At 43.5% G+C, this 134082-nt stretch overlaps 4 protein-coding genes across 6 annotated transcripts; 1 reads left to right on the forward strand and 3 right to left on the reverse strand.

Annotated features, from left to right (window-relative positions):
* Positions 1 to 27171: 27171 nt before the first annotated feature.
* Positions 27172 to 28392, reverse strand: LOC122624325. Its single transcript, XM_043803823.1, has one exon. It carries the CDS (start codon positions 28119 to 28121, stop codon positions 27249 to 27251), a length of 873 nt encoding a protein of 290 aa, XP_043659758.1. The 5' UTR covers positions 28122 to 28392; the 3' UTR covers positions 27172 to 27248.
* Positions 28393 to 37949: 9557 nt separating this feature from the next.
* Positions 37950 to 38887, reverse strand: LOC122624698. The gene is made up of 2 exons (XM_043804372.1): positions 38563 to 38887; positions 37950 to 38389 (listed from the first exon to the last, which is right to left on the reverse strand). Exons 1-2 carry the CDS (start codon positions 38627 to 38629, stop codon positions 38109 to 38111), a joined length of 348 nt encoding a protein of 115 aa, XP_043660307.1. The 5' UTR covers positions 38630 to 38887; the 3' UTR covers positions 37950 to 38108.
* A 16779-nt stretch (positions 38888 to 55666) lies between these two features.
* Positions 55667 to 117709, reverse strand: LOC122623029 (innexin shaking-B). Of its 2 annotated transcripts, XM_043801915.1 has the most exons (10): positions 117351 to 117709; positions 96412 to 96568; positions 83049 to 83182; positions 82780 to 82969; positions 68039 to 68193; positions 67415 to 67479; positions 65138 to 65304; positions 64895 to 65073; positions 58790 to 64538; positions 55667 to 56013 (listed from the first exon to the last, which is right to left on the reverse strand). In XM_043801915.1, exons 1-9 carry the CDS (start codon positions 117707 to 117709, stop codon positions 64346 to 64348), a joined length of 1599 nt encoding a protein of 532 aa, XP_043657850.1. In that variant the 3' UTR covers positions 55667 to 56013; positions 58790 to 64345. The 2 variants fall into 2 exon arrangements, with proteins under 2 accessions (XP_043657850.1, XP_043657851.1); XM_043801916.1 differs by lacking the exons at positions 55667 to 56013; positions 82780 to 82969; positions 83049 to 83182; positions 96412 to 96568; positions 117351 to 117709 and adding exons at positions 74340 to 75170; positions 77847 to 78171 and having other exon boundaries at positions 64406 to 65073.
* LOC122623030 (glycerol-3-phosphate acyltransferase 3) lies at positions 113227 to 117049 on the forward strand. Of its 2 annotated transcripts, none has more exons than XM_043801918.1 (2): positions 113227 to 113378; positions 115502 to 117049. In XM_043801918.1, exon 2 carries the CDS (start codon positions 115504 to 115506, stop codon positions 116830 to 116832), a length of 1329 nt encoding a protein of 442 aa, XP_043657853.1. In that variant the 5' UTR covers positions 113227 to 113378; positions 115502 to 115503; the 3' UTR covers positions 116833 to 117049. The 2 variants fall into 2 exon arrangements, with proteins under 2 accessions (XP_043657853.1, XP_043657852.1); XM_043801917.1 differs by having other exon boundaries at positions 113229 to 113378; positions 115485 to 117049.
* Positions 117710 to 134082: the final 16373 nt, after the last annotated feature.

Here is a 134082-nt window from a genome sequence, read left to right on the forward strand (position 1 = left end):
CCCCACTGCACCCCCCTTGTCAGCTTAGCAGCGCCATTTTGTGTGTGTTTGTTGTGTCTGTCTGTTGGGTCTGTGTGGATTATTTGCGCGAGTGAATATTAAATTTGAACCGCAACCGAACGAGCCAAGCCGCCAGCAACAGCAATATCACCCGTGGGGCCAGCGAAGGGTTAAGGTGCGAGTGCCCTGGGTGGTGCTGCAGTGCAGTGTGCAGTGGGTAGTGGGTGGTGGGTGGTGGTGGGGCGGCTCTGTGGCGCCCGGCACGCAAGTTAACTTCCGCTCTTGTGGCTAGACAGAGATGGAAATCCGGGCAGATTTTGCGTATTGCTTCTGCATAAGGTCCAATTATTTGGCATTGTTCGGCTGGCGGGCAGTGGCGGCAGTGGGGGCAGTGGGGGGTTAAGGGGTGCTTTTCACTCATTTTCGTTGCCATCGTTTTTTTAACCCACTGCAGCTGCTAATGTAGTGGCGTTGTTTGGCGGTCACGGTAGGCACTTTTTTCGAGCGAAAATCGCGGACTTCTTTTTTGAATGAAAACAAATTTGCAACTTGTTAGTCAAAGGTCAAACATGTAAAGGGTCGTTGGGGGTTCAGTTCGTGTATTTCAGCGCGTTTTCAAGGGGTTATGAGGTGATGCTAATGGATTTAATAAATGCTGATGGCTTTAATAAAGTTATTTCAACTTAACTTGCATTTTTGGTTCGTTTGGAGGAGGCTTCAGCATTATTTGAAATGAATTTGGGTGGAGTGCTCTCAGGGCAATGAAACCTCAAATTAAGGAAGGATATATTCACAATGCATTCATTATTTCATAATTCAAGTATTAATGTTGCAATTATGAAGGGCTTACATGCATATGTACATACATATATGTTTGTCGAAAATGTAATTAATGGTTCCGTTCATTCATTTGGCCTGCGATCAACCATATTTGATCCGCGTTTTGTAAATAAGGAACCCTCGATGCATCGAAGTATACCGAGTTCCCCGCCTTTGGCTATTTATTCGAGCGAACAGAGTCCATGTTAATATTATGTTTATGATGTTGTTTCCTCGCATAATGCGGCAAAGGCAGCGAACTTATAAATATTTATTTACATCCGGCCGAAATCGTTAGGCGAAAACAGGAGGATTACATGGGGTGTACATTGTATGCGAGTATATGGGAGATATACTTGTAGAGATTCGCGACCAGAGTAAATAAAATGCTGCGACCCTCTCGAAAGGCAACCCCTCCCATTTGCGTTATCTTTTTGGGAAAATCGCTAACAATAAATTATTTATGTGCAGCGGCAAATGATAATGAAAAAGCCACCCCACCGAAGGGCCAATGGCTCGACCTTCTTCCTGCCATTATACAAATGTATCTCTGTGCAGATACAGATACGGATTCGGCTACAGATACAGATACAGCTACACATACATTTGCGGATACGGATGCGCGGATGCGGGGATGCGGGGTAAAGGACTTTTTAAGGCGATTTTCCCAGCGGCCAGTTGAGTGGCATTGAAATCGCAAATTCCAAATCCAAATCGTACAACCAACCACTTCAGCCGGGTGGTTCCGTTCCGTTTCGTTCACTTCGGTTTGGTTTGGTTTGGTTGGTTTTGGGTGGTTGGGTGATTCCAGAATTCCAGGGTTCCGCTATTATCGGGCATATGCAGACGCACTTATGACGAATGTACTCCCTTCACTTTTTTATTGCCATTTTCGAACCCCCGCCGGGTATTAGATAACCAAACAATGGCATCGCAGCCTCTCGACTCGAGAGATTTGGGGTAACTGAAACAAAGCCGAGTGGAAACAGTGGCCAACGTATTCGAAAGAGCAAAGGATGTAGATGATGTAGGAAGTCCTCCCAGGAGCTGCGGCCATTTGCACGAAATCTGTGTCAAGGCCGGCTATATGAATCTGCAAGATCCGAAACCAGATTTCATATTTACAACAATTTACAATGTAGATTGACTAAGGCATTGCAAACAGGTAAGAAATACTTTAGCTTGGCTGCAGTTACATGTAAAAAAAGATAGCATTCACGTTAAGCAGGTTAACCGGAGTATTTCAACAAGCTTACACATCTGAGAGCAGCTGAAAGTTGGCATCGCGTAAAATTCTAGTAAAATTGAATACTTTCCAAACCCAGTGCTTAGACTACCTGAAAAAACAGTGGACACTTTAGGCCATTGCTTGGCCTTCTGAATGCTTGCTTAGGGGTTTCAAACGAGTTCCCCGCTGCTAAAAATATTAATTCGCAGCCGGCGCATATCACGCATACGCAGCGTGGCGCCGTCTCATTAGGCGCACAACACTTTTGCGGCTAATTAAAAGAGAAGGCAGACTCGTGCTTACGTTTAATGCCCTCGGATATAACACTTTGCGGTTAATAGCAGCAGCAGTAGGCTGTGAGTCCAAAATTACACATTGTGTCACCGGATGTGAGACACAAGTAGTACCCCTTGGAATAATTGTCAAGTACATACATTTTATAATAATAAGCTTGAGCAATATGCTAGATTTTATGTGAATTATAGGTCTGGCTGAAACTGATGAGGCTGCTTGTTTTTATTTTTAAAGAAAACACTTATGTCAAAAGACGATATTTTACATTTCTCAAGTATATAAGTGGGTGCACTCCACGCCTGACTTCTCAACCTGACTTACCATTTTCGACAATGATTGTTTGTGGAAAACTCGCGTCATAGAAGTTTTTTGGGTTTAATTCTGCTCTGCCAACAACTTAACGTTTGGGCCTCGTTGTTGGTGGTCGGGTGGCAATGGTGGTGTGGTTGTTATTATATCCTTGTTGCCATATCCTTGAAACTTTTTTCGGCGCCAGGCATGTGCTCGTTGTAGCCAGTGACGTATATTTAACATGCCGCACCGCAACTCCGAACCGCCGACACCCATCACGGAATGGAGCCACCCACTCCGCCCTGCACTTTTCCACGAGGTTTTCCAAGTCCCGACGCCAAAAAGCATGCTACGATTTCTGAGTGTTGGCATGTTTGCTGTCAGAAAATTGTCAGAATCGTATGCAACATTTTCGCCTGGCGGCTGGCCTGGTGGTTCCCCCAATTTTCCAGCTGCCACGCCTGCCAGCGAGCTAGATTTTTCATTAGGCCTGATGATTGGAAAAATTGACAGGCGCTTTTCCCCAAAAGCGATAACTTTATAGTATGGCTGTGTGAGTGTGTGTGTGTGTTTGCGAGTGTGTGTGTGTGTGTTTGCGAGTGTGTGCCAGACAATTGACGAAAATCCATAACAACAACACTGCACGTGTGGGGGCTAATGCACATGGCAATAAGCTTTAAACATGCCAATGCAGTTGGAGAGGCGCTTTCCAATCCCGAAATGGAAGTAAATCAGGATGACGATGAGCCCTGCCCCACAGGTCTCCTGATTTGTGGTGATTTTCAGACTACTAGGTTCTGCTGGCCTGGATTCAACACTTTATTTTGGGCTAATTAATATTTTAAATTACCATCTGGAAGAGTTGATCATTTGAAATAAGAATAATCTACCTAACATGTTAACATCATTTTGTGTATTAAATGCTTCTAGATTATTAGATTGGACACCAAAATACCTTCCAATACATTAGCATTGTTTCTAAATTTAGTTTACAATAATTTATTTGTTTTAAGTAATCAATAAAGCGGGTTACAAATTGTTCAAGTTCTAGTAAAGTTTTCAGACGAAATCGATTTCAGTTTAAACCTGAATGCGACGCTTAAGTGTGTATTTATTTATTGATTTTATTGTATTTATTTCATTAAAAGTTATAACTTAAAACCGACAATGCCACTAAAAAAGAAACCCTTTTCGCCGGTAATTTCCACCCCATTTTGGCAGGACCAAAATTAGCCCCAAGTGAGGTGAACAGAATGCCGAAAAGGACGCGAAAAGGGAACGAAGGTCCTGGGGGTTGACCAACGCAGTGTCCTTGCTCCGGCTGCTCCTCATATTTCACAGACGCCGTCCGCCGGTCGCAGGGACATCGACACTTATTGTTATTAGCATCCCTGGGTCCCGGGATCGGGCCAAAAAGCCAAAAGGACCTGGCCAAAAACGTGTTAACCCTTGGCCGCCGGTCGGCAGAGGCGCGTCCATTTCAAAAGCCAATTACATGCGCTTTTAAGCGTGTAAAGTTTTGTAATATGATTTGTTGGCCAGCTCGAATGTCCTTGTTTTTATGAACATGTCCTGGCCTAGGTCCTGTCCGTGCTCCTGGCAACTCGCAGCAGGTAATGTATGTGGATTTTGCAGGCAAAGTGGCTGTTCACTGGGTTACCAAAGCTGTATGCAGTTTATTATACAATACATTTACAAAATGTCTAAGCTATAACTTGGTGTCTTTAAAGTTATAACACACTTCTTAAACTAAATAAATGTAGTAATTAATATTTTGTACTAGAAATGCATTTGATATATAGACAGTTTTGCATATTAAAACGTAGGCCGTTTTTTTGTGGAAATAGGCGTTCTAATGGGAAGGGTGATTGCACCTATAGGGTGGTTCATTAGGATGTTGGCTTATATGATTTATATCTGCCTTAAACTGGTTGCCATTCTCATTGGCAAATTATATTTACTCAAGTGGAATTGCCAATTTTCGTAGTGCCGAGGTGCGTCAGGTGAAGAATTAAAAGCAGCGGATAAGACCCATTAAAAATAAAGGCAGCGAGGGCTAATAAATCGTGGTGAAACCGGACTATTACACTGTTGATATAAACTTAAACCTACAACATGTTAGAGTACAGTTCTTAATAACAATATTCATTTTTAAACTCCATTAGAACATTCTACAAAGGTGTGTTAGCAAATCGTTGAATGCCCTGTACATTTCGGAGCTACCCTCGTTTTCGGGCATTTCGTGCACGAATTTCAAGAGTGCTAAAGAAATGACATGCAAATTAGTTTTGTTCAAATGACTGACAAGTTGCAAAAAGCGAGGAAAGCGGGAAAAGGCGCGGAAAAGGCGGCGGCGAAAGGACGAGTTGAAAGGGTAACGAATTTCCCGCGAAACGGGCCGCAGAGAAGTGGAACGGGAAATCAGTTCGGAAAATACAGTTTGCTCTCGCCACACAATGCAAGTGCATAAATAAACACGAATTTTCAGCGATGGGCGGGAAAAAAGGGTTTTTATGGCCTCACTCCTTTCTCCTACTTTTCTCCGCGCATCCTGACCGCAGCGCAAGGAAAAAGGATTGATCCCGATCCAGATCCAGATCCCCTACCAGATCTCCTACCTGCACTTTTCGGACTCGCATGCACGCCCTTGCGAAACAAAAATATTTGACAATTTAATTAGTTTAACGTTTCGGGATTATCGCTGGACACACATCGCAGCGCATTAAGTTAAACAAACCGCCCCACACACTCGTGCTCGAGCACAACAAAGGGCAAAATACTAGGAGCGCAGTTCGCAAAGTGTGCTATGCACAAGCCTATGAAATATTCCGATTGCAAAGTGCTGGATAGCGTTTTACAACCAAAGGAGTTTTAAAACAGTGCCATTGCAAATGATGATCTTGTTCATATTTAGCTTGGTGATTATCGCAGGATCTTATTTTATGTTTAATTTTGAACCCGTGCTGTTGCTGCGACCCCGGCTGTCTACACACACGATTCTAATCCTGGGGAGTGGATGGGTGCTTGGTGCTCCTGCTCGTGTCCTGCAGCTTGTGGTCGCCAGTCGCCGCATCTGCGATAGCGATAGCTTTGATCCACGCTCCACGCTCCACGCTGCTGCTTAGTGAAAATTTTTTAATTAAAATGCTGCCGGCTCATTTGCCTTTGACCTTTCAGTTTGGCGCACGGGCTTTGTGACCCTCCCCCCCCTCCCCTCAGCGATTTTGCGACCCCGACCGCGTGGTTAAAATTTAATTAGCTTAGCTGCTTCAGCTCCTTTGACAAGAAGCCAAAAAGAAACACTTCGCCGAGGAATCTCTGTTGGCTGCCGAAGAGCGGGCAAAAAACAGTCGAAATTTGCATGTGCGAGTATCTAACTCACTTCCGGTTCCGTTGGCATTCCTCTCCTGTTCCTGTTCATGTTCCTGCTCCTTTTCCTTTTTTCGTGTTTGGGATTTTCGGATTTTGCATTAGAAATGTGCTGGACGGACGGGCGGATTTGTCAGTTGCCACAACACGCTGCGAGTATCCTGAAATGGTAATGGGACCGGACCGTCGATAAAAAAGATGCAAATGACCAGGCAAAAATATGCATACACTACGAAAACGACAGAATGTCTGTTAATTGGAACAAAATTTAAATCTAGCAATAAACTACTAAAATTTTGATTCATGGTAGGGAAACTTATGCAATTGGGTGTTAAGAATATTAATATAATATATTAATTACTTAAAAAGCAAGTGAACAGAATGAGAAGTTTTCAAATTTAAACAAATATACGAATATTATATATAAAGCAGACCTTAAAGATTTACTGGCATTTCTCAGTGGGAAGTGGCAGTTTCTGAGCGATCCTTGAAGGATTTCGCCGTTTCCTGCAGCCTTTTGAAGGTATTTGCGGCCATATCCGCTGCCCACCGTCGGCCACTCATCCATCAGACATTCAACGTGTATTCCCCGGGCACCATCCGCACCACCCGCACCATCCGCACCACCGAGTGGATGCACCACCCAGTGATTGCAGTGGTGCACGTACATTTTAAAAACGGAAGCGCACGAAATCGAACAGCAAACAACAAACAACGGTTGCAAAAATAACAAAAAGCAGCTGGAAAAATTGACAAAAACAACTGCAACAAATGGCAAACAACCAGCAGCAGCAACAAACAAACAAATTTCAATTCGTTGGCGCCCGGCCTATTGTAGATGTTGCTGTTGCTGTTGCTGCTGCTGATGTTGCTGCTGCTGCTGCCGATGTGGGTGTTGCTATTGCTGTTGTAGCTGCAACAGCAACACGAGCGGCAGCAACAAATTGCGGCAGAGTGAGCGAGCCGAAAAAAGGGCTCAAAAAAGGACAGCGGCGAGGCGAAAAAAGGCGGCAAGGATGACAAGGACAAGCGGCCAAGTGCCGTTAAGTTTTTTGCATGTTTTCTAAACAACAACAGCAAGAGCAACAGCAACATGAATTGCCTGATGCACTTTTTCGCCAATGCAATCTAAACCGTAATCCAATAAAATCGACTGCAGGAATGTTGCCGTTCAAAAAACGAAACACAACAAAAAAGCCAGCTAAGGCAGTGGCCCAAAAAAAGCAGCATTTTTGACAGTTCATTGTGCGAAAGCCCGGCTAAAATCCCAGCCCCCTCCCACCTAAATTTCAGTGCCCCAAAAAAGCCAAAAAGTGTTATAGGAAAACCCGCGGCAATCTTCATCCCCCGTGATTGCGTTTGGAGCAACAACAACCAGCCAAGTCAATGGATGCAAAGAATGTTGCATGTGGCACAAATCGAAGAGGGGAAACAATAGGGGCTTACGCTGGAAAAAATACAGAGTCATATCCTTGGCAAAGTTCTACCATCGCATCCAGATATCAAAGGATATAATTCGTACATTTGGGCAAGTTTCATCTCGTTGAAATGATGGAACATATACAAATATGCGTATGTAACACATAGCATTATTATGAAAGGCCGGAGAGGGATGTTTCAGGAAACACTGTAGCTATTTTTCCAGTGCATGTAGGGGGGTTGGGGAATCTCGGCCTAAAGTGCTGAAAGCAAAAACGAGCTGCAAAAAAATCGGCACCGAGATGAGAGAACGAGAAGAGATTCGGCAGAATTGTTGCGAAATTGCTATTTGCACTCAATAACACCCAGCACCACCCGCACCCGCACCCGCACCCTCCTCCCTCCTCCCACCGAACCATCGAACCACCACCCACCGCCCTCCCCTCAACCGTCGGACCACCGAACGCGGTGGAGTTGGCAACCAGAACCATTCTGGCCACAAGCGCTGACCCAACTATATTGGATACCCGCAAAAAAATGTATGAGAGCGCACTGAAAAGCGGGGGGAAATCGGAACAAATGGGGGCTGGAAAAAGGGGCAGGGCATGCGGGTGTGGCACAATTGCAGCATGTTGCAGAAGCAGCAGCAGAGAAGCAGCAGAGAAACTGCAAGGAAGCTCAAAAAGCGGCAAAGGGCAAAGAAACGAGCAAAATTTGCACCATAAAGCATTCAGAAAGGAAAATCACACAAAAAAGCGCCATTTCTTTTCGTACACTTTTTTTTGAATGGCTGACAAAGCGCAACAGAGTGGGTTAAGAGCAGCGGGAGCTAAGGGGTTAATGGTTAAAGGCTGCATCTGCCGTTAGCAATTCGGGGCCGGAGGCATGGGATCCTTGTTGCCCTCGAGCCAAACCGATTCCCGATTCGAGGAAAAACCTGAAGATGGGCGGGCACATGGGGGTTAAGGGTGGGGGTGCGCCCGGGGGTTAAGCAAAAGCCTCTGACAGTGAGGAACATTTATTGTGGATGCATCTGGGGGATAAGTGTGATATGAGGCGGCTTTAATTTATGGCCACGCTTAGCCCAACAATAAAGTGACGGGCTAAAATGTTTCTTGGGAAGAAAAGCAATAGAAGTGGCTAAAACAGGCTATTGCAATGGCCTCAATGTCAAATTCAGAGCGAGTTGGACCCAGTTCAGTTGTAGTACCAAATGCAGGTTTCCTTACACGCCAATTTGAAATAAATAAATAAATGAAGTACAAATCTGTTAGATGCAAAGAGAAAACAGTACTATTAGTCTACGTATGTATCGGTTAGCTGTCAACATAATTTCTGGCTATTAGGTGGTGTTTGATTTGGGGTCCCGAATCGTGTACTTCAATTAAGACCCTGTGAAAAGTCACTTTAGCTGCGCCGAAAAGCGTAGTGACGGCAAATCAATTGCTCGGCATGAGGCTTCCTCTCGACATGCTTCAATGTTTCAATGTATCTGCATTTAGCGAGGGCCGGCCACGCCCTCTACGCCCCCCTCGTACCCGACTTTCCGGCTTGCTTGCCCTCTGTGAGTACGTACCCAAATCTATATGAATTCCAGTTTGCACGCGCGCAGCGGGCGGAATGCACGCGACCGACGCAGCGGGACTTGCGCAGCTTGCGAGATCCTTCGGCAGGACATCCCGCAGATCCCGCAAATCCGGCGTATCCGAGGGATGCGAGCTATGTGCCAGATATGCGAGATATGCGAGATATCCGAAATATCCGAGGCATTGCGTTCCAGCTAAGCGCAGATCGTAAAGCCACAGGCGCGAGCTGCCTTCGCAGAATGTCCTGTTCGCTCGCTCTTGCTCTCCGCAGAGAGTCCGAGTTCGAAATCTCCCAATTCCCAATTCCCGATTCTCAATTCCCAATTTCTCTGGTCGCAATTCGCGTGCGCAGCCCAGCGGGCACTGCGATTCTCCTCGACTGGCTGCCGTTTCGGTGTCCCGCCGAGTGTTGACAGATACTGGCGGAGGAAACAGCGAGAATAGCTGGAGGAAAATGAGGAGAAATCGAGGGAAAATTGAGGAAAGGTACACGGCTTCTGTGCACGCGTGCAAAGGTTTGGGCAAGGACAACGAACAGCGGGCACCTCGTAGTCCTCTCATTAGCATCCGCCCAAGGCCGAGCAAACAAACGCCTAAAATAGGGGGCGGCGGGCGGTCCGCAGAGGGCGTGGCCAACTCGATTCGCTGCGCAGCAGACGCGGCACACGCCACCTAGCGGCAAGGACCTCTGCACTCCACGCACCTAGTCAAAGGCCCAGGATCTCGGGATGTTCTAGGACTGGGCCTGGTATGGGATTAGGTGTGCACTTAGTGCTAAATAACTGCTAGGCGAAAATAATGTGATAAGCTTCTCAGGCTGAAATGTCGTGTAAATAGTGCTCACAACACATATAATATTTAGGTAAATCGATACTCGAGCTCTTCTGCACTCTCAGGAGCACCCAGGCCTGTACCTCGAAGAACCTGCAGCAGTTAGCCGTTTGAAAATCCATTCCCAGGTCGGAAGTTGCAAAGGATATTAACACATGTTGGCGGCGGAGTTAATTGATTTGCTGACCCCAGTTCGGGGGCAAAATGAGCTAGACATCCGCCCCACCCCCCCCTCTGGTGGGTGGGCGTGGCAATGACCAGCGGCCATAAAATGTGCCACATGTGTGTGTCTCAAAGGGGTTGCTAAGCACATGAGGCGCAAGGGAAAAATAAAAAAGTCGAAAAAAGGAGACGAGACAAAAGCGAAATTTGCAGGACTTTTGTCTGGGCCAGAAACATAAAAACTCAATTAGACTCGTTACACGCCCAATTATGTAATATGAAATAAAGCCGAGGTTCAGGTGGACAGCCCACATTTTCCGCCTCCTCCGAACCACTTCGCCCCCGCACTTTTCCCGTGAGTTTTGCTCTGCTTTTTGCGCTCTCCACATTTGGCTTTGGGCATCTCTTCACGGCCCAGTTGAGCAGCAAAATGCCAAATCGTAAATCGTCAAGCAACTCCACTACTCCCGAACCCGCCAGCACCACCCAGCATCCACCAGCACCACCCAGCACCACCCGGATCCACCCACTGCAGCGCCCCCACTTCATCATTGACTAGGTGAAATCCCTCTGCCAGGTCTTGTTTCATTGTTTTGCTTTTGGCTCGCCTCGCTTTTTATGAGCTTGACCAAGCGCCACAGCCACTGGACCTGCCACTGCCACTGCACCACCCAGTGCACCACCCACAGCCAGCAGAGGGGTGCCCAGCACCACCAGCATATAACGGGGTACTCAACTAAATTGCCAAAGCGTTGAACATTTTTCACCCGATGTGGGCCAATAAATATAACGAAACTACCAAAGTAACTAAACAACAGGAGCAGTGGCGAAATCGGCGGCAGGAGCCAAAGGACATGCCCGGGATGACACGGCAGTTCGGCAGCAGAAGCAAAAGAGGGCAAAGGAGGCAGCAAAAGCCCGGGCGACCAAGGGTTAAGGCAACTTTTCAAGATACATTCGCGAATCGAAGCACGAATGAGCAATGCCCTACATGTACTCGGATATCGCCAATTGGCATAGATGAACTTTCATTGATATTTGTTATTGAAAAATAATCAATGTTTCGATAATGTTCAGAAATCATTATCAATCTTCAGAAAATAAATTGTGTACTGTGCTGTGCTCGTTGGTCCAATATTCAGTTTTCTCTATTGCTAGAAATATTAATTAATAAGTTAAATTTATAATTGATTCCATTGATATTGATAGATATTTATAATATATTTAAAAGTAATGTGAAATACCGTAAATAATATGTTTGGCTTACGAAAAAACTGTTCAGGGATATACAATATTTAAGGTACCGAATGGTAAATAGCGTAAACTTGGCTAAAAAATGTTAAATGCGGCTTACAATTAGGAATTGAAAAGCATTTGCAAGGCGTCCACATATCGAATTGCCACAAAGGGTATTACAATAGTCGGTGTTGTACCCTGACCAACGGCGAGCATATGCACACACCCACAGCATCGCGCCCACACACATTCGGTTAGCCATTTTTTAGTGCACCACCCTGCCCACTTTGGCCGCTTGAACTGGGTGGATGGGTGGTTGGGGGGTTGGGTGGTTGGGTGGTTGGGTGGTTGGGCGGTGCTGCTGCTGCTGGTGGGTTCAATTGCAACTCTGCTGGCGAGTTTTTTGTGCGCTGTGGATGGGATGCGAATGGGAAGTGGAGCTTGTTACACCGTCGCTGGTCGGCTGGCCTCCACTTTTATGGCCACAGGCGGTATTTATATGCAGGCCCAGCTACGGGGCAGCACCACTCAAAACCACCCAAAGCCACCCGAAACTGGCCGAAACCACCCAGCCACCCACCCAAACCCCACTGCGCCCACCCCTCGGAGGCATCTTCAGTCGGCAGTGGCACTCGAGTTATGTTGGCAATTGAAAGTGGCAACTGTGTCAAGTGTTGCCCACTTGTCGTACATGGTTGGGTCCTCGATTTTGGTCCTGTGTCCAGTCACTGCCCGGTTTTAAAACGGAATTTTTTATTGCCTGTGGAGCGGGGCAGGAATCGTACTATTTTCGTTTTGCCTTCTTTTAATTTTTTGTTGGTTTTTTTGTTTTGTTGCTCTGTTTTTTTGGGTCTGAAAACGTCGTTTTTGCTCGATTTTGTTGCCGAACTTTTGCGCCCCGCCCGGACACTCGGTGGATATGGAAGTGATTTCAATTTATGAACATGCCGCTGTCCACACACCCACACTCGTGGCATTACACTCATCCATCTTGCTCGTTTTCCATGTCTGGGAAACTCTCTCGGAAGCTGGGAAAAACTCGGCGCAACTGGGCAACTGGCAACTGGTTACTGGTAACTGGCAAACAGTGAGCACTGGACACGGGTCGTCGGTCTGGTCTGGCGTTTTAAAACGAATTTAAATTTTTCTATAATTGGTTCTAGGGGAAATTGCAGTCCTGAGTTCAACTTCCGTAACTTAATGAATTACCAAAAGTGTTTTACTTGCCCTACAAGGCCGTAAATGCCCTCTGGCCATTGCTGATTGCTGTCCGCCGCTTGGTGTTGCACGTTGCCAGTTGCCAGTTGCCGGTTGCCAGTTCCCCGTTGCTGGTTGCTGGTTGCTGGTTGCCACCGTTGAGGTTGCACGTTGCTGGCGGAGATTCCACTGCTGCAGGCTGCGATTTGACCAATAAAAGACCAATGACTGTTAATCCGCCGAACAATAAACCTGATCTGTGGGCTTACGGGCTAATGGAGATTTTACGATTGTCCCAGATTCCTGATTTGTTACTACGCTCCTTATATTATATGACGGACTTTGATAACGACGTCGCAATAGAAATGGCATTTTTTATTTTTCACCAAAAAACATTAAAACCCTTAAGGTTCGTCCCTGTTTTATGCTTATTTTATTAGTAAATGTAGCAATGCAATAAAGCCACTTTGTTTCGCAACTGCATATGACTTCTTCCCTTCAAACGAAGTCCACGATAATTACCGCCATCTTCGCAAAAATATTATCATAACCCAACAGAACTGTGACTAATTGAACCTCATTATGTGACAGCCACGCCCCCTTGTTGTCTTAATATCTGCCCAAGTAAGGCAAGAAGAAGCCGGGGCTTAGATAGTTTCGAAAGGCGTTAATTAAATTTTTAACATGCCTTAATCCGGGGCGACTGTTGCCACTTAAGTTTTTCAATTAACCCGCCCTGGCGCCGTGGAAAACCCATGGAAACGAACCACCCTCGTGTCCTCCTGAGGGGTTGGCTCTATTTTCATATTCATTCAAAATTAAACAGCGCGTGCGACAACATAATCAAACAAGTCAGATCACCGAGTGGCGCGGAGGAAGCCGGAGGAAGCTGGAGGATTCCTCAAATTACACAAGACCCAAACTATAAAACACATGCGGGTGCCTGGGCGTTGGATCACCTAGCAGAAAAGGGGGCGTGGTCGTGGACGGGGGACACTTAAGACAAGTCACGAGCCAAAAGTCGCACTTGAGCGTTTTCTAATCTGTGAAGGGGCTGCAGCGCTATAAATATTTATATATATGCCTCCCTGTACACTGGAAACATAAGTTGCCCAACTTGGAGGGCACTCCATCACAGACACTCGAAGCAAACGATTGGGTAATGCAAGTTGGTAGTTTTAGTTTTTAAGATTCGCTCGTGCAAATAATATCGCATAAATTCAAGTGGAACTAAATAGTTTAGCTTGTTGAAACGATATTTACTCTTTAAGGCTTGGCGAAGTTTATTGCAGTGTACTAAGTGTTTAGTGGGGGACATCTTCAAAATATGTGGCAACAAACTGAAATTAAGCCAGGCGCATTACTCACGCGCCAAACAGAGGCGTCGCGTCGCGTGGAAAGGGGAAAGGGGAAAAGGGAAAGGGGAAAAGGGAAAGGGGAAAGGGGTGCAACTAGGGGGTGGACAGAGGGACAGGGGGGAGGGGGCTGCTGACAGTGGGTCACAGAGGGTCATGTGATTTACTCCCTCGCCTGCGTCGTCATTTAGCCGTGCGTCATAAAAGCATCTCAAGAATGTTGTCAAGAAAACAACAGTGTCGCCGCGGCAAGGGGAAAGCGGAAGGGGGGAAAATGGGGGAAAATCGGAAATCGGGAAAATGATGGGGGGAGTTGAACTTTGTTTCGTGTGCGGCATTAAGTGATTACTCCCCTGGCAAGAGGGAGCCCCCTCGATTGGCGGCTTATTTTCGGCCCTCTCGAACCAAAGTTGTCTTAGACAATTGTTTTCGTGCCGCTCATTTGGGCGATTGAGTTCTTAAATAGCCGAGAATTTATGGGATTAGTCGCCCAACTGGATGGGGCATTTATAAGCACTGTTGTCGGTCCATCGATGAAATTTCGGTATGATTTGTGCAGAAGGGGGGATGTTTTTCCAGGCAAAGCCTTTAATGCGCAGTTTTAAGTTGTTGAAAAGACACACAAACATAAACACCATCTCATTTTATGATAAGTTATACCAAAATATATTTAAACCAACTGAACGGGAATCATATATCAGCTCTCTACTAAGCAAAACAAGCGAATGATCGGTTATACAAATACTATTCATACAAAAACTATTTTATCTACGGAAAGATTGTTAATGCCAAGCATTTAAATCCATCAATACCTATTTGGGTAATGAAATATTCAAGTAAATACATTCAATTGAAACTATTTTATACCTTCCTCTGAGGATTGGCATGAACAGCTTGCCTCACTTTCCTCAACTTGCCTCCTTCCCTACTCAGTTTCTAGCCCATCCGCAGATTTCTGGCCACATTGGGCGATAGCCCTGTCCCATCCCAACCCAGTCATGTGTGTGTGGGCTGGAAAATTGAGCTAATTTCACACCTGGCCGAGGTCGAAGCTCCAGCTCCTGCTCCTGCTGCTGCTGCTGCTGCTGCTGCAAAGGCGGCCAAGTGGAAGAGCGTCGCAGAAGTGCCATAAAATGGCGACACCAAATGGCTGCGATTTAATTTCCACACTCGAGGGCAGGCCGGAGACAAGGTGGGCGGGGTGGGAAAGCAGGAAAAGCAGGAAAAGGAGGAAAAGCGGAAAAGTCGAGGCGCCAGCTGGTGGAAACTCGTCCGACTCCTTTGGGACATTTGCGCCTGTTTAGCGCAAGTGAATCAAAAAGTCATTTCTCTTAGTCGACTTGGGTGTACAGCTGCGGTCAAGAATATATGTTCTACAGCCGCGAGTCACCAGGGTCCTTGCAAGTTAACTGGAAAGGAAAAGTGCAAGCCGTGTAAAAAGATGAAAAAGATAAAAGATATTTGAAATACGATTTAAGTGATTATTTAAGTAAAATGTCATTATCAAATTATTTACTAACATCGTGTCCCTTTGCTATTTATTAAAACAAACGAAGAACTACACGAGGAGCGTTACTATTGTGTCGGCCACTGCTGTAGGGTTGAACGCGACTGTATGTGGGGAACCAGTTCGGTCCGGTTCTTGATGACAAATGGGCCAAGTGGCACGCCCACCGTGTAAATGTATCTGTATCTGTATCTGCATCTGCTGTTAACCCTTTGCCGCTCACCGACTCGCCCCACCCCCTTTTAACCCATTATGCGGCCTTGTCGGTGGGTTGGCTTTTGGGCGTGCGTAGATGACAATTTAGTTTTGTTTTAATGTACCCCTTTTAGTTCGCTTTTTATGAGTTTATTACCACGCAGCATCAGTAGCAACCCTTCAGCGGAACTATGTACGTATATACCTTCGATTTTATATGTATCTTGGGCAACAGCGAACAGTGATTTTGCTGGGTATTCAATATAGAGGCATTTATACGAAAGAACTTCATAAGTTATTCCCTAAGGCGCTCACTTTTTTACTCTAAGGTAAGATGCTTTACTGTATGATTTCTGTTTAGAATACCTAGGATATCTTTAACCCACTGACCCTAAGTATCCCTCAGATACAAATGCCTACCTAGCTGAATAAAATGCAAGAACTTACTATTACAGCTCGAGTTTCAACCACTGTGCAGCAGATCCTTTGTTTCACCTTCGCTCCTCTAAAATTTCACACTTTCCGGCGGCACATGTGTGCACAGTCTCCTTCGGCGGCTTTGTGTTGTTTAATTAATTATGTAAACATAACTCTGGCCGAACCCTTTTCCAACCCCCAACCCCCTGCCATTGAGTTCCGATTTTCGAAAAACCCTTTGACACGTTTCTCACCCGACGACTCGTCGTCGCGCATTTATGGAAATTAATTTGCGAAACTCAAATTGAAATTGAAACTGAAACCGTAAATGCAAATGGAAATGGAAATGGGAATGGAAATGCTGTCCTCGCTCAATTGATAAATTAAGAGATTAACGGTCGGCCGCCGTAACCAAAAAGAAATACAGCTCAACTCACAAAAAATCGAAAAAAAGGGGTGAGCTAAAAAGTTCGGGTAATGCTAAACGGGCGTTACGAATGGCTGTGTGTTTAGACTCCTTTTTTGTTTGGGTTTTGGAAAATCTTTTCAAAGGATTTCCCCGAAGGCCAAGACAAGTTACCAGTTATGAGAGCACAAAACGCTTTTATGATGGCCCATAAATGCAGCGGGCAGACGACAACCGCGATTCGGTATAGGAATAGGAATAGTAATGGGAATGGGAATGAGAATGAGAATACGATTCGGGATTGGAATTGGGATAGGTTTTGAGTTTCGGGCATGGGCTTTGTTCTGGGCACTTTTGGGTTGAGGCATGCCCGATATTTGTATAACATTGCGACAATAAAGGGCCTCGAAGGACGGGGCTATTTGCATACATAGATACAAAAACACAAGAACACAAAAACAAAGGATCTGGTCGAAGTTAACCCAAAAACCGGGGAAAGGAAGTGAAAGGCGGCGGCGGCGGCAGCGGCGGCGAAAGTAGAGCAAACAGAAGGGCAAAAGCGAAAAGGTATCATCGGCTCGGCAAGGCATCATTTCCGCGGAAAACTCTCTCATTAAACCGAACCCACTCGCAATTTGGACAGCGGAGTGCGCATAACTCCAGTTTTCCGGGAACTCGCAGCGGGTGAAACGGGGCATGCAACATGGTATTTCGAAATTGCATCATAAAACCGGACGGAATACTGAATATGCAACATTGCATTTATGCAAATCACCCGCACAGCGCTGACCTTGAGGAAAATGCCCCGGGAAACTGGTCAACTCGAGCGAAAGGAGGCAAAGGAGGAAAAGGAGGCAAAGGGAAAAGCGAAAGGTGAAAGGCAATCTAATGGCGATGGCAACAGCAACAGCAAAAGCAAAGGAGAGAGTCTATTAGCCAAGAAGGGGACGACAAATCACGCGGCTGCTTGGGATGATTATGCAATATGTTGCATGATTTATGCTCGCTGCGATTTTCACCCTTTCGTCGTTTCGGCCGGCCTGCAGTTTTCCCGGCGACAAATATTAACTTCAATAAATTTGACGCACAAAGGCCAAATTATGAGGCGCGCACACAAAAAAGGGGTTCCAAAAACACGGCCAACCCCTAAGCAGTTTTTTGTACCCTTTTTTCCGCCAGGGGGGTGGGGCATTCGCTCAATTGCATTGTCATGTTCACAAGTTGTCCAACACAGGGTGTTGATGTTGTAATGAAAAATTAAGCATTATAATGGAATCTGCAATTTGCGCGACAGGCGAGGCGATAGGGATAAAGTCCGCAGGCTAAAGAGCTAAAGAGCTGACTCGAAATGGAGCCGATCGGATCGGATCGGATCGGAAACCAGATCCCGAACGGTTGTGACAGCCCAGCTAATTGAGGTCCCAGTCCCAGTCCCATTCCCAGTCCCAGCACACGGAACATGAGTCCGGGAACACTCCCTTCGCATGGCACACAAGGCACCCAAGGCACACAAAGAGGTCCGAAGATGCCAAAGATACTCCTTGAAAGTATCATGTCATTGGATGAGATAAAGGTCTAATCGTACCACCTTTTCTATTCAGAACAATCATATGAAGACTGCAGTGCTACTTATACGGATCTCCAAGCACACTTACTTGGTCGGTCATAAGATTGATGTTTAACGTTAATATAAAGATGTCATAAACAATGAAGAAATATTAACGAGAGCACCACGTTGATACTTACAGGGAAATACTTACTAATAATGAACAAATAATTGGTTGATGGAATTTGGTTAATAAAAGAAGAAGATATACTTTCCATTTAACATTCAACCACCAAGCAATCCGAATCTTGGATTAATCGCAGCCGAATTTGCCGAAGAATTTGTGAAATTCCTTTGCCGCATCAATTTGCATTTCCGTTGGCTCAAATGCAGAGGTGGGGCAGTCGGGGGTTAAGGTTTAGGCAAAGGTCTGGCAACGGCAAAGGCAAAGGCAAAGGGAATGGCAAATGTTCTAAATTGCAATTTTTCCACAAGCCCACACAAAACAAAAGGGAGCAGATCACGTGCTAAGTGAAGGGATTTGCCAACAAAAACGTGAAAAGCTTAAACAGGAATCAAAAAGGGCTAAATAAAAAATGTGATAAACAAAATAAACACACTGGCGATGGCGAAACAAAAATATTTCTCTTATTTTGCCGATGCTCGCTATTTATTTATTTTAGACAGACACGCGAGTGAGTTTATTTTTTATGGTTTCCAAATGATTTTTAACCCCCCGTCCCAGCACGTTCCCTCCGTCCTCTCCGTCCCCTTAACCCGCCACTGCCGGAAGCGGATGCAAATTGCATGCGTCACGTGACAGCCAGACGGACGAACGGACAGACGAACGGACGGACAGACAGACGGACGGACGCATGCCGGGCATTAAGCTTTTAGCGCCGATTTCCACTCATCCCCAGCAGCAAGCAGCAGGCACCCAGTCCGATTCTACGGGGATACACCGGGATATATCCCGGTGCAGTCCCAATCCCATGGAAATCCATCCCAATCCTAGTCCCATTTCCAATCCCGACCGATCCCCAGCCCGTTTTCCCGTATTATCGTATTCCATCAAATGGCAAACACGCTTGCGTTCTAGTATTGATTATGCAGTTTGTTGCTGCAAATCTCGGCAGCAGCAAAAAACTGACACAGCAGCAACACCAACTGCACATCAGCGACACACTGCGAGAAAATTGGGTTACGCATAGGACGGTTTGTGAACCACGTCATTAATCATGTTTGAATAATGGTCGCACATTGCTTCCGAACTCCTTGATTCATTTGTACAATCATCTTTAAGGCGTAGCTGCTTCCTAAAAAAGTGCAATCAAACCATTTTAGTGCCATTAGTAGACATTTCACAAGGTACACAAGGTTCACATACTTGCTGTCGCATTTCGAAATCCAAAGAGCCAGAATGTATGTGTATAGTTCCATATAACCCCGTTGGCTTTCGCGCAGTGTAGCAGCGGAGGCTGTCATAGCCAGTCAGCCGGGGAACGGCTTCAAACTCAATAAATCTAAATTGCGCACAAAAATAATTGAATCACTAAACCGTGCACCGAATCACAGCGAGCAAAAAATAAAATAAAATCGGCAAACTTTCTGTTACGTTATCCACACATCTAGCCGCCTATATACATATGTATGTTTGTATGTATAAATTCGCAGGTCCTTTTTTTGCCGCTCCTGTAGATTTATATGTGCAGATTTTGGGGCAGATTTTCCACACGTCGATGCGCTACTTGATGCTCCTTGATTGGGGCTTATTGACACGACAGGATCAGAGATAAAGCTGCAGATACGGATACGGATACGGATACACGCAAAAAGGACGATTCGGAGGAAGACCAACTGGGCACATAAGCATTTCAGCTCTAGGACAACTTATTATTTTAACAATTTAAGATTAACTTATTACTATATATCATTGATTTCGTGCATTATATGGATGCATCGAAAAGTAAATAGTTAAAGGACAACTTGAGATGAAAAATGAAGAGGAACTAAATCGACTTAAGGATAGTCATTTTAGGAATAGGAGGATAAGTATATAGGGCACATAACAAAGATCTCAGATGCTAATACAACTATTTTCTGTGGTTTTGAAAACTGGCTGGGTGCGTAGGGTACTCGAAGGGGTCAAGTAAGCCGAACCGCACTGGACAAACTATCGCAAACATAGTAGTGAATCGGATTGGGGTTTTGTGCAATTTTTTGGAGCGGCGCTGGAAGTCCATATGGAATGCATATATTGCTTCATTACAAATTCAAAACATAAAGCTGTCAGGAAGGAAGGAGGACGTTTATATGTCCCGGCAATCCGTTTATTGTTCGATTCTGTTCGATTCCGATTCTGATTCCGATTCGGGGAGTGTCACTGGGCGATTTACCACTAAGTCCGCCGATGCCAAATTGAAATTGAAACACAGCGCGCAACATTTTCATTTTCAATTCGGCTTCAAATTGTTTGTCTAAAACCTTAAAAAAAAGGGCCGATGGGAAACAAAAGGCCGAGGCGCGAAATGCACAAAATCAAATGGCAAACAGAACAGAAAGCTCGCTGAGGCCTCAACCCCAAATAAGGCGAAATAATACAAGTCTAGAGAGTTGCAGGCGGATTCACCTCAAGCGGAACAAAAGTGCGGGCATAATTTGCATCTCGTGGCGGCAACGAAAGGAGTAAATAAATAAATAAATCCTGCTTAATGTCACAATCAATCCGGGAGGACGAGATCTGCAATCCGAACCCCTATTAGTGCGCATTTAGCTGTTCATTTGAAAGTTTTTCTTTTGCGCGCCGGACCGTTAAATCGGGCACAACAAACAGTGTCAGGGCATCGATATAGCGCTCAAATCAGAGCGCAGGACTCACAGGACTCGCAGGACGAAGGACCTCAGCTGCCGCCCCTCGAGCGCAGTGACATGTATAATTTTAATCCAGCTGTAACATAAGTTTTTGATTTGACAAATCCTCGAACAATACGAAACTATTTGACAAAAATTGAACTCCCGAAGGCCACGAGGGTGGCATTCGGATTTGCATGTGTCAAGCGATTACACTGCGAGAAAACGCATAGAAGGAGCTCGCGCTGGGTAGGAATTTTAAAAATATATCGAAAATATGTTTAGATACAGTTCAGTGCATCTTTCAAGCAGTTAAATCAAATAAATCCATTTCAAATGTTTCAAAGAGCTGTTAAAAAATGGACGGACTTTAATAAATTTTAAACTTACTTCCATTTTATTGCCGTGTAGGCAAATATCCGGCCAGCCTCAAAGGGTGCGCCTCTGTGGCTCCGTAAAAAAGCGAAAAATAGAAGAACAAACTTGAAGGGGGATGCATCATAAATATCTCAACATTAACATTAATTGCACTCGATGTCCTCTTGTGTGGGCCCACACGAGAGGTCCTGCATCCTGAGAAATCGAACAAATGCTTCTCCCCTTCATTTCGTCCATTTAAACCAACGTATAAACCCATATATACCCATTTTTTTGGATGTTTGGGGTGGCCACAATGGTTTGCAACTTGCTGGTTTGCTTTTGCCGCTTTTGATGCGAGTCTGTCTCTCTTTCGGATTTCAATAATGAAGCGGGCTTGTGGGTGGTTGGTAATGCGGAATGGCAGTGGCAATGGCAATGGCAGCGAAGGAAATCAAAGGTCCGGTGGGTGGGGCAATTTAAGAGGAGGCAGCTGCACCACTTGCCCCGGGGTTGAATTGGCCCACCCCCGCGTCCACAGCCCCCTGCCCGAGTCGGAAAAACTAATAAGTTGGCGCATTAATTGGCTTACAAGGCATTCTCCGCATTTTTGGCCAACGTTGCCCTGACTCCTGACCAAAAAACCGGAACAAGGACGCCCGGAGTGGGGGTGGTGTGGTGTGGTTCATCAGGTTGCTTGGATGAGTCACTTTGTGCATATACGAGTATCCCTCCGCTGGGATTGATCCTCTTAGCCCATTGAATGTGTGAAACGAGGATCCTTTGTCCCACTTTAAGGCTCTTAAATCTGGCAAAAATGTCCTGGCGAAACGCAAGGAGCTGGGAAATTAGATTTGCCCTGGGCTACAAGGATAATTCAATTTATGTAAGCCGCCTGCCTTTTTCCATATTTTCTTTGGTTCACCATTTACTGAGAGGAAACCGCGACAGGATGCCAAAAAAAAATAAAAATACAAAAAAAAAATCATGCAAAAGGGCCCTGACTTAAGTGACTTTCGGGGCTGCCAGGAGCTGCAGTCAGTCATTTATCAAACTCGCGTCCGAATTCAAATTAAAGCGCAATTGCGCTTGCCGACTGCCGATTTTTTCGGCTTGCAGAGGTGCCTGTCATTAACAATGGGCTCTGACAAGTGAGTAACAACAACAAGGTCCACCCTAACCACCCCAACCACCCTAACCACCCCGGAACGGCGTCGTCCTTCGCCTCATTTAAGTGACATATGCGTTTTGGCATCCCCCTGCCCTCCTTCCGTCCTTCCGCTCTTCAGCTTTTTTAATGAGTTCAACGTGTGTTGTTGTTCGGGCCAGGATACACAGCGATGGTTCGAATGGTAGGGGATTTGCATAATGGCATCAATGCAATACCGCTGCTGCTTACAATATCTCCAAATAGGAGAAATCAATTCTTATAAAATATTGGGTTTTATAGTTTAAACTCCTTTAAATTCATTTGTAAGTAAATAAATGCCTAAATATAATTTTTGTAAGGTAGCACACTCGCATTGAGCCATCGTGAATTGAATGAAAAGGTTTGCAATCAGTTCTACTACCGCCACTATATTTATTCCCGCTGCTGTTGCAGCACCCACCGCAGGTCCTTTGTTGATGTTTTGGGCTCTTGGCTTTCTACTCCGCTTTATTATTCGTTTTTGATGCCCGGTTTCGGTTTTATTTTTTAATATTTGCGGTTGTCGCTGTTGTTAAGCCATCGAGGCATCAACTTGAGTTCAATTAAAATCCACATCAAACAATGGCCAGGCACGTAGAAACTACTTCAGGAATCGCCCGACAATTGGGGGTGGTTACGCTATATACATATACAGACAGGCAGGACTCGTGTCCTGGCTTAAGGCCCGTTCTGCCCACTCCTTCGGTGAGAAGAACACGTGTCCACGCAAAACTTGTTGCCCTACAAGTCGTCGGGCTCGGTTTTTGGTTTTCAGTTTTCGGTATTTGGTTCCTTTATTCCAGAGCTCATTTATCCATATGACGCGATTCGCACGCGAATGCCCGAAAAGTGTTTGCCCTTAAGTTCAAAATCATGTCCTTTTGAAATGCCCTCGAAAGCGAAATCGGTCGAAAGCTCCGCCGCCTTCGAAATCCCCGTGCGTGCTGATTAACCCAATAACCCATCCACATGTGGGTGGTTGCTTTTGGGTGGTGCACATGCGGTTGTTGCGGCGTGCGCGTGGGTTAAGCCTACGCAGTGTTAAGCGAGTTGGGGGGGTGTGGGGTTAAGTGGACCTCAGATCGCGAAAGATTTGATTTTGATAAGGAAAACAAGTGGGGAAGAGGGAAATCATGTCTTTGAAGTGGCTGGAAAAAGAACCCCGTATGAGAATTCCGAGTGCAGTCAATTGTTGGGGGAACTCGAAGGCGTAATCTTAAGACGCAGTATGGTAAACTGCACCCTGATTTACCAGCTTATTTTATCGAAATTAAGATTGCAGTACTCTATAAAAAATAAATTAAATACTTGCAAAAATCATGTCTTTGGAATGTATGTCAGAAGCTCGGATTAATTGGAACGAACCCCAATTGGAACATTTTCTTGTGAAACAAGCCCCCTTGCGCATCGAAACCAACAAGATGGCAGACCTCACAGCTTTTGAGGCCATCAAAGAGCTGCGCAGTGTGATCTAATTAAATGGGCATTGGTTACGCCCCGTCCGTGTCTCTCCCCTTCACGCCCACCACCGAAACCAGCGAAACCTGATGACAATATTATTGTTAAATTGCAAAGCGCACAAATCAAATTAACAACGCGTCCTGCACCGCAGAAAAATGGTTGGCGATGTCGTTGGCAACCACAGTGGCGCAGGCGTATCCTGCAGGCCATCCCCGGCCATCCAACAGCCCAAAAAAGCAAAGGGCCACAAAGGATACCCACCCGACCGAATAGATCCCGGATCCCAAAAGCAGCCACCCAGTCAAACAGTCAGAAAGGAGCGCTCCCCAGCCCACAAGGCCACACCACCCAGCCACCCAGCCGCCCACCATCCAACCCCCCACCACCCAACCACCCAACCACCTATCCACCAGCTGTGACCCAACGGCGTTAATGACGCACAAGTGTGACACTTTTCTCCAGCCACAGTGGTGCAACAACGCTCAAAAAGGTGCATCAAAAAAATGCACTGTAATTGAACAGCTATGTTAATATGCATTTGCTAACGAATTAAAGAGAACACCAATTGTTTATTAAAATCATTCAGTTTTCAATTAGATTAAGTAGCTATTTTCGTTGTCATTTTGCAATACACCATCTTCGGATACTTAGAAAAGGCATTGGTATTTAGAATAAAAATAGTACAGTGTACATATTATATAACAGTACAGAGAATTTGGTCGATATGGTGCTGCAAATGGTTGACCACTGTTGTTGATGGTGCAAAGCATAAAGCTCAAACGTTTCTCACAGTGCACAACAACAGAAACGAGAACAAGGAACAGCATGAATAAACGAAAGCAGAAAATCAGTTGATTTTAATATGAAATTTCACGCCACCGCTCGCTGTTTTTTGCGCTCGCCGAATAAAAAAAGGGAAAACGCAGTTTAATTGAAAATTATCGCAACATGGTTGTCACGCAATTATTTCGCGTTATCACCAAACCGAAAAAAACCAAACGAATCGAAGGGTGGCAGAATGGGTGGAGAACTAGCTGCTGAGATATCATTTATATCCCGGGCGTTGCGAATTTTCCAAAACAAGTGCGGAGGGGAAACCCACCACCAGCATCACCAGCACCACCGAAACCACCGAACCACTGTAGGCCACCTGTGTCACACGCACAATGTATCTCTTCTCGCTTGAAGATACATTTGTATCTTTGTATCTTTGGCGTTGCCATGGCGTGAAATTTTAATTGCCCAAAAATCAGGAGACTGGCAATCAAAAAGTGTTTTTGCGGGTCGAATAGATCGAAAAGGTCAAGCTGTCGATTGGCATTGGGTCAATATTTTCACTGCACGCTGCAGATGAACTATTTTAATGGCACTTTTTATTTATTGCCTTATGAATTTGACCGGCCACAAAATCTGCCCCAAACTGTGACCGAAAAAACGTCTTCCCTTAGAGGACACTTTTATGTTGCTGTTTGATGAAATCGCAGTATTTTCATATGTTTTTCTGTAAGGATTTTTTTGAGTTGAACTTGACCTAATCCTTATTGCTCTATTAAAATGAAAAAGAAGCAAACAAGTCAATTGACCAAGTCAGAAACGAGTTGAGGCCTTCACACAAAGACAGGATCAACCCTAATCCCCGCTGCAGCCAACTAATTGACTTATTGAGGGCCTCATTAACCCAGGCCAACCTGTACTGGTCCCGCTCCATGCTGGTACACCCCCGACTTTCCAAAATAAAAATAAAAAAAAAGGGAAACGCTAAACGATGAATAGAACTCAGAACCGGGGGCACATTAATCAATTCCAATCAAACAATGAGCGATTCAGTTGAACTCGAAATGTTTTCCGTAAACAATGAGGATCTGGCCATCAATGAAAGTGAACAGGTTGGCAACTGGGAACTGGCAACTGGCAACTGAGAAATGGGGTATAAAACCGAGAAATGAGAATTAAGAACTGAGAATCGAGAACGGAGAACCGAGAACGGAGAACTTAGAAATCGCTTAGGACAATGCAGAGGAAATGGTCAGGATCATGGGGTGTGTGTTGTTGGCTCAATCAATGCCAGCCAAACAAGTGTTATGAATGATATGATGTTTTCATTTGTCCCCGCGTTTTTTCTATTTCTATTTCTATTGCTTTTTATTTGATTTTTCTTTTTGGGTAACCGAACCCCAACAAACCGCACAAAGGCGAGAGTGAAAAATCTCCGATAATAGTTGGGATTTCACTTTCAGGGATCTCGGCAGACGACCAGGCACCGTCAGCAACCGCAGCCGGTATGCTCGTATACGGTCTAAATGTGACATGATTTATGAGGATCCACAGTACCCCGTATCCCCCCATTGTCCACACCACGGATTTGTGTAAGAAATGCTGAAAAATGTTTCAATAAACTGTCGCAGGTTGCAGGCCGCTCAATGGGAGGTCGTCGCAACCTCTAACAGCTCCCACATTACAAAACCTCCATCTAATAACCGGTTGGGGAGGCTCTGGAGTCCACTGACACTAACAACTTAATTGACCTACAGAGTTCAAAGTTTACCTAACCACGAATAGCTACTACAAAGATAACGAACATATATGAACTGACAACTGACTTATACTACATATTATGCTATTCAAAAAGTGTGCACTTTGTGCCCAAGATTTTACTGTGTGTGGTTTTAAAAATGTTTCTCAAAATAGTTGTAGAAACTGAATTTTATTTTTTGTACATTTGTAGTTTTCCGCTCACGAGCTTGTGGGATTTTTTGCTGCACAAGTTTCCTAAGGCCAGCTATTAGTTCCCTAGGTTATCTCCGCCCCAATTGCCCGCCGTTCCCACAGTCCTTTTCCCAGATTTTTTCCGGGCGTGACTCTGAGGGGGAAACAAACAACAAACAAGAAACAAGAAACAGACGGAGACGGAGTGGCAAATTTTCGAACAAATTTAATTTCCGGCCCTGGGTCAGCTAGATTGGCAAACATCATTTATCATCTTGGGTCAATGGAGCAGGTACGGATGGAACAACCACAGACAGGGGGGAAATTCCTCAGTAGTAGATACCGCTTTTGGCTAAAACATCTTTGTATTGGCTGTTGTCCACGTTAATTAAAACATCAAGTAACATTTGAGTCTCTGTGAAAAATTATACCTCAGAAAAACAATGATCTTCATGTAAAACGTTCCCAGAATTCCGGCAAAAGCGAAAAAAGGATAGGGCTGTAAAAAAGGATTTTAGAGGACGCAAAAAGAGTGAGAGTGAGAGTGGCCGCCGCGTGTGGGAAGCGCGTGTTGTCCGCCAAATGTCCCAGGTAAGTCGTCCTTGACTCCTGGGCATTGCATAAAATTTGCTAAGCGGTGGGCAGGTAGTGCTGCCTGCAGATGACTCAACTGAATGCAACCCGCAGAAACCTCAGATGGTTACCGGGAAAGGGAAACACGCCATAGAGCATAGACCATAGAGCATAGAGTTTTGTCTTTAGCCTTTTGTATTTATTTTAGTGATCCCAGCGCTCGAGGGTTCTGCTTTCATTTGCCGGCAATTTGGCTATTCGTCGGAATCGCTGGGCGTGTAGGTTTTGGATGAGGACTTCGGCTTGCGGCCCTTCCTCACCACCTTGGAGGTGGCTTGGGCCCTGGGCGCGGGGTGATAGGGATTGGCTTCGTGCGGGGACACCTCCTGGTGAATCTCTTCGCCCTGGCCATCGATGAAGCCCGAATGGCCCGTCTTGCGCTGGGGCGTTTGGGTGACTATCCGTTTGCCCTCGCCCGTCCAGTAAACTCCTTCGATTTCACCCTCGAGAACGTGTTCGACGCCTTCGCGGGCTTCGTGGGCATCTTGCTGCTCCTGGGAATCCTGGGGATCCTTGGCCTCCGCCGTCTCCTCGCCCTCCAACTCACTGGTCTCTGGCTGCTCGGAACTGCCGAAGTTGCCGTCATCATGACTGGCACTCATCCGCAGCCCCCGCAATTCGCTGAGCTCCTCGTCGGTGAGGTCCTCCATGGAGATCTCCTGAGACCTGGGCACGTACGGCTGGTCCTCCTCCTCGTCCTGTGGCTCCAGCTCCTGAAAGTCTTGCTCCTGTCCCTCGCGCAGTTCCTGCGTTTCCTGCAGGGTCTCTCGCAACTCCTTCAGCTGCATGGCCAGTCGCCTGCGAAACTCTTCGTCCTCCTCGGCATTGAAGTGCAGGCTGAAATCTCCCGCCAACAGCGGCAAGAATCTGGGCGGCACGGCACGTCCTCCCAGCAGACTCAAGCGGCCATGGAGCAGGCGACCCAGAAGATCCAGGCAGCGGCTCTTGGGCACAGGAGCTGCCTCCAGTAGCTGCTCCGCGTGCAGGCTACTGTGGTACAGGGACTTCAGGGAGTTGAAAAGGAACTGTGTCCTGGAACAGCTACTCTTGAAAACCGATCGTTGCATGGTTACGCAGTAAGTTCGAACGCCTTTCAAACTGTATCTACTACTTTTTGCTTGGATTTTCCCGGGTCAATTTTGACCTAAAATATATATTCGATTTTAAATAGAAAAAAAAAAACGAAATAGAAACGGAAAAAGGAAAGAAATGTGCTTTTCAACGGTTAATTTTAGATGAACAAATTTTGAAGCCCTGACTGTGTTCGAAAATAAAAACTATTGAACTCAAATATATTTCCGGTGTTGTCGAGTCGGTGTTCGGCTAACGACTGAGGATGTGGGGATAGCGTTGGAGTCCCCAAATGCCTGGGCAGCTGACTTATAAGGCAGCACCTACTGGAATGCCCCGCCTGCTGCTGTTCCGCAATCCCATAAAGCAATTGACTTTCTAACCGTTTTCGCCAATAATAATAAAACGGCATAAAAAGGGAGGAAACATGGGTATTTTCGGTGGAAAAAAACGGGCATTAAAGTGCGGGGCAAAAAAGGATTTGCTGGGGTTACAATTCGCGCGAAATTGCATCTTTTATGGTGCAGGGCTAGGGCTAGGGTTACGTGCTATATAATAACCCTAGCCCTGCAGCGACTACCTGCCACGCCCCCTGCCCATGGCTAATTATGTCATTTGGCGTAAGTCAAGGCTGCAAAGTCAATTGCGGAAAATGGGTAAAAATGTGACACAAACGAGCCGAAAAGCCATAAAAATGGTCGGGTAAAAAATCCATAAATGGTAGGGGTAGGGGTTGGCAGTCTGAAACTGAAACTGTCGTCCCAAAATGATAGATTGTATTGAAAGCATTACTGCACCTAAGCAGCCTATTCACTGTTCAATTTAAATCGAACGTGTTAAGCAAATAATTAGATTGTTAGATAATTGTTAACATAAAAGATGGAAATCAGAAATCATTTATGAATACCACACTACCCCGCTTCCTCATATATACGAAACTAGGGGCAAGCTCCATTTTGAAGCGCCTCCAACTCACTTTTGGGGCTCATAAAAACGCACACAAATACGTATTTGAGGGTCTCGGCCTTCCGAGCCGACCTTTAACCCCTGGTTGCCCCTTTCCCCGCCAACATGTTGTCGTCATTGTCCAGGACAATTTGCCTGCAATATTGCGTTGACAGCCACGAGAAATAATAGCCGAACAATTTACACAATTTATGAGTTTGTGTGCCACATCAGCGGCGGCGGGGCAGGGCGGGGCGGGGCGGGGTGAAGTAAAGGGGTGATTTGGGCCTCGGTGAGGGTAAGGGTTACCAAAAAAATGTGTGTAGCATACTTAAGCGGGCGTCGGTGGGTGTTGCTGGATCGAAAGGCGAACGGCGAACGGCGAATGGCAGATTGCGCAAAAAAAAATCAAAAAAAGCGAAATCACAGTCGAAAATCATAAATTCGGCATGTCTAATGACAATTTGCAGCTCCACATGCGGGGTAAAATAAAAAGTTGGGAGACCGTTTTTAACGTTTTTTATTTCTGATGCTGCACCCTTTTATGTGAGCGCATAAAAGTCGTTTGCTATTTGGTCCAAGGTTTTTAGGACTCGGGAACACGGGGTTCCATAACATGGCGACGCCATAAACAGCCGCCCAATTTGGAAATGACGCATTTCCCTTGCCAAAACCACTCCTCCACGATCGCTAACAAGTGTTTATTGGCAGAGTGCAGATTACCATCACAATATGCAAGCACAGATGGAAGGCAAACATATTAAAGTAAATATAAATAAAATAAAATATATAAATAATAAATACATTATTTAATAACTTAAATAATAGCTACAGGTTAATGTATTTCAAATATATAATGTTGGCTAAATAAACACTTTTTTTGATACGAGCTATCGAAACCATTTCTCGTGAAGCGAGAGGAGCTGCGAGTGGAAAATTGTATAGATAAGTAGGCTTTTGAAATGTCGAGACCATTTAAAAGGAGCTTGTCGCGTAATAAAATGATGGCTTAAAAATACCCCGAAGCGAGTGCTGGCAGCTGGCGGAGGTCCTTTTGGGACATTTATGAGGCCAACGGCTGGTCGATGCCAGACGCATCCGCAGTATAAATCAAACCCGTCCGAGGATCCCTCAAACATCCCATTGAGATCTTATTGTGGACTGGAACTGAGCTGAAACTGAAGCTGAACTGAAACTGAACTGGAACTGAAACTGGACTGGAGATGAGCCATCCATGTGGCCATAACTCATCCAGCGGAGTTGCCAGCGGAGTACCGAAAATGAAGCAATCAGGGCCGAGAAAATGGTAACAGCCCCGGGTAATTGTTGTTTGGCATTTGCTATTTGGCATTGGCCGATGATGTCACCGCACACGGAGAACGAGCAGCCAGAGGCCAGAAGCCGGCATTGTCGTTTCCACTTCCTGGCCAGCCCATTGTCTCCTTCGAGATTTTACGATTGTTTACTGCTGCTTCTGTGCCCTGACTTTTGGCTTCCATCAAATGGCCAACAAAGCCCCCAGCCTCAGTCCGAGCTCCGAAACCTAAACAGAAACAGAAGCCCACACTCATACCCGTGCCCATCCAGTCACATCTAGTCCCATTCCCAATCCCATTCCCATTGCCATACCCAAACCAAAAACCGAACCGAACCCATTGTGGCCAAGGCACTTTGGGCTATTCAGCAGCTCGTGGGTGTTCCGATTTGCAGCCCCCTTCTTGGCTCATTTAAGTCCCGATAAATACGCATTTGATTTGGGTCCTGATGGGGGGACAACAGATAATAGAATTCGAATCGAATCGGTCCAGCTTATTAAATCAACCCTTTTCTGCTTTTCTGCCCGATGCCCTTCCTTGTTTACCCAAACTATTAGCTGCAAGCTGGCGGGGATTTGCGGCCACTGGCCATTGAAACTTTGACCCGGGAGGCTGACTCCGGGGTGCTGTAAAAAAACCAAAAACCAAAAAAAAAAAGGCAGCAAAAACAAAACAAAAATTACGTAAACGTACGAAAGGACATATACTCTCTGTGTGGATGTTTATGAAACAATTTAAATACGTTGGGTATTTTAGAGCGCTTAAAGAGACTTGGTTCACTTCAATATCAAAAACCTTAATTTAATTTTAAACAAATCGGAAACATAATATCAAAGCCATATATTTAGCAAATATTGTATTATTAACTAACCAACTCGTTGAATTTTAAATTTTTAACTAGCCTCAACCATTTAAGATTTCTTGGCTTGGCATTTCAGAATTTCTTTGAACAAACACTTTTGAATGTAGATCACTTTTTGAAAGTTGATCATTTTATACAACGACGCTCCAATTTAATTATATTTGTTAATTAACTAAGAAAAAGCACCTTCAAGTAGAGCAACTCTCGCCAAACATTGTGGGTTGCCCTCTGGACAGAGTATCACTTGAAAGAGTGACATAAAAATAAGCATAAAACTAAATGTGCCACATTGAGGAACGGACAAGGAGTTGGACCCAAGGGGTTAAGGCCGGGTCAGTTTGAGGCGTTTAAGTTGATTTCGTTTTGAATGTTTATTTTATTGCGTGGAAAATGACGCCAACGTGGCCAAGAAATGGTGACTGCTCTCCCCGGCTGCTGTTTGCCCCATTTTGACCATTTCAGCATTTCAGCATTTCAGGATTTCAGCATTTGACCATTTTGGCCATGGCTAGGTGGACTTGGCTCCAGTCGCTTTTATGGCCGGCGATTGTATCGAGAATTTCGTACGCAATAAAATTCAAATATACTTGCGATAAAAATCAAATCTTGTTGGACATTCGAGTCCCCATTCCACCGATTTGGCGACCCAATTGGGGGTATCCCATTGCGGCTGTTATGCGTTTCAATTTTCCCTTACTGCCGACGATTCGCTTTTATTGGGTCTCCATCTGGGCGCAATCAGATTGAATGAACGGCGTATAGGATAATGGCAGCGGAGTCTCGCGGCTCGGGAAATCTCATGGTAATCTCGGTAGCCTGATCTTGAGAAGTATTATTCACATTTTGGTGTCGGACAAGCAAATGAATTGAAGGTACATGGCCTATATGGCGAATTCGGTTTCCTATTCCTGTTGACCAGTTTTTCTCGAATTTAAAAGTGCCTCAAATTGCCAGGCCTTAAGCACTAAATAAAGATCTATTTTCGTGTAATTTGAAAAAGTTGAGGAATCAATTATCCCGGCTTGGTGACAACTTGAAAAGGACCGATGCTGTCCGAAAATTCCAGGAAAGTGACCAACTGCGGTTAGTGATAGGCCGTCAGTTCAGTTTCAGTTCCAGTTTCAGTTTCAGCTTGAGTCTCGTCCTCGATCGTTGTTGTTTTCGGTTTCTTGGTTTCGACTTCGATTTGGACTGGACTCGGTCGGTCTGCGACTTGGAGGATGCAGATACTAATGAAGTGCTCGCTGGTCCTCCAGTGGTATCCAGTGGTATCCGTATCTGTAGCTGGGCCCCCGGGGCGTTGTCGGATGCATTTGGCAAATAAAACACCTACCGACAAGCCCGATACGCCAGATATATGGCAGATAGGAGCAGGCCCAGCGTGCCGTCCACACAAAAGGACAACCGACAGTCGACAGTCGACAGCCGACTCGATTGCAACTGCTGCCAAGGATTGAAAGGATGAGCAAGTTGGGCAGAATGGACAGAATGGGCCCAAACAGTAGGAGCCCGTGGAGAGGACAGTCTCGAGTGAGAGAACTGCAGCTCCGAATCGAGAACTGCAGGGCAATTAGAACATTATCAGGCGGCAATAATCGGCTCGTTTGCACCCAAGTGTCGTCCTGTCGTAATAATAAAAGGACCTCTCTCCATCTCGTGGGGCAGTGGTAAAAACAACAGGACATCTACAACTCGGTTTTAGTCACAGTCTCCGTCTCCGTCTGTCTCTGTTTCTGTTTCTGTCTCTGGTGCATTTCTGTTTTCCATTTTCCATTTACCATTTACCATTTTCCATTTTCAAAAACCCAGATAGGCAGGCGACAATGTCGGCGGCGACAGTCGGGCATCAAAGTCGATTATCACAATTTTAGGGATTTGCCTTAAATCACGCACCAGCATGCAGCAGTCGGAACAACTCAATTAAAATTCCTGGAATGTAGCGCAACTGCTCTTGTGTCCTTTTTCCAGGCGGTTTTGTGGTTTCTGATGTGCCCAGCTCCTGCTAATCCGTTAAATTAATGATAATGCGCGCAGCAAACTCGTAAATATCGTAGGGTCCGTCGTAGGCCGTTGACCATTGTAGTGTCCGCTGCTGGCTTTGCTGGCCAAGAGATCCCGAAAACCCCTTATCTCGGCCCTAAATTCCTGTCACACATCTGGTAATCTGGGGCATTACCCTGGGGGCATTTTGGGGGCTTAGCTGAGCTGTTTGAGAAGCGCGGAGAACGGCTGTCTGCAACAGAACATTGTGCTCACAAGTTATACTCATTTTTAAGGGCACTTCTTTAGAGAAAGCATTTAATACGCAAATAGGGTTTCGGACATTTACTTTCATGACAAGCGCAGAGGTTGAATGCTGCAAAGCGATTGAAAATATTTAAGGTTTATTTCAAGTGAGTGGTTGAAGCGATGAAAAGGGTTAAAGTGTTGCCGATTGGGATCGTTTGTGGCTAATGAGCATGCGCAGAGATAATTCTTCTCCCCGCCATATTGACCATGATTTGACCCACTGATTTGAAGCAACCCCAGCGGCCATATTTGACCAAACTGGGGATGGATGGGATTGTTGTCTAGGCTTGGGGATGCTGGGGTGCTAAGGGTTAATTTGCTATACTTCTTATCCGTTGACTTTGAGTTCTTAACAGAAAAGAACCTTAAAAAATGATTTACTAATAAATACATGGAATAATAAATACATGCCTAAAAACACGTTATTTAAAATCCCCTTTAAAGAAGTATTTGGGCCCGACTCTTCTGCTCTTCAGTTGGTCTTCACAGCCTCTCGTCGTGCCCAGAATAGTACGACATTCTGCGGACCGTGTTGTTTGTGTCCACGTCCAAATCCCTATTCCTATCCCCATCCCAAGCCAAAGTCCAGCTGGTGACGAAGGCAATTTGCATTTGAAGGGGTCGTGTTAGCCACTGGGCGACAGGCATTAAATAATTAACTCGCATTCAACATTTATAAGGACATCGCGGGGATCGCGGGGAAGGGGATAGCTGGGCCAATGCTCAGGCAATGTCAAGTAATCCCCAAAAGAAAACATTTAACATAGGCAAGAGGCAATTGAATTAAAAACCAATAATATCAACCAAAAGTAGAAAGTAACGAGCGGAAGAGGGGCGGGGGATTGTAAACGGAACATGTGTAGAGATATTTATTTAACAAACATTGAGAAAATAACAAGCACGAACCAGAGGCACGCAGAAAAAACACACTGAGAGGAAATAATTGGCACGATTATTTGTGAAAGCCCTTGAGCGTAATCATAGCACGCAAAAGACGTTAGAAATAACTGGCTTTAAGTTACATGGAATAAATTTGATAATAATAATTTGCAAGCTTATAAACCAAGACCTTTGCTTTATAAACGGAGACATCCGAAAGGCGGGGTGTAAATATTTTTGCTCAGTGAAACAAAAAAAGCGGAGAAACCCCAGGAGCTTGGGGAAAAGGGTCTGGCGACAATCGAAATGCGAATGGAAAATCAAAGGTGAAAAGATGTGAAAAGCAAACGAAACGTGCACAGGGGGCATTTAACCGCCCGTCCATTTCCCTTTTCCCATTTCCCGCTTTTCCCGCTCTTCCACATTCCACCTTCCACTTACCACCCACCACTTTCCACCTCCACCTGCTGCTCAGGGGTAAGCCGCTGCTGAGGCACACATGACGTATTGGCAGGCGGACCCTTGCCCCCATTTTTCCGCTTTTCCGCTTTTCCTGCTCGCATTCGCAACTCGCAACTCGGGGCACTTGAAAGCCCGGGCATATCTTGATTGTTTGCATGTAAATCTGCACAAAATCCCTAAAGTACCCAAGTACCCAAGTACCCGAAGCACCCAAAGGAAGACACAGTGTCCTCCCGATTTCCCCGCCCCACCGACCCCACCTCCCCCGTCGCCCCAGGACGACGATGTCCTTGGCGCAGCGCAGCGCAGCGCAGCGCAGCGCAGCGCAGCGCATCGCATCGCATCGCATCGCATCGGATCGCAATCCCTGGCACAATTGAACCGAGTGGCGTCCTGCGAGGAGATGTGTGCTGGGTGTGCTGGGTGTGCTGGGTTACCTGGCCGCTTATTCCAGGTGTGTTCGTCCTTTGTGACTGGTTCAAGGCGCTGCAGGTGTCTTCTGGATTGTTCACCGAGCAGAAGGAATACCTTTTGGCCACCCCACAGAGTAGCTTGATAAGCGGATTTATTTAATATTTATTTAAGTTTGAAAAGCGTCGCCCAACTCTGTGATATACTCTTGATTATTTCCGATATAATTTAGTTTAAATTTTTCTATTTCTTTCGGTTACAAATAAATCGATTAATTTACAACTTCAATTAAAAACAGACGTTTGTGATTATTCATATAACATAAACCTCTAATGAAACCCAGTAAAATTGATAAAGGTTTAAATAAATAGAATTCTAAATAGGCTGAAGTGCGAAACATTTAGAAAATGGAAATGAAACTATTAAAAATGTTACTTTTATTCAGATAAATACAGTTTGTTGCTATAGGACGGAGCACCTTTGGTTGGTCCACTCCACCGAGTTCTTAAGAACCCTTTCTACGCCCTTCGTTCTCCCACATTGCGTGGCCAATTTTCCGATTTTCTACGATTTTCAACTGCTCGCTTTGCATCGTTCCTCAGGCAGAGCTTCCTCTGGTGCCCCTTTCCATTTCCGTGCACTTTTTGCCCCGTCGCACGACTACCTTTATGGCAGCCACGCCCACTGCAGTTATTGGAATTTCACAATAAACTAACGTGGAGCTGCGGAGCTCGGAGTGCAGAAAAAAGGATGTGATACTCGTAGGCCAAAGCCAAACCATGGCATTTGTACAAGTTTTTGGTTTTGCCGGGCTCCCCTTTTCCCCTTTTCCCCCTTTCCCCATTTTCCGCCTTTTCCCTTTTTCCCCTTTTTTGTGCAGCAGCCCCTAAGGTCCTTTTGCCCTTTTTTGTTTCGCGAAGGATGTAATTAAAAAAGGGCCAGAGCAACAGCATGTTGGCGCAGACAAAAAAGAGCTTGTGAGCTTGTAAACTTTGCAGCACACGACACTCGAAGTTGCGACAACAGTCGCAGGGGGCGGCGACTCGTCCGTGGCATCCTTTGCAGCCCCTCTGGGTGGCAAATCGATGAGCTGCTCTAACGATATCCATAGCTCAAAGCCAAATCTCGGCACAAACAGGATATACATATGGCTCGGCAGTCAAAGTCAATCCTTCGCACAGGACCACCACTTCCGCACAGGACCACCACTCCCTACGCAGATTTCCCAGCCATGTTGTCGATGGGGCCGATGGGGCATCCGTTGCGACTTGGGTTTTGTAGTCAAGTCAGCTCCTGTTTTCCCTTTTGGCCACCTCTCCTCCTCTCTCCTCCCTCCCACTTTTTTTATCGTGCCTTTGTTTCTTATCGGGAGAGAGTCGCTTTTTTCTGCGGCTATTTCCCTGTGATATTGAGCCGGCTGGCACTCAAAGCAAAGCCAGTGCTGCTGCTGGTGCTGGTGCTTTCCCTCCGATTTTTCACCCATTTTTCCAGCCGGTCGCCGCCTTGACGTATTCGGTTTAGTGTGATTTGTATGGATGAAAGGCGCCCGTGGAAAGTGTGTGTGGGGTGTGTGTAGCTCGGACTACGCTTGCATTGCGATTTCATGCTCAAAAGCGACTGGCCATCAAACGGAGCTGAAAGTGAAACGCTTAGTCCCCGTTTTGCCCATTTTCCCCATTTCCCATCGACCCCCATCCCGGGACTCAGATTCCGTTTTGAATGGCCGGCAACAGGAGATGGATGTGGCTCAGCCTGGGACAAGGACCTGTGAAGTCTTCTGAAGACAATAAGACGAACACGGCATTGAATTGCCTTGCACTGGAATGCTGCAACTGCATTCTTGCGTTACCAATTACTTCAGCACATATCTGAAAGTCCCAATACGTAATTATATATAGATACACTTTGTCTTCTGGACAGTGGACTCGACTATGCCCCTGGTATTCATAGTATCTACCTTTCGTAAAGGTCCGTCATTTGAACCACATCAGCGCATAACCAAGCATTAATGCACGAATCTGGAAATGGGTATATACATATATCCTCTAATAAATATATGCAAAAATATTAGTCGTACTAAAGTAGTTATAAATAAATAAAATACTTATAAACTAGTTTTAAGGTCTACGAACTCAGAGAAGTAGCATGTGCAAGCTCACGAACTTGATTTCACCCTACACTCAGTTGCCTCCTAGCTTAGCAACTTTTCCACTGACCCTTGGCATTTTCCCCCTTGCCTCTTGATTTTCCCACTGCCTCGTCCGGGATGCCTAACTTTGTCTCAGAATCGCGTCGATTTTTCACCCGCCCCAACGAATCTGGTGTGCAAGTGCCGGGAAAGTGCAACATTCGCAGTTGATGTCGCACTCGCATCCGTTGCATGTTGCTGGTTGTCTTTTTTTCAGGTTGTTTGCTATGATTTTCTTTGGGCCTAAACATACAAAAATACAAATGAAGAGCATTCTGGGTTTGCGATTAAATATGAGCTTAATGGATTAAAAGATATAGAACTTATATGTACTTCATGCAACTACTTGCAGTCAGATTCAAATATTTTACTGGCTTGGCTTTGACCTAGGATGCCTTGGTACTACTACATAACTCGCTATTTTTTCTTTTCATTATCATTATTGATCTAAACGACAACTATTTTGGCTTAACCCATTTATTGGCATTTTCATTTGTGATTTAACAGGCAAGGAATAAGCGACTTATTGAACAGTTCACGGAGGAGTGTCCTCCTTTTGTGTTAACCGGAAAAGAAGGCAGCTCTCAGAATCATCTTCGATCGTTGGTTGGAAGGGTTGGAGACTGGGATCCTACTTGTCGAAGCGCCCCGAATGGAGGGCGTGGCGGGAGACGAATGGCTTGGCCTTCGGCTTGCGCAACTCCACCTCGTTGGCCAGTTCCTTGTACTTGTCATTGATGTACTGGAGTCGAGAGCTGTTTACAGTGTGGCGTCGACTTAGCGGATTGTACAGGGGTGCGCGGGGGCGTGGCTCCGGCGCGGGCTGCTCCTCCTTATCCTGCCCAACTTCCTCGACGTTGGAGGGGGACTCCTCATTTTGGACTAGGAACTGCGCCTTGATGCGTTGCGAATCTGTGGAAATATAAAGGGTAATATTTTGTATGTGAGATCAGCATAATAAGCGGAGTCAAACGACCTATAACCGTCTAGTCTTTCATTCCCAGAACTATCTGCTTAAAACTGTCTTTAAGTTCTTCAGATAGTATACAAGTCGAAACGGAAGGGAATCTTATAAATTAACTTACCATGGCACAACGATCGCATTATCTTCTGAGTCTGCAGAACAGATCGCATCTTGAAAGTGCTGAGCATCCTGTGAATTTGCAACTTTGCAACGGGACGAGATGCCTTCAAGTTTCTGTGGAGAGTCTACGGTTGGTTGGCTGGATGAACACGGTTTCGGTTTCGGTTTCGGTTGATTTTCTATTCCCTTGCCGGTAAGTTGCAAGCGTTCCGAATGCCGAGATACTTTTTTCGATTTTTCCGGGGCGGGGGAAAGTGTAAAAAATGAGTTTGCCAGAAAGTAAAAAGTGCACGGGAAATGGAATGGAATGAAATGAAATGCCTGGCTGTGAGTGGAAAATCAGAGTCTCCTGCCCCCAAAAATGCCCTGATGGCATCCATTTCCATTCGCCCACTGCTCCCCCACTCGGATTTTCCCCACCATTTTCCCATTTTCCCGTTTTCCGACTCCCACCAGTGCTCCCTTTGCATGCATATTTATAGTTCCGCTTGTTGACAAATATCGCGCTCTGTTGACTGACGGAAAATTCATCGGCGGGCGGGAAAGTCGGAAAAAGGCGGAAGCTGCACTGATTAGAAACATAGTGTGGTGTCCACGCTGAAAAACTGCTGGTGATGGCACAAAAAAAGCACGCACACTGGCCGTGTGTCCAAAAAATCCACGGAAAAACCGGAAAATCGGAACCGACATGCCCCACACTCTTTGATTGCTTCGCATTTCGGTGGGGCACCAAGAGTTCGCAGTGAAGAAGTGCGGGAATTTAGAAAATAGTATGGATGAACTGGCGGCACTTTGAATTCTGATGGGATTTTGCAGTTTCAAACCAGAAAAATCTATACAAAATGTACGTTTTTTAACTCAGCGTCCTTTTTTTACATATCTAGCCATTTTGGAAACATACTTTGAGGTTGCCAATCAATACCCTCGCTTGGTTGTAGCCGCTACTTGTAACTTGATTAATACAGCGGTATTTACCTTATCTTTAATAAATACAAAGGGCTTAGAGACTAGTTCCATTGTTTCGCTTGACTACTTGTTTTGTGTAGCCGTGAATAAATACAGGGCATGAATAGTGCGGCGGATTTCGAATGGGAATTCTTTCAAATGCACTTGTCCTGGGATTGCACATTCTGCAGAGTCCTTTTTCCACACACCCCCACCTAAGCAAATCCCATGCCATGAATACAAAATGGCTGCGTCGATTGGTGAGCTCGAGCCGCATATTTCAGCGATTGAAATATTAATGGGTGGCAATGGATATGGAGAGGATAAGGGATCCGAATTCGAATCCGGATCGGGAACGGGAATGGGAACGGGATCGGTGGCAGCGCCGGCGCTACACTTGTCTTTGTTCAGCAATTTGTGGCAACAATTGGCACAAAGGGCGGCGCACAATAAAAGCCACCTAAGACTACAGGTTGCACTCTCATGTGTGGACTCGGATTACGGATTGCCGAGTGCAGTGTGTAGATTTGAGTTCCGAATTGGTGTTTGTAGTTTGTACTCCTGGCCATTCCATTTTCTGGCTATTAGCATTCGGCTAAGCCGCACTTAGGGCTAATATACGATATGCTTGCCCCGCAAAAGGATTCCGCAGACTGGCTGTCTGGGATAATCCTCCATCGGGCGATCGAGCAGGTCCTTTGTGTGTTTGTGTGTGCCATTGTGCAACCGACACTTGCCCACGCATCCGGCGAATGCGATGCACCTACGCATATCCAACTGCACAAAAGCACACCCGGCCACAAAGGACCTCGCAGGATCGCCGAATACTGAATGCTGTATGCTGTCTGCTGTATTCAGCATACAGAATGCCGAGCGGGATCGATCGATAGCCCTTTGTCCTGCCACGGCTTCTCTCCGCGATCCACTCAAGATAAATTAGCCCACAAAGTGTGTGTAAGCTTAGCCCGGATTAGCTTCCATTCCGGGGGTTTGAGCGCGGCTCCTGGACGTGGATATGGATATGGATAGCCCATTGAATGTGGGCTAGGGGCAGGGTTAGGTAGGCGGGAGACCTCAGACGGCGTGTCTTTCTCATGTGAGGTACGAATATGTTTCTCCTAGTGCACGGCTGCAAGTATGTGTTGTGTATGTGTATGCAGAGCAGATCTCACCAAGTACTAAACTATATTTCCCGGTTGAATCGATTGAATACTTTGTGTTTCAGCTCGAGCTTATATCTATAGTATTCCTTGTGGTAGAACTCCCAACTATTCTCCATCTGCTTAGGCTCGTGGGTTTCAGTTCCCTCGAGTATCTGCTGCTGATCAATAATTTTGCGAGAGCAGACCTCGCAATATAGAGGGCAGAACGAAATCGCCGGGCAGCTGAAATTGTGTGCATAAAAAATTACAATACAGAAAAGTTTATTACGAGAAATCCATGAAAATCAATGGAATGCGAGTAATAAACAGGGCGAGCAGAGCGAAGGGGAGTGCAATTATTAAAATAATGTCCACAGGCCATTGAGTTCATAACGCGAATGAGGCCGCAATAAAATAAATAAATGAAGAGGAACTTGTCCTCAAATGAGGCATGCAAATGTCGCCAGGCGAAACAACAAAGGACAACAGTGGGATGGCAGTGGCAATGGCAATGGGAATGGGAATGGGAATGGCCAAGCGGGCAGCAACAGAGCCATCAGCTCTATCATGACCACGTCCTGCTCCTGCTCCTGCTCCTGCTTCTGCTCCTTCTCATGGTCCCATCCCGCCCTGAAATTTATTAAAAACAAAGAAGGACGAAAATAAATCCGGAGCGGAGAGCCCGGCGAAAATAACAATTTCCAGAGGGGCGGCGGCTTTCGATGGTGGATTGCCCGATTTTCGGCCATTGGCCACAGCTGTTGGCCTGATAGATTAAAGGGCGGCCAGATATTAAATCTGTTCCCTGCCCCTTCCCATGCCCCTTCCCCTTCCCCGCTGCCGCATTCCTGAGTCGCGGAAAGATTATTAAAGAAATAGGCTATCCGCAAAGGGGAGGAAATCGTGAAGATATCTGGCTTCTCTGGTGCTTCTCATTCGAAGCCAGTCTATTTTGGGGAGATTTTCTCTTATTCTATTTTATTTTTAAACCTAAATTAATTGAATTACCTAACATTACTCAAACTGAAGCTAGTTAATATATGGAATCAAAGCAACATACATATATGTTACACTTGGCTTCATTACTTTTAGCGATTCAAATCTGTAGGTTTATTAATGCAAACTTTACAATAATCTATATACCTATTCATATACTGTGTTCTCCTATTTTAAATTAAACAAAAAACAGTTTTTTCCGTCGCTTCATTTACCAATGAATCGAAGGCACTTCTGATTTTTGAGTGAAATTTTTGCAAATACATATGAGAAAAGTTGCTTTGCCGCCTGAATCCCCTCGCATGTGCAATTTCCCACACGAAGGCCATTAAAAATCATTTGACACTTTTGCCAATAAATGTTTTTTGGCAGGATTAGCGCTAAGGAAGTGTGACTGTGACCAGGGCAGTTCCATTTCCACTTCCATTTCCAACTCCAGTTTCAGTTTCAGGATCACAATTCACAGACTGGCCGCCGGGCAAGTACTTAACCCGCTGCTGGTCGAGGGGGTGGAAAAATGGCAAAAAAAAAAAAAAAAAGGAGGAAAGGAGGAAAAGAGCAAAAGACAGAGGACAAAAAGTTGAGAAGTTCAAGTGTATAATTTCGTAACAATTGGGACAGTTTTAGTGCTTCGCCGGAACAAAAAGGAGCGAGGTTTTGGTGTTTCGGTGTTTTTCTGTTTTGGTGTTTTGGTGTCGGTGGTTGCTCCTGTGTTTCCATTGCGTCCTTCCTTTCCCATTCCCATTCCACTTTCCATTCCCATTTTCCACTTTCCATTCCCCGAAACTTAAATGCGGTTTCGTGTTACACATGTGCGTCTAATTAGCGACTGCTTAACGATAACAAGGACGAGGCGACGAGGCGACGGGTCGGGTCGGAGGTCCTGTAACTAATATGCCAGAAAATGAGGGGGAACGAGCACGCCCGTTAACGAGCATGAAATTATTATCGAACTGCGATTAATGGGTCCTCGCAGGATGTGTTGGCCCAACACACTTGTCCTCGGATGTGTGAGGGTCAGGTCGCATCTCCTGCACTTCTCCACCTCTCAAACTCTCAAACTCTCCACCTCCCAACCTCTCAGCTCCTCAAGTGCATCTTGCCGCGTTGTCCTGCAACACTTTTCACACGAATTCCGGCGCCACGGCCTCAAGTGCACTTCCGTCTGGAACTCTCCGGAGAATCGAGAAACTCGGACCTGCGACATCTGTCTGAATGCCCTGCTCCTACTTAGCATACATGCATAACATATATCGAGTGTGAAAGGCCCCAGGACTCGGATTCCAGTTGCTAGATTCCAGTCTCCAGGATCAAGGATGCAGGATGCGGGATGCGGGGACCTAGGCAGCCGGATTGACTTGGCCGGGGGCTCGGCTAAGCGGATTTGAAGCTTGGGGCGTTAATAATTGGGACCCCGACCGCTGCGATAAGTAAGAGCTGCCGCTGTCCGCTTGATCCTTTCCCAGAGTACCCTGTAAACACGAAAAGCGGGAGGGCCTGTCTGAGAACTGTACGACTATGCGATATGGCAGTCTTCAGAAATGATTTATTCTTCGTCAATACTTGCATGTTTGTTGAAATACTAATTAAAAATACATCGATACGAACACCGAAGGAAACTAACAGCTCAAGCTAAGAAAAAGTAAATACAAATTATTCGAAAGCCTTAAATTATGTACATATATATTCTTATGTTAGAAAGTCTTTTAAGTTACCTCTAACTTATACACACTTTTAGTGAAAGTATCTCTGGCATGACTTGGCTTAAGAATTCAAATTGCACTTTTTCCAGGGTATTAGCCATCCTGCTGGCCCGCAAGGATGTCCTTAATGCAAAGGATCTCCCCTAAATTTTTCTGTTTTGCCTTTCTTTTGTGCAAATTGAGTTACCCCCTTCGGGCCAGAGGCGTCGGTGGGGGCGGGGCGGGGTTGGGGCGGGACAGTGTAGGTTTCTGGCTCGGCTTCGGGTTCTACATTGATGCCCACTTTGTTTTAATGCGCGCTGATATGTGAGCCGCAGGGCTTAGGCCAGACACATGGGAAGGGCCCACAGGAAAGGGCAAAAGGTCGGGGACAGTGGGGTGAGTGGAAGGAGTGGGAGGAGTGGGGAATGGGGGCGGAAACGGGTGGCAGGACGAGCCATGCACACATGACCAGCCCCACCCACGGTTAAAGGTCGGCTTGGTGTTGATTTTTCAACCGAATCGAGGAAATTTGCTGGCTGAGCTCCGTTGAGGCGTAGACCATAATCAACTTCAGTGGCCAAGACTCAATTTATTTTTCGGCCATAACTTACAGCAGCTGTGTGTCTGCACGGTGAGAAAATAGGGACAACGGACTACACTTTCTGTGATATTAAATGAGGCACTCATCTTTGCATTCGTTGTGAGTTTCTTGAGTTTCCTTCGTTTGAGATACTGAACATCACTCGTTGGTGATTTTAAAAATCTCGATAAAGCGAAGCATTAGCTTGCAAATTGGCAGAGAGGCGATATTTCAGCAGTGTGTGCGTTTGCACTTGTGATAAAATGAAATGGAAAAAGGATTTCCGCCTGCAGTCCCTTGGCCAATGGCCACGCCCCCCGTTCCGCCGCCCCCCTTCCGCTTGGCTCAAAGGTGTAAATTTTATTTGAATTATTCGCAAAAGGTCAACAGCAACGTTTTTGTGAATGTATTTCCAGCTGAATTTTGGCTAGTTTGTTACGTGTTCGGAATGCGACGGCTTTCAGTTCTGGTCTCGAATTCCTCGACAATTTCGGGCATTCGGGCATTTGGGCATTCGGCATTTGAAGTTGGTTTGATTTAACTTCCGGTCATTTCATTTCCTCTCCTATTTTTTAGCTCGAATAGATGAAAAGCCGAACGCACTGGAGGGAAATGTACACAGAATATTCAGTTCAGCAATGGACAAGTCAATTTGGTCAGCCAAAAGTCAACTTGAGCTGCAGGTATTTTCTGAATTTTCCAATTTTATTTCAAATAAAGAATTTTCTTTAGTTCGCTCCTCCCTTTGCCTGCGAAAGTTGAGGAACTCGGTCGACTATCAACCAACTGGTTCAACTAATTGATGAATAATTTGTAGTATTCTTTCTTTCATTGTCTAAAGTGGTTTATAAAGCAATATATTTTGCGATTCCTTAGCGATTTATATGATTAATGCTGTTTAGCCCAATAAATATGCCGCTTCCAGGCATTTTCTATAGGTATTCAGCAATCGTAAATAGTAAGTAAACTTACTCGGATGAACATCCTTTGCCGATCCAGCCAGATACTCCCGCCATTTGGCATTTGCCGCTGGCCAGCTGGGACCACTTAGCACTTCAGATAATGACAATAATGATCACCGACCTGGAGAATGGATCACACCTCGGCCAGCACAGCGTTGAGAATGCGCCAAATTGGGCCATTGTGCATCCTTTCGATGCGCTGCGATCGTCGGGATGCACGGATTCCGTATATTCTATTTGGACTTCCCGCTGTGGCCAAACGACTGCGGTCGACCCCACAACATGACAGCCAAAAGAGCAAAACCAAAAAAACATAAAGGATCCATTCGCAGGACGCTGCTGATGGTGCAACGAATCAATTGCCACTCACCCAATTGCCAATTGCCAGTTGCCAATTGCCGAGCAACATTGCAGCATTGTTCCCGATTTCTGGGCTTCTATTTCTGGGTCCCAGGATTATCTGGCGAAAAATTGCAATTTTCATGCTCAGCAACACATGCCAAGACCGCTGGCGAAAAGGACACTCCCCGTGTCCTTTGCCACTGTGCGACTAGTCACTAGTCGGTCCACTCGACACTGTGTGCAGTTCTGCGTAATAATGTCATCAAATTGGCCGTGCGATGCGATACAGAAATATATTCCTGGCCCGTGGCAAATGGCACATGTAAAGGTCCTGGCAAACAGAGAGATGTGCCAGGCTCTGGCTGGGAGTCGGCGGGGGAAGGGGGAAGGGGCGTGGAGTGAACTCGACTGGAACGTCGAAGGAGGCGGTTGGCAGGGGAAAAACTTGGCTAGACACGCTCTGTAGTGTTTTGTACATTATTAAATATGATAACTAAACTCAATTGAAGAGAAAACTACGGCTGCTTAAGTTCATTTAAAAGACAGTCCTATTCCAGTTGCGAAATTATAAGGGAAACTTTTACCTTTCCCGGTGAACTAGCTGCCTTTTGCATACCATATTTCTGAAACCATTTCAGAGGGAATCGGAGAGGGTCCGCTCGGCTCTTGTCCAACTGTCGCTGTAAACTCGATTGGGAAACTCATTGGGCAGAGTGCTCCACTTGGAGCCCGTGTGTCAGTCGGTATTCCATTCCGATGGGTTTCCGGCCACTTGGTGTCCGTCGCCTAATCTGCCGCCGCTGTGCCTCTCATGCCTTCCTGTGAATGGGACTCGAAGTTTTTTATTTGCATGCTGATGAAGTTGCCAACAAAGGCAACTTTGTCGGCGGTTGGCATTGAGGTTGGGTTCTGCAGCTGCAGCTGCCGCCGCGTTTCATGCGCACTCGGTTTGTCCATGTTGGTTTGTCCACGCTGGTGTTGCTCCGCTTCCGAGGGACTTGAGTTGCTTGAGGGGATTGAGGGGCGACTGAGGCTGAGGCTGAGGCTGCGTGCCGGGGCACTAATGCCGCGTCTCAGGGGCGGCAATTACGACACCTTAATTATGATGCTGGAAGTCGCTAACGGCTTCATTCCAGGCGGTCCGTGATGCGGACAATGCGACCTCGGCGCCCCTCCTTCGCGCAGCCCCTCCAAACGCCCCTGCTAATCCGCCGCGCATGCGCCCCTGCCTTTGGTCACTTCCGCGGTCAAGTCGTGAATATTGCCCATCCAGATTCCACGCCGCCAGTCCCACTGCAAGGTCCAGCAAGTCCGCACCCGAGGCAATTTGTCCAGGGCACCCAGTGGTCAAGCATGTGGTGCCTCGGAGCAGGCTGCTTATCTACAGCTGATTGAGAGGACCTCATGCCGGGTTAATTGCCTCCTGGCACACGGATAACGTTGCGGAGGCAGTCGTACACTCAACGAAATTAGCTCTGCTCAGTGCAGAAGAGAACAAAACATGCCTTAAATGGGTCGACTCTTCAGCTTTTCATTAGCACAGCCTCGTTTTGGCAGCAGCTTACCCCATTTACTGGCATTGCAAGCTTAAATTGAGTGAGTTTCAAAGAAACTGGAAGAACCTGACAGCTATGTACGGACTGTTTTTGCAGTGTAGTACTACTACTAGAACACCAATCGATAAAGGACCTTGCAGGACCCACGACAGTTGCCAAATCTGAACAGCTGTCGTGGCCTCGCATGTGGATCAGGTAGTAAGTGGGTCAGATAGTCGGCGACGAGGAAATCGAACTGCACATGGAAATGGAAATGGAAATGGATCGCCGTCATAGGACGGCAGCCCGAGGAGCGAGGATCGAGGAGCAAGGATCTCAAACTAACTGGAGTTCCAATTACACCAAGGATGCTGTCAAAACAGGCAACATCCCTCGAAAACTCGAGAGCAACTGCTTCCAGTTAAAAACAAATGAGCACGTTGATTGAGTAATAAGCTGGAAATGGGTGCGAGTTGGGTGCTTGTTTTCGTCCTGGATCGTCCTTAGTTTCCCCGTCCAAGTCTCGAGTCCCGAGTTTCGGCTCGGTTTCGGGTTCAATTACCGCTCTCCTATTTCCCCGTAGGTGCCACTTGTTTGCCCGCATTTGACAACTCAATTGCAAAGTGCTTCGCATTAATTCGACCCGATCCCGATCCCGATCCTGATCCTGATCCTGATCCAGATCGAGATCGAGATCTGGGCCTGCAACTGCTGTTCGGTTTCAGCTACAAAACGGAGCCCATAAATCAGATCGAAAACCGAGAGTGGCGCCAGTCTGATTTGTACAAATTTGTCAAGTGTCACATTTTCCTCCTTCCTGCTGTTTATGTAAATACCAATTGTGTCGAGTGCTCAACTTGGTAGGGAGATGGTCAGGGATTGCCTCTTCATGGGCATTTGTATCCCTATCAGTTGCGCAATCTTATCAACTCGGGCACCTTTGGTACCAACGTGGTTGTTACTTGTGCAATTCCTGCAATTTAGGAATATTTAAATCTGTCTAATCAACAGCGATTTGGATTGGATACGAACTTGAACATTTAAATAAAAGGATCTCCTTCATCATTTAAGCTACATTTATTAGTACACAGCTTTGATTACATTATTCACTTTTATGGCAATATTCAAGTGGAGCCAGGCATTTCACATCGTCCTGGTGATTCGGATAGTTTCTTTTGGATGTTTCGTTTGTAAACTAACCCTTGATGTAGGAATTCCATGCTGAAAAGAAATTTATAATATATAATTAAGAAATTTATTTCTTTTAGTTACTTTGAGTGCCTCAGATCAGCTAACTGTGCCCAGGCTCCAACTGCAATCGGATTCCGAGCTGAGCCCTTTCAATCCGCCCCGAATCGATGAGATGTGGGCCCCCGGTGATAGTTACTCCTTTGACATATTTTCTTCATCCGCCTCCGCCTAAAAAAAACAGCTCATTCCTTATGCCAATATATACATACATAACTAAATATGAAAAACCTTTGAAGATACCTGTTATACCTTTGGCCGCTTTTACGAAACCTATTTACATTGGTCGGACATCCTGTAATTGTTGAAAATATTCCAAATATTCCTAAAAACCTGCATAATAAGCGTGTTGACATCCCAAAGTTCATTAAACACACCTAAAAAGGGAAATTGAGTTTGTGCCACGGATTCTTCATCACTTTACAGACTGACTTGCAATCAAAGAAGTTTAAATGTAAAAATTCCCCATTAAATCGCCGTTGAGAGTTAGTTAGTTCGTGTGTCCATCCTTTTGGGCCTTCAAGAGTGGCCGATGTTCGAGGACCTCATTTGTGCAGTTTGTGCAGTTTTTCTCGCAAGAGGTGAGCAAACATGGTGCTGGTGGATAAACTAATGAACGCCAGCCGTGCAAAAACACTGGCACAGTGGAGCCTCAGATCAGCTAACTGTGCCCAGGCTGGCACAAAGGTTTTCAAATGCATTATCTGCATTATTCCTTCCCCGTAGCCAAGTGATCCAAGTGCTCGACATCTGCAGTACTAGATGTAAGAGCCAACAACTCTGGAGATAACTGAAATAACTGAACTACCCAGTGATACAGTACGCAGTTCGCGTGCCAACCCATTCTTGTGGGGCTTCGCCGACATTCGACATTCGAGCCTTCCCTGCGAGGAGGACTAACATGCAGTATGTAGTATGTAGTATGTAGAGCACACCCAGCGATCCGCCCGATCCACACAGTCCACCCCTTCATTAGCCGAGTTGCGCAGGCAAACAGCCCAAATACAATATTATTTTACATGGCCAAACAATGCGACGACGCCACTCGAGAGCCCCGACACCCCGCACCCCGAATCCCCAATTTCCCCCCTTCGGCCGCCGAACTCACAGGTAAACACGCGCCGGCGGAGGTGTAAAAGTCAAAACAATGACAAGAAAATTAGCTATAAATGTGGCCCCTTTTGCGCTTTTTTGTTTAACAAGCGACTGCCACACGAACCAAAAAAGCCGAAAAACAAAAAAACCAAAAAAACAAAAAAAGGGGAAATCCGAGTGCAAAACGGTTGGCAAGTCGATAAATAAACAAGTGACAGCCCGGGCAAGGAGGGCAGGGGGGATTGGGGATTGGGGGCTGGGCACACAGGAGGTTGATTAATACGGGGCCAAAGGTCGGGTTAGCTCTGACAATAAACAATATTTAATTTTACATGTGTCGCTGATGATGCCACAGAAAAAGATTCGCGGAAAAGGGGACTGTCGGCTGTCGACTGTCGGTGGGCAAATTTGATCAGATTCAGGGCTGGGCAGGCACAGGATGTGCTCAACTCCATTTCAAGGATTTCAAGGATATTCGGAGCACAAGTGATATTATTATGGATAAAGTTGTCATTTTCAGATATACTTGCCAGATACGTTCTCTAACAAATACTGAGTCCCCTGACTGCAAGGGAATATCATTTTTGGAACTGCCAAATTAATATTTATGCTTATTTAGTTAGGAGCAGCTCCTTTCAGCTTTATTTTAGTGCAGAGCCTGTATTTACCATGGATTTGGATACCATGTACATCCACACAGCTAGTTGGAGTGCAAAGTATGCTCCTTTTTGGAGCAACTAAAGCTGGCAGGGAATCGATGGTGCGACTTGGACGAGGGCTTCGCCGCCGAAAAGGTCAAAGTTTGCCCACAGCCACCCGATTTTTTGGGCACTCTGGCTTGTTTTTCCGTTTGTTTTACTGAGCTGAGCTGCGCTAATGCTAACAATGTTAATTAGCGACTCCTGCCTTTTGTTTTAATTGCGGGGGGATGCCAGCGGAGCCCCCTCACCCGCCCCCCACCGACCACCGACCCCTCGCACTCGTCGCACTCGTCGCAAAACAAAGGGGTTAGTTGCCGCTGGCCAAGTTAATTGCATTTCTCGCGGAAGAATGCCTTTGGCCTTCGGCGGCGCCCGCTGCGTCAACTCGAGGAACTGAGTGAGCTCGCTGGGCAAGGCAACTGTTGTTGGCACAACACGAATCAGGACAGGATCGGGACTTAGTTGCTCTAATACGCCCGGCACTTGGAGGCACTTGGCGGGGAGGGAGGAAAACTATGCCGGCACCAGGAGCTGGGAAAGTGGAGGGGGAATGGGAAGGGGAGGAAGAAACTGGAAAGGGGTGAGTGAATTCGATTAAAATTACATTTTTCACAGCGAGGAACAGGACACGCAGCGTGATTCCTTTTGATTGTTGCTCGCTCGCATTTGCAACTTGTGCAACGCATTTAATTTTATTTCATTCGAGTTTCATTTGCCAATCGCCGCCCCGCAGCCCGCAGCCCCGTGCTTTATATTTTATTTTATTTTGTATTCAGTGTTTCGCATTTTGTATTTCGTATTTTCTATTTGGTATTTCGTCTTTCCCACTCGCAGTTGACAACCCTTCGCAGGACCTTCCGCGCCACAGGACACTGGTTCTCTGGCCCCGGCCACGGCTCTGGCGAGGATCGGGCGACTCGGGCAGGAAGCAAAGCTGGCCACGTTGTGGGCTCACGTACCCGGCCACAAGCGAGGTCTACCAGAAGCCACCCCGTAAGCACACTGCGCGAAACGGGTGGTTAGCTTAACATATTGAAATGAATTGCAAGGCCAGACTGGGTAAGTAGAGATTCTCATTAAGTTAACTGAAAGAAGGTAAAACAGTCTATACCAAAGCTATACATATAGAATATATTCATGGGGAAAAATTAATAATTTTAAATGCAGCTCTATTCTACGCTTTTCTATGCTTAACTGTAAAATATGGGACATTACTTGTTCTTACTACTTTTGTAATATCTCCCATTTACTTGGAACATATTTTAAACAGCCAAAACCACATCCCTCGCCGAATGGCGCCCCGGTTTGTCGCAGTGTTCGGCGAGTCGTCGCCTTGCTGTGTGTCATCGTCATCAAAAAGGACACTTGACGGGTACAACAAAAGCCGATGTTGTGCTGCCACCGTTTGCTATTTTATTTCTATTCGCCTCATTCATTCATTTGCAGCTTTTAGCGCTGCCTTTTGTCCGTGCTTATCGTCCCGTCCCTTTCTAATGCCCATCGCCCCGTCTCCCTCTCGCACCTTCCTCCGCACGCCGTTTTTATTTCCTTTTTGAATGAGTGCGCTCCTCACATAACGCTCGTCCGCTGTGCGCCTGATTATCCTTTCAATTAAATTGTAGCGTAACATTTTCCACATCGACGGTGCCGCAGCGAGTCCTGCAAAAAGAGAGAGAGAGAGCGACGGAAGGAGGATGCAGGATGGAGGATGTAGCTGCCTTCTAGCTGAGTGAGTGTAAGTGGGACGAAATGTCCTTTTCTCGGGGCGCGAGTGCGAGTGCGAGTGTGAATGCAACTGCGAGTGTCCTTATTCACTGAGTGGTGAATGGGTGCACGAGTGAATGGCTGGCTGAGTGTGGCTGTTGATTTTGCTAATGGCCCCAGGACCTTCGAACCCAAAATCCCGACCCGGGGCAAAAGTCACTTCTTGCGAGGGTTCGATTTGTGGAACAGCTTTTCAAATTTCATCGATATGCTGACGTGTGTGCGGCTCCTTGTTAGCAAGAAGGTTCTAAAAATAAATGTCTCATTATACAACCTAGATTAAGTTATTAGGCTTTTGAACTACTTGTTACTCTAATTCTTCGAATCGATTTAATATACATTTTGATCTATAGTACAACCGTTTACTATCGGTGGGAGGAAGATAACAACTTTTAAAAAATACCAAACTCTGGTTAGTTTTAGATTTGGCATTGGCCAATTAAAATGTGATTTGTAAATATGGCTTTCGTTTCAATTGCCCTTTTGGCCCATCTGCTGGAGATGGGCTCGCGATGAATAATAATTTGCATTTGCAAATCCAAAAACGAGTTGTCCAGGATCACCAGACATTTGGAATGGAAAAAAGACAAGTACGTACAATGTCGAGGCTGGCGTTTTTATTTTTGATTTCCATTTGTGATTTCTAATCCCGACTGCTCCATTTGTGTTGCCATTAACAGCGAGTGCCGTTGTTTATGTGCCTGCTCCTGATTTATTTATTTATTTATTATTACATTTGACTGATTGCCGACACCAGCCGCCCCACACCCCGAAACACTCATGTATTATGGACAAGTTGATTGTCGAGCGGCAGCAGCCTGATTTTCGTTTTGTGTAGGCAAATCATATTATATCATATCATCTATTATGCAGCGTTGCCCAAATAAAATCCCATTTACCACCGGGCAGGAGCGGAAGAGCGTGGCTCTCGCAACTCCAACTGCAATCGGATTCCGGGCTGAGCCCTTTCAATCCGCCCCGAATCGATGAGATGTGGGCCCCCAGTGATAGTTGCTCCTTTGACATATTTTCTTCATCCGCCTCCACATGAAAAAAACAGCTCATTCCACCTTATGCCAATATATACATACATACATAACTAAATATTATAAACCTTTGAAGATGCCTGTTATACCTTTGGCCGCTTTTACGAAACCTATTTACATTGGTCAGACATCCTGTAATTGTTGATGGTTTTTGATTTAGTCAACAAATATTCCTAAGAACCTGCATAATAAGCGTGTTGACATCCCAAAGTTCATTAAACACACCTAAAAAGGGAAACTGAGTTTGTGCCACGGATTCTTCATCACTTTACAGACTGACTTGCAATCAAAGAGCTTTAAGTGTAAAAATTCCCCATTAAATCGCCGTTGAGTGTTAGTTAGTTCGTGTGTCCATCCTTTTGGGCCTTCAAGAGTGGCCAATGTTCGAGGACCTCATTTGTGCAGTTTTTCTCGCAAGAGGTGAGCAAACATGGTGCTGGTGGATAAACTAATGAACGCCAGCCGTGCAAAAACACTGGCACAGTGGAGCCTCTGAGGCTGGAACGCCAAGGGAGAAGCGTCCCCGCATCGGAGTGTCACTGCAGTGCACATTTACTCGAATCTCCCATTGATTTGACAGCCAAACAGCCAAACAGCCAAATAAACAGGCTGGCAAACAAGCGAGTGAGTCAACAAAGGCGCAGGACTCTGCATTTTTTGCGAGTGCGCATTTCCGCTAAGCAAAACAAAAAACGAGGAAACTTTGGAAAATGGGTAAACAGTCGAAAGGTGCGCTTATCCGACATCTGCGATATGCGATTCATCACCTTTGTGACGGGCCCAATTCAATCAGCGGTAATTATGTCGCATGCAAGTCCTTTATCGTCCTGCCAGATCTCTCCGAAACTCAAAACTCCCGACTCCCGACTCACAGCCCAAACTGAAACTGAAACCGAAACCGAACCAGAACCAGAAGGGCCAGGGATTAGCCCTCCGTGTTTATTAAAAGCAGCCGTGAATGGAGTTCAGATGGCTATCGAAGGGCTTAGTTACGCAGTAGCCTGATTACATTGGCAGTGCCGAGCCGAGTGTTGCATCCGAGGGCCGGATGTCGATTTCCATCGCAAATCTGCGCACTGCACCTGAGATCAGCGGAAAGCGATAGAGCGGCTTATTTGCAGCGACAACGAGCAAACAGGTAACACACTTGGCATGACATACCCAGCCGAAAGAACATCACTACACGCACAAGGTAAAGTTTCTCTAGTCAAGGTAAAGTAGCCTTGCAGTTAAAGCCAATTCATCAGATCACCAATCTGTCTTCTACTACGGCAACAGCGCTTTTTTAAGTTTGAAAGAATAGCAAAGGTCTGACGACTCAAGCATATAGGTGCCATAGAAAGGGGTGAGAAATTAATGGGTTTATACATTTAGTATTCAATACCATCATTAAATTTATAATGATCCCATTAACTGGGTATAATTTAAAGGTGGAATCCGTATTGATTGTTAGAAAATTGCTAATCAATAAACACATGTGTTACGCGAATACGTGCCAAGATGGCGAAGCACTATTGGCTACTCCGGTCGCGCAGCTATTGTCACTATCCCATAAGGTGGCAACTTACAAAAGGATCATAGCTTCTATTTGGAAGTCAAATTTGGGGCTTGTTTTGCAACAGCCAAATCAAAAGGATCCAGGTTATCCCGAACTGGGCTGCGATACTTGTAAGAAACACCACCCTGCACAGAGACTTGAAGCTCTTGGAAGAAATCAACCAGCACTCGAGTAGGTACCACGAATGGCTGAGGCGTCACAGGAAGTCAAGAATCGGCAAAAGCCCTGAGCAGTTCTCGTCCACCGAGGAGGCTCAACAGAAGAGAACAGAGGGACCTCATTCGCCGTTCTCCTTTGAGAAGGAACAGTAGACACTTACATTAATGTCATTTATTATTTATTATTCATTTAGACACAGCTAACATTAGTTAGTGACGGGGAATTCACCGTATGTCGTAATAAAAGAAATAATAATAATAATAAAAAATACTATTCAACGAATCTAGTATGCCCTTTTACTCTACGAGTAGCGGGTATAATAAACGTAAGGCTAAAAACAGAAATCCAACCTTTGTAGTCTTCTTTTAGGAGTTCGTGAGCTTGAGAAAAATACATAGCAGACTTTTGGGCTGTGCATACACTCGAATATTTTGGTCCTTAATGCCATCTAGCGGCTGTTTGATGCACTTTTCTTACCATTCTACATACTATTCTACACTGCGCCCTCATAGGTGGTGCTTTCTTGGGCCAGTATCCTTAGTACCAAAACTTACCGTAAAAGCTCCTGTCGCCAATGCGGTGCCCAATCCGTAGTTCCTGACTACGCCGCAATTTTAGAGGCGCTTTTCCGAAATAGTTCCCAAAGCTAGCAAAAAGCGCTAGGTGACGCTTTTTTAAGCCATGAACTTTCAACATTAAAAGTGGTAGGTATTTGTTATAAAGTGTTAATTATTTTGGAACTCCAATGGTCTTAGTGAGAAGGCTAGACTGAAATCAATAATTATGGCAGTGAAGGAATGCCACACTATACTAAGCTACACTTAAGGCCTTACTTCGAGATTGATTACAAAAGCGCCACCTATGTACCTAGAATGTGTAATTTGCTCTACGACAACAGTACGTATGAGGAATGCGATTGAAGACCAATAAGCAGACCCAGAAAAGAGGTTTTTGGAACTCACTGTGTACATTTTAATTGTTGTAAACAAAAACATAAACTAAACACAAAATTCTATTCTCTTACATTTTGGTTTGCTCACTACCACCGCTATTATAAGGCATTTTAGTTTTAGAATGCTAGACAGTGTTTCGCCCCCCCCACCCGATGAAGTAAAAGCCATTGCATATTTATGTATATTTCGTAACAAATCGAAAATTGTTTTTATTACTTTCTGATCAAAATCATACAACGTTGTCAATTCGTTTTGTTGATTACTCAATTATCGCATTATAATAATGTGTTTTTGGTTTATGTTTGGTTTTGTTTGATTTTTTTTGTGTTTTTCGTTTTTTTCGTTTTGTATCTTTAATCTTGTCTGTTTTTGGTTTTTACGTTTGTTGCTTGCTTCTTTAATAATAATTTATAATTTATATAATAATATTTTATAATATTACTTGGTAATTATTAATTCCCATCAACGTCCCTGGCCTTTTGTTTTTTTTTGTTGGGAGTATCGGGGGCGGGGGGTGGCTCGGGGAGAGAGTTCCCCCGCTCCCTTCTTCCGACTGGGCTCTTTCGCTTTGCTTTGCTTTTTCATTTGCTTTGCCTTTGCCTCTGCCTCGGCCTCTGCCTCTGCTTCTGCCTTTGTTTGTCTTTGCCTTTACTTTACTTTTAATGCATATGATTTTTGGTTTTATTTCTTCGTTCTTCTCTGCCGCCTTTTAGTTGTTATTTATTTTATGTAATGCGCCTGCTGCAATAATTTTAGTTTGTAAAATTAACTAATCGTAAAATGTGTGTATGTGGGTATGTGTGAGTGGGTGTATGTATACTGATGTGACTGTCTGCGGTCTGTCTGTGTGTTGGCTGTATGTATGCGTGTGCGTGTTATTTACAAGTCGATTTTTCGATTTTTCGATTTTTTGTTCAGTGTCTTAAATGTTAGGTGTCCTCGCCTCCACTTCCGTTTCCGCTTAGTACTCACTCCTCCTCGCTTTATTGCATAATTTCATTATTATTGGTATTTGTTTTGCTGACGTATATAATATATATATATACATACATATACACATACATATATATATATATATATATATATTTTATATACTCGTGTATATATAATTCTGCATACCGCCCTTGTGTGTGTGTAGTTCGAATATGACCGCCTGTGAGTGTATAATTTATTACTTAGTCTGCTAAAAATTCACGTTTATATCCTCAATATAGGGGCTTCATATAAGTGTATGCCATGTACTGTATATAGATTTGTTTTGCCTCCTCATTTCCTCCTCCGATCGGATCGATTCGAGTAGTATATACTAAAAATTCTCGTCACTGTTATTATGCATATAGTATATGTGTGTGTATATGTATGGCGATCGGGGCACGTGCGCATATATCGGACGTGCATATATATCGACGGATATCGGATATCGGATATATGATCACATATATATGTTCGCGGCTCCGATCTATACTGCCTGGCTCTCCCTTCTCGCTATCGTTATCGTCATCACTATCGCTATCGCCATCGTTCCGCTTTCGTTTCCATTTGCCATCAATAATAAATTGATTCGTTAAATAATTTAAATTGTATATTACTTATATGGGGCCTTAAGACCTAATCCGTACTGCCTACGTGTTTCGTTTCGTTCGTTTCGTTTCAAGTTTACCGTGTCACTCATTTGAAAATTTATAAACTGAGGACGTTTTCTTGTGTGTATGTGTCCGTGTGTCTATGTGTGTGTACTGCGTCGGGTGTGTGTTTGTGTATGGGTATATATATATATATATATATATATATATGTATTCGCGTATATATATATTTCTATATAGCTTCAAATTAAAGCTTTATTAACCATGCTCGCGTTTTGTTTTCGTATTAACAAAATTAAACGTTCGTAATAATCGTACTCAAGACTCAATAATCGATAATCATAAATTACGATAACTGCACGTTATAACTAGTTAAATGTCCATTACCGTTACCGTTTATCGTTACTGTTTACCATTACCATTACCATTACCATTACCATTACCGTTAGCATTTACCATACAAGTACAAGTACAAAAAAAAGATTGGATCTACTACTTCTCTATCGACTTCGACCGATTATTATCGATACGCAGCGACTTACACTCGACATCGCTTCACTGGCTAGTTGTATGCGTTATTTAAGTTATCCATAGGTCTGTATATCTGTATAATTATGCTATATCCATATACCTAGATATATCTGTGTGTATATAAGAGATACAAACTAGAAGTACGCTTAACGCCTAAAAGTATTCACTAGATTCGATCTACTCCTTTCAGCTCCTACATCCGCCTTCTTAATTCGCATGTCCTTCGCTCCAGTGGTTGTGCATCTGTGGTTGTGGTGGCCATTGTAATTGTTATCGTAATTGTGGTTGTGATCTCGATTCAGCCATCGATTTCCTTTTCGTTTTCGTATTCGATTCTTGGGGGTGTGCGTATCTAGGGGTGGTGGTCTTTCGATAGGAATGGGAATGGAAAGTAATCGACGTCTTTCATTGGATATGTGCGAGTGTCTCTAGTTAAAAAAAATATTAATCAATTTGAAGCAGCTGAAGATGGGGATTTCTTCGGAACCCTCTCATTTCTTCTGTGCTGGGATCTGGGGAAATCTATCGGTTATTGGTTATCGAAGTCGGTTTAGTCTAATATTGCGTGTATAAGTTGCGTATTCCTTAACGGACCTTTAGTGTACAAATATGAATGCTTTATCTTGATTTTTTATTTTTTCGTTTGTTCTCTTTTGTTTGCCATTTGTTACTGCTTTAAAATCTTTGTTTTTACTTCAGTTCTTTTTGAATTTCATTTTTGTGTAGATTTGTTCTTTTCTGTCTGCGCCTGCCTTTCTGCGTCTTTCTTCTTGACCTCTTCTGCCCATTCTTCCATATATTAATAGTTGCTTTTACCTTTTGTTTTGTATAAATATTCAATGCATTATTTAATTATTATTAATTATTTAGTATTCGTTATTAAGTGTAATCAAAATTCCTCTAGTTGAAGGCAATCGGCGAATATATTTGAAATTATTTATGCAATTATTTTACATACGTTCGTTTCGTTTTATCATTTACATTATATTACGTTTTACTAAACTTAGGATCTCCTGGAAAACAAGTTGAAATACAAATAGTTCCTTACACTGACTGCTTTTCTACATAATTTAATAATTTCATAATTTTAAATTTCATAATTTGTCTACCTGCCAGCCTGCTGCTTTTCGCCCTTCGCTTTTGTCTGGTTAAAAAGTCATCTGAATCTGGAAAACTTAGGTGTAATTTTGCTAAGAATGTCTCGCTCTACGGTTATCAACTAATCCACGTTGTTGTAAAACACTTTATATATAGGTATGTATATGCTTGTTTGTATATATATTTATATATATATATATGCTGGGTGTTTTATGTATGTCGGCTATGTACAGGTCGTGTATTGGTTGATCTGTGTTAAAAGTTATGCTTACTCGTAAATTGTATTTAGTAAAAAAAATGCTCACCGACTCGGCCTCTATATAATAAATATATACACGGTTTGCTGGTTGATCGATCGGTCTCACTTGAAAATCTTTAAGGCAGTTTTCCTATACACTCCATCAAATGCGGCTCGCTAATTTTGCTGCTGAACTCTGGGCCACCAACGAAATAAATCTCTTTCTATCATTTTCAAGCCGCTGAGATCTGGGGGCGTGGTCAATAGTATAGAAAACTTCAACAAAAACAAAAACCGATTAAAAGTGAGAAACAAATCACATTTAAGCTGCAACGTTATTCCAGTTGGGGAAACAAAGTACTTCGACTCAAATAGTGAAATGTATGCGCGCTATGCTGGAAGACAATAAATTAGCTGCTTGTGAAAGTCCCCAGCCACGCCCCTTTTAGTCCAGGAAAACTGATTTTCCCTCGTCATTTCAGTCCTGGTCCTTCGATCTCGCCTAAAAAGTTCCCTCACTAATTATTGTCTGCTATTTGTTCACACACACACAAATTGATATATACGCTAAGTGCCTAAAGTAATCCTGAACCGCAATCCAAAATGGTTCATCAATTCAAATGACGACCATCGGATATTGGCTATCGAAATCGAAATCGAGAATCGGGAGAAACCGAAACGAAGGAGGGTTAAAGTCGTGGGCCTAGGTAAATGATCAAGATACGAGCTCGATTTTGCGATTCTTCAATTTGGTTTCGCTTCTCGGTAATTAATAATTTTCAGCAATTTTGTATACTTTCGCTTAGTGCTATTAATTGGATGTTCTTAAGTTGTGGTTTTGCTTTTGGTTTTTGGTTTTGGTTTTGGTTTAAGCTTTAGCTTCGTAAAAATTTGTCTGAGAATGTGAATTGGCAGTTTCAATTTGTATGCAATATTTGTTATTCGTTATTCGTTATTTGGTATTTGATCTTTACAATTTTGATTCGATTAGTATATAATTAAAAAACGCTTTCGCTTCCTAATAAAAAGTTCTCACTATTCAATTCGATTCAGCTAGGGAATTCAACTAAATTGTTTTCTTTTATCGTTATCGTTGCGCTAATCACTCACTAATTCGATTTAAAATATAAGTTACGAGTATTTCACCAATATGCTTCACTAATTGTTGCTTTTAGTTCGTTCGATTTCCTGGTTCAGTTTTTATTGCGTTTTTGAGCCGTGAGAAATTGACTTTCTTCGTCGCTTTGAATTGAGTGGGTGCTGAGAAAGAGAAAGGTAGATAGTGAAGGGGATAAGAGCAGATAGAGAAAGAGGGAGGGATGAAGGGATAGAGGAACAGGTGGGTGGAGAATCTGAAATGAAAGCCCAAAATAAAACCAAAAAAACAATGATATGTATACAAGTCTCTTTTTTATTGCACGAATGAACAAATGAGTGAGAAAGTACGGTAGAAGTTACAGAACTAAAACCTTATCTTAGCCACCAAACAATACATAATAATTATACACAAACAATATGGCAGAAACCAAATTCAGACCGGGAGCAAACAAACAGACAAACAAATGAACAAACGAACACAAACATTAATCACTGGAAAAAAACGATGTTTTCAACAGAATTTTGCAATATTCTTACGGATTCAGATTCTTTTAAATGGGATACACGAGTTGCATAGCCTCTTTCCACTGTCACATGTTGGGTGTGTGAACAACGTGTAAACCACATTTTCTCCATGAGAGATAAACTGGCGATGATCACACTTGAAATTTACATTCTCTATAAAGTGTGAAATGCTCTGATAAAATCCATATTTTGCCTGCGTGCATTTCGTTGTTTTTTCTTCAAGTGGAAACAGGCTATGTAGTCAACCAACAGTGTGAAAGGGATGGAAAAAGGGTGTAAGAGAGAGGGAGAAAGAGAGAGAGAGAGGGAGAGAGAGAGCAAAAAAGTGCAGTGCTGTGTGGTGAGAAGTGGACAGAATTGTACCGGAGGTGGTGAAACGTGGTGAAGAGTCATCGTTGTTACCGTTAGCTCTGCCTGATTCCGTTTCCGTTCTAATTTTCATTTCCGTTTCCGGATGTGCCTATTGCTTCTAGGATTGCGTCTATGAAATGTCCTTCTTATTTTCTAGATTCAGCTAGTACAATTCGAACTCTTCGACCTAATATTGCGGCATACTTTGAAAAATAAAGTCTTGCGTATTGTTCGTTTGCTTTTGCTTTTGCTTTTGTTTGTTTGTTCGATCGCCCCTGGATCTATTACGATATTTTACAATTGCTTTTAGTTGGAGTTACGAGTTACGAGATACGAGAGATTCCATCTTGAGCTACACTAAGTATTCCGTTCATTTCATTTCATTTCATTGCATTTCTTTTATTTCTTTCGTTTGTTTGTTTGTTTTGTTCGTTAGCCTAGCGTGTAGATCATATACGTATCGCTTTAACACTATCGACTAATGGCAATTTCCTTGTAATATGCTTACGTTTTGGTATGGTATTCCTTCTTATTCGCCCCCCTTTAATTACAGTGTAAGTATCCTCGATATTTATACATTTCTTGTCGTTTACCATGTGTGTGGTTGGTTGTGTTGTGTGTGGCTATAAGTGTGTGTGTGTGTGTGTGTGAGGCTTAACCTACGAATCCACGACAAAAAAAAAACGCGGACAAAAATGGTTCAGTTTGAACTAGAATTACAATTACACTTAGTTGGCTATAAGCAGTTAAAAAAAAATACGCTAAAATTACTTATTACCATTTATTGTTACATTTATTGTTTTTTCGCTTCAACCTCATACCCACTTTCTCCTCCCTCTAAATTGTAATGCGTCTTTGAGTATGCTGAGTAGTGTGAGTAGACGGAAAAAGCACTCAAATTAGGTGATCTAAATCCGAAATGAATTCCCGAAAGGAGTGAGGTTTTGAGCAGGTCCACATCGGCAATTCCTGATTCTTCTGTGACAAGGAACAATCATCGGGCGTGGGTGTTAATTCCTGTTGCTTTCTTGTAACTACTTTCGGCATTGCAGTGCTAGCCCTACGGAAATACCTTCTATTTCGTATCAGGTCCACCCCCATTTCGATTCATTTACTTGTATGTTGTACGGTCTTTAACTATTTAAATTTGATTTTACAATTACTGGTTTTGTTGGCAGTGACATTTGTTGTTAGATTTGCATCTCTGGCTTGGCTTTTTCTGGCTGTGTATTTCTTTTTCTTGGTCGTCCTTCTAAAGATTGGAAAATGCGACGGGGAGGGGGGAAAACTTTTGAGGCATCTGTGTGACTGGTTCTTTGGTCCACTTCTTGGGGGTTGGGGGCTGGGCGTTGTGGAAGTTGGAAGTGGGAAGTGGAAAGTGGAATGGACCCTGGATCAAGGATCAGGATCCAAAAAAGGAGGAGAGATTGGAGTTAGAGAGCGGGAGGTGCGCTTCAAAAGGTTTTCTGGACGGATATTACGATTTGTAGCACATGATGAACTCGTGGATGGGTGACTATTTCTCGGAGGGGGCGATGTTTGTCATAAAAGGGGCTTACTGTAGGACCACCTGCAATGCCTGGGGGAATTGTCGAACTCCCGAACTGTACCCTCCTGTTTAGGACTTTAATCGCTAGCGGTATTATAAAGTTATTATCGTTGCGTTTACACTTGATTCATGTGGCAAAGCGTGAGTGTGCCGCCCGTTTTTCCTGGGTTTTTTTTCTTCGCATTTACCGCTTGAGTACTAGGCGTATTTTTCGTAGAGAGAGATAGAGTTGAGTATGCTCTATTATTAGTGGAGTTAATTGTTTTATGATGCGAATGTTGGCTGCTCTCTTTTGCTGAATGATCGATTGATAATTATATATATTTATATATGCTTTACATGCTATATACGTGTGTGTGGTGTGTTGTGTTGTGTTCTGTTGTGTTGTGAGTGGGTGTGTGTGAGCTTAAAACATTTCCGTTTCCGTCTGTCTGTTTGTCTTTGTGAGTTGGGAGTTACGTTCTGTTCGGTCGGTTTTTCAGTTTTTCAGTTTTTCAGTTTTTCGGTTATATAATGATGCGCGCTATAGTTTCTTCTAATTAAACTATGTAAATGTATCCTTTGTTTCGGTTTTCGGTATTCGGTATGGTATTTTCTGAACTTTCTTTGATATTTACTGATATTTTCTGTTCGTTTCGTCTCGGTTTTAGGTTTTACTCTTTCTTTTTCTTTATCATTATCATTATTTCGCTATCTGCTCATTTCGGGTTTCAATTTTCATTCATTTCTGTATACAAAAAAATTCTGTTTTCAGTTTGCCTTTTTTTGGTTGTTTTTTTCTATGTTTTTTTTTCGTTTTGTTTTCTTGTTCATTTGTTTAGCGGGTAATACAAATGCTTAGAGTTAAAAAAAAAATTGTTTATATATATATATGTATATATATAATATATATATTATACATATATGTAGAATTACTTGTATGCTTGACTTAGTTAACCTACATTCGAATACATGAACACTTCAAGATATCATTGTAATAAGTAATTTAATTGAATTGAATTTAATTTAATTAAACTGTTACTCCCCTCTGCGATTTCCACTTGCGATTTTCTTGACTTTCATTTGCTGCCTTCACAAAGCGGGGAGGCTTCTCTTTCCCCGTCTTGTGGCGTTGTTGTAGCATCTCGTTCGTATGGTACTCCTGCTTTTCCTCGGTGAGAGTGATGCTGATCTTCGATTCTTCTCCTTCTCCTTCTCTTCTCTTGGGGTTAATACAGAAATGCAATTTTCCGCGGGCGTCGTCTCGACTTTGTTGATGTTTGGTTTAGTTAACGCTGCATGACAAGCAAAGTGCGATGTGTTCTACGGGGCGTATGAGTGATGTCGCTGTAAGCGTATGTGTGGCGTCGTCTGTGTGTGTGTGTGTGTGTGGGTGTGTGTGTGCGTATTTGTCTGTGGTTTCCGTTTCCGGTGCTGTCCATTTGCTGTTCTCCTCACACTTTGATCTTGTCCTTGGGGCAACTTTCTATGGGTCGCTGATCGCTGATCGTTGATTGCCAGGCGATCCCTTGTGACTTGTGACCTTGTGACCCCTGGCCGACGGCAGGCGCTACTTGCCACCGGCTTGGGTGTCCTGTCCGGAAGTGCCAGGACTTCCGTTCTCGATCTCTCGATCTCTCGATTATTCGATATCCGTTTTCTCATTTACGTTACTTTAATTGATTGGTATTGAATTTTGAGTAATTCCTTTCGTTGCGTGGCTGTTAATGCTTTCCTATTTTTTCCATATTTCTCCATGCTTTCATTCCGCTTCCATTTTGCTATGCTGTATTCTATGTCCTGTGGTTCTGGATGTGTTTGTACCGACTATCGATAGACTTAGTCTCCGTGATTGAAAATGCTGATTTATGACTGACTGCGAGCTGACGATAGTTTTTTTGGTTGTATTTTTGAGATACGTTTTTTTTAAAGATTTTTTAGCGGTGTGTTGAGTTGTAAGTTTTAATGAAGCGGCTGCTGCGAAGATCTCTAGATTCCTTTGTGGTTGTAATTGTCCTTTCTTAGTCTTGTTCTAGCTTTCGACATGTTTGTTGTTGAATTCGATGGTTTTCAAATGGAGACGACAAATTGCATTTTGTATTGTTTCTAATACTCCCAATATCATGCATCCTGTATTTCACCTTTCAAGCCAGGCACCCTGTGGTGTTGGTTATGTCCTAAACGATTCGCTAAGTCCTGTACAACATCACGAAATATAACTGTATCTATGTTTTCACCTAGTAAATACAACAAAAACCAATCGCCCATCTTCGAACGACGAACGATTATTTCAATAGCGTCACGACGCACTAACCTGCAATTGGAAAAATGGTGTTAAGTACGGTATTGTTTAAAATATTATATACCATAATGGGAATCACTAGATTTGATAAGGGTACAAGTACAGGTATTGACAAGAAACCTGGGCGGTGCCACAGAAAGAGCCAAGGTTTCAAATTCGCATAGGGTCTACAAAGTATGCAGTGTTTCGAACTTGAATGCGATTTATAAAATTATGCTGCATACTTCTAGACACCTATGTATATAGGGATTTATGTGGCGAATCCTTAGCCAGAAAGCTGCTTGTTTTTTTTTAATAAAATTTACATTTTTCCCTATCTATTCCCGTATCAACGCCAGTGAGCCCCCCAAGGTGTCTACGCAACTCACCTAAATCGCATACGAAATAAGTAGACCCTCATTCGAGGAGAGAATATAATAACCACCCTGTATATTAGCGTTAATAATGTGAGAAACGTTAATAATATAAACCAAAACCAAAGGAAAATGTAAATCTTCTCATTAACAACGTTTAATGGTAAAATGCAAATGGCGTCGTGTTTCTCCACCTAGAAAAGCAGATTAAATTATTATTGAGTCTTGGGTTTGTCGAGTGCTGCATTCGTTACTCACCTCCCCACTTGAACCATATTTAAAAAATGTACATTTGGTCATTCTGGGAAATATGTAAATCATCGGATCCATGCGATCTTCCTGATCGGTCTCCATATAATCTATCACTTTCAGGCCAAATGTCATAAATTCGCCATCGAAAAATCGATTCATAAGAAACATTTGACCTGCAAAAGGAACCACAAAAAAGATACAAATCAGCACCAAAGAGATACAGAGATACACTTTTCGTTCGTTCGGTTTCCTATCTGCCTATCCATCTGTCCTACTTGAATATCTGTTTATCGGACCGGACACAGGGATTGATGGGTTCTTTGCCACCGATTTCCCACCGATTTTCCACCTTTTATTTTCCATTAACCCCCTATTTGTGCATGAGTGCATAGGTGCTCTTTGGAAAATTCGGCGTATCGAATCGGTACGGACTTTTCCCGATCCGATGCATTCGGATCCGCTTGATCGATTGATTTAGGGCCAGCGGGGCGGGAATGAATCGATTTTCTCCTCAATTACAACTCACCCGCACCCGCGCAGCCCATTAATTATGGCAGATAGGCCGACATCGGAGGCAGATACAGATACAGATACTGATGCAGATACAGATGCGTGTATTCGGATTCGGATTCGGAATCGAAATCGGAATCCATCAATCGACCGCGCTAATTGCGGCTAAATGGGATCGAGATGGAGATGGAGATGGAGGTCAATGAACAAACAATGCTCCAAGGTACGTTAATTTTTATGGCGAACTGATGCGCATTTCATTGGTTTTATGGAGAGAACAATAAAGGAATATCCATTGGGATATGCTGCCACAGGGGCACTAAACAAATTTTAACGAGCACTTTCTGCGCAAGCACTGTGGTCATAATGATTTGCATAATAAACTTTTGAAAGAATAACCAATGAATGCTCAAAGGAAGACTACATATTTCAGGGAAAAGCCTGCTGAATCTGCTGAACAGCTCCTAATTTACTTTGAAAGTCATTTGGCAACTAAGTGGGCTAGATAGATGGGATTTCTCATTTCGCATTTTTCATTTACAGAGGAAAAAGCCTGATTCCACTGACACATATTTCTACATCCCGACCGAATGTACATTATCCAGGCAAGAAGGCTATAGTTGAGGGTCTCGACAGTACTCAATTGGGGATGTGTGTATAATATGGGCAATGGGGAATGGTTGTTTTGGGACTCAGTTAAAGCTAGTTTAATTACCAGTAAAATGAGATTTTGACCACACAATTCGCTTAGCCGATATAATCTATTGATAGTAAATAAAATAATTCCCATGAACGTCTTGACGTAGCCAGAAAAATATCTAAAATATGCGACTGTGTTGCTGGCTCCACAATTAGCTGCATTTTCGCGGCGCCTCACCTTTCAGTCAACGAAAAACGCCCCCCGATTTTCACCGATTTCCATTTACATTTATCCTATTCCCTGCCGCCTAATTAGCCCATTTGAAATTTTTCAACGGATCGCCGCCCCTCGCACTTCTCGAAACGATGTCAGCCATTTTATAAACGTGTTTTACTCGCAATATTATTGTTTATTCCCCATGTCTTCTGACAGTTCATTATTTTGTCAGAGTTCGAATCTCGGCGCGCGCGCCCCACGAGGGGACCAGAAATATCGGGAAGCATTTGTTTATTTTGATGCGGGGCGGTCAGTCGATAAAAATTCGTCATTGATTTTTCGGCGTAAAATCGAACGGGGAATGTTAATGAATGCCGAATTTATGAGGCCCGTCGCAAGAAACCGTTTTGCTAACCCCGAAACTTTGTTTACCGATCTCACTGCCACCTGGAGAAGTCGACAGATTGGCATGTGCACCGAGAAAAACACCGCACTGCTTTCCGCTTTCTGTGTTCTATGTGCTGTTCGCGAGATTTTGTTACTCAACTACCATTCGGCTATTCACTTTCGACCGCATAGTCACTCATTTTATTGGTGAAAAACGCACTTTACGAGGGGGCTTGACATATGTACAATGTGATTTAATTTATACAAGTATTTCCTAGCATGAGTACCGGGCAATTCCCCGTCAAGACACTCGACCATAGCATTCTTCCATTATCATATCAATTTGATCTGTTTGGTTCACACACATAGATGAGCCAAGGTCAAAGAAATATTCTCGCAGCAATTGACGATGCGAACTGAGTTCGATAGGCCCCCTTTGGCACAGGACGATCTCAGGACACATCGGTTGGATATTTGGATATTTGGATATTTTGTTGTTTTGTTGTTTTTTTCCATGCACTAGTACTCACCTATCACATTTATAAGGGCGAGCAGCTCACACACGTAATATCTGTACGCCCACCAATTGTGATATCTGCAAACGAAACGAAACCGGCGGAAATTGGGCCATTAGCTGTGATTCAGAGGTAAATAAATGTACGAGTATATTGGCAGCTCTACGAATGCCAAACGTTTGGCCGCGTATCCTTTGTCTCTGGAGAACTCTGGGTCGTGGGTCGTGAGTCGTGGGTCGTGACTCACAGTCGATTTCCGGGTAATTCTTTGTTCATTAGTGGGACTATGTTTTGGGAAATGTTTGTTTTGGGAATCGTCTACAGAGGTGAGTTCGGGTGCATTGTGCTGCCTGAATTCCATTGTAAATAGTGAAGGGTTCGTTTAATAAATTGTCTGGTTCTTGTTCTTTTGAACTTGACTCTTTACGTTGGCTGTGGTGTTGTAGTTAAATCGTATTGGGCAATTTCAGTTTTATCTCGAAAATGAACCGCACTTTTTTTAAGACTGGCAAATTTTACCAGATTAATTTCACTGGAAATTCAATTGTTTTAATATTCGGAGGACAAAATTCAAAATAAAGACCCTTGAACGTATGTACATTTATCTAGTCAGAGAGATAAGAGATGGACTGTACTTACCTTAAATTTTCCCACAAATAATCTAAAAGTAATTTCTTTTTTTGTTTTTTCTCGGCTTCGGAACAAATGCCTATGTCTAAGTCCATGATGAGCGCATGAATCTTGCCACCCTCCCAAGATTTCCACAGCCATCTTGGTGTATAAAATAAGATTGCCTGCAAAAAGCGAATGAAGAGCAGAGAATGGTGGGGATATAGTATATGTATTTATAGAGATCTGCAAAGGTGAGTTCCGTGTGGGCGTAATGTCGCATTGGAACTGTCGTAAAAGCGAGAAAAATACCCCTGACAAGTGACATTCGCCAGCTGTTCTCTAGATTCTACACTCTACACTCTAGACTCTAGATTCTAGTTTCTAGATTGTGGACCCCCGATTCCAGGCGAGAACAATGCCAAATGGCATTAATGACATTCAGCCACAGGCATTAGAGACTGACCTTCCCTAGCCACATAATTGTCTTTGCTAATTCCATACCATACCATACCATACCATAGCATAGCATACCATTCCATTTCTTTTATTTTTGTTGGCCCTTGTCAATTAGCCGTGAGCCATTAGGGGCAGTCTATCCGCCCGGTTCACCTACCACAATATCGGCGATCCGAAAGACAGACAGGCAGACACGAATTCTTGCTTAATTGTACCCATTGATTGGGCAGGCGTTGGGTGTATTCGCTTAATCAAAGGTCCAGATCAGGCATACGAATGTGGTACCTCTGAAGGTAACAATTTGTAGGTTCCCGAGATTCCCTTTTGGCATTAAAGGCAGTAGAAGGCGAAAAGTATGAACAAGTATATATTTCTCCTAAAAACGATGCCCTTTTAAAAACCTGTGATTTGTGAGCTCTGTCCGTTATATTTATTATTAATACATTCCCTTTTTTTACTATTACCCTATTTTCTACTAAACGACTAAATGAATAGTACAATATATTAAGGAGTCCCAAATAGCCGACACGCCAGCACTTCTGCTCGATATAAGTCGTCTGTATTTTCTTTGCCGGGGGATTTTAATGCCGACCCGATGACAAATTAATAATAACTTGTATCGTAAATTAGCCGCGGATTCGGACAATCCTCAGACAGCTGGGGATTGGCCGAGTTGTGCAAATTGTATATGGCGTGTTTGCTTTGGCACCCGACAATGTCGCCCCATCATCGTGATCTTGAGTCTGAGTCCCTGGCAGGTGGTAATCCCCATGTCTTGCGTTGTGAGAGGTGAAAGTTCAGTTTGTTTAGTGGGCGCCCGACTGGCGGCGGTCCCTTAATCTTGGCCAGCAATTTTCCACTCTAAAATATTTCCCCACACGCGCTGCTGGTCGTGCATCTCGGCGATCTTTCGATTCATTTTGGATTTCGCTTTCCGGCTTTCTGGCCTTTTTGGCCTTTCACTTCTTGCTCTTCGGGGCCTGCAGCTCCAAACTATTCGCCATTGTCGTCGGCATTTGGCTGCAATTGGCCCAGACAACATCTGCTCCGCATTCTATCGGCTGATGACGGCAGTCGCCGTGGACAGTGGTGGTCAATGTATTTGAGACACATTTAATCAAATATTGGAAAAATCTTACTTTTTACAATTTTACTTTAAGTCCAGCTGATTGGGGCGATTTTGAGAGTCTATCTAGTATAGGGTATTAACTGCTATGTCAAATTCAGTACATTTCATATCCCTGTTAATTAAATAAAACAAATAGATACTTGTTTTCTAACTAGTTGAAGCGCGAAATAGATGTGCAGCAAAATCTTGGCGTCATACGGACGGACTGAAAGATGGACATGGCTAGATCAAGTATACCTATACCTTTTAAGATCGAAAATGGTAATGGATAGAAAACATTTATTTTCCAAGTAAGAAAATTTCCCACAAATATGGTCCTTCATAATTAACCAGTACCATAATATCTGTCTGCAGAACCTCACTTTTTCAACCCACAAATTTGCAACGTGACTCTTTAAAAGCCAATCGCTGCTATTCTTGTGGACATATCTGTTATTATCAGGGCGAGGTCTGTTGCCACGCCCTGCCGGAAGTCAAATGATGCGTTTGATTTGCTTTGGCCTCCATCATCCTAGTCTGCCCTTTTGTGTATACAATCGCCAATTGCATTTCCCCGACGATGGTTTGAATGAGGAAGAGAAAAGAAGGGAGTGGTGGCCTCCCCACCACCCTCTTCCACCCGCTTTCCCGCTCTCCCACTTTCCTCTGTGCGTGTGTGGAAAGCAATTTGGCAAGCGTTCAAATCGCAAAAGCATCGCGTAAATGCAACTGCAACAGAAGCAACAATCAAAGCGAAAGGCAGAGGGCAAAGAATCGTCTCCGAAGAATTCTTCTCTGCGTCTGCAGGCTCCAGGCACATTGATTCGAAATATGTTTCAAAAATGGGGGCTTTCTTGGGCTAAGCTGGAATCTTCTGAAGCAAGTAACTCAATCGATGAAAAGTTAGGGATATGTAGTAAAGAAGCAAGAAGTACTTTGATATATGCAATACTATACATACATATGTACATATATACTAGTATTACTATTTGAGTATTTTTATTACACACTAAGGCTAAAAAGTAAGTTGGGCCACAGTAGGATTTTAATAAAGAAAAGATACACAAAGCGGTCTAAAAGTGCTCGTTTATTGAAAACGTGTCTTAGAATGATAAGCTTGCCAGAACTGTAAAGCTGCAAAGGCAGTATTCAGTTAACTTTGCATTTATGATCACTGACTGATGACTAATCAACAGTTTTAAATTGCTTTAAATCCATAAATTTGCTGTTGAAAAATTGTAATTTTCTACTCGGTGTTTGGGCTTTGAAAGTTTCAATGTGCCAATGCTAAAATCATAACATACACTTTCACATTATCCATAGAGTGGTGAAACCACGAACTCGTTTTTTCGCCAAGGATGGCCCACTGTGTCGCAAAGGAATCACTGAGGAAGTGTCTGATCCCGTCTGATCCGAAATGTCACTCCCCCAAGCGACGCCTCTGCCTTACATCTTCGAAACTCGAGGGGAGGCCAAAAATACACGCATATAAGTCAAATATAAACAGCTCCCACCCCCAGACCCTTTGGCATATTCCCTAAGATGCCGGCTCCCAGTTCCCAGTTTTCAGTTCCCAGTTCTTGAGTCCCGAGTCCCGAGTCCGGAGTCACAATTCCCGATACCCTTGCCCGATTCCCACTGGCATATCCATAGCTTTTTGTTTCAGCAATGCCCTGGCATCTGGCCAGAAATATTATTTCACTTTTATGTTTGTCTGCGCCTTTTCAATAAATATCTAGACATGCCGGGCGCAGAAATATGGAATGGAAGGAATGGCGGGGAAAGTCGGACGAGAGGCCATACTCGTATAGTGGCGAGGAAGAAGAAATGCCAATTCCTGACATATCGGAGGAAAAGACCGGATCGATTGAAAGGAAATTGATGGGTGCAGGTCTTTTAGTTTTTATGGCGGCACTGTCCGAGCCAATGACGATCTACAGCACGGGATCTACAGCAACGGGGAAGTAATGCTAATTGGGTCAGGAGCACTTGATGGCGATTTCTAACTACTACCTACTTTTATGTTAGCATTCTAAATAATGGCAATTTGCACTCACTTTTGTAAGATTGGAATATGCCTTTCGTTTGTGAATACCCTCTCCAAATCAAAATCAATGATCCACGAAAGCCGGCGTTATTTCCCATTTCCAATTTCCCATTTACCATTTCGAATGTTACCATGTTATTAATAAATCGTGCAACGCATATTGGGGGAAAGTGTAAATTATAGAAACGCGTCTTCGCGTCATTAAGCAGGGAGAATACCATGATAAATGTATTTATAGGAATTTGGGTGACTAGAACGTCTCTATAATCGCTCTGTGACACTAACCGAGAAAAGCTCCCCCGATTTCCCCGCCCGACCAAGTGTGATAAAAATACACATTTAATATTTGTACATTGTTAGTGGTAAGACTTATTGTGTAATCATAGCCTCTCTATAAATATGTATGCGACTTGATCTATATATATTCGTATACGCCATATGGGCGGCGACGTCACCGATTTGCTCCGTGGCGTGAGGTGGAAAATGTGGAGGGGTGGAAAATGAGGGGTGGACAGGCGGAGAGACGGGGAGGCATCTATGACACAATCAATCTCCTTTAAGCGGTGTGAGCAATTAACGGTGACAGTCTGAGAATATATCAGGTGGCGAGGAATTATTATCGAGCGCAGCTATAGAACATTTTACTAATTACGTTTGGTGTGTTTCTTCTTCTCAGTAGATCGTCCAATTACGGGTTGGTGGTGGGGGATGGGCCAGAAGAATTCAAAGTGCCGGCCACCAACTCCACAGCAAGCACTTCGTTAGCTTCACCTGCTTCAGGGGAAGCATCTCCTCCAGCAGCCACAGCCTCAGACTCGGCCCCAACCTTAACTTCATCCTCAGCCTCAGCCTCACCCTTAGTATCAGCCTTGGCCTCAGTCTTAGTCTCATCCACAGCCTCAGCCACAGCTTCGACCTCAGCCGCAGTATCCGCTGTAGCCTCAGCCACAGTCACAGCCTCAGTAACAGCTTCAGCCACAGTCACAGCCTCAGTAACGGCTTCAGTCACAGTCAAAGCCTCAGGCACAGTCACAGCCTGAGTCACAGCCTGGGTCACAGCCGCAGCCACAGCCTGAAGAGAGTGGTCAGGTTCTCCTGCTACCGCATTCTGCTGTGCCTGCCTGTTGTTCCTGCGAGCCGCACTCACCGGAATGCGGTAAGGTACCAGACGGTTGCGTAATTTCCTGAACAACTCCATTTTTTCAGCTTTACTTAAAACGTTTTGTAGTTTTTTGTAGTGAATTCAAAAACACACCCTCTTGATATGTGTTCCGACTGGGAACTGATGTCTGGGCTCCCCAAACCCCTTTGCATTAATTTCATTGCCTACTATTTGGAAAGAGTTTGAATGGGGATAGGGGTATAGTTTAGAGTTTCTTTTCTGGCGTACCAGAATGGTAAATACATTCAATAGTGTTAAAAATATTTCTTTTAATAAAAGTTCTGATGTTACTTTAAGCCCACCAAACAAGTGTCGATTCCTATTTCGCTTCTTAAAACGCCGGTTATGAGGTAAGTAATTGTTTGAACACAAACATTCCTAATACTGAGGTTGGGGCTGAGAAAGTCTCTTCGGGCTAATGCATTTATTTATTCCACGTACTTTGCTTCCCCCAAATAAATTTGTTTCTAGCGCCCCAGCTCATTTTTGATCCCATCGATTGCCGATCAATCACTCGCTCTCTCTCGCCCCCTCTCCTTCTCGCCCAGTATCCCCGCCTCTGCCTGACATCGCCTACGTCACAGATCGAACTATCTTTAGGATACTCGCAGCGATACAAGGCCAGCCCATTCAGCAGCAGCAATAACAAAGCACACACGAGATACTTAAACAATTTCATTTGGCTCACAAAAGGCCAAAACCGCAAAAGAAAATGGAAAAAAAGAAAATCGGAAAAAAGTGGAACAAATATTTGGATATTGAAAGTATGTATGGCGATGTATCCATCCCAATGGAGCGCTCAGTCGGCGAGAAATCGCTTAATTACTTAATCCATCAAATCATTCAACGCCCCCAACATAACGATCCACTGATCTATGGCCGATTCCTCGGTCGACTTTTTCTGGCTTAATCGCTGCGCAGGCGTAGCCTTTTAGGGGGATGAGTTATGGCGTCGAATTTTAATTAATGCTGCCCTAAAAAAGCACATTTGCTTGATTTGTTTTCATTGGTCAAAAGACATTCATTACCTCTTCGTTTGACATTTCCACATCTTGAAAACACTTTTAGAGAGATGCCTTAAATGGGACAGAGGTGAATTCGGTTGCACCTAAGCCACTTGCTTATATAGTTAGTCGGTATGATTAACTCCCATTTACGAGTTTATTAGATAGTTCAAGTAGAAAGGTTTGCATGGTCATGGGTTGTCTTTTGGGATGGTATGGATAGTTACTGGTAGTTATTGATAATAAACACAAATTGAAGTATCAAACTAATTATGATTACTGACAATCAATTATTGCTGGAAAGAATGCTGTCACGTTCCTTTTTTGGACACTAAATTGGCCACAAAGGTACTTACTGATTAAAGCCAAGTCGAAAGAAAAAATCTTGTGTATCGTAGATGGGGATTTGTTAGTTGAAAAGCTTCTGTGTAAATGTGTGAGAATGTTAAAGGTGTCAATGGTTAGACAACGACTGTCGGTGTTGCACTCGGTATTTAAAACTTAAAAGTAATTAACGCTTCAAGTGGTCCGGAGACACAACCTTCTTGTACCTGAAAGAAGAGGCAGAAGCAGACCCACTGGTAGTACTTGTAGTGCTTTTTGTCCGCCGGATCGCCGTCGGAGTTGCCGATGCCCGGGTAGGGGACCGACACGCCCTGCTTCTTCAGGAAGAGGCTCTTGAGCGTGTAGGTGGACTGGATCCAGCAGTACGTGTTGAGCACATCCTCTGGAATATCTTTGGTGTGCACACAATCGATCGGATTGCCAACGTACTGGCGTGTGGTTATAATTAGCGAGAATGACATCAGAATCATCACAGTTATTGAGTAGTGCAGGCGGAATACTATCGAATCGGTTTTAACGTGACTGACCTTTACAAGGTTTTTCAATCCACGAAATATATCTAACATGGTTTGTCGACAGCGAAAGCTGGCAAGATCGGCGATGATTCTCTCTGGCCTCTCTTCTTGCTTTTATCGTTGGTTATCGATTGGTTCGCGTTGCCTATCGATAGTATCAGTGTCAGAGTATCAGAGTCGCGTGTGGCTATCGACCGACTGTGCTACCGATTCCTGGCTCTGCTTTCTTTTGCGCGGCAGGCCCATTATCGACGCATCGGCTAATCGGGACTCGAACCGGAACCGGAAGCGCGGCTGCTGGTGGTTCCGGTGGTGCTGGTGGTGCAGGTGGTGCAGGTGGTGCGGCTGGCTTTCCAATGCTTCGGGTTGCGACGTGTTCGTTGTAGTGGATGTGACTGTCGCAGAGCTGTCAAGGAGCATCTTCGGGTTCGTTCCTCCGCTCTCCGGTATTCTCAACCCGCAGTTTTACATTGACACTTTTTTGTGATTTTTCTGAGCTTGGTCTTTTTTTATTAATGGTTACTGCTGGCATGAGATGACAATGTTGATTTCACTATTTTTCGCGCTTTACTTCAATATTTTCACAAAGCTCACTGCATGCATTGTGGGACTTATCGAGATTCGTTTATTAATTGGCAACAGTATCTTATGAAATCGCATGTGCTTGTTACTCAGACTACTTATTTCTGATTGAAAAACATTTGTACCTCCTAATTGTTTACATATATATTTATTTCTGGCTCACGTTTAATATAATTATAATGTGTGCTTTAGTCTAAAATAATGTCTAAAATAAACTATATGGGAAATCAATTGCTAGCACTCTTCACGATGTTTGAATATTTTTTTGTATGCTTAAATACCATTGCAAATTGCGCAAAGAAACAAAACAAATAAAAAACTATTCGAGAATATAAATAAAATGTGGCATCACCCCCTCCTTCGCATATGTTAATAAACTTATGCTGACTGACGTAGGGGAAAAATGGAAGACCAAAAACTGGAGAACAACAGTTTCCAAATGAACTGTAAATTTTAAAATTGCAATGTTTATAAACAAACTTTCCCGCCGAGCTGCCGATAATAAAATCAAAACAACAGCGATAGCAAAAAGCTAAAAGCGAAAAACTAATTTGAGTACACACAAAAAAAGTTAGTTGGTCATTAAAGTCTCAACTTTGAATAACTACAGAAATGCCCTGATCAATAAAATCATATGTAAAATATAAGTGCTCCCATAGTTATTAGATTAGATTGATAGTTTAATACTACGCACTAGGATGAAATATTAAACTAATTAGACTATATTTTCGGCTGTGTACTCGGAAAAGAAAAGTCCACGCACACACCGGGAAAATTGCGTATACGCACACGTGGCCAGCAAAGTCAAAGGCGAAGGCTGACCAGCGGCAGTCTAAGAATCCGCCCCGCCCCGGATCGTATCAGATCGGATTGGGGATTGGGGATCGGGGGATATAGCCCAAGGCGAGAGCATCGTTAATCTATTTCGTAATCCAGCAGAGTTCAGGCCGATCTCCGATTTGTTTATAAAACACACAGCAGATATCTCCCCATCGACCTGTTTGGGCTTCCTGCCTGCACTTGACATTTCAACGAAACTATTTCGTTGCTCGGCTCGGCATTGTGAAATATGCCAGAAATGCTGCAAAGATAATGGGGGTCGGAGATAAAACTCAGCGACTACCGAAAATCTCAGAATCTGTGACTTCTCATCTGTTTTTCCCCACAGCGCGTGCCCATCATTATAATGTGGACAAAATATGAAAGTGAGACACGGAATTCCTTGAAACGAGCGAGGTGACTAATTGGGCTTTTCCCTCGTCCAAAAACAAAGAAACGAAAATAAAATACGGTGGGAGAACATTTTCCGCCGGGATATGGTACTCGTAAAATTGAACAACAGCCGATCGGCTCGATTTGAGTTCACTTTCGAATGCAACCAGTGGAGAATGCTAACAAAAACATATATTCCCCCGATCAAAAGCGGCCAGCACACTTTGAAGTCGACGGGCATCAGAATCCGAAATGGAACCGAATTGATTTCAATGTTTTCAGAGTCAATACGATGGAGGTGGCCAAAGAAGTTCGAATTGGGGAAATATTTCATAATTATTAATACATTTATGGGCAGCTGATGCGGCTTAAAGAGCCTTTCAGTGGAAAGACATTGACAATCCCTGTCTTATGCTTTCTTAACCCCATGTTCTTATAGTTGACTGAAGGGATTAAGGTTATCAATATTTCTCAATTTTTTATTTTTACAAAGTGCCTGCAGCGATCGGTAAAACTGGCAAAACATTTTGACAACCAAATATATCCACTGAAATTTTAAATATTTTAATTTCTTTTTATTTCAATTCTACTTGCAGCCTTTTTATTTGTTTTCTTTTAAAATTCTCTAAGTTTCTTTTCATACATTTCAATATTAAAATTGTTTTGCGAATTCACTGACCTGCTTTATTATCAATTAAATTTGGGCTTAAAATTTAAACTGTAACTCAGGGCAGCAATATGACAAGTTTAACCACTTTGTGTTCAAACTTAGTCGTTTTCCGCGATACAATAATTTCGTATTTAATTCAAACAGAAGCCCTCAACCGTCCATTCAGTTTTCCGGCATGAATCAATCCGATGCAAGAAACTAAATGTTTAACTCAACTAAAGCAAAAGTTACTTAAATAAACAATGAGCCAGAACGTTATGTTTCATATCCAACTATGTGCGAATGATATGAGACGACAACAAACTCACATAAAATATAAAAATAAAATGAAAAATAAAAATTGTGTTTTTGTTGTGTTTCTCGGTTTGCTGTTGGGCTTTTGGACAATCGTGTCGAATGGTAATTGTAAAATTTTGTGGATCGCCTGTTGGTTTTCGGTTTTTGGTTTTCGGTTTTTGGTTTTCGGTTTCGGGGGCAACACATGGCCCCCGAATTCGCAGTTGGTTTATTTACTTTGTAAGAGTTAATTATGATCAAGCGGTGGCCTGCACACAGCCCCTACAATACTATATATACGTGTATATATAAATATAATTTCTGATTCTGCGGGCATGTGGCTTCCTACTATATGTTATGATCCCGCAATGCAGTCAATGATCTTTCGTGGGTGTTGTGAAAATATAGAAAACGCTGGGTGTTTGTTTGCACAGTATTTGCCCGAATTGAATTCTCACACTCGTCGCCAGGCTTGGGCTTGGGCTATCGACGCTATCGACGCTGTTATCGGCTTAATCGGCTAAGTCGGCGCGTGTTATCGGTTTCATCGCGCGGCACAAGCGCGGGTCACGTGTCCGACATGGTCGACGCTTTTATCGGGTGACTCTGGGCACCTCAACCTCACATTTTTCGATCGCTCACAGGTAAAAAATAAATAAATTCGATGGGCTTTGCGATGGGTTACGGAAAAGAAATCGGAATACGGCGTTTCCCCGGCTTCAGACGTTTTCTGTCCGGACTTTTCCTCGAGATCAGTTCAGGCGGAAAGACTGCGGATTTTGGAGCAGCAGGAGCAGGAAAAGACGCGCACGTTCACTTTGCCAACGCAACAGACACTGGCGGGCACTGGCCAAGAAAAGCCACTCGGAAAATGGCCTGCCCACAGCTGACGGCCAGAGAGACAGCAAGCCAGCGAGACAGAGAGAGCACGAGAGGAAAATCCAGACAGAGAGCGTGGAAAAGCCAGAGAGCAGATCTCTGTGCTGCCAACAATTTTTGGGCGGCAGCAACACGTTCCCTGCTCGCGAGACACGCACACTTCCGGCGGGGGAAAACGGGTGGGGGAATAGGGTCTCGCAAGGGAGGGGTGCGGAGTGGGTGCGGAGGGGGTGGCTGAAGGGAAATCAGGAGCTGCACTCGCCGGTCGTAAACAACAATAGTAGTTGCAACAATCTGCGGCCAGCCCAATGCCTAAAACAAAAGGCCTGAGCACACCCTTCCCACTTCTATTCGCATCCCTTGCCCTTTCTTCGAGTGAAGGCATCAAAACATTGGTGGGCCAACGTCTTAGGAATATTTAATTGTATTTTCTACCAATGTGTTGCATAATTTTAGTTTCGAAACACATCATTTCAGACTTTGTGTCTATCAAGATCACTTCTTTATCAAATTCCCCTTATACTGATGTAGATATGCCTTCTCGGATTTGTTTAATATTGGCCGAGCTTTTCGCGTTATAAAATATATTCAATAGAATTTCGGAATAAAAGAACAGTATCAGACCACTGTGCATTTGGGCAAACTATTTACATATTCGTATTTATTTCTCGCACGCTCGCGAATGACAACGAAAGCGACAACGAGGCGGAGAAAGGGGAGTTAAGAACGGAGAACGGAGAAAGGCGAAAGGAGTGCGGAGGAGAAAGCAGAATCCGAGTGACAACGAAAACGACAGCGACAACCCTACGAAGACCCTATATCTAATGATTTGATGCGACATCATAAGGAGTCAGACTTCGAGCTGCAAGCTCATTGCGGAAAGGGATTGCAAAAATACACTTCGAAAAATCAGATGCACTTCCACTGGATTTCCTTATATTATCTATCTGCACGCTGAAATGCGTGTATATACATATGTATATTACTAGGATCGATAGTCACTTGTGCAATTAAATATATTTTCGGATATTTATATGCATTTTCGCTTAATTAAAAAAAAATGCTGCTGTTTGAACCTTTAATTTTTTAAATAATGTCTTTAGTAAACTGCAATGGGTTTTTAAGACATCGTGCCATTTATATAATTGATCTTTCGCCAATAGAGCGTTATTTTCGCACAGTGTGCGAGTGAAGGGTTCCGCTTTGCATTGTTGTGATTTCCGCTCATTATTGCTGCAATCAGGCGGCCGAAGCCCTTTGTCCTGTGGCAGGACATGTGACGTGGCGAGAGGCCGGAGTCGGGATTTATGCGTATTTTGATTCCTGCGCCTAGACATCATGCGGAGCATATCAATTGGAGTTTTATGAGGACGAGCGCAGCTGGAGTGGTGGGCATAAAAACTGTCTGACATATCCGCTGGTCGATTTGATTAAGTTGTCCCATCGCGACCAGCTGCCTTGGCACACTGCTAGCCAGAATAATAGGACAAATGTGGGTTTTTTGTATTCACTTCACTTTAAATAAAATGTAAATGTAAAATGTTTCCTTAGTTCCTCTTCTACCCTTATTTAGCGTGAATGTGGCTTTTGTACTGAATCTTTTTTGGAACACTTTGTTTGGAATCGGAATGCTCTTCGATCCTATTGCTGGCTCCTCTACTGTGGTCGTATCTGTATCCGAATCCCGTTCCGTGCTTGTATCTCTATCTCGGCAGCTGCCGCAGTCGCAGTCGCCACAAAAATGAGTGGAGGCAGGCCCCGAAATTGAGAATGGCAACTGGAGGCTGGCCATCAAAATTCAATTGGTATGAGACACTACGTGAGTCGCCTGGCATACTCAGTCCCGAAAAAATTGTCCGCCTTGAGACAATGGCGGATCCCTCTGCATAATTCGGCCATTAGGCTATGTTTTGTTGGCCCTGGTTTCCGGGGATTCTGGCAGACATTGACGCGGCGTAGACAATGTCCGGAAAGAGCCTTGCTTTCCCTCATTAATGCACCAGAAAAACATTACCCGGGTGGGAAATGCATGGCTACTTTTCCGATTTCTCGCCATTGGGCCCCGCGCCAAATGATGCATTAAAAGCGAAGGGAGGCGGCTGGCCAAGGCGAAACAGAAATGTTAATTATGTCTTGGACTTGGGAATGTGTCTTCGGCTCTCAGGGGTTATTGTAGGCAAAATGGCCAAATTATTGTGCAGGTAAAATCCATTTCATTTCTGAGAAGTAGTTTCAAAAAATAGTCCCTCCGACTATTCGTTTCTGTGTGAAATAAAGTCAAGCGAATTCAGATGTTCCCATGGCCATATACCATAGAGTCGTTATCCCATAAAACTTGTGGTTATTGGGCAGATCTGAGTTTGGGAGCTGCTTTCCCGGCCACTTTTATGTAGTTTCTCGTTTCCGACAAACACTTTGATGGACTGCTCGATGGTTTGCAGCCGCCCCTTTGGGACCCCCTTTCCGCACCTCCTTCTCCACCGACCTCCATCGCGATCCGGATGATTTTATGATCGACAGCGAACCGCACACGCGGTTTTATGAGCGATGTCAAATGGTTGCGTCAGTTCGTGTTGCGATCGGAGAGAAATATGATTTGTAAGATTGGATATCAAAAACGCTTTAACGAGCTCCTGTATGCGCCGCTTGTTAATTTCTTCTGTTTTATTTGGGTATTCCCCAGGGGAGACAGGTGGAGAAGACGCGGGCGGCCTCCTCCCCCCTCGAGCCACACTCGCAACATAAATTATAATTTTTTCAGCACCCGCTCGCCCAGCAGGACGGTGGCGTAAATAAATAAAATTAATGGAAATATCAAGCACACTGCGCATAAAATTGATAAAAGACGTTCGCGTTCACGTTCCCGCATTGGGCGAAGTTCGGAAAGTTGGGGGCAGAATACGGGACTCCACCCATCGGTTCGGTTGGGGTTTAAACGGGGTCAAGCGATTGCATTCAGTGCTTTTTTCTGTGTTTAACAAAAATAGCGCAGACCAAATATAATAACAGAGCGCACCGAGCTGGAAGAACTGGAGAAAGCGCGGCGTCCCAAAATAGTTCCTGCATCTTTTTCCGGTGCAGCGGCCACATCGCTGCCCCACTGCAACGTGCAACGCGCAACGTGCCACATGCAGCATGGGCGGGGAGCAACTGCAGCGTCTGCGACGCATTAATGCATCACACACCCGATCTTTCGGCTTTACGGCGACACAAAAGAGACAACGCCTCGAAAAGTGCGAAAGGTCATTGTTGCCAGTTGCTGGTGGCTGGTGGCTGGTTATTGCTGCTTCAGCGGTGCGGTGACCACCAGTTCCGCATCTCCTCAGGGAGCGGCTAGACGGGTTCCTTTGGCTGCCCCATGCTCTTGGCCAAAATCGAGGGCTAATACTACATATTTTGGGCACTGATATCGGTACGCAAGCCTTGTGCTGTACGCCCTTTTTAAAGAGAAATGCTAATAGAGAGATTTTAAAATGGTGTTGCACTCCATTTACCAGTTACTTTAGACCTTTACTTGGTAAAGCCTCCTGTGATTTAAATGTATATTGCCTTCTATGACCCTGAGGTTCGAAAATAGAAAGAAATGATTAAATGTTCAAATTGAGTGGTACAACAATTGTGAGTACGATCACTGAAGTACATATAAACCAAATTGTTAATTAGAATCTTACATACCCTGGAAGTTCAAATTACGTAATTAACTTGCATGGCTTTTATGTAGTTGAACTCGAATTGTTCAGGGCATTTCCATAATATTCCTGATTGCAATGCCTTTTGAAAAAAAGCTTGAATGAAATATGATAAAAAGCTATCAAGCTAGATCTGCTGGCCTGCTATTATCTTTATCATTTTTCTATCCTTTTTAGATTATTATATACCCTATCTATATACATATTATTGTTATCTGATTTCTTTAAACATTAACCCGTAATTCGTTTTTTCTATACGTTTTTTTACTTTGAGATTCTCTAACTTTTTGAAACTTACAAGCTTTTCGACAAAAGGTTAGTAACATTAACATCCAATCAGCTTCATGGTATGTTTATTAGGCAATCCATTTTGCAGTATTACAAAGCTAATCTAGTTTAAACATCCTACAGGATTTCGTTGCAGCTAAGCTTAAAGCTTTTGTGAAGCTTAGCAAAAGGCTAAAAGCTTAGTAAAAGTTTCCGGAACGTTTATCAGATAAATGCAGGGAATGAAACAATATGTAATGATTCCTAAATAAAATTTATGTAGATGCAATAATGTATATGCTTTTATCATAAAAGATATTTTCTTAATATTTTTGTTGGCCTGAGCGAATTATGTTTTGTACTTAAATATAAAAAGCTCCCAAAAAACCACCATTGCATGGGTGGGATATGTATGAAGCACCGCGTAGGAGATGCCTATTATAGTTCACAACCCAGGCAATGCTTCCAAAAGCTTTTAGACAGTTCCGTTACCACAGGGAAATGGGCTGTGCTTTTAAGCTTTCTACAGAGGGATGCGATCCTTCGCAATACTTACCTGAAAAAATAGTGTAAACGCTACCCATTGATAATATTTTGTGTGCTTTATTGTAAGAGGCCCGCGGCCCTGTGAATTGTGAACTCCGGGAAAAGGCACCTCGGAACCTTGCTTCTTCATAAACGCATCGACCACTGTATACGTTGAGTGTATCCAACAATATGTGTTGAGAACATCTTCGGGAATGTCTCTGCAATCGAAAGAATCGCGTTAATCGGAAATCTATCGGGCTCATCGAAATAGTCGAGGCAATCTTAAATATCGCTCACCTTGTATGTACACAGTCTATGGGATTTCCTACGTACTGCCGCGTCGTCACAGCAATCGAGAATGTGATCAGTAATATGACCGTTGCGTTGGTGTGCAGGCGAAAAACAGGTGAATCGATTTTGACATGAGACACCTGTTGTCCGATATCGATGCGTTATCGACGGTTATCGTGTTTTGTGTGTGGTTCAATCAACCGACAGATTGTTTTGATGTTTTGATGTTTTGTTGGTTTATTGGTGTTTTTTGGGTGGGGACGAAGAGAGAGAGCATTATTATTGGAGGTATTGGCAGATGTTTAAGTTATATAAGTCCAAACGCAAAACGTAACCCAAAATAGTTAAATGAAAACGGATGATGAGACAAATCTCTGGAACGCAAAACGTTTGCCACATGTCTGATCTGAATGAAATCGAGAGAACAGCTCTCACGTGCTTTTTCTTATGGGGTTATATATATGTATCTGGTTATATACTTTCATAAGCAATTTCTTTTCCGCTTTAAGGGGCCTTACAATTAGCTAACTCACTTATCGATAAATAGGGGGCACCCATTCGATTGCAACCTGAAGCTATATGCTTACTGCCTACGAGTACGAGTATGTTTATTATTTTCATGATTGAGGCATGCATATATTATCAAGTTGCAGGCGAATTGTGAAGTGTTAGGATTATTGCGAAATAAATACAATTTGCTTTTGGAAGAATTCTCGAATTCATTTCGGGTTGGCTTTTGTTTTTCTTATGGCAGGTAAGTATAGTAAGGTGTCACAGCAATTGATTCGACTTCCTCAACTAGCTTGAACATAACTTTTCTTTCTTTCTGGTATTAATGTCAAAGAAATCGGGAAATCAAAAAACTAAGTTTTATGTGTATGAGAAATATATAGAAAGAGATAGAGCGGGGTGTGAGAAAAACGAAAAGTGATTGAACTGCTGGGAATGCAAATTATTGAGATTTATTTTGCATTTTAGTCGGATACATAATTCACAGATCCATAGACATGATAACTTCTTTTGGAGAAGGAAACGTTGACCACATTATGGCCGCCATATAGGGGTTTTTGCTTAGCCAATCAAAGTTCGCTGCAGATTTCGTTACCGAATTGGAATTATTTGAACTAATAGATGGATTTTAACGATGACCACTTAATCGATATTTATCAAAATGTAATCGCTCGACTGATTGACTGACTGACTGACTAGTCTATGGCTGACAAATCAAAAGAAAACACAGAGTTAGGAGGAAGAGACCTGTGAAATTTCGATAATGCTTGGTTCACAATTGATTTGGTTAAGAATCGATTTGGAATGCAGATTGATTGGCTGAGTGGTAAAGTGAGTGGTTTAAGTTCAGTGGTTTCAGTTGAATTGAAATTTGGAGTGGTGGTTCGTTTGTGGCGGCTTTAGCGAGGTGAGTTTCGTGAGCTGAGCTGTGGTGAGCTGTGAGCTGTGGTGAGAGACATACTTTAAGAGGTGAATACTGAATACTGCAGTGATCAGTGATAAGTGATCAGTGATCAGTGGTGCCACTTGGTGGTGAGTTGTGATCTTGGTGGTTGGGTGGCTTAGTGGTGTCTTTGGTGGTAGTGGTGGCGGTGGTGGTGGTGTAGTGTTTGAGAACGCGAGAGCGAGCGAAACAGAGATAGAGTGATATCGAGTGAGAGTGAGAGTGAGTACAATATAGAAACAAATTGAATATATATGTAAGTAGTTGAATGTTAATTTAATTAGGTATTTATACGTGGTGAAAAAATCTAGGTGAGTTTGAGTTTGAGATTGAAATTGAATTGAATTGAATTGAATTGAGTTAAATTGAATTTAATTAAATGTGGCGAAAATGTACGAGAGCTGCTTATATAAGATGGTTGAAAATCGTTTACGTTTAATCTAGTTTTTAAGTAAAATCAAACACAATACACAAGTTAGAGTGAGACAAACAGACATATAGAGCGAGAGAGATACATATATTATATATTGGCGTATATATTAACTGAGTGAGATAGATAGTGTTCGTGGCAAAGAGAGATAGACAGATAGCGCGGCAAAGCTGGGTTCTAGGCTTCAATATTTTCAGATTTTATATTCTGTTATGTGTGGCTTAGAAGCTCAAGTGGATATGGAATTCCATATGGGCGGTGACCACACTTTCTTCTGGTTTAATCATATTTTGGCTCTAACATTTCTTTGTTTTTTTTTGTATTACAATTTTGATTTAGTTATAACAAGTACTGGGTTGTCAACTGGGTGCAGTTCGCTCTAGGTAATTTTGAAACACAAAATCGCAACGAGGTCAATTACATATGGGACTGAGAGCATACAGCTAGCTATTAGTTATATAAAGATATAATTATGGTACGAATATAGTTTGCTTTGTTTCTGTTGGATCTCTGATGTTGTCTTATTGGTTATTGTTGCTGTAAGGTCTGGCATTTGTATCTTGTAGTTTGGAGTTGTTGGTATCGAGTTTGGAGTTGTTTGTTGGTTGCTGTTTATTTCTTTGCTGGTTTCGGTTTACTTTCTTGTTATATATATGTTAAATATATATACGATATAGGATACTTAAAGCTGACAGAGATACATACATGTATATAAATATAAGGAGTGTGGTTTATTATCTTGTAGTTGCTTTTATTTGTTTTGGTTATGGTAACGCTTGTTTTTTTCGTTTGCTTTTTTTTGCAGTTTGTATATTTTATAGGTGGGGTCGTGAGTTTACGTGAGAGACAGATAGACTGATTTGGTTTTTTGGGTGGGTAAGTGAATCCGTGATTGATTGATCGAGAGATAGAGAGAGATAGATAGTGAGTAGGTTTATATAGGTTTATTTTAGTTCGATTTCTTTTGCTTTAGTTTTTGGCATTTAATTGACATCGCATTAGTTTCAGTGTACTTATGCAGATACAGCTACAGAGATAGAAAATTAAGGGGTCTTCAGTTTTGGCAGCTGACGATACTGTCGATTTAATTGGCCATTCCATTGTGATTTAAAAGAGAGATAGAGAGGGTTCGGGTTTTCGGATAGAGACAGAGTGATTGTGAGTTAACGTGACAGAGAGAGACAGAGCGGCGTGAATTGTGAGACAGAGCGTGAGTTTGGGGGATTATCATGTTTTTGGGAAGATTAAAAATCTCCGAGGACAATACATTATTTGCTGAAAAGTAGGCTACAGGTTTAGATTTTTACCAAATAGATGAGAAGATAAAAGGTGATTTAATAATGAATCAAACGGGTTTTCAACTAAAAATACGTAATAGTTCAATATTTATGATTTAAACGTTGGCAAAAATTGGTAATGATTGACAAACAGTATTAAAATTCATGTTAGCTGATAATTATATAATTGAAGTCATAAACATAGTTATAAAAAAAAAAAGGCCAGGGCAATTGGAAATGTTTTTAATTATATGCATGATAATGGAGAAATTAAAGCAGTTTAAATTATTATTAAATAAAATAGCTTACATGATTAGTTTCTAAAAAATATGTTTCAAGAATGAATTACCACAAAATGTGTAGTCTACTTCTGGGCAAAAGGATGTTTTGAGTCAGAGCAAGATTTTCAGTTTTGAATCGGGATTACTGGGAATATAAATCGGGATAACTGGCTTTCATAGTGTGCTGGCGTGTGTGAGCTTAGTTTCGGCATTTGCTAATTTGATGCTGATTCGTGACATTGGTGACTTTTGGTGACTTTTGGTGACTTTTGGTGAAACGTGACTTTCGTGAACTCGTGATGGTGATCGTGACTTGGTGTTTATTCGTGTCCTGTGCTTTGGCGTGTTTCACTTTTAGCTGTTTTTGCTGTCTTTTTTGGTAATTGCTTAACATTTTGTTTGGCATTAAGATTTTGCAATATTTTATTGTATATTTGCTGTTGTAGTTTTGTGGTGATTTTGGTGAGAGGCAGAGGCAGATTTTTGCATTACGTTCATCACAATTGGCACAGTATAAGTAAATTTCTTTTGGTTTGGTTTGTTTGGCGTGAGTTCTGTTGGGATGTTGGGTCCAAATTGGCAGAGTTTTTACATTTGATTTAGCAGAGCTCAATCTTTAAGTGAGGCGTTTACTTTTGGATTTCTGGGTGTTTTTTCTCATACTGTTTTATTGCACTTTCCAGGGCTTAGACTCGGGTTCAAACACACACTATACAAAAAACGCATCTCATATCAACGACAGAGAGGGCATATATATATAGAGAGAGAGAGAGAGAGAAAAGAGATGGAGAGAGTGGGCAGATAGAGATGGGAGTGAGCTGTGGAGACAGAGCGATGATCTTTGGAAGGCGTAAATCAAAAGTAAACGTAAGGAAAACCATAAAGCGAAAGTGTCTACGTAACGGAATCGAAACGAGCAAAGTAAATGGAAAATGCGCGCACATATAAAACAGAAACAGGCCAAGGGGATGGTTGTTCCGGGGCCGGGGAAAGCTACAGTGCGTCCCATGCAGTTAGCACCTTTGGTTTGGATCTTTTTTTTCGTGCCTTTCCAAATCACTTTACTCTGGAGCAAATGTATTGTTTTGTTACCAATTCAAAAGCATATCTCTGAAGTTGCTCAGCCAGTGCTGGAGATCCTCAATAACTCGACTTACACCCGCGGCACGCACTGTACGCCGATCCCCCGCCCCACGAAGTCCAAAATCCTTTGACCAGCCCAATTTGGGCAAGTGCACCCTTGGGTTATAATGGAATTCAGCCCAAGTGGATGAGCAACGGCTGTTCCCCACTTCCCCAAAAGTCCACCACCCCTTTGGGTTGGACTCCCATGTTAGAAGTAAGTAGTAAGTAGCACGTGTAATAAGTTTCATGTGCGCTGGACTGACTTACTCAGGACTGATTAACGAAATGAGGGCCAGAAGACTGAGACTATAATTCTGAGACTCCAGCTTCCCCCGACTGACTTGACTGACTTATGCCCAGGAACCATAACAATGAATTTTATGCCCCCTTTCGGAAGGACCCCAAACCGCCTTCCTGGTAACTGCCACTGACTGTCGACTGTTAGTGCCACTGCTGGTGCACAGAGAGAAAAACTTCTGGTGCTCGGACGCCTTCATGACATTTACAAACAGAACAAAATTATTTGGAACCACTAAAGCGTAACCATGTGAATACAGGGATAGAACTTTTCTCAGTGTAGACAGCGAATGCGAAGCTCAGTGGCTTCGGCTCGTTTCTGCTATTAGAACAACATTGGCAATATATTTGGGGCAATAAAAATAAGCTTTTCTACACCAAGAAGGCACTGGCACTGGCACAGGCACTGGCACTGGCTTTGTATTTGTATTTGTATTTGTACTTGCTGCCCCGTATTTGTTATTGTTATGGGTCCTGGCGCAGTGCTTGCCACTTACGCTTCATTAGGATGCGTCTAAGAACTCTTGCAGCCAGTCAATAATAAATTGATGCCAGCTCCCTCAGTCTTCAGAAGCTGGAGCTCCAGAGCTCTGAGCTCTGAGCTCCGAGCTCCAAGTGCCAAGTGCCTGGTGGCAATAAACAAGCAAACAACAAGGACAGATACACATCAGTGGGCCACGCCCCTTCCCAACCACCGCCCAAACCGCCCCCCGGTTACACATCATTGGAGTTGACTTTAAATTGGCGACTTAAACGAACAATTGGCCCTGGGAAACATTGAGCAGAGAAATCAACAGAGAACTGAAAGAATAAAAATGGTTAGAAATGTGAAAACTAACAACAGGCTTTTTTCAGGGCTGGGGGGGTAGTGTATTGTTTGTTTTGTGTATTTCGGGGTATTTGGGGGTATCAGTTATCGGGATTTTAGTTTTTATGCTTTTTTCAGTCAGCAGGCAGACTGGATGCTTTTACGTATGCAAGATACAAATACAAGGGATTATAGTAAGATATTTATAAATATATGTATATGTATATAAAGTATTAACGGTTTTATTTTATTCAAGTTTGTGTTAAATAAGAGGTGTTCTTTGTTGTGTGGGTCAAACCATTCGTGATGGGTTTGTAAAACTCAATTCATATTCCTGCGGCTAGGCTCTTATTTACACAAGTCCAGGCTTCGGGGGCTTGGGTTGGTTGCGGTCTCATTTTAAGGCTAGTTACTCAATTTACTGATATACAAATCAAACATTTTCAACGTGCCACAACAAAAGCGGAAAAAACTTAAGGAAATTATGAGTGTAGCTCTACGTGCTTATCTTTTTGTACAAAAATTGCTTTCAGAGTGAGCGAAATAGATATGGAGAGGGGAGGAGACAGAGAGACGGGAGAAAGAGATAGAGATAGAGGTGCATGCTTCACGGGGGTATTTCAAAGCCAGGGTTGCCAGGGCTGGCCAACAAAATGCAAACAACAAGGTCAAGCGTGGGCAATTGGCAGCAAAATAAGTGAAACTCTTTAGGTAGATCGCTGCTTACTTATAGTTTAAACGTACATAGTTATCGTATATTACATGGGTAGTTCATAGGTGTATGTGTATATCATAAGTGTTCGCAGTATCATACAGTTATATAGTGGTATCAAATACTAAAAAAGGTGTCAACTCTGGGTGTTTGCTACTTTGTGTCTGTGTGCTTTTTAGTTTTTGTCTCTGCGGCTCAAGTTGCACAAGTATATGGATAGTTTGGTATATTTTTGAGTATAGTATATAGTTTAGCTTGGAGTAAATAGTTTTTCGATTTGGTTAGTATATATGCGGTATATTGGTAGTATACGGTATAGATATGTTTATGTCAACTGTGGGGTTTTCATTGGTTTCAGGTTTTCGCTTTTGATACTTTTTTTGGGCATATTTCACACATTTTCGTTTAGTTGATCATATTTTGTATTCTCGTTTATCGAAATTTCAAAAATGATAACAAAAACAAATCTCGATACATCTGAACTGAGTGAGTGAGATTCGACAATACAAAGAGCAGCGAACGCTCGGTGGGTAGACGTGAAATAGATAGAGAGTGTGGGATAAAGATATATATTTGCAAATATATATGCATATATAATATATATATATATAAATATATGCATATATATGTATATATAGATATATGCATATGTATATATATAGGGAGGGAGAAAGACACAAGGCGGATTTCTACACAGAAATTGCTCGATTGCCAACATATATGCTGCCTGTCCTTTAAGCAGTTGGTATTTTCTTCTCTTGGTAATGATTATCGGTTTTTGTTAATATATATATATCGTATATAGATCGCTTTTTGTTAAACCAAATTTAATACATTTGAATTGTACACACACAAGCGCACGCAGCACACGCACACACACAAAAACATTGAAATTAGCATTTTTGAGTGAGACAGATAGAGAAAGAGAGAGATGGAGAAGTAGAGAAAAGTATATGCTTTTTGGTTTTCTAGTATTTTTTGGTAACTTTTTCGGGGTGGTGTGGTGGGTGGGTTTTTTGGTAAGTGGGGTGGTACGGTTCTGGTCTGGGTTTTCTTCTCTTCTGCTTCTTTGTCTTTAGTGGGTGGTACTCCTGATACGGTTCCAAAAACAAAGAGTTCGCAAAAATGCCAGTCCAAAAAGAATACTGTTGTATACTTTTTGGCTTTCGAACCGGTACTTGTTCTATTTTGTTGTGATATTTGTTTATACTTGATTATGGTTATTCGGTATTCAGCTTCAGTTTTTTGGCATTCGACACAAAAAAATCGTTTGTTTACATTTGTCTTCTCTGATACTTTTTTTTTTGCGTTTTCAATCAATTAAAATTGCACATTTTCAACAACATCAACAACGACAACTACTTTTTGGTATTACGAGTAATATTTATTTATATTTTTTGTTTGTTCCTTTAGATAGATATATAGATATATATATGGAGGTATATGTATGTAAAGATATGCATATAGATATATATATGTATATATGTATGGATATTGAGTATTGTATATTATAGATATATTTAGTATGAGTACGAGTAGATGGATATAGATATATATAGATGGTGTAAAATACGATAGTTGTTGTTCTGCTCGGCACAATTCCATCGGTCGCTTATCGGTAATCGAAATAAAAAACACAATTACAAACGATTACAAACCAAACGATAGCACAATCGAATATCAAAACGCTTACGATTACTGAAAAATAAAAAAAAACTTCGCTTGCTCGGTTTTACTCGGTGAATTGATCGTATTGATCGTAAAAAATAATTTGAATTTAAATAAATAGATTAATTTAATATATGTCTACACCGATATATACGTACAATTTATTACACATACAGACAAGCATACACATACACAATGCGACATACTTATATTTGGATTATTTGTCAACACTCATATACGCTCTTGATAAGAACTTTTTGAATAGATACCAGCTCGTCTATATTCAATCATCGTTATATAAGCCTTGGCTCTTCAACTATTCGAATTGTATACATTTGTGAACTTGTTAAACATACAATTGTTGCTGAACAAACTTAAAACAAAATGTGTCTGGGAGCTAAAAAGAAAAGTAGCAGAATGACAAAATAGATAAACCAAATAAAAAAACTGAAGAATCAATGAAATTACTTTTACTTTTGATGCGAACTCCGAGCATATATGTGCGTTGATATATATCTGGCTTAGTTGGTAGTAATGTAGCTTGCACTTGATATTACGAATACGGATACAATACCACAAATGCCGCAATACGAGATATTTATTGGATATTGGTTGAGAACGATACGTTACGCATATGGTTGGATATTATCACTGCTTGCTTGCTTGCTGGGATCTGCCGATCGAAACATTTCCGTGTACGGTACGCTCAAGTTACTACGGGGTTATCCGGCAAACAATACAACAAATGATACAGATGGTACAGTACGAGTAGCATTATGGATATAGATACGAGTATGCATATTATAGAACACAAGATACTGCAATTGATTGAGTTGTTGCGTACAGTTTTCGGCTCGGGACACGTGCAATTTGTTCTTTTTTTTTATGGGGTATTTGAGGTTTTTGGATTTGGTTTTCGGTAATGTAGGAAGGTTATTTCGGGGCTTCGACTACTTGATTGAGGGACCGGGGTAGTAAATAGAACGGGGTTGGTGAGGGGACTATGGGCGTTACTGGAGCAAAGATCATCTCAAATTAAAAGCTTTTTGGAGTGTGCGCGGTGTGGAAAGGTCAACAAATTTTCGTTCGGAATTATGGGATACTTTTACTTTCTGTATTTTTTTGTCGAATTCAAGTAAGGTTCGATTTTTATCTAGACTTATGGTACAGGTACTATCTGGATTCACAGAGAAAATGTTAAGTAGAGAAAGAAAGAGGCGGAGAGATCGGCTAATAGAGAAATAGATACAAAGGGGGTTTGTTTTAGGTTCTTGGCGATAATTGTTCCACATGAGAAGGATTGTTTCAAGTTTGCTCAATTTCAAGTTTGCTCAATTTCAAGTTTGCTTTTATGTGTTTTCTTTTTTAAATCCGTTATTTTCGGGCTTAGGACGCGTTTTTTTTTTTTGCAAAATATATATATTTACACAGAACACCATATACGCGGCAATAGAGCTATTTAAAGGGCTATCTCTAGTTTTCAGAATTCAGGATTCACAGGATTTTCACAGGATTCTGCACATCCTGCTGCCCTGCGATAGCATTTTGGTACAGTTATCGATTGCATTTGGTTGACCTACTTAATTACATACGCATAAATAGTCATCGTTATTGATAGATGTGGAAAATCAAAGTTAAAATCAACTGAAAAAGTTAACCTTGGCTGATTGCTTTCTTGCCAGCTTATTGTTGTCATATTGTTTATCGTAATTGTTTATCGGTTATCGCCAGGCACTCGCAACACTTTACTATACTTTTACAAAGTCTGCGTGTGTATGTGTGTCTGTAACTTTGTGAGTGTGTCAGAGTTACTAAAGAGAGATAGATAGATATCAAGATAGGAACAGAGAGAAGGAGACACAAGTGGGTCTTGGGCGCAGATACAAAATTCATCTTGTATTAAATTTGATTTAGTATTCAGCTTTAGCTTTTCATAAGTTTTTGTTCGTTATTAATTAATTATATGACAAGTTCTTGTTATATTATTGTTTACGTAGACGTCGACAGCATAATCTGTGGTGGCAGGCGAGCAATCTGTTATCGTCGGGTTAAGGTTCTGGTTATCGTTTTGCGTTTGTTTTTTTTCTTGGCACGGTGCGGCTGCGTTATTGATAAAATATCGATTATCGTTTTGTTTTGAATTTGCATCCCCTGATTTGTTCTGTTTCTGTTCTGAGTAAATCTGTTCGTTAACTTCAAATCCTGTAAACGCGCTTAAAAAGTTGCTAAAAAAGGGTACCGGATAGATTTAAATAAATATTCTGAAGGAGACGGAAAGAGTTGACAAAGCTAAAACAAAGTATACCACAGTAACGGAAAAACAGTTTAGCTATTGCTGGGTCTCGGGGCAAAAGAATAAAAAATCATTACCCATTTAAACGATAACAATAAACCGATAATTCAAAAAGCTCACTTTTTGCTAATTAACTACTGTATAGTTATTTACTTATACAATTGCAATATTTATAAGCAAAATAATTCGCAGATCAAGTGTTGTTTGAAAGAAAGAGATGGAACAATAGAGAAAAACAGGGAACGGGCAGGACTGTTGAGATAGATAGAGAGATAGGGAGAAAGCGATAGATCCCTAATTAGGTACTTAAAGAGAGAAGCAGAGCTGAAGTTCTAGACTTTCGATAGTTTTGGGGAAACGGGTGGAGAGTGGTTGGTGATTTGTTTAAATGAGAACTAGAATTGCTTGATTTGTAATTACCATTTTCTATCACTTTGCTTTTGGCGGGGGTGGGGATGGATGGGCGTGGGCGGCACCGCACACACACGCGCACACACACACACACCGCCAGCAGTGGTTTAGACACAGTCTATCGGCTATCGATATTTGTTATCGCCGCCGCCGCCTCTTGCGTTGAGATCGTTTGAGATCGGGTTCGATTTTGATTTCGATTTCGGGGTATCGCTCTTAAATCGATTATTCGCTGATTCGTTTATCGGCTTATTGCTTATAGGTTATCATTAATCGATGAATTGATTTGGTTTTTCAGTCGCACAAGCTAAGGCCACCTTTTCACGAGTTGCCCTGTTTTTATTTGATTTTACGATTAGAGATTTTTTGATTTTAGGTTTTTCTTTCACGCTTTGTTTCGTTTCGTTACGTTACGTTTCGTTTCGTTTTGATTTTTGATTTGCTTTGATTTGGTTTTGCAGTTCGCTTGTAAATATGTTTTGTTATATGCTTGGATATATACGTGGCTATATGTACATACGAGTTATCACATTCGTTAGCATTATTCGATCGTAGTTCATAGTTCTTGCTCGTAATTCACCGCATCTGGCACCGATGCCCATTATATCTGCCGCACTCTCAACTGTCTCTGGGTTTGTTCGTCGATATTTTCGTACCAGGTAGTCTTCTTTTTTGGGCAGGATCTGATCTGGAACTGGAACTGGTACTGGTACTGGTACTGATACAGCTAGTGTTATTACAGCTGTCTATCGAGCTTGGCCAGAGGACTTCGGCTTCCCCAGCTGTTGTTGTTGCTGCTGCAGCCTCGGTCTCCTTGTCGTTGTCAGTTATCGATCGGATGTTGATTCCGTCTCCGATTATCGCTGTCGGCTCTGGGTTGTCGCTGGGCAGGGTTGTCACGGTTGTCTCATAGTCGCCGCTTCCGTATCCGTTTCCGCTGTAGTCAACCTTCACGGCGGCACAATCGATTTTAATTTCGGTTCGGTTTTCGGGTTTCATTTGGTATAGAATATATAAAGCATTTGGTTGGGGTATTAAATATGTACATATGTATGTCGATCGTTTTTAAACCCTAAAAACGTTAAAAACGTATTCGGAGCGAGGAGCTTTCAGGGGTTTGGAGTTTTGTAAGAGTGTCGGTGTTGATTTGCTGTAGTTTTTTGGGTTAAGCACGCACACAATTTGGAAGTTCTATAATAGAGCTTAACAAAAAAGTCGCTTAATAATTTTGCTCAAACAAATAAACAAACAAACAAACACACATACAGCAAGAGGGAGACAGACATAGATATAATAACGGTTACATTTATTTATTCATTGACTTCAAACATATTAGCTAATCAATTACACAGCCAATTACAAACAAAAATCAAATTCAACACAGACAGAGACGCAGAGAAAGAGGTAGAGACATCAAATAGAAAAAGAGAGACAGAGACTTGTATATTTTGTGTGTGTGTGTTGGAAAGAGAGAGATAGTCCGATAGAGAAAGAGATAGAGCGATGGGAATGTTGGATGGACAATGGTTATTAATGGACAATGGGCTCAGAAATGGGGCTCAATGTAGAATTTGCAACGTTCAAAAGAGACGGCTCTAGAAGGGCGAGAAAGAGACGTCACATTCTTTTGTTCCGCCGCTGGTTTGTCATGTTTGAATTCCTACTTGATGAATGTTTTGCATATTAATTTCATTTTTCTGCGTTCTTTTTCTCTGACTTTTGATGACCTTTTCTTGTGAATGTTCATTTGGTTTTTTTTTTGGTTTTTGTTTCTTGTCTTTATTGTCTTTATTGTTTTTCTTTCTTTTTGTCTTTTGTTGTGAGTTTTTAAAGGAATGGGCTCGCGGTAAGTACATTATTACGAGTATTGTTATTCTGGTTCTTTTTACTTTTATTTGCATTTCGCATCATGTTTATAATCTAAGGGCCGGGTTATATGGAATGGCAATGGTTAAAAAGTCATGGCCTCCAAACTTTAAACACAAACAAAATAAATGGTGGGGGCTTGAGAAAGAAAAACTAAAGTGGTGGGAAGAGTATTACTTTTGACGGGAATGGAATGGTCTGGGCATGGAAGACAGATATTTTTGCATTGATACTCGATGATGGTTAGTTGGGGTTAGTCCCCAAATTACGACGGTCCACAGGCATCTGTCTGGTTCCGAAGTTTACACATGGGAGGAATTGGTGTTTTTGAATGTTTTTCTTGGGGGTCAGTACATAGTGTAAGGTACATTTGATACTCTCGGCTTTTTTGTCTTTTGTCTTTGGTACTTTGCAATTGGTTGACCCATTAGATACGCTTATAAGAATGATAGTAGTAGAGTAGTATTATAAATAAATAGGTAGTAGAAGGTATTGGTAACATATTTGTTTCGCTTTCGCTTTTGCTTTGCGTTTTTGTTTTGCGGTTTTTTGTGACTCAAATCGATTTGGCATTAGAGATATAATTGGTTTGATTTCGAGTTTGAGTTAGCGTTTGAGTTTGAGTTCGAGTTGAGTTGTAGTAGTACAGTATGGTATGGTATAATCAATCAATCAACCAAAGGCGGTATAAAAGTAGAGCAAGTTCACATGGATTAGTACGCTTGTTAAAAAGGAAGTGGACACTCACCGATGATCTACTCACTTGCATAAACGCATAGACGCCGCGTAAAAACTCCATATTTTGCTGCTCTTGAGAACCCTTTTTGGTTGTGCGTTGGGCCCGACTTATATACTGCTTTACGGTGTCCGCAACAAGATGTGGCTTTAGTTTGCGTGATAGAACCCTGCAAGAAAACGGTTTGTTTTATAAGCAAATCGGTTCATAGAACTACACAAACATGTTGAGCCTCTGTAAGGTCCCCGTTTTTTTATGACCGATCATACGGCAAGCCAACTGGGCTTAAAAAATAATATATCGCAGAAGGGGCTTTCAGAGTAATCCCCTTCAAGGCCACAAAAGGCTGGTTGTAAGCGAACTATAAACAAAAAACATTTTTACCTTATACAAAATAGCTATTGCCAAAATATGAACGAAAAACATTTTCACACGATTTCTGACTTTTTTAGTGCATCATGTTGGGGCGGCGGCATGTGGGCTATTCTTGGTCGAGGTCACCACCTCGCGGCAAGAACCGCTTTTCCACCCCCCATCCCCATCCCCCATTTTCCACACTTTTCCAGCTCACCACTTGGCCCTCGGCTCGCATCCAAATTGAAGCGCTAAGCAAATTGTCACTTGAGAGGTACTCGCCTTTCTCATCTGCTAAACGGAAACACTTTCCCCAGCCTTTGTGCTAATTGGCCGCACTTAGTGGCCCACCCACTTTTCCGCTTTTCCGACTCTCCACTATATAGTATGTATATTCATGTACATATGTACACGGTGTGCGGGTGCGGGCCACGACATGTACATATGTATGTATGTATATGTGCACAGGATAGTGCTGCCAGGGCGGTTGGAATTTTTGTGCCGGCTAATTGAAATCCTCCTCGACTGACGACTTTACGCATTTTGTGTGAATTGACAACGCAGATAAGGCTTATCGTTTAATTGCTCCCAGCAACAGGGAGGTCGCCCATTTCCATTGCCATTTCCATCTCTGTGTCTGTGTCTGGGTTTTCATCTTCAGTTTCCACCAGAGTTCCCATCTACATCTATGTAGCTGCTTCTGGCTGTTCTGGCACACACTCACGCATAATTCCAGTTTTTATTAGCCAAGCTTTTAAGCTGTGACTAACCAGAGAAACGGAGATTGCGATTTACACAGGGCGAAAAACGAACCTGGTGTTGAGGCAATTAAAAATTGTAGTTTACAAAACTCCGAATAAACTTTTTAATTTAAAAGCAAAATAAAACATATGCTCCAATTAACACGCTATTCAATATTTAAGTATTTTAATACATTTTTACCATTTTTTTGGAACAATTACTACACTTAGGAACTACGATTCCTTTTCGTCAGTGTACATCATTCAGTTGGCTGATAAGACTGAGGCTTCATTTACTACTCTATTGACTTAAGCAGCCGACAGCAGAATTGAGCGCAGATTTTCTGTGATTTTCCCCACATTTCTGTGGATTAGCAGAGCATTTAATTGGATTCCCATGTGAGTACAAAGACAGAAGGGCACCCAAAAGTGAGCATATATTTCAATACTCGTACTGCAGACACCAGCGGCGCAGGGGCGCAGGGGCGGAATCTGTGGAATTTAATTCTTGAAAAATGCAAAAATGAATTCCTCCTAATGCCGCGTATTCCCGGGGCAAAAAGCGGCGAAAAAGAAACTAATAAAGTAGCACTGGGCGGGCTGCCAACGCGCATTTCCGTTTCCGGTGTGCTCCTAATTTATTATTAATGAAAAAAAGTAGGGTGGGCAAGGGAGGGAAGGCGGTGCCCATTTGCTTGCTGATTACTTTCGCGGGAAACACACGAATTTCGCTTGGCTTTTCGACTGTTAAACGCGAGTCCTCTGCATATTGACCCTCGGGGTCAAATAAATTTGAGTACAAAAACAGAGGTCGGGGGCGTGGCAAGTGCCGTCGTGGCTGCTGAAATTGAAAATACTTAAAAGCATCGGGAACAGGACTTTTCAACTTGTCCTTCGACCTTATTGTCTTGACCAGAAGGGTGTGTTGGTTTTCATGCTGTCGGTGGGATGAAATGTTAAAAAACAACCAATTTCAAAAATATCTCAGCCACATGCTGGTAAAATGCCGCATTTACCTTAACTTTTATATGTTTAATTTAATCAAATCTATACAAATATGGTGTTCTTAGCAATAGAAAGTTAGACTGTGCGACTTAAGATTCCATAAAAATAGCATTTCTTTATATTGAATTAAGTGGATATATAATGTTTAAGGAGCTCGCTAAATTTGTCAGTAATTTTTAAAACATTTTTTTGGGTACATTCCTGTCGACTGTCTGCGGCTTTACCATCCACCTTGACTTTTTGGCACTGCCTTCGGCGTTTCATTACAATTCCAAATCGGGAAGGGACGCGGATTTGTCCCGTTTTTGTGTTATTGAAATTATTTGACCTTTCGGCTGAGGAGGCACGGGCTTTTAATTTATTATTATTTTCTTAACCGCGTTCACCTTCTGCCTGTGCGACCCACACCTTTTCCCGCAGACTTTTCCCTTGTTTTTTTGGCTCTTTTCGACTTGTTTTTTCTTTGGCTTTTTGTTTTCCCGGCTGACAGGCGTAACAGAAATGTTAAATTGCGAAAAATAAATCTTGAAATTGACTTTGTGCAGGGTTCGGTTTGCTTTGGTCCCAGGCGCCTTTTTTATATATATATTTCCCGGTTTTGTTTTATTTATTTAGTGTTTTTTCACAAACTGTCGCCTTTTTGAGTTGCTGCTGACAGCGTGAAAATCGAGATAAATGTGCTTTCACTTTCCCACTCCACTGGCTATCGCTTGTTGGCGGTTAAAAGAACAGATTATTTCATTTGAAAGAAAGAAGGAAACCCAAAAAAGGTAAAGGTGAAGATATTTATTTAAAGGTTGCACTTATTTTGGGCTCTGTAGAAGAAAACCGCTTGTGATTCAAGTCGCTTGATTTATAAATATGAAAGCCGAGTGGCAAAATTATGCAGTAATCGCCTTTCTCTGGAGTTGAATGATAAAGCAAATAGCCAACGCGTTGAAGGGTTGACATACAAACTGTGATAAGTGTTTCCTACTTGCAGAAGGTGTTGTTTTAATTTATTAAAATTAGTAGAAGTTAAAACTCGGCAACGTGAATATGAAGTGCTTAAAATGCCGTTTATTAAAAACGCACGCAACCGAGACAAATTGCGAAATATGACATGAAATTGCGAAATTGTGAAAAATAAGTGAAGCTTCAGAAAAATCAACATTGAAAAATCTTCATTTCGTTGCAATCATCCTGGGTCCTTCATAAGCTATTGGATAAATATTGGACAAATTTAAAGGTTGCTGGCAAAAAGTGTCACTAACAGTGATGACATGAAAACCATATTTGGTTTGCCATACATTGTACGAGGAGTCCCTACAAATTAAATACCATATATCAGAAGGCACACAGCCACTCTGTTTTTCAATTCCATCAAATTAATGTGTAGTTTTGCTTCATTTTCCACGGCAGAGCATGCCACGCCCCCAAGAGCAGCACATACTGCAGGCAATTGCATAATGCAGCAAGTAAAACAGCAGCCGTTACTGAATCTGCATCGGAATCTGAATCTGAATCAGGACCTAAATCGGAACCCGGGCTGGCATACAGTCGCAATCATTTTTGGTGCATCGGCTGGCAGGCAATATATAGTATACGAGTATATGTGTATATATACACTTGTATATTTACTTGTATATAGTAAGAGGGAATAACTAGAGACTGTCTGGTTATTTTTCAGCCGCAGCCAATTCACTTCTGCCATCTGACAGCCGAAGCGATGGAATTGCAAATTTTCCTTCTCAGCTACAAAAGGAAAATCGTAAAATCGTGGCTTTTCTGATGCAACCAGCTATGCCGGAGCTCACGTCGGAAGGTAGACGTCGTGTCAGTCACTTGAACATTAAACTATCAAAATCGCTTACTTCTAACTAATTTAAAATCGAAGGAAAGTTCTACAAAAATATACAGCATTTTAATTTAATATAAACTTTCTTTCTTTTGCTTTGTTCTGATTGGTTTGATCACACAACAAATAAATGGTAGCAGTAAAAGGAAAATGGCACTCAGTTAAAATCACAATAGATTACAAGTTAATTGTTAACTACCGGACTAGTTGCAGTTATTATTTATTGTGGTTGACTTAAAGATCGATTTTAAATAGAGCAGGGCGGGTATTGCGTATCTGGATTCCGAGGCGATGCCGCGACTACTAACCCATAATTGCGCACTTGCAGATACTTGCCGCAAGCCGAGAAGTAAAAGCAGCGCAGTTGCAACAGTTAAAATGGGGGAAAATGAACAAATCTCAGCAAAAGTGAAGAAAAAGCAGGGGATCCTAAGAGTGTACAACAATAAAAAAAAGCAAAAAAGGAGGCAGGGATGGATAAATACTATATGACCGAAACGTCATTGCATTGCTTATTTCAGATTTTATTTCCTTCTCCCTGTATTTTATGCACTTTTATTTTATCCGCTCGCCATTTTCTTGTCAGCGTAATAAGCGCAATTAGCAGGGGGACAGTAAGCGCCAATTGTGGGGGGAAATGGTGCAAGAAAAGCCACTTGAGCATGCAATGGGAGAGCGAATTAAAAGCCAAGTGCAAGTCAAGTGGGTAGTGGGTAGTGGGTAAGGAACTATAATGCAAAAATGGAAACAAGGACTTTGAGATAATACAGTCAGCGCATAATTAGACGTGGACTTTGCAATGAACTTGTATGTCAAGTACTCGTCAAAGGAATATTCTAAAATATATTCTAAGCCAAGTCAAAGTCAAAGTTATTTGAGTAAATTTACAGTCACAGTGCCTATTAGAAGTTATTCAAATGGAGAGCTCTCACTTGGTACATAATAAAATCACATGCCAACTTGGCAACCCTTATCGGCTGACTTTTACAACCCTGTCGTCATCTCCCACTGCAAACCACTTGGCTTATTTGTCCTTTGTTGCGAGGCCTTCAAAGTTACCTCCTTGTTGCTCTATAATTACTCCTGCTGACGGTGGTCAATTAAATTGCATGGAAAGAGGGGGCAGCAACAGTCAATGCCAAAATAATTGTGCATAATTCCGTTTTGGATTTTATACCCAACAGTCGCCTTGTTCATATTTACGTTTACTTGACCATGTATCTAGTTGGCCGGCCACGTTTAGGTAATTATATTAAATTTAAATAGGGCCATATTGCATGGCCACCATCATTAGCATACTAAATCAGCATACTAAATCGGGCTGGATAATTTAGCCCTAATGACAAAAGTGGACTCAGCCCATTGCCAAGCATGGACTAGTATCTCAACACTCTCAGTTCCAAAAACCTATTTAAATCAATCTTAAATTTATAAAGATGGCTTCCTAAAATACTTTGGAACAGCAAAAGATTTAGCTTCAACACAAATAATGTAGAGCATTCGAAGCTCGCATTTTACATCTATGCAATGCTGTCGTTTCCACTGACCATAAATTTGTATTGTGACCTTTTTTTTGTAATTTTCAGGCTTTTGTTTGCCGTTAATTAGACCACACAACCTGTCAATGTCCCAGCGGGGCGCAGAACCACCTGATGACCCCTAAAGTGGTGCAGTTTAGCATGCATACCTTGCCCTACTTGTGCTCAAATAGCCTGTGGTCGCGTTGCATGGAACGAGCTTTGCGTTCGCCTTTTCTTTTTGGCCACTTTTCTCCCTCGAACTGATTTCAAATCAGGCTCGAGGATATCGGGATCAGATAGAGCAACTACAGCACCTACAGCACCACTGGGAGAACCTTTAATTATCTTATGGCGGATTTGTACGCTCCGTTTTCGCAATGCATCGCATTTTCGTGCTGCAAACACACGAATGTGCGAATATAATGTGCATAGAGCTACAGTGGGTAGATTGAAGGGTGTTGATGGCCCTATTAAATCGCCTAATTTCCTCAGAAATGCAACTACTTTAGTTGATTTGGTCAGGCTAATAAACAGGCTGTATATATCATTTCGTACTCTCTGCGGTACTGCAGTTTTTGTAGCTCTAACTGAATCCGTAAAGTTACCAGCTTCACTTGTATCACTTTGCCCCATTTTCTGAAAATCATCAAGCGAACTTGCTCATTCATTTTGACCACTATGGACAGTTTTTCCTCGCACGTTTTTCCATATTCGGTGCTCTTCAATTTTGACGCAGTGCTTTCCACCTTCCCGACTTTCCGACTTTCCCGCTGCGAACGGGCGACACATGAAAGTTATTACACTTATTATATGGAGAAAATAATTTTATGTGCGGCTGTGCGAGCGAGAGGTACAGCCGGGAAATTAAAAGGGAAGACTTCATTCGTGCGGCTTGCAGAATGTTGATAAGAGGCGTCCACCGAGGAGGGGGCGTGGCACGTGTGCAAGTGTGAATTATATGCCCCAGCATTATATAATAATGTGTAATAATGATTATATATGTGTGAGAAATCGGGGAGCTTAAAGTAAAGTTGGTAAGTAAAGTTGGGTAAGTGGAATTTCTTGGCCGCAAAAAGAGGTATTGAAAATGAACTTGTGTTTTTTGTGTTAGCATATCAGGCGGATAATGAAATTGCCATATTTGGACTTTTCTTCTGTTACAGAGAAGCTTATATCTGAAGGGGTTTCTTTTTTGCGCAGTTACATCAATACTAAAATAATCAAAATAAATTGCAAATATGCAATGTTGATACAGCATCAGGATTTCTGCAGGAAACCGATCTTCTTCCTCCTTTGATAAAGTATCTCAGGATTATATCTGCTCCCGAGCATCAACGCTTTAATCCCATTTCCGAAAGCCATTTTGTGATGAGAATTGGAATTTTCCATTTTCCTATATGTAGTTTTAAAATTCAAAACGCGCTCTCTGGCCATAAATAATTCGCAACTAGAGTTAAGCAGTCAGCCGCAACGGCAGAAACAACAACAACAACAGAAACTAAAACAGCACACACAACATAACAACGGAATCAAGAACAAACAACAACCGAGAAACAACCAAAAAGGCAATGGGAAAATATTTTTTAATGTGCACTTTATCATCATCATGTCAGGCTAAGCGAGGAGAACTCCCTTCACACCCCCACAAGAAAAAGAGGAAAAATAATACAAAAAATAAAAGCAAACAACAACACAAATGACATTTATATAGACACGCCCCAGCGCCCCCGACAACCACCCACCATCCACCACCCAGCCACCTTTCCGATCCCCACCCCCCTCCGCTCTCCCCCCTTTGCGGCATTGTGCAAATGCTGTCCCATTTGTCAGCTGGCACAAATTTGCATAAGCGCACTCTGGCAAGCGGTCGGATGACTTATGGTTGTCCTGCCCGAAACACCAGGCCCTCTTTTTGGAGCAGCACCCCACCGCTGCCACCGCCCCTCCGGAAAAGCCTCTTGGAAAGCCCCCATCCCCATCCCCTCTGAAACCAGCACCAGCCCCGTTGTCCACTAATCTCACGATCCAAAAAACGCTCGTTGAAATTAGCTGTGAAATGCCGACAGGCTTGGGTACACTGCTCCAAACACTGCGAAAGTCAGTCGACGTGTCATCGATAACTTTTGATAAACGAGCTCCCTGTGAGTTACATACTCCTGTTTTGATATAACTCATTTAGTTTTATTTCGATTTCGAGAACTTCAAAATGAGTAATTCAATAACAGTGATTCTTCATGACGAATCAGTATTTTCAATGGCCAAACTAGCTCCTCTGACCTCTGCTGCCATTAACACCTCCATTACCATACTTGCATCAGTAGATTAGGTGTTGTATGGATGGTTCTGTCCAGCTTTGCCTGGAATTCGAGTTTGAAACTGCGGCTTTTGGACCAGTGTGCCCAAGAGGAGGGAGGGCGGCAGAGGAGCGGAGAAGGGCAGCGGAAATGACATAGAAATGAAACAGAAAGCAGAAACAATGCCCAGTATACGGGGGTGCCAAAAGGGCTGGTTGTGGAGAAGGGGGCGGGGCCCAGGGGCAGAGGCAGAGGCGGAGGCAGAGCCAACACAATGAAAGCCATCTCTCACCTCTCACCGCAAAGGTTTCGGGCCAACACACAATGGCCAAATGACTTGGCTCCGAGAATAAGGATAAAGCCCCGATGTGATGACAATGACGATGACGACAGCAAACGGCGACAGCGATGACGACAGTGGCACAAATCCGGTGTCGCAGGCGAAAGTTGGAGTCTAACCCATATATGAATTCTATATGGGTCACGGAATTCTCTGTTGCTGCGAATCGAGGCGGAAAAGTGGGGAAGGGAAAACCCTCGGGAGAGCGAGAAGCCCACATGAATTCCAGATTGCGAAAAAACAGGACAAGGATTCAGGGCAACGCGGATCCGGGGAAGGAATTAGGAAACACCAAAACTGAAGAGTTCAGGGGAATAAAACGCACCAGATAAATGTTCCTATGTTTCCTATACATAAATAGTAAATATTACTAAAGAACTAAAAAGCCTTAGGAAGATGATTGGATCGCCACACATTTAGACTTTATCAGGAATACAAAACAAATTAGCATATTTTCAGTCAGTTTTGCTTAACTTCTGCTTGAATATTAACATAATAGTGGATTCTAGTATGAAAGGCAGTCGTCTATTAAAGTTCCAAACACCCCGAGAAGTTCTGAGAGGCGGAAAAACCCAGAAGATCTAAAGAACGAGAGGGAATGGTAAGTGTAGGTGGAAAAGAGAAGTATTAAATAAAATGAAATAAAATAAAATGAAATGAAATGAAGCGCAGCCAGACGCGGTGAAAGAAAATGTTGGAAAATAGCAGCATCATCGTCAGCCCAAGGGGGTTTTCCACCATTTCCCTGCGCTCCCACACCTCCAGCATCCCGAGCTTGTCGTCGTCATTGTCATCGTCATTATAAGCATAATCTTTAATAAACGAGTGAACACCAGGGAACCAACAGAAGTTGGGACAGTGGGAATGGTGGGGTGCTGGGGATGGTGGAAAAGCCGCGGGAAAACTCTCAAGCGGCCGCAAATGGACAAGAGGATGCTGGGGGAAAAGATGCGCCAGTGGGCGGGGCAGTGCGATTTTTCAAGTGAACGAACTTTTTAAATTAATTTAGACATAAGCAGCTCTTTAAACTTTTGCCTTAGAACCGGCTAAGCGGTTCGTGTTTTTCCTGTCTCCCCTGTTTTCCTTGAGTTTCCCAGCTTTTCCTTGCCTCTGTCTATTTCTTGAGGGTTTCCGCATCGGAGTGAGTGAGTGCGTCCATCTCCTCTCATTTTTTGCCGCTGCAAAGTTGGTAATGTGTCTACCCGACTCAGGCGGGCCGAAAGGAAACGCAATGTACACTAAATGGATATTTAATTACACTTTGCCCAAGGATCAGGCGGCGGGTGGGGGTTCCCCTCCTATAGGTATAGGTATAGGTAGGGCCCTATGTACGCCCATATAAATATATATATCTATATTTGAGTACACATCCAACAGAAGGTGGAGTCCAGCCTGGGAAGCTCTTGAGTGCTGGGCGGCGAACTGAATGGGCCAATTTGCGATGTTCAAATGGTCTTTGGCCCTAAGTGCTGGCCAACATGGGAGTGAAGTTGGGAAGTGGCATCAGTTGTCAAAGGAACCCGATTCATTGTCAATGGTTTTTCACGTTTTGGCATATTCATATTCAGTCTGTGTTGATCGCTCCAATTGCATTAATTGGCATTCTCGGATCAATTTTAGAATTAGTTTTAAGGAAACTGGTTAATGAGGCAATACAAATGTATTAAGTGCTTGCACAAGTATGCAGGAAATGTATTCATTAAATTAGTTCACCTTCTGCCGAATCCAATAAAGATTGGAATGCCGTTATTCAATGCCGTAAGTTCAATTGAGAAATTCCCAGTTGAAATGAGTAAAGGAGTAGTTGGGCACACATGTTAATAAACCAGATGCCAATCGAATTACTTGCTTTAAGCAGCTTTTGGCAAGCCCGCCCCCTTTGGAGCCCTGGAGCTGGACTTAAATATGCATTACCATTTGGTGAATAATTTTCTTAATTGTGCCTACAGCCCTCGGCCTGACCTCTGCCCGCAAATGATGAATATATTCAATATTCACTTAGGCGAATAATTAATTCCCATTGAGCCCCAACGGGCAACAGTGCGTATGCGTAATGAGCAAATGGGCGGAGCAGTCGCACAGTGTTGCAATGCTCGGCACATGAAATGCAATTGCAAAAACGAAATCAATTTTACTTTAAATTAACCAAATACTATCTCTTAAAATTCGAAATCTATCCTGTAATATAGATAATTTGCAGAAGGATGTGCCTATTTGAGCCTGTAACAATTGGTCTAAGTTGTGCTGTATATGCACCACAAAGAGTGATCCGCTGAGTTTTCTCTCAGTGTTCCATTTGCTCATTGTCTGTGATGCAGAAATTTGGAAATTGAACGGGCAATTGATATGCCAGAGATCTGCCTAACACATTTCTTATTGATTTATGCCGCCCACTTGAAAAGTTTTAATATTTTAATGCTCCACCAATGTTTGTTTTACTGCCCATGAACTGCCGTAACTGACTGCCCAACTCCTTCAGAGAAAAGTGTGCCTATAAAGCTCACACGTTGCATATAGAAATCCTTAACCATGTGTGCACACACATGGTACATGTGTACATACATATGTATGTACATACATATATGCATACAAACATGTATGTAGGTAGCACTGAAATCAAAGGATAGCCAGTGGACTCACAATGAAATTTGCATAAAGCGGCAAACAAGTGAAAGCCTCTGCGATATTAAAAAGCCCAGCAGGATATTGCGAACTGGGCAGTAATGGGATCGATCGATGCGGCCAGAGTTGCCACCCCCGCATAAACCGCTTAAGACTCGGATGCATCGGAATGTCAAAGGGACCGCAGTGTTGTCGCATCCAGCTGTGCTTAACTGGCTGCCCGTAGATTAATTTCTTAATAGTTGCCCAATTTGCATGTGTGAGTGTGTGAGTGTGTGAACGTGTGTATTGCTCTTTTTGTATTCTTAGGCGATTTTCACTTTAAATTGCCTGACGTTTTGGCAGCTAAATATTGCCTGTCATAGCATTCTCACTCCTAATGGCAGCTGCAATGTGAAATAGAGAGTTGCAATTTATGCCATGGACAACAAAGAGATTGGATTAGCAAACAGTGGCATCGTTCATTTCATTACATACAAGAAAATGTGATTTTAAGTCCTGTCTGTTTGCTCTCTAGCTTATAGGGACTTTCATTCAATTATTAAAGCTTGAGCTTGAGCTGGATCTTGTGTCATTTCTGTTCAATTTGAGTATTAATAATTTAGAGCCCTTTTAAGCTGCAATTTCCTTTGTCCACCCAAATCTGCTATTATTTTAATACGATCTTTTGAGCCTGCCATTGAAATCCAGTTGGCGATACTGATAAGTCCCTTGCTGCCTTCACAAGTTTCCGAGTCACTTTAAGAACCAACATGTAAAGTGCAAGGCCGACTCCTGCCGCCCACTACAACTTGGCATTTATGCTGATGTTGGGCCACGCCCCCTCCTGCGCCCCTCTGGCGCCCCTCTCAGGCGACTGCTTGTCATTCAGCTCCTCAACACAAACGCAGCACAAACAGCGGCAGCAATTTCCATATTTGTTTACAAATACAATGTACAAGAAGCACACACGGAAAAGCACTGGGACGGGATCTCTCTTTATTGAAAGTTTAAATTCTTCTTTTGTTATTAATATTTTACACAAAAAATACATACGTTAGAGTAAGGGAGAGGGAGAGGGAGAGAGAGAAGGAGAGTTAGGCAAAGTTTTCATATCTGCGAGGGAGGGCCCCAAAAAGTATGCTGTAAAAAACACAAATTTGATTTAGAGCAGGCATTTCCTTTATTTGCGATTACTATTCAAGCGGCCCTCGTCGTCACGCAGCTGTCTTTGGGGAAAGCCTCGCTTTTCCCGCTTTCCCACTTCCCCACTTTTCCAGCGACTGCAGCAAAGTTATGCATGTCTGTGGGTGTTTTCCAAAGTATCAGTGTGAGTGTGTGCGAGTGCTGGTATTTACATGCTTACATTTCATACGAGCGTAAGAAAATATTTGCAGTTATGTGTGTGTTCCTTTTTTCGCCAAGCTAAACTTTTGTGTGTACTTTTGTTTGGTTTTCTTTTCTCTCGCCCCCCTCCCTCTCCACTGGCTTCTGGCTACAGTGCAAGTAATATTTAAAATTTGCATATCAGGGGCACCAGAATGTGGGGAATGTAAGAAGATCCGGCTTGAAGTCGCTGACCAGAGAAAGTCAAGCTAATTGAGGCAGTGAAGGGGCTTTAAAGACTCGAAATAAATTAGTTTTAATTTTATTTTAAATTAGTTTTGAACTATTTTGAAGTAGGAAGATAAGGTTACCAAAGCTTCCATTGTTTAAGCAATGTTGTCCGGCTTTAAACTTTCTTCGGGCGTGTAAAGAGCCTCTGTGCAAAGAGCCATTTGCCGAAGCCCAAGTGCAAATGCCAAGGAAACTTGGCCCAGGGCTGTCAGACGGGCCAAAAAACGCAAAGACTATGCACAAATATTTAACAGCATTAAACAGAAAGGACGAAGGACAAAGGACGAAGGACACACGACTAACCCTCGAAGGCATCCATTCTACACGCTTTATTTACATGTCATGCATATTTAAGTTGATTTCCATTTATGTTTCAATTGTGTTTTGGGGGCTCCCTCCACTGCACCCCAAAATGCCGCCCACATCTATTTGCTCTGGCAGTCCGGCTAATAAAATTTGCAATGCATGCGACGCTTGCATATGAAATACAATTAACAAATTGCCGGAACGGAACGGAACGGATCCCGAAAAGAGCAGGGCGAAAAGAGCCATAAACGAATATTTGCCGTCTAAGCCCCCAGCCCCTCCCCGCCGTTTGTCATCCCTCAAGCCCAGAAAATATTGCATTCGAAATCAATAAAATGTGCACTGGCAGCGCACCCGAAATGGAAAATTGCAAATGGCAGGAAATGAAATGAAATAAAGTGGGGCGGCAAGCGGCAAACGGGAGGGGAGAGGAAGGAGAGGGGGAAAACTCAATGTGGGGCGGCAGTACGTGCGAGTTCAGTTACCTGAACGGACTGGGAAATGCTGGGAAATTCAGCGAAACCCTGCGGATATTGGAGCAGGTGCTGCCGAACCGGGAGCCGGAGAATCGGCGAGGAGCCCACAATGGAGCATTCGAGGGCCGGGCAAGTGGCAAAGTCAAGTTCGACAGCCGGGGTCAGGTTGATCGATTTGGGGATTAGGGTGGCCCACTGCATGTGGGCGAGAATTGGACAGGACGTTGGACTCTTTAGACTCTGCGGTGATAAGTGCAATGCAGCTCACTGGAGTACGATGCACTTGGGCGTTATCAAGAATATTTCAAGTATTTAAAGAATATTTCAAGTAAACAGACTGACAGTGCGTTAATAGTGCCAAATTATATATTGGTAGAAATACCTATTTCATTCACTTCAACTTCAAGTGGATAAATGTTTCTAATCAGCACTTTTAGACTCTCAGTTATTTATATCAGTGTTGGATGATGTTTCAAATATTTAAAGAACAGACTGAAAGTGCATTTATAGGACAATAATATATATTAGCAGAATTTTAGAAATACCCATTTCATTCACTAACTTCGAGTAGATAAATGTTTCAATCAGCGCTGTTAGACACTCTGTAATTTATATCAGTGTTGGATGATCCGCAAAAAGCTTAAGCACGTCGAATGGCAGCGGCGCAGACATTAAGAGGGGGAAATTCATTTACTCGCAAATCTCTTGCACACTTTATTGACTCGGTCACGTGAGCAGATTTTGTGAGTCACGTTTCGCGAGCTTTACCACACTCTCTTACCGGTTTTCGAAATTTCGCCCATTTCCCGTTTTCCATTTGCCATTTTCTTCTCGCGCACTTTTTATGGCCGAATTTTACCTTTCAACTTTAATGATAAAAGTTCGCAGTTCTCTTTCGGCGGCTCTCTAAGCCATAAAAGACTTATTGCAGCGGCCTAACATGGTGGTGCAGCGGGTGGTGCAGCGGGTGGTGCTAGACTGGGTGGTGCTGGGTGGGCGGTGCGGAGTCGGTGGCTCGTCGGCTTCTGTCCATGTGCATTGGGCAAGCCATTCGTTATGGGTCGAGCGTTTGGACGTTTTCGAAATTTATTACATTGCACCGACAAGTTTCGCGTGTTTCGCCTTTGCGCCTACACTTCACTTAGCACGACGCCGCCGAACCGGCACACACCACCACCCAACCACCCAACCACGCAACCACCAAGCAACTCAGCAGCACCCACAAGGTGCACCACCCACAGCTGCAGGTGAAGTGCAACTTTTTGCACCTAAGAAATTCCCCTGCTCCTGGCCGGAATTTGCAGTAATAAGTTGGGAGGATGGTGTTGACAAGCCCCGAAAAGCGTGGCTCAAAACGTAAACATCGTGAACGACTCGTCGTCGACGTCGTCTGACTGGGTTTCCCCCCCTCTGTTTTCCCGCATTTCCCTCACTTCCCATTTTCCCGCACTTTCCGGGTGCATTGACCCCCGTTTCTCTCGCACATGGAGTCGCTTAAAAAAAGTCGAAAACTGCAGCCGGCTAAATGATGGTGGCGCGAGCTGGGAAAACTGGCTGGGTGGTCGGGAAATTGGGGGTCGGACAGAGCAGTATCGTGTGCTCTTCACTTTTAAAGATTTATGTTCAGCATTTCCATCGCCTGTGGCTTTGAATTTCGCTTCGGACTTTACAATTTACTAAGCAGCTATGTTAAATAACAATATTCAGGTAAGTTAAACCATTTGGGTTGAATCATTAAATATTAAGTATTACTATTAAAACTATGATTGAAAAGAGAAAATAGTTAAGTGGCAGCAAGGGCATATTGGGTGCGACTAGGCTGCTGTGCGCTACTTATTACGCCTGCAGTTCTGTCGGTTCTTAGTCGAAAAAAATAAGAGCCTGCCCCCGCATTTTCCATTTCCATTTCACATTTTCCAAACGCTTTTCATGTGCGTTCAGACGCAAAAGTCAAAATGTTTGGTTCAATGAACGCCGAGAGTCCGGCGCTTTAAATCGCTTTAAGCACCTCGGCAACGGGCTGAGGCTGAGTGATAAATCTTTATCACTTATTCGGGGATAAGTCGCTCCGCTGCTGGCCAAGTTGGCCAGTTGATTAATTGCCGCAAATAAACGAGGCTTCAAGGATGGATGATTGGCAAACTGCTCGATGCGGCCGCAAATCAAAAATACATAAGACTCAGACTCAGACTCAGATTCCTAGCCCCTTTCTGGCTTCTCTGACAACTTTCGTCACGTAGCGTCCATCAGGCGGAAATAATTTATCAAAACATGGAAGGCGGGGAGAGGCGGGGCGGCTTATATTAAATAATGATTTGATGGCGGGGAGACCCTGGCCCCAACCCCACATAATTAGACGATGGGTCCTCGTCCTCGTCCTCTTCCGGGACTAATTAAAATGCCCGTCGCTGAACAACAGAAAAATTATAAATCACATTTCTTGTATTTGATTCCAGTTCCATTATGCAAATGTTGACGGCGCGTAAACAAGCCGGCAAAATGGCATAAACCAATTATGGGAAAGTGCGGGCGAGCTTTCCTCATCGAGTGTCAAAGGGATTTCAGCTGCTAGCTGCGAGCTCCAAGTTCCAAGTTCCGAGTTTCGAGGGTCAAATGGCAACACTTTTTAATTAACTTGGCTCGAAACAGCCGTACACAGACTTCCAGGGAAGGGGGGGTTACAAAAAAAGCGAACAAAAATCCCAAGGAAATTATAATTTCGCCTGGCTTTCGGGGGGATGAACAACTTATGGAAATAATTGCCCCAAATTATGCAAATGCGGGGAAGTGGGGTGAATGTTTTCCCATTGTCATTATTCCACTTGATTGTTTACATTATTTCCCGCACTGATGCCTTTTAATTTCATCTAATGGCAAGGGCTTTCCTAGCCTGTGACTTGGCTTCAATGACCTGACTTAAATGCTTTCCTTGAGTCAAATCACTCAATAAATAGTTTAAAGAACTGTACTTAAACGGCTGCATTCAGAGTTATATTTATAACTTTTAGCTATGTATTTCCAAATTTATGATTTTTATATTTCAGTTTTATTCTCCTCAAATCATAAATATAAATTAAATCAATTGTTTATTTAATCAATTTACTTGTTACTGCAATATTTTATTTTTTATTACAATAACTGAACTTGCCTCTGCATAAACTACTTATCACGAATTCTCCAATTCACGAAAGTTGACTGTAGATTCAGACGGAGTACGTGAAAAGGTAAATCGCAATTTTGATAACTGTATAATTCAGATGACAACGCACTCCTTAAAGAAAGTAATCCACTTATTTCCTTTAGACAAGTGCAGGTTAGTAATAAGTAGGTGATAGGTACAACCTTTTCTTTGGCCTAAAATCTTTCGGGTTTGTAATCGATACTAGCAGAGTTACCAGGGTCGGTAGTCAAATTGTTGCTTTTTTTATCAACTGACACTGCCAAAAAAGGAATTTTGAAGATCCGCATAAATAGGGGGTACTTTGCTTTCACACTTTGAAGAAACCGCGATACTTCATAGCATAGACGTAGTAATAGTCGCGGTACTTGAGTTTAGCGTTTTTGTTTTTTTTAATATGGCATTTTATTCCATGCTTAAGTGCTAACCACTTCCCTAATCTCATTATCCTGCTCTTCCACTTTTTGTCATAGCGTAGATTTTCCATAATCTAAGCAGCACTTTTACAGGCATTTTCCCAGATTTTCCCCGGCAGTTCACTCCTTGATAAATACACTCACGTAGCTGGTTGGTGAAACGTCAAAGTCAATAAGCACAAAAATTTCGAAGCCAGTTGGTTTTTTCGCTCCCTTTACCGAGCCATTACAAAATACAATCGGGCGGATCGGACAGACGACGACATCGAAATCGAAACGTGGCTACAACAACTAGGTGAGTGGCGGCTTTTCCGCGCACTGGTGCGCTTTTCCACCTGCTTTTCCGCCGGCCCAGGAGCACACAAATAGAAATACCCAAACACACACTCGCATTACGCGCAACTTTTAAAAGTCAGGCAGAAAAATGTTTTTTAAACGCTAAATTACTTTTGAATGGCAGGTGGGCGTGGCGGCGCCTCGTCATGTGGGCGTGTCGCAGCGCCAGCGTCACAATTTAATTTTGTGCTCCCTCATTTGCCCGCCCCCCCTCGCCCGACGCTCCTCCACCGCTTTCCACCGCTTTCCGCGACAACAACAAGCGCTTTGTCACAAGAGGGGCGCTTTTTTCGTGTAACGTCTGAAGAGCGGAAATGCTTATCCCAACACTTGAGCGTCACGTGCTGCCGCAGTCGCTCCTGCGCCGACACCGACGCTCGCATACCCTGCCTGAATGCATGCGAATCGATACCAAAATAGTGGTACTGTAGTACTGGCAACTGGTTACTGTGGTGCTTAATAGCATGCCTTGAAAGTGTTTGAAAGCCAAAGGAAGGTGTTTGAATTGCGAATGCAGTTAGAACTTCAGAGAAGTATGAGGTAGTGAACTTAAGAATCTGCATGGTTAAGAAACTAAAGAACATTTTTAAAAGTATATATATTTTAAAAGTTAAAAAAGACGAAAAATCTATATTAACATATGAATAGCAATACTTCTAACTCCTAAATCAAAGTTCATTCGGTTTGCAAAGCCACATATCAAATACCATTGAATACCACTTAGTTAATATGGTACATACAACTTCCCATCTCTGTTCAAAAAGCGGAAAGTGGTTCATATCCAGCATTTGGCTCTATTAATATGTTTATCTTGCATATGCGGAGGATCTGCGAATGCTTGGGCGGCCAAGCCTCTCCCCCAGTCGCTGGTGCCGTGTTAATTCCCCGCTTTCGGCAGTTAGGGTATTTAAATCTGTCCGGCCTCAGACTTGCCAAACTGTGCCACGCAGATACTTTCCCGCGCAGAAAGCGCCTAAGGTCGTTGTCGTTGTCGCTGGAAAAGTGGAAAAGCGAGGAAAAGCGAGAGACAGGTGGGGAGGATGGGGATGGGCAGGAGGTTGGTGGCTGGTGGCTGGGGAAAACACCCTGTAGGTGTTTTGAATGTTTAGCTCAAGTGGCTTTTTAAAACACATTCTATGCTAATTAAGGGCCCGGGCTTGGGCCTAAATGAGTTGTCGTTGTCGTTGTCGTTGACGTTGACGTCGCCTGTCGCCGTTGTTTGCATTTGATAAGCCAAGATTGTTGCCAGCCAATGTAATCAATGGAGGGCGGCGGAAGGAAGCACCACCATCATAGCAGCACACCAACATACCGACATACCAAAAGACCGCCAAGCCATCGCCATCACCATCGTCATCATCGCTCATTGCGTAATCCTCGAGGAGCGGTGGCGAAATCGCAAACCCCATTTAATTAACGAATTAACAAAGCCAGAAGTTTCTGTGGTTTTTAAGTGATTTCGGGTCGCCCGAAGGCAAACATTTTGCGGCCTTGTTATGGCATAATTGAATTATTGCCATATGAAAAAACAAAATATGGGCTAAGACCCCAGTCGAAACGCCGAACCCAAAGACCCAAAAACTCAAACCCAACCGGCAGCCCAAAAAAAAAACAAAAAGGGAAGTCGACGGCAAAGTTTCTTGTTCGCTTTCTTATTTTTCCTTTACATCTCGGGCTAAATAAATCAAAAGTCTTTTGGGCGCTTACCAAAACCAAAAAAAAATGTGAGGAAAACGGAGAAATGCGAGGAAAAGCCAAAAAGTCGGCGCCAAATTGAATTAGGGCTTTAATTGCGAAATTTGTGGGTGAACTCTTATAGGCGCATTAATGCAGTTCACCCAGGATTACTTACATTCACTTCTGGGAACTCTGATCGACGACCCTTTTCTTGTTTTCTATTACCAATAAGTTTTAGAACGTATTCCCTGTTTAAGTGGGCTGTGTGAATGAGTTCAAGATATGAGCCATTTGTTCCGTGTCATTGCTGTCAAGCCTCATTACATTTTTGTTGTCGATAGAAGTAGGATCTAGACACGAGAAGCAAAATTTTTATAAATTTTTTAAGACTCTTCCAACTTGTAGCCATGTTTATTGAGCTGGTCGTCCTGGGCATTCTATCGTGGGCGTCCTTCTTCTGGCTGCAGTGCCGCTACCTGGACGTCCTGGAAGTCCTCTTCGCCTGGATTGCCAGCCAGTTGGCGCAAACTCGCAGGAGGCGAGCTCTCGAGGAGCGGTGCCGCCTGGGCCAGAACTGGACGGTCGGAAATGGCCGGGGCAGGAAGGACAGAAAGGACAGGAAGGACAGAAAGGTCAAGAAGTTCGAGGACAACGCATCGGACAACGATTCGGACGATAAGCTGCAGGACCGGAACAAGGGCGATGGCATGGAGGAGCTGCTCTCGCCGCCGATCAAGAACCGCCTCAATATCCGAGTGGAGCAGTGCTGCGACCTCATAGCCGCCGGCTTGGGCCTGGTGCTCGAGGACGACGTGACCCAGAGGTTTGTGGCGCCACCTTCGCCCGTCGGCGAATGGAACCTGCTGACCCGCAACCTCCGTCAGCGGAACCGCTACCTCAACTGGCGTCTAAGGATGGCCTGGCTGCTGGGCTGGGTGGCCCGGTACGGACTGCTCTTGCCCATCAGGACCATTGCCTGCTGGCTGTGCCTGTTCATGATCAGTGGAGTCTCCATGCTGCTGGGCCACCTGCCCGACTGGTGCTTCAAGAAGAAGCTGGTGGAGCTGGTACTGCGGCAGTGCTTCCGCATCACGGCCGCCTGCCTGCCGATGATCCGCAGATTCCACAACACCGAGTACCGCCCCACCAAGGGCATCTGTGTGTGCAACCACACGAGTCCTCTGGACGTCCTGGTGCTGATGTGCGATGCCAACTACTCGCTGACGGGCCAGGTGCACACCGGCATCCTGGGCGTCCTGCAGCGCGCCCTCTCGCGGGTCTCCCACCACATGTGGTTCGACCGTAAGGAACTGGCCGATCGCGAGGCCCTGGCTGTGGTGCTCCGCCTGCACTGCTCCATGGAGGACCGGCCGCCGGTGCTGCTCTTCCCCGAGGGCACTTGCATCAACAACACCGCCGTGATGCAGTTCAAGAAGGGCAGCTTTGCGGTCAGCGACGTCGTCTATCCAGTGGCCATTCGCTACGACCGGCAGTTTGGAGAGGCCTACTGGGACAGCACCCGCTACTCGATGCTCAGATACATGCTGATGGTGGTCAGCTCGTGGTGCATTTGCTGCGACGTCTGGTACATGCCGCCCCTCAGCCGCGGCAAGGATGAGTCGCCAGTGGAGTTCTCGAATCGCGTGAAGGCCGCCATTGCCGACCAGGCGAAGATCGATAATCTGCCCTGGGACGGCAACCTGAAGCGCTGGAGTCCCGTTAGGGACTGGCAGTAGTTTACCCAAAGCTTCAGTCCCTCCTGCATCCTCCTGCATAATCCCAAGAGGAATGCCAGGCCCAACCTTTGCTGTTTCATGTCCCGCTTACAACACCGCACACTGTTGGCTCCTGAGTATATTGTATGATACTTTTATAATGATCTGTTACAAGACAACCAAATAGTAAATCGATCGATATATTTTAGAGCGCAAACTAACGTTTGATGCGATTAAATCAGTTATTTTACTGTTTCTTGAGCAGCTGATCCCGATGACCAGCAGGGAAGAGCCCTTGTGTTCTTTATAATATATTATACCAATTATTATAGGGTGTTCTAGTCTCCAGTATTGCAATGTTAGGAAACAATTGATCGATTGAAATAAGACTAATTTATTTAGTCGGTGGTCCTGAGGACCTGATACCATATAAGCACTTATTGGACATGATGGACTAGACCTCCCATGACGTATGACTCTAGTCCCCATTTCTGGGACTCTACATCGGGGTGGTGACCTTATGCATAGCGGGGACCTACCGTTTCGGCTGGACAATCTTTCTTTCTCCGTGGCGAATCGAGGCGTTGGGGCCGTACCGCCCGAGGAGGGCGCTCTGCGACTGGGAAACGCCGCCGGCGGCGGAAGCGGAGGCCGCGGTGATCGCCGCAAGGCCGCTGCGCAACGAGGTGCAGGTGGCTAGATCCCGGGGGTGGGCTAGCCCGTAGGCGCCGAAGGCCGACTGCGAGTGGACCGCATAGTCGAGGCCGGGCAGCTCCAAGGAGGCGATCGGGTGGATGCGGGTCAGTGAAAGCGTGCTTTCGAGCACGGTGCTCAGGAGCGGGGCGCTGCGCAGGGATCTCAGGCTGCCGCGGCGCGTGAGCGTGTCCGGCTTATACATCCGGGGTTGGGGGGGCCGGCCGACCCCCCGCCGCTGCCTGCCGTCCGCCTAATTGCTTGTCACCTCCTCTGCTCCGGTTCGTAATTGCCGTAAACCGTCGGTTAGTCCGGCGTGCTGGTCATTCGCAGCAGTCGCTTTATGACCAATTACGCTGTTTAGTGTGCAAAACGCGCTGGTCACGCAACTATTTAGTCGTCGTCTCCTGCTCCCCGGATTGCTTACTTGCTTACTTGCTTGCTTGCTTACTTGCTTGCTTGCCTGCTAACTTGCTCTTCTGCCAAGCTGCTTGGCGCTCACTTGCTATCGGTTACTTGACTCCTTGATTTTTGCTTAAGACTTATTGCTTGTTTGCTATCTTGCTTTCCCTCTTTGCTTTTTCTGGTTCTACTTGCTTGCTTGCTGAATTGCTTTGTCTGCTAGCTTTTCTAACTGCTGCATTCTTGCTTTGCTTTCCTGCCTATTCTGCTTCTTCTGGATCCTTTTTTGTTTTCTGCTGCTACTGCTGATGCCAACTCGGTCGCTTTCTTGCTTCTTCAGGTATCTTTTGCTACTCTATGTGCTTACGTGCTTTTGCTTTTCTCGTGCTTCGCAGCTCTTGTTAGCCCAAGCATTCTTCTTTGCCCTGATGGACTAACTTTCTTATCTGATTGACTATTGCACTACTTTTTCGCCTTGCTACCTCTTCAGTTCTCTAAACTTCTGCTTGCGCGCTTTGCAGCTGTGTCGATGCTTATACTTTTGCTTTGCTTTGTCTCCCTTTAACTTGCGTGCTTTCTGTCGTGTCTTACTGCTTGCCTGATTTGCTGGTTGCCTGCGTGCCAGCGTTTTGTTGGCACAAATGCTCGTACAAATTGCTCGTCGCCTTGTTGCTTTTGCTGCTGCTCGTGTCGCCAGTTGCCGCTTTGCTTTGGCTGCTTTGCATACAAGATTTGATTTGTCAGATTGCAGATTGCCATTGCGATAGGGAATGGACACGCGGGAGTTCCCCTGCGGGGTTGCGCCCGACTAAACGAATATGCTGAGTGGGTGGGCAGCTGTGTGGTGGGTGGCAAGTGCTCAACTAATTGATGGATGGCGAGTGCAACTCGCCCTCCGACGCGCCACATTTGCAACGAGTGCATTTGCGGCAGCTGTCGGCTAAGTGATTCATCGAAAGCAACTCTGATTGATGGCACTTGACACTAGTCGCTAATCACTAAGGGCTATTTAGTAATCAGCTCGACGCGCTAATGAGTAATCCACTGCGATCCCGAATTCACTTGCTTGGTGTTACATGGTCTAGTTCCAAGTTCCTACGGTGCATATTTCATAATTCCATATATTATTTATTAAAGAGATTTAATTTTTTAAATTTACGGCTTTCGTTTTTTTAGGCCTTCAAATTCATGATGTGAAAATTCGTCTAGATATTAAGACCAATTCTGGCAGGTAATCAACAGGTAAAACATATTACTTGAATTTCGCACGGCAGCGTCATAATGAATAGTGCCTAATCACGAAACTCTTCTGGATAACGTGCTTAGTTCCAATTAGTAAATCACTCATCGAGATTTCTTGGATTTGGTTAACATGCTACCGCAAAAGTAAATGTAAATTCTAATCTCGAACAAGCAAAGTAGAATGGATTATGGAAAGTAGGCTCGCACCAAGGAGATCCGTTCTGAGATAGAAACATATGTACAAAAAGCAAACACAGCTATCGATGTTTGAAATATGAATTACACATTCATAAAGATCTTCGAGAGCATAAGGAGTGCCCTTCCTTGAAACTTTTGAATGTTAATGATGCAGCAAAAGTATTTGACTTATATGCATGAGTACTAGATTTTGACGAGGGATTATATTTACAGTTCTCTTATAACTAATAGTGCCTAAAATGTATGTCGAAGTGCCGCGAAAACGAAAACTCTGTTTCGGCACACAAAAGTAACTTCGATACTTTTATGCCACAAAATGGGAGTTTCGGAATTCGACGGACACTTGCGAATAGAAAGGATAGATAGATAGTATGATAATGATATAAGCTAGACTCACTTGTGTCAAATCTAAACGAACGATGATGAACGAACGTTGTTCTTGATAATGGCAATGTCATTGGCAGTGTTGGGGGCGTTATGCTGTTGTTGCTGTTGCTATAGTGGATTCTTGATCTTGTTCTTGTTGATTTCGTTGTTGTTGATCTTGAAGATTTTCTTTTGCGGGGCAGCCCCCGGCCGCCCTCTCACTTTCGGAGTTTCTCCACTCGATATTCCACGCCGCCTCCTTCTCTTTTGTCGGTAAACACTGAACACTGCACTTTTGTAATTCGGTTTTTGGGTTTTGCTTGTTAAGGTTTTTGGCTTTTTACTTGTATGAAACTAGTTTTGAGTTTTGAGTATTTACAGTAATGTGCATGTCTTGATCGCTTGGTATTGTATTTCTGCTTTTAACTGATGATGGGGGGGACAACGATAACCGAGCACTGTGGCACGATTGATTTATTGAGTGGGTGACTGACTGACTGACTGACTGACTGATTGATTGACTGACTGACTGACTGATAGAACCTACGTGTGACGCCGCAACGAATCAAATGGGCAACCACTCCAATCGGGTCTCGCGATCGCAATCCTTGCGCCCAGGGTTGTTCCTGACTTGTCCAGGGTTGCCAGCTCTTTCTCTGGCCATTTGCCACCGGGACCAATCCATGGCCTTCGTCCTGCGTCCTTCAGCGCCTTCACCTCCTTCTCAGACCCCCGGAGTCCGGAAACCGAATCCGAATCCGAGTCCGCTCACTCACCGCCGCTCGCACATTTGTCTCGCCCTCTCACTCGCACTGTCTGCCGTCTCACTTGCTCCTGTAGGCGTGCGTGGGCGTGGGGCAGTTGGAGCCGCGCCCCCAAAAAAAAAAACGAAATACTTTCAGCTGTCCTCATAGACACTCGGCGATCTGAAAGCATAGAGAAAAAAGGAAGCATTTAGCATATATGTTTAAATATTAATAGTAGCTATGAAAATTAACAATTTTATTTCGTTGATTTATATACTTATGTTGTGCTTGTACAAATATTAAATATAGTAAGAGGATGTATTATATTCTTAAGACCCAATATTGATTTTTGCTATTCTATTTCTTTAAGCACCAACCAAAGTTCCCTGGAAAATGTGCAACTTTATCGTCAATTTGTTAAGTATCAATTTCAGCTTACTTTCTGAAATTTTCTGTTCGTCATTTTGGAAACTTTCTTTTGTTCTATGGCATGGATTGATAATTCTGGTAATCTCTTTAGCGCTTTAACGATGCCACAAATAATCGATAGATATGACAATTTCTAATCGCACTCTGGTTTTCGGTAACTTTTTCGTGACCTATCTAAAATCAGCTCCGTTGAAGAGGCGAAAAACGTTGCCAAATTACTACAGATGCCGTCCACGTTTAGGTCATTGGGTGGACTTTTCCCCCAACCCCCAACCCCCGATCGCCACCGGCCCGGATTTTCCGTCATTTTCCACTCAAGTGGTGGGCGTGGACCGCAGAATGTTTTAAGCCACTCAAATGCAGCTCCCTGCCATTCGCCCGCTTTTCCTGCGGGTCGAATAAAAGTGGGCGAGGCGAGAGAGGGAAATTTTGTGCCCAACAGCAAAAATAATGAAAGTATTTGCTTTGCTAAGCACAAAAATATGTCAAAGTAAATTTCTCTTCATTTTTTTCCCTCTGCCCGACCTGCTGGGTATCTTCATTCCCACACCCCTTTGCATACTCGTTTGTGTGCGTGTGTGTGTGTGTGTGTGTGTGCGGGAACATGGGCGGAAATGTGGGAGTGGCGGGAGTTCACTTAGGTCGCGTTGGCTGCGTTGAAATGCGTCGCACGTAGCCATGTAGCAGATTTTCTTTTTAATATTTATACGCCCCTCGCAGCGAAAACTGCAGCATTTAGATACTGGCACTGCCAGATACTTCTGACATTACTGCTCCAGCCACTGGCGCAGCTTAGGGGTAACTCTGTTGCGGCTGGCTTTTTCGGGATACCCTGTGCAGGATGCCAATGTCGCCGGCTAAGGTCCACCCTTTAAATCATATATTTTATAAAAATCGAAGCGCTAACATCACATTTGCTAGTAGTTATCCAGGACAGAAAAAGACAGCAATAAACCAAATCAAGGTGTCTAAATTATTGCCTTTTTTAATGTTATGTTAATGTTTATGTTATGTAGTTTTGACCTGTGAAGTAAGTTTTGAACGTAATACAGTCAACAGCTTTTCCGGGAACGCCTTAAATGAATATTTGTAGATCTCGACGCACACAACATTCCAGGGTATTTCCCGCTTCGCATCGCACACTGTTCCCATTTTTTCACGTGCTCCTTTTTTCGCTTGCCTCGTTTCTGCTTAATGCGAACTCGTTGCGGCAGTTAAAGTTGCAGCAGAGCTGGCTGAGGCAATTGTAATTAACTTTTAGATGGCTTTTCTGAGTTTTGCCCGGCTAGTTGGGGGGCAATGGGAGTGAAATGGGAGAACTAGTGGCGCTGGCTTCTTGCAAATGAAATGCGTATTCTTGGCCTCAAGGAAACTGGCTGCGGGGCTTTTCCCCGCCTCTTCTGCTTCCCTGCCTTCCTGCTTTCCTGCTTTCCTTTGCAATTGTAATGAGATTCAAGCAACACGCACAGAAATGGAAATGCGAGACTGAAAGGGCAGCGCCATTCTGAGCCACTCCAAATGGGATTTTGCTGACATTCAGGCAAGTTTATTAGATCATCCCGGAATGTGTCCGGGTGCAAATTATTAAAGATTGTGTGGAAAATAAGTTCTTCATGTTTCCCAAAAACTTTATCCGCCGCCAGTCAGTTTAAAACTAAACTCGCAGACCGTCCGTTCCCTTGACAAATTTATGCTAAATTTCTCCTGACACTTGCTCTTTAAGTCCAAGAGTTTGCAATACAAGAGCTGAAGAAAGTTACTTAACTTGGGGGAGAGATTAAAAGATATTTTTAATCTGCAAAAATACAAGGTGTTCTTGATGCATTTCAATACGGCTTTCCAGTACCCTATGGTGAACCAATAGGTCCATTTACGGCTTATTTTGCATCGAAATGCATGAACACCTGAAATAAACAGCATTAGAAAGCGTTTTCCAGGCTGAGTACTCAAATAAAAATAAAAGCAAATCCATACAAGAGTGCTTCCTTCGGGGAATGAAAAGTGCAACAGAATTGTATTTAAAAGCCCGTAAAACGTGAGTGTCACTTTGGCGCTCCCAGCGTTATTTGTCGTCCGATTACCGCGGCTCCCCCGAGCCCTTGGCCAATTTAACCCCATCAGGAAGCGCTTTGTCTTGGCGTCAATTGCCCGGGGGGAGTGCGTGCTCGGGGGCAATGAATTGCTATGATTTATGTCTCCGCCCGAGTCGGAATTTGCATTTGCCGGCTTTAAAATGTATTCTTAAAATGCCTCGCGGCAGCTGTCAGGGGAAAAATTCGGAAGGAGGAAAATGCGGAGGGGGGGGATGGGCGAAAAAAGAGCAGAGTTTTGGACTGGGAAAACTGGGAAACTGGGAAATCGAGGCGGAAAAAGACCCACATCATGCGGCTGCTGTTCCCCTACGGTATGCAATATGATATATCACGATTACTGCTGACTATTGCTTATTTTGAAATCCGTTCTCCCGACCGTTTTCCCCAGCTTTCTCCCCCTTTCCCGCTTTTCCAGCTTTGCCCGCCCGCACTTTTCTCACCCCAAATGTACATTCTTGTTGCGGCTTGACAAGTAAACAAGCGAATCCATCAATCAACCGCACGTAGAAGGCACACAAAAGTGACAATGTGGGTGGCCCCCGTTCCTTGGGGGTCCTCGACCAGGATTCCGATCCCCGAACGAGCCCCCCCAAAAAAAAGAGGCGAATTCGATATGCACGAGTCGTACGAAATGAATTTTCAGACATCACAAAACGACCACGCGACTGGAATGGGCGGCAAAGGAAAGAACTCGAATCCTTTCGCCGCGATATCCACACGCACACACTTTTGGGTGAATAAAAATCAAACGAAGTGTATTGCAAGTAGGCCTCTTTAATGTGCGATAAACGTGAAATGGAGCCAGTAAGTAAATATTTATTCAGATGCTCGCTGGTGTTTAAGCAGAAAATCGAACTTTTCTGCTGCCTCTGCTTTTATGATTCATCAAATTAAAAATCCCTGAACAACCTAACCTTTTAATCGCTTGACTCATTTTTACGTTCCTCACAGAAGCACCGTCTGCTATCATTGGGTTCTACTTAAAAAGTTTGCCTATTAAGTGCATCTTTTGCGCGGCATAACAAAGTTGTAAGTTCTCTCAATGGCTGCAGTATACGGCATGCGTCATAAAGCGAATGTCACTTGGTTAGCCATAGAATTAACCGCGATTTGTCAGGATTATTGGGCTCTTGCTCCGCAGACTGGCAGATACGGGCTCCTCTAAGCAGCGTCATCAATATTAAGTTACCAGCAAACAGAAAAAACACGATTTCCGCCACTTTTGACTGATAGACTCGTAGTGCTTTGTTCAACTTTATTATTCTTGGCAAACTGCTTCCACTTTCACTACATCTTCTGGGCACTTTCATTGTGTGTTTGGGCCTTTTTCCGGTGGCAGTGGCAGTGGCAAACTTTTTGTGGCTCGTAAATTTTATGAAATAAAATGGCAATAAAACATGTGTGTGTGGGTGCGTGTTTCTGTTTCTGTTTCCGTTTCTGTTTCTGTATATTCTGCAATTATTTGATTACTTTTGCTCTCGGAATTTATTAGCTAAGCAAACATGGAAATTCACACACACCCGAGAGAAACTTTCGCGCCAGCACGTTTCAAGGGGGAAAAGCGAGTGCAAATATTGAATTAATCAAATTTCATTATCTCCTGTGTAATTACACGTAATATAATATTATAGCCGCAGAGCAGCGTGTATTTGCCCATGTCAATGGGGTCTTCGCGAGTTCACTGAAAAGTTTAAGCTGAGGTGTACACTGTACACATCCTCACATCCCAAATCACAGCTCCGAAAATCCCCATAATCCTGTCGAAACTAGCCTAAGTCCTTGAAAGCACACATACAATAAACTCATACTGCAAAAAAGGAGACTGACTCTTGTCAACAGGCATCCCGAAAAGAGGCCGAAGAGGACCGAAATTCGAAATTCGTTACATCGACTTAAGCTACTTACGGGTATAAATGCATGCAAATGCCAAATTCCCCAAAAGGACATCCGAGTGACGCGTCGATAATGCGATTTCAATGAGCATATGCGTTTATCACATTAAAAGACAATTTGGCATATTAAAAAAGGAGGAAGCGAGGCCAGAAATTGCGGATCAAAAGCATTCAGCTGGGGACACAATCCTTTTGCCAGGGATTAGGACTGGGCGAAAAGCCGGCAAGGACTCCTTGGCTCCAGGACCGCGAATCGAATCAATAAAATTCAAATTAGCTTTGGGCAATCGGACGAGCCTACTGCCAATAGCAGCACTCCCACCCTGGTTCAATCATTTAGACATTGCCATGGCAAAAAGGATGCGCCCTTCTGGCCAAAAGTGTTTGCGGCCACTTGAAACAAAAGAAAATCATCTTCTGGCGCCGGGCAAAGGGGCGGATAAGTCCAGAAGTCCAGAAGTCCAGGGAATGGAATGGAATGGGGAAGGCCCAAATCTGGCGAGTTGTTATCCGGGCAAATCAAATCAGAATCAAGTAATTTGCCATGATTCCTCGGCGCTGTGACCGCAAGCTCAATTAAATTACCGAAAATCCGGAAATGTCAACTCAGTAGGAAAACGGATGGCATGGACTAGGCGATGCCCTATAATGCTGATACCAACTATTAGCACTCAGCAGAGTCACACTATTTTGTTTTTTGATAATGTTTCCTATATTTTAATTTTCGTAAAAATTCAATGCCATTTGCACAGAAGTCAATAAATGTAAACAAATATGAGAACTTTTATTTCAGTTCGAGGAAATATACAATTCGACTACCATTTAGCAGCAATACCCTGTTATTTTGTATATTCAATCCCACGTGAAGATCAGCAGGGATTTCCCATAGTTTCAGTTTATGTAAATGCGATCGATGGGAGGAGTGTTGTTAACAACTTTATTCCCAGCTTATAGCCCAGCCAATTGAACCGAAATAAGCCAAGAAAAATTCAGTCTACTGGCATGGAAAAGAGAGTCCTGAAAATGGGTGATATGGATTTGCGGCACTATTCCAGCGGCTCGCCCCCGTTTTCCCCAAGGAGCAAAGGAGCTAAGGAGCTCCTTGACGCTTCGCTGGGTTTTCGGCGATTTGCATCCCTCGTTTGGGAAACTTGGCCAGCTGAAAGTTGCCCAGCCCCATGCGGATCCCCGCATCCCAGGATTTGGGCAATCCCTTAGCTAGTTTGTGGGTCATGGTGGCTGCGGCCAAGGCGTTAAGTGTCCTGGATTTATTATTGGATTTGTCCGCTGGCAGGATGTGTGTAATGTCTTCCTGTTGTGTAGCAAATCTCGGCAAATATGCGTGGCAACTTTAGTTAGATCCAGAACACAGCACCCGGCATCCTGCGCACCCCGAACACAGCAGCCAGGAGCCAGGACCCAGAACCCCACAACCAAATCCAATCCAATCCCTCTGCTAATGTGGTTTGTTAGTTCTTCCTGGCTGCCATTAAAAGGCTTTGTTATGGGATTTGTGTACGTGTTGAAATTTAGAAAGTTTCGCCATCACTTTTTCCTCTCTGCCGTCTAATAATCAATTTAGGTGAGAATGCTTGGCCAAAATACAGCTTTAAGGCCATCAAGTGTGCTTGTGTGCGGGTGTATCCTGGCCGTATCCTGGCAAAACCGATTATGAGCATCTTAAGAGCAACAAATTTGCTACGCTTTATGGCCCAGGAACTTCGGGAGAAGTCCAGGGACCGAGGCAACCGAGGCGAGGACCTGCACTTCAAGTGTTGCTCAATATTTAATGGCTGCCAGGAAAAACAAATAAGTGGCACGGAACAGAAGTTGCTTGCAGCTGAGTTTTTACCCCAGCCCAGACTTGAAATCTAATTTGAGACAAAAGGAAAATAAACAAAGGCGAGTCGAAGAAGTAGGTCATGTTATTTTCCAAACAGATTTATTAAAAGAAAATATAGGAAGCTGCCAAAAATGCGAAGTAAGCTCCTTTTGTGCGAGGCAAACTAATTGAATTTCTATTTTATAATACGGCCCAGCCAGTTTTTGTACTAAAAATATTCAACTACTTTCTATCGCCTATCAAATGATGATTTCACTCCTTTATGGTTCTTTTTGGATAAGCCTCGGCTCAGCTTTACACTTTACACTTTACACTTCTTTTTGGCGGCAAAGGACAAATTGTAAATTTGCGAGAAGAACAGATTTGTTTTCCCAAATTGTTGTGACTCTTTTTCAGCGAAAGTTAGGGAAATTCACGGACAAAATGCCTTTTCGCCGAGGGGGGCTTTTCTAGGTATCGCTGCTGGCCAAGAGGAGCTGCAACCCCCCGCTTTTCCCGCTTTTCCCGCTTTTCCCACTTAATCCCTTTTCTGGGCTTACTTTTCCGCTGTCTGTTTTTGGCTTTTCCCCGTCTCCGCCTCCGCCTCTGTTTCTGTTTCGGTTTCTGTTTGGCTTTTCTTTTTTGTCATCGGTTTATTTTTATAGTTATTACACCCTGCCTTTGGCGTGGGTTGTCTTTATTGTGTCACGCTGTCGCTTCAACTCTTTGCCTTGGGATGTGGAAAATAGGTGGGAAAGCGGGGATGTCGAGGACTGGAGGGGTGGAGGGGTGGGGAATGGCGAATGGGGGTGGTAAAGCTGGTGGGAAATGGGTGTTTCTCTCAAGCACCTTATTGTTCTCATCGCCCATCATCCATCGTCGTCGATTTCTTCAGTTTTCCTCGCTTTTCCCAGCTTTTCCTTACTTTTTTTTTTGCCGCTTTGCGGTTTATTTCTCTGTTTGCTGCTGTTGTTGTTGTTTCTGCAGCTTTTATGTGGTCTCAGTTTTAAAAGGATTAAGCTGTCGTTAGGTTTTTGTTCGCCTTTCGTCCTTTTCCCCGCGTCCACCGCCCTTCTTTGAGTACGTCTCGACTTTAAGCATCGATTATCCATAAAAAGCTGCAGGCACCGCAAATGGAAATGGAAAAGAGCTAGGGAAAAGGCCAGCCATTGGAGCTGAGAGAGACGGTTTGAAACTGGTCATCTCCCGTTGCATCTCGGCTTAAATCTCTTATTGATTCAATATGCAAAACAGATTGAATCCAAGGGATATCGCCGGTCCCTTTTGCTGCACTTGTAAGAGTCTTTTTCACAAGCGATTTCGTTTAATCAAATTGCAGTCGCCGCGTGAAAAAGGCTTTAAGGTGGAAATTCTTTAAGAATACTTGACGTCCTACAAGTAACGCACTTGAGATTGAGCACCTGAATGACAAACAAATGAAACCAATCCGGATCTTTACTTACTCACTTTTTAGTTGAGTATCACTTACCTTATTATTGAGCTTTAAATATGTCAATGTATTATATTATTTATAGAACGTACATTTGGCAATTTATTATGTGAAATGCAAAACCATATTCTGGTTATAATTAGTTATTAAAAAAATAACGAACTCGAAGTTGTTTTTCATAGCCCGGAAAAGTAGGCAACAAATGTAGCAGATCAAACATCTCCCACAAAATAATTAAGTAAATATTACACCCTTTATATCGGCGCCGCGCACACTCATGCTTGAATTTATTCGAGTTATTTAACTTTTTCAGGTAATCTGAGTTACCTGTCACCACCACGAAAGAAACTCAAACAGGAGCTGGGAGGAAGGACTATCTCGCTCCTTGCGAAAATCAACACAATGTGGCCAGAAAGTCGAAAAGGTGTCCGAGGAAAAAGAAAACACAGAACACAAAACACAAAAGAGGGCTCGGCAGGAGGAAGCAAAGGACATAACCGAAGGACCCAAAGACAAAAGGCGGCAATAAACCTACTGAGTTCCACAAAGGTGTAGCTGAAAAAAGCATATTTTGCTGTTTTCAGCCATCTGAGCGAAAGGGTTAGGCATCCATAAAGCGAGAAAATAAGACAAAAAGCCAGATAAATTATTATTTAAGACGACGGAACTGCAAAATACTCTGTACTATTAAAGGGAATCATACTACAATGAATAAGATCTGGCGTGTGGAAAATGGAAAATTTCTAGATAAATACACATCAATATTTTAACTTTGTTCTTAAGTTATAAGTTGTGCAGTACTACTAAATACGTTCGGATTTCTTTAAACCCAATTATAAATTTTGTTTGTATGATAAGTTAAGATTAAGTGATGGACTAGACTTCATACCGGTTACTCTTTTTTTTTGGCCAAAAATTAGGTAAGCCCATTGAAAGGGCATTGAAAAAGGTGCGCAGTGATAAAAAATAATAACATTTAAATGTGAAGGAAGTTCAGGGGGAAGTTCGGGGGAAAATGGGGGAAATCGGAAAAGGGAAAACCCAAGCATATTGTGTCGCTGCTCGTTTTGCGGCGTGTATGTGTGTTTGCGCTTCTTTGGGGTTCCCTTTTCTGTGTCATTTTTCCCCTTCTGGTTTTTATGATCGGCCCCCTCAGACCCCGAAAAAGAACCCCCTCCGTGCCCACGAGTGCGGCCAAATTAAATGCCACAAAAAAACGATTGGGGTTTGGCTGGAATTTTACCTTTTTTTCTGCTTGCTTTTGTTTTCTTCCGTTTTTTTGGAGGGGTCAGCGGACAGGTGAAACGGGTGACAGCGGACAGATTGGGATAACTCGGGACCTTCGCTGGAGGTCCATCAGATGGGAGTCCTGGGCACAGCGAGGTCCCGATGACAGCGAGCAGAAATTCAAAATATTTTGCTGAATTTAAAGGAGGCTCAGTCTTAAAGGCTGAAGCTGCACAAATTTCCCACACAGCTAAGAGATAATTGAAAGAAAGGCTAGTAATGAATTGAAGTGCACATACTTTTATTGTCAGCCATTACATAGGACCTACGAGAGTCGGGCTAGATTTAAATGAAAAATATTGGTGCTCCTGCCGCTTTGCAGCCCCATGGTTCCCATCATGGTAATTAGCAGGCCAGACACATTCACAACGCATATCTATAATTGCCAGATCTCGACCAGGTGCAATCATACTTAATGCAAAGTGGTCAGTAGTGCTGCCACCTTTCCATACCCTGCCACGCCCACTGGGGCTTTTTCAATTGTGGCACTCATCTTGCGGCCCTCATTTCATTCACCTGGCTGCTGGCCTTATCACGACCTTTTGCGGCCTATTCAGAGGAGCCCCTCCCCGTTTACCCGCTTCCCCTTTCCCGCCTTTGATTTAGGCACGTAGGCGTGCTCAAGCGAGCGACAGTCGGGCTAACACAAAAACACACACACGCACCAGCACAGGGGAGCATTGGCTAACACACACACACACACACACACGCACGAACAGGACATATTTTAGAGGAACACTTTAAACCTTTAACCCGGGAACCAAGTGCGGACCCAAGGAAACTACCTAGCCTGGGTACTTCCACTAATTCAAGGTTTATTTTCTTGTCGGCTGAAATAGTTCATAAGCTAAGAAAGGATCTCAAAATACCAAAGAAAGTGCTGCAAGAGAACAAAGGTGTCTAAAAATATGCAGTAATACGTTGTGAACACATTATCCTGGGTATAAATTCTTTTGCTGCATAATACAAACACCTTTACGGGCTCTTTTTAAAAATCCAAAATACAGAAATGTATACTTTCATAACATGTATAAAAAATATATACACATATTATGCTAAGATCTAAGAAATATACTGCAATTTATGATGCAAATAGTGGCTTTGCCATTTAATTTTTTAGTTTTAAGGTGAAAGCAATAATTTTGAAAATACTTCTCAATTTGTTAAGTTATTTGTGAGCCCACTCAATGGGAAAGGGTATGTGCCGCAATCAGGAAAAACGCCTGGCTTTCCCTTAACCCTTCCCCGGCCCCTGTGGGCCTGTTTTCCCTGTTCCCTGTTCATTTCAGGCTCGGCGTGTTTAACCCTTTCGCCGGGCCACTTTATTGCCCCTTGCGTGTGTGTGCTGTGCCTGCGAATGTGTGTGTGTGTGTGTGTGCGAATTATAAACTATTGTTTACACAAAGCGGAAGTCCTGGGCCAGCGTCTGCCATATATGCTTCATTAAATTATGCTTTATTAGCCTTTCGGGACTTGAATATGAAGTAGCGCTGCCCCTCGACTCACCTCGTCAAAGCCATAAAATTTGGCTCCTGCCTTGGGCCGTTCGAGGGTTAAGGGGGTTGGAGGGGGTGCGGAAGGGGGCTAAGGGAAAATTTATGTTTTTGTCAAGTGATAAAATTTTTAGCTTACACGAGCAGTTAACCGAGAGAGAAAAAAGGGGCCAGAGATAGTGAAACCATAAATTGAAAATTCAATTTCTTCAAATGTGCCACCTCACCTTTGGCCATTTACGATTTGTTTGGGTTAAGTCAGAGAAGACAAAAAAAGGCGAATCCCTTAACCCTTTTCCGAGATCCTTTGTTTCTGCCCCCCCTCCACTTGCCCCCTCCGCCCAGCTTGTTTGTGTGCCCAAGTTTATTTAGGCCATAGTAATTGGCGTCTGTGAAATGCAAATTGATCATTTTCCGCTGGCGCACTAATTAGTCAAAGTGTCCCACAAGGATGTGTATGAATGGGTATGGGTATGGGTATGGGCATGAGCTTGGGCATAAGCACGGGCACCCAAGGGTTAAATCAACACCGAACTGAGGACAATGCCGAGCTCATCGCTCATCGCTCATCATCAGCTGATTAGACCGGCCCTGCGACTAGATAAACACGTTCCCATCTCATTTTCTTTTCTGCTGAGTCCGCCCCTTTGCCGATTTTCCGTTCTTCCGTTTTTCCGATTTTCCATTTTTCCATTTTTCCGTTGTTCCGTTGTGCCAAAGAGAGAGGTTCGCAGCGAGATCAAGGTGGATGAGCTCCACCTTGAGACGAGTCTCAGCCAATTGATTGATGTTCGGTGCTTTAAGTGCTCACCTCAAGCACACAGAAATCAAGGGGAAATCTCGGAAAATATGCTAACAAAAGTGTGCGCCTCTCGAAAAAGCCCGACTGCCTTTTTTCTAATTAAGCCAGCAACGACCTTCGCAAGCCAACAAAGAGCCATCGAGAATTCAAGAGGGTTTTTCCAAAGACTGGTTGACGAACGACTCAAGAGGGGGGACAACGAAGAGCTGCAAAATTGGTTATGGGCTAATCAATTCAATGTCAATTGCTAATCAAGATAGACGGAAAACTACTTGCAACATCCGAGCTCAAAGCTGTGTCGAAAGTGAGGCAAAGCCAGGGAAAGTGGCAAATAGCTCGGAAACGTAACCCAATCAATGTGCCGCCTAGTTGCCTCATCCCGCAGTCCATGAAGCAGGGATTCAGCGCCCAGTTAAGTGGATCACTCCAATAACCGATTAGAGAGCCACTGCGAAAAGCGAGCGTGCACGGAGTCCATAAAAATATGGCGAGTCCCAAAACAACTAAATCAGTTTTAAGTTATTCAAGGCAACACGAGCAAGCCATGCGAAAAGCAAACGAGAACCAAATAGCCATTTGGAGGCGAAACAAACAGATATGGGGCGAAATATCCACTGATATGTTCGTGGTATAGGTGCAGTTCACTGGGAAAATAATCCTGTTTCTTTCAATATTATTGGGAAAACTACTCCTGTTTTATTTGAACTCACTTTGTGACTTTAAATGCCATTTGCCATTTATTTTCCATTTAAGGGTTATACCCAGTGTACTGTTGGATCTCCCATTCGCCATGAACTACATTTTTGCGTGCAGTGTATGTCTGCTATGGGTTTTTGTGGAGGGGGAGGGGAGGGGGATAAGCGGATGCTTCTCATCCAGAGTGAATTTGCACTGGATACGCTGCCAAATAAATTCCGATAGGGGCGCACTGAGTTGGGGATATGCGAACATAAAAGCCACTGGACGCTCCGCCGTGCCCCATATATTTCCAGGATACTCGTATATATCCTGCATACATACATACATACATATAATATGTACATGTGAATTCCTAATCGATTTGCTGGCGCGAATAAAAAAAATAACGAGCGGAGCGCCAAACCGAAATCAAATTAAATGAATTATTTAATGAAACACAAAACCGAGTGGGTGGTGCGATTACGTAGTACGTACCAGCGGCAAGATTACACGATTATGTGAGTTACGGTCAAGAATGTTTTATGAATGTTTATGGGCGCGTAAAATCTATTACGTCACGGCGTCGAGCGCCGGTTTATTGTCGCAGCGGTCGTAACTCAGAGGAGTCCAGGACTCGACAGGACTCGAGGACTCGGCAGGACTCGGCAGGAGCCGCAGTCCCTTCTCACCTAATAAACTGCAGTTGGGATACCCTAACTTTTTGAGGCTGATGATGTACCATCTTGCAGGCAGATTTGAGCCAGGAATATTATGGATTCAGCTACTTTATGCAATAGTGAAAAGTGGCTGAATTTAGTTATGATGAAAACCCGAAAATCACTGTCACATCTATTTACTTCGCGGAATACCAATTCCCAGCCCAGTGAAAATATTTTACGACGGGTATTCGCCGCTTATTTTGCGTTGCTTCGCATAATGTCCCTCCAAGTTGGGTACATAAAATAAAGATGACTTTCATGTGCCTGCCATGCATATAAATGATAAAAATACATGCTAATGTTTGTCTGGGCTCTAACTTTCCCTCGACTTTCCCCTTCCCCCACCCCTGATTCCAGCACTGTATCCGTGTGGGTGAGTGTCGGATGGCAGGGGGGGGTTGGGAAATTATATGTCCTGGGAGCCAACTAAAGCAAAAGCTAATGGCATGCTTAAGTTTCAATTATTGGTAATAGAATTGCCTGGAAATCGAGAATGATTCTGCTCTTTTGGCCAAGGATTTGATTTGCCTTTTCGCCCTCTCCCTCTTCCTCTCGCTCTCTGCTCCTACTCCCCTCTCTTTCTGGCTAATTAAGCGGGTGGCATGGGCGTGGCTGGTGGTGGGCGGAGGGCGGGGGGAGGACTTTGTTAACCCGCCTGTGGACACACATCAATCTCTGTCCGTTGATTGATGCGTTCTGCGACCAGTCTTGTTTTTGAAAGCAAAAATTAAACTCGCATGTGAGTGGCGGAAAGAGATGGCTGCAGTGAGCCGGAAATGGATGGCCAGGGGAAAGAAAGAGACAGATATACAGAAAGAGAGAGAGAGAGAGAGAGAGATGGAGATTTGCTGACACAAATCCAAAAGTTTTCGGAGGCAATTCCTTTAGATTTGTCAGCTTTCTCTGGGGGGTTTCCAGCTTACTTTATTTCGTTTTTTTTCGACTTTTCCGCCCCCACT

This window comes from Drosophila teissieri, chromosome X (genome assembly GCF_016746235.2).
Source record: "Drosophila teissieri strain GT53w chromosome X, Prin_Dtei_1.1, whole genome shotgun sequence".
Classification (NCBI taxonomy): Eukaryota; Metazoa; Arthropoda; class Insecta; order Diptera; family Drosophilidae; genus Drosophila; species Drosophila teissieri.

What these genes read in the sequence shown, in the direction of transcription:
- LOC122624698 (XM_043804372.1), bottom strand. Translation starts at nt 38,629, where the DNA reads ATGCTCAGCACTTTCAAGATGCGATCTGTTCTGCAGACTCAGAAGATA. An exon ending in AATGCGATCGTTGTGCCATG is followed by an intron (nt 38,390 to 38,562) that starts GTAAGTTAATTT and finishes ATATTTCCACAG; the next exon opens with ATTCGCAACGCATCAAGGCG.
- LOC122623030 (XM_043801918.1), top strand. Translation starts at nt 115,504, where the DNA reads ATGTTTATTGAGCTGGTCGTCCTGGGCATTCTATCGTGGGCGTCCTTC.
- LOC122624325 (XM_043803823.1), bottom strand. Translation starts at nt 28,121, where the DNA reads ATGCAACGATCGGTTTTCAAGAGTAGCTGTTCCAGGACACAGTTCCTT.
- LOC122623029 (XM_043801915.1), bottom strand. Translation starts at nt 117,709, where the DNA reads ATGTATAAGCCGGACACGCTCACGCGCCGCGGCAGCCTGAGATCCCTG. An exon ending in CGTTTACACTATTTTTTCAG is followed by an intron (nt 68,194 to 82,779) that starts GTAAGTATTGCG and finishes CGCTTTTTGCAG; the next exon opens with GCAATCTTATTTTATACACC. An exon ending in AATATGGTTCAAGTGGGGAG is followed by an intron (nt 65,074 to 65,137) that starts GTGAGTAACGAA and finishes CTGCTTTTCTAG; the next exon opens with GTGGAGAAACACGACGCCAT.